Consider the following 134,320-nt stretch of genomic DNA (forward strand, 5'->3'; position numbering starts at 1 on the left):
GTGTGTGTGACTGTCTGTAACTGTGTGTGTGTGACTGTCTATCTGTAACTGTGTATGTGTGACTGTCTGTAACTGTGTGCGTGTGTGTAACTGTCTGCCTGTAAATGTGTGTGTGTGTGTGTGACTGTCTGTCTGTAACTGTGTGTATGTGTGTAACTGTCTGTAACTGTGTGTGTGTAACTGTCTGCCTGTAACTGTGTGTGTGTAACGGTCTGCCTGTAACTTTGTGTGTGTGTGTGTGTAACTGTTTGCCTGTAATGGTATGTATGTGTGTGTAACTGTCTGCCTGTAACTGTGTATATGTGTGTGTGTGTGTGTGTAACGGTCTGCCTGTAATTTTGTGTGTGTGTAACTGTTTGCCTGTAACTGTATGTATGTGTGTTTAATTCTCTGCCTGTAACTGTGTGTCTGTGTGTGTAATGATCTGCCTGTAACTGTGTGTGTGTGACTGTCTGTCTGTAACTGTGTGTGTCTGTGTGTGACTGCATGCCTGTAACTGTGTGTGTGCGACTGCCTGTGACTGTGTGTACCTGTCTGACTGTGATTTTGTGTGAGTCTGCCTGTGACTGTGTGATGCTGCCTGTAACTGTGTGTGTGTGACTGCCTGTGACTGTGTGTGTGTGACTGTCTGCATGTTACTGTGTGCATGACTGCTTGTCTGTAACTCTGTGCGTGTGACTGTCTGCCTGTGACTGTGTGATGTTGCCTGTAATGTGTGTGTGTGTGGCTGTAACCGTGTGTGTGACTGTATATGTTACTGTCTGCCTGCAACAGTGTGCGTGACTGTGTGTTACTGCTTGTAACGGACTGTGTTTATTACTGCCTGTGACTATATGTGTGACTGTCTGCATGTGACTGTGTGTGTGTGTGTGACTGTCTGCCTGTAACTGTATGTGAGAGGGTGTAGGGATTTTGTAGAAGGGACAGGGGTTTTAAAAAGTTTACAAATTTGTGCAAAACATTTTTTAAAATATAAAAAAAGAACACATTTAAAAAATGTAGTAGGTTTTTTTTTTTGGATGGGAGAGGGTGGGGGAGGGAGGGGTTCCAAACCTAGGACCCGCCCCGGGTGCCACATGCTCTAGGTACGCCCCTGCACACACTCACTCACTCACATTCACTGACACACACACACTCACTCACATACACAGACACACTTACTCACTTACTCACATTCACTGACACACTCACATTCACTGACACACAAACTCGCATTCACTGACACACTCACTCACTCACTCACATTCACTGACACACACTCATTCACTGACACACACACACACACACACTCACATTCACTGAGACACTTACATTCACTGACATACACTCACTCATTCACTGACACTCACTCCCTCACATTCATTCGTGTTTTGTTCGAGAGCAGGTTTTAAAAATAAGCAGCTCAGAAAGGCTGTTATATGCCATATATGTAAATATGCTAAAACACATTTGGCAGCACAACTTCTAAATTCACTGTAGGTGAAACATTTTTAAAAAAACATTTTTGTATTTCTCTTATATGAGACAGAGTACTGCTGTGCAGAGGACGCTACTATTGTGCAGAAATATTATCAAACCAGGGAGACTGTGAGACACTCAACGTCAGATGGAGGTGCAGTAACCATGGATTAGTCTGATTCTAGTGATATGCTTGTACCTTTTTAATAAAATCTGAGAGTTTAATTAGTTTTTTTTATTTAAATAAATCTGTTTGTGTTACAACATAATACTCTATGTGCAGCTCCTATTTCTCCTACCTCCCGTTTCCTATATCATATATGGTGAGACAAAAAATATTGGGACTTGTCTTCACAAAGGAATTGGCAATGGTTTTCCAGTGCAAGAGTGGGGAAGGAATAGCCTCTATTTTTATTCCTTTACTTCGAATTTAACTATAAAAGAGACCTATTTTAGAAGGGGTTGATTTTTATACATTTTATCAATGTTTTTGACATTTTGCCCTCCTGTGTAGAAGCACTGTTCTTTTGTTATTACATAGATGTAATGTGACATAGTGGCGGACTTGACACAATATGGTGCAACTAAATTCCCATATTTGTTTGCAAGGGTATGTGATTTGTAGTAGCCTTTCAAAATGTAAAACTTCTTTTTTTTTGTCTCTGTGAACTGTTTCTTAATCTCTCTTCTGTATACGTTTTCTTTATTTTTTCAGGATGTCTCAATTCCTAGTAGTGCAATATTCTGCAATAATTGGAGGAGACAATAGCTTAAGCAGTAAATTAAAGAAATGTACTTTAAAACATTTTTTTATTTCTTTAATTTTTATTTCTGCTTTCTCATATTCCAAGATAAACCACAGAAATGTAGCACAATCACATAAGTAGAACCAGAACAATATTTGCATATATAAAAATTTAGTAATGTAAGAAATTTTCAAATAAACAAATAGCAATAAACAGAGCGCACAGAACATAAATAAAATAGGGTCTGTATGACTCACTAGAGTGACGTTGAGGACAATACCCAATAGCCATCTGTGGGCCCAGGAGCTGTCCAATACAAATTTGACCAGAAGTACGTGACATCCAGTATCTCTTAATGACTGAAGTTGGATCTGTGTCTGAATGAGCAGGGATCAGCTCTAGTAGGTAGCTTCTGTTCAGAGGTGCTGAAGTATATATAATAGGCAAGGGACTTGCAATCACCATCTCAGGATAGTCCCGCAGAAACCTGCGTGGAGATACTGTTAGTGTCAAACTCTGGCAGCTAGAAGGTGTTGCTGATGTGCTACCTGGCAGAGAAAAGTCTGAAAGTTGTAGTCCAGTTTGCTAAGGGAAGCTGCTGGAGAGGTAGTGCAGGCCATTGGCGCGGCCATCTTGTCCACTACTGGGCAAGTTGATTGCATAAATGGATATGTCCCCTTTAGATATAGAAGGATTCCTGGGTTGAATAATAGGACAACCTAGGTGATCACTGAGCAGCCTTGAGGATCCAAAGAAGAGTAAGCTGGTTAAGTCTCCCACTAGACGCAGCAGAGAAACTTGGACAACAACAGGTTTTCGAAGAGTAAATGGATACGAGGCAACATGTTTAACATGGAGAGGCAAATGAGACAAAGTCAATGAGTGGAACCAAATCTTTGGAATGAGTGCTTATATTGATAATGTAACAATGGAGTTCACTGAGAGTGGAGAACTTGTAAATAATGTCTGCAATAATAAGGCAGTGGCTGAATGGATGATCCAAGAGTGTGATTGTAAATAGTAGGCTGGAGTATAGTACCGGAGTTGGAACAAGGCACAGGGATAATCCGGGAGTGTAGACAGGCAGAGTCTAAATCCATTAGGGCAGCAGACATAAGGGCTGTAGAGTTCAGGGACAATCAAAAGGAACACAAAGGTCTGTAGCCAGTGATGAAGAGAGTAACTGAAACGGTTACTTTGGACCTTCATGAACTAGGCTGCAAGACAACAAGGTTACCCATGGCAAGGCAAGCCAGAGTTACTAAAAAATTAAGTGATGAGGCAAGCCAGATGGAATGGTTTAATAGGAAATCGTTAATCACAAGAACCGGACTCATTTACAGATCACTGAGCAAGAAGCATAGGTCTGAGCTAACCCTTTCTTAGGGATTCTAACACAGGAACATGTGTGTTTCTTTAGTATAGGACATGCTATGAATTCTATGTTTTGTGAACCAAGGTGGAAGTATGTGTGTGCCCTATGATGTGCTCATTATTAATGTAAACGGAAACATATAAAACGAATAAAAAAAAAATAATTAAATCAGTTTTCTTCATCTGTTTACTGTTAGACTGGGATGGCCTCTCCAGAAGCAAAAATATTCCTAATTTAAAGAAAGGCAGGTGGGTACACACAGTAGAAGAAGCTATAGCAGCTGGGTGCTGGACTTCCATGAAGTTTGAAATTAACATAAAACTATCATGTTTCCATTACAAACTGAGTGTATAATAACAATTTAAAATCAGCAGTTGTGTCAAATAGATCGTATTTGTTGTATTTTGTAACATTTTTATTTGTCTTTCTCTGCATAACACATGGCTATTCTCCCCATCCAAGTTTTATAGTGCGTTAAAATATTGCATCCTGACAATTTTAGTTTAAATATACTTTGCTTTTCAGCAACAGTAGGTGCATTTGAATTCATGGTGACAGTCCGGGCACTACTTTCTAGAATACCTGCTGGATGGCTCTGCAGTGGGCTCTTTGGAGTGTAATGCTGTAAAAGGGACTGTAGACTGGAGAGTTGGTGAATGTTATAGTCATATAGTTTTATTAAACAGCTTTGAGGGTCCAGTTTCATCTGAAATGCCCTTAAAGATATTAAATGGTCATGGAAGAGCCTGGATATTGTAGATAGAATTTGATGGGTATCCTCTGAATCAGGCAAGATGGAGTTAGGAACACTCGGAATATTCTCAACTACTGAAAGATTATTGCTGCATTCTTTCTCGGAAAAAAAATTATACTTTTTCTGCAGAAGAAAAGAGAGAATTATTTGTATGTAAACAGTGACCACAAAGCAGCAGATCCAACATATTTTACAGGTATTACAATACACATAACGGATTTGAGTTATTTTATTAGTAAGTATACTTTAAAAGATCATTCTTAATGAAGTAGTTTAGGTGTATAAATGCTGTCTCTTTTTAAGACAATGTAAAACATTGACTTTACTGTGAAAAATCATTGTTCCTATTTGTGTGAAATCAAAGCTTTAGTGACTGGCAGTCACACAACCACTAGAGTCACTTCCTCATTCAATTTTAGAAGGTCTTCATGTTCGGCATTCTACAAGTCATCATGCTCAGCATGATCATACTAATACTACTAATGATTCTCTACAGGAGGCATTGGGTTGGCAAAATATTGAGATTGCTGTGTATGCACCTTATGTCGCCTTCCTTCTCTATGAGAACCATTGGATTGGGCCAAGATCATCATCATTAATTATCTCAAAACAGGAGGAACAGCTGCTGAGAAGAGATTACTTCAGCACTGGATTTTAGGTGAGAGGAAAGGCCAGTAATCGAATAGGAAAAAGGAAAACATCTATGTTGAATAATATATTCATGTCATGTTTAATTCTTAGAATTAAGAGAGAGGATAGAAAAGGAACAACCGTTCATTTTTAAGCATTAAATAGGTAGTGACATTCAGTCTATTAATATGATGGAAATAAACAGGGTACTTGTACAGCAAGTAAAGAAAGACAACAGTAGGAACTAAAAATAGATACAGACAGAACAAGGATAAAACATATATACATACTAAGACAATATATACAGGCTTTTTATTTATAGTAGCAGAGAACAAACAAAGAACCTCAACATTTTAAAAAGTTTTAAGAACGCGTCCTTTAGTTTGAGAATGTTGATGCCAACAGGCTCATCTCTTACGAAAGACTGCTAGAGTTATAGATGCGTCATGCCATCATGGTTTAGGATATGTTAGATTGTAAATTAGATTTGGCTGTGAGATAAAGATTGGCAATATTTAGCAATGTACATCTGTTAATGTAAAATGTTGTGGTTTAATTTATGAGACAGTGTAAATAAAGAATGTTCTCAAAGTTTTTTCATGAATGTGTTACTCCAAGCATCATGACCACTTCAGTGATTTGAAGTTGCTATGCACAGAGTTGGATTCATTGGCTGAGAGTGGACAGACAACACTCTTCACCAATGATAGATTATCCTAACTTGCAGAGAATTGGTAAACAGCTAGCTAACAGGAGTGAATTAGGAAACAGAGGATACGTATAACCGAAACTTAGAGTGCTCTGGCTTAACATTATGCACAAGACAGGCAAAAATAGCTAAGTAGAAAACAAGACAAGGTCAAGGATTCCAGAAGTGCACATAAACGAATAGACAAGCCTAGCTTAGGAATACCAGATTGGTCAGAATAAAGTTGGGTCAGCAACGGAAAAAATAATCAATTTTAAATGCATTCTCGGTGAACAGAAACAATTACAGGGCACCTACTACCAGAAAGAGGAAAATATGTATATATATGGTGAACTTAAATACTATTGGACAGCATCATCACCCTGTGTCAAATCACACAAAGGGGTGCGACTTGGAAAGGAATCAGAAAGTGTCCTCTAAGTATGACACTTTAAATTTTCATTATTAACATGCAGCACAAGACCTACTAACACCCTGCTAGTGGGGAAGTGCAAATGTTTAGACTGTAATGCTCGGAGTTGTAATTGATAGATGGATGTCGAAAAATGTTATAGTATAAAAAGATAATATGTACTGATGTATCGATGTATTATGCACTGCTAACTACCCTTCAAAAAAAATGATATATGGAAAAGAATATGTAATTATTAAAAAGTAGTTTTTTGCACGGTTCTGTAACTTTAAGGATGCCTTAAACCACTTGTGTGGTTGCCATGGTTACCTGACAACCCAGTGACCTCTGTGAAATGAGGAGCATGTCAAATGGACAAATCCGTAGTACACTGCAGGACCTTCTTAGTTCTGGATGTTTGTTGTGTGGCGTTCTCTTAGATAAGAGAAGAGGAGCAGATCCCTGGCAAATCATTGGTTTCATACTGTATTCGCAGTCCCGAGGAGAGCCACTTGGCAGCCAGAGGTATGACAACCAATGAATGGCCGGCGGGATGGGCTTCCCTGGTTGTACATCACTGGCCGTAGAGGACTCTCTGCATCCCACAGACAGCCACGTAAGGAGGTAAACAATTGCAAAACGGTTTGCCCTGTTACTGAGAAACAGGGCCAGGGTACTCCTGGCATCCTAATGACCACAGTTGGCTGTAGTGGCTAAGATACTTGTAGTAACCCCTTAAGCTTAACCAATTAATTTCTACAATCAGCAGGTATGAATTGCTACAGCTAGTAAACATATGAACCCAACTTACAACAGTCATTAAAAGACTGCAAGAGTAGTGCCAGGCATCATCAAGTCTCACTAGTGCAGATGGTATCATAGTATTTTATAACTTTGATGAAAGTCCAGGCAGCCATGCTAAATTTTATTTTATTTATTAGGGTAAAATGAACCATCCATATGTTGTTTTCTTAATTATTTCATAAATTCGTTCGTGTGGGGGAAGTATTATTCCTAATGGCTGTTTTTTCACTACAAGGCAGCTATAAAGCAAAAGGTATTGCAATGAAATGCAGGAAGAATAGTGGATTTATATTTAGTTTCCTTTTATTGTACTTGTCACACATCACAAATAGGACTAAACATAATATTAAAAATTCCAGGAAAGTACAGTTCTTGTTTGATGTGTGATATGAGAAAAGAAACCCTTACATAATGGTGGAAGAGCTGCTCTGCTTCTGTCTTCAAATTGTAGGTTAAAATACGTAGTCTAGTGTGTGATGTAATCAATCTCTGGTTTGGATCAGGGAATGCAAATAAGCACTGCATGGCCAAGGACAATATTGTAAATTCTGCAACAAAACAGAATAATTTGAAATTGTTCATATTGGTCTCGATTTAATATTGTTGAGTAAACTTTTAAAATTATGTAACATTTTGAAAAATATTTGAATATATGTATATTTTTGTTTTTTATATTTGATTTTTTATATATATATAATATTTATAAAAGTATAGCTAACATGGAAAAACACAATTTAATATTTACGAATAAGCTTTTCAAATTACTTAATATTTTGCAACTTTAAAATATACAGGCATACCCTGCTTTACATACACTCACTTTAAGTACACTCGCAAGTACAGACATACCCGCAAGTGTATGTAAAGGTGCCTCGCGATTACAGACATTCCCGCGCCTCTTCTTCTGTCGGCGAGTGAACAGGAAATGGAAGGTTCTATTCTCTATTCTCGCGAGTGAACAGGAAATGGAAGGTTCTATTCAGTGTCTTTGGGGCAAGAACACTTTTTTTTCACACTTTCTGACAAGGCACAGGTTACTCATCTCAAATTTATAATGCCTACTCCTAGCTGAACATATATATTTTTTCTGCCCGTACATTGTCCATATTCTGCAATCGGCTGCAATCCAATGCAAGGGTTTACCCTGCCATTTTCTAGAACTATGACTTATCAGCTTAGCTGCATTAGCCAAGATTCTGAGGATTTAAAGTTAAACCACAAATGCTTAAAGTGATGAAGAGATGTTTCTAAACAAAGTGTGCAAATAAGCTGCTAACAAATACAAATTGGCACTGTATTGACAGAAAATGACCCAGTGGGCAGGTTTATCTTACTTTTCCTCCCAGTTTAAGGTTGTCAATCACTGGAAATAAAATCACTGGGAATCTGCCGTTGCAGTATCAGTTATGCCTGTAAATTACTATTGCAATGCAGTACATGCATTGGGAAGTGAAAACAGGTATTGCTTCACTTTAAGTACATTTTCGTTTTACATACATGCTCTGGTCCCATTGTGTAATTAAAAGTGGGGCATGCCTGTGTACTTTTTCAAAATACAAAAATATATAAAATACTAAAATATTTTTAAAAATATAAAGTAATTTGAAAAGGTTATCCAAAAATATTAAATACATTCCTAAATTGGAATAGTATTCCCGAGTCTTTGGACTCCAGTGAGATAAATTGTAAATGCTTTGTTAAATTGCTTAACCTGGATTATGTTATATTATACTCGTTGGTATCTCTTTTTGGTAACTTTACTATTTAACCTACCTGCATAAGTTATATTAAACTATATACAGAATTAATAAAATCTGTAATTGTCATGAATTTAGAATTTTAGGCCGCAAGAGATGATCTGGAAAATAGCCAGGGTGGAGACTGTTTCCAATGTGTCTTTTTTAAATCCAAAATTTGAATTCCTTTAGTTAATTCCTGACAAAACATGTTTTAACATAGTAGTACCAAGGCAAACTTCACCGAGAGTAAATAAAATTAAAGGCATTTCTATTTATTTTCAACAGCTAATAAACTTTATATATACTCACAGCCTTAGAAGAGAAATATGAAGCGTATTTAGTGCATACGTCTAGCTAAATTGACTTGCTAGTTTGAATGAATGACCATATGGAAATCACTTTTTAATACTGACATATAATGAAACTTATATTTTATTATTATACATAAATACAAAATTTAACCTATTACAACTCAGAGGTGCAGTGTGTTTGAGCCACACGGTATGTTCTGGCACTAAATATGTAAAGAGTTCTGTTTGAATGACTCAAACCTTTCTTATAAAGAAAACCATTTTCTTTACTAAGGCTATTCAGTAATTATTGACATGTTAATAAATATCAGATATACAAAAAATACATTGTCAGGGTTATTCACTAATGTGAAAATTTAAAGTGAAACGGACTTAGAGAATTTTTCCAGTTTGGCTATTTTGACATTACGTTTGGGAATTCACTTTGAGTTCACCTTGAATTCTCATTTTAGTAAATAATCCTGTCAGTGTCTCTAATTTCTCGGTATATCTATGCATAAAGCCTGTTCATAATCCTTAACCTTTTTAGTGTAAAAGTAAATTGTACATTTGGTTTGTTTAATGCCGACAATCTCAAAAAATCTAAAGGCTAAACTTTTCTCAAGATACATTTTTAGACAAGTGGTGCTTTTAAGGCACACATTAGGTCAAAGCTAAATGTATATGAGGTCAGTATGGTGTATGAGGTCAGTAGTGGTGATCTGATTTTAATGAGTAAAATGAGCTATTGCAGTACTCACCCCAGTGAAAAGCCATCCTGCTTGGATTGTTTCGACTGATGCAGAATGCTTTGGGCCCTTTAAATGTGCTTCTTAAATTTGTTTTGTACATGTGTAATAGCAATGTAGAAATCCTAATTTCTCTTCCTCTAGCTAAGTACATGTAACATTTTTATTCTGTTTGATTTTAATTAAAGTGATTGGTCATTAGATTTGCACTGATGAATCATTTCCAGATAATATGAAAACTAAAAAAAAAATGCTTTTGAGGAACTAGCTAAAATAGTTACAAATTCTGTGTAATTTCAGTTAACTGAGGAAGCAGCTATTATTTGTGTGGCTAACAACCTAGAACAGTGATATTGACCCTTTGTGATATTTAGGTCATTGTTTAGTGTATGTTTGTAGTTCGCAGATAACGTGATAGCTGACTCACCTCATGACATGGTCCTATCGATGCTGATGTAGATGACAGATTATATACCGGGATAATTGTACTCATATATATTATGATGTGGATTCCAGGAACTCTGCTAAAACCTGTTTATTAAGCTACAATGTTGCATGAGGCATAACTAAGTAAAAAAAACTTAAAAGACAAAAGGTAACATTGACAAGATTATTAAGTAAACTATGGATTAGATTTGAAAAAAAGTTTTATGGTTTCATCTTGGTTATTTTCGCATCAAATTTAAATTCACCCTAACTTCACACTTGTACATGAATACCCCAATGTGTCTTTAGCCAACAGACTTTAAATTACCTTCCAAGGCATATTCTAAGCACCAAAACAACGTTAACGCATTGAAGCAGTTTTAGTATTTAGATCATGATCCTGCAGTCTCACTGCTCAATTGGATTTATGTCCCCTCCCATCCCGCCCCTCAGTTATATCCATGCAGCTGCAAACATAGCTTGTACAGAATTGCAAAGTGTTTTAATTGTAGTATTTAAATGCTGAGTGACAGCCACTAGAGGTGCTTCTGATGAACTAGTAGAGTAAAACTCTGCCATTTCTATCAGGTGGTCTCAGACAGAGATTTTGCTGCACATGCAGACTATGGGAAAGGATTGGAGTGGCTCTGATCATCGATCTTGATGATCTCAGCTAAAGAGGCAGGACTAAACACAGAGACTGGTGCTGCACAAGGGAAATGTAAGTAAGTAAAAAAAAAATCTCCCTGCAAATTGGGGCCAATCACCTAAATGGCCACCATGGCACTGTAGCGTTAGGAATACACATTTGTATTCCTGACACTATTGTTCCTTTAACCCCTTAAGGACACATGACATGTGTGACATGTCATGATTCCCTTTTATTCCAGAAGTTTGGTCCTTAAGGGGTTAAGAGCAGGGCATATAAAATTCTAAATTAAACAGACTGTGCAATAATGGTAGTTTAAACATTAGATCTCTCTTTACAAGAAATGCGTAGGGAGACTGTAGCTCACATGCAGGGAAGGTATGACTAGGGCTGCATAAAAAAAGAGATTTAACTCCTAAATGGCAGAGAATTGGGCAGTTCATAAGTCATGATCTATACACCAAAACCAATGCATTAAGCTTGAGTTTTTTGGTGATTATAGTGTATTAAAACAAGTATAAAGGAACGCTATAGAGTTAGGAACACAAACATAGATTTACTCACCTTGTAGTCCTCGCGCATGATCTCTGCGCTGCTGATGCCACCTCCTTGGTTTGAATCATCATCAATCTTGATCTCAGCCAATCCAATGCCTCTCCTTAGGGAAGCATTGGGAGGGTAGTGCACATGCAAGGAAAATTATGCACTGTGCCAATAAAATGTTCTAGTCCTTTCAATAGAATTCATCCATCCTCCTAATATAATACAGATCTTCCTTTTGTGTCTGATTTTAAGAAGCGTGTATGTTCATAGGCCATACTCGTAGATACATGCGCATGTACCCAGTGATTTCTTTAGTATCTGTGCTGACCTAGGCATGACGAACTTGGGCACCACCTAATTTACATTTGCCCCACCCCTTCCTGTCAATGCTACACCTCTTCCTGTTAAACAACTAACACACAATTTGACTGACATACACACACTGATTTGACAAAATCACTGACTCACTGACATACACACAATCACTGACATACACACACAATGACGCAGACACACATTCACTGACCGACACTCATTCACAGACACACACTGACAGACAGACACACAATCACTTAGACACACAGGCGCCCTCACTGGCACAATCACTCAGAAACAAACACATTCACTGACAGAAACACACTCACTGACAGCCAGCCACACAGTGACACATGCACACAATCACTCAGATACACACTGACAGACATCCACACACTGACAGCCAGACACACACAATCACACAAACACTGACAGCAAGACACACACTGACAGCCAGACACACACTGACATACACACACTGACAGCCAGACACACACAATCACTGGCAGACAGCCACACAATGACAGGCATACACACACAATCACTCAGATACACACTGGCAGACATACACACACTGACAGCCAGACACACACAATCACACACACACTGACAGCCAGACACACACAATCACACACACACACTGACAGCCAGACACACACAATCACTCAGACACACACTGACAGCCAGACACACACAATCACTCAGACACACACTGACAGCCAGACACACACAATCACTCAGACACACACTGACAGCCAGACACACACAATCACTCAGGCATGCACTGACAGCCAGACACACAACCCCCCCTCCCCCAACATTAATTAATAAAGATTACTTTTTCTATTTTAATTTAAATCCACCCAGCCTCCATACCTGGGGTCCAGTGGGTCTTCTTGCAGGGAGGGAGGCAGGCATGCAGGCACTTGGGCGGCTAATTGTAATCCAGGCGCGCGGCGCCGGCGAGGGAGCAATGATTTGAGAGCTGCTCAGCTCCCTCGCGCGCCGCAGATGCTGGGAGCTGGAATAGGACGTCATATTCCAGCTCCTGGCATCACTCTGTGGCGCACGAGGGCGCTGAGCAGAGAGCTCACTAATCAGTGCTCCTTTGCCAGCGCCGCGCGCCCGCCTGGATTTTTTGTTAGCCGAATGCCGCCAGGCTAACAAGGTATTTTCCTGGGCATTTGGGGGCGTTTTTTTTGCCGTCCAAGGCAAATGCCTTGTTTGCCTCGCGGCAAATACGTCCCTGCATGTACCTCTGATATGAAAGGAACTGGATGTTTCCATAAAATATATAGAGCAGAACTTTTTTTGTGGTACCCTGTTTCCCTGAAAATAAGACATCACCTGAAAATATGGTCTAGCTTTACCCTAAAAAAAAAATAGTCGCTAGTTTGCTAATCCCCGAACATAGATTCACAGGAAAATTTAATAGAAAACCCTGTCTTATTTTCAGGGAAAGACGGTACTTTCATTTATTAGTGTAATGGGGCAGTTCAGTTAAAACTTAAAAAAAGTGACCCCATGTATTACCATGCAAATGGAGAATATCACAGCATGAACCTGCTATACCACCATATGCGAGTCATATCCCCCCTTTCTTCACGTCACATGTGTAACAGTTTGCTGATTCTGATGTTATAATGGCTATAAACATAACAGGTGACAAGGACCATCAAAAAACTTGATCTTTCTGGGGACTTGTCTTAGGGAGCAAGACCGAAGTGCATAGCTTTAAAATGATGCCAAATTTGGACTCTTGAGAATGTCACACACAGATTCTCCACACAAATACACTGCATTCACACACACTGGCATGCCACACAAACACCCCTAGATTTAAACACTAATGCTTCACCAAATATATTCCCACTTTAACAAATCCACTGACACTCTATGCTGTGGGCAAAACAGGAATTAAAAACACAATTCTAATCTGTTCACACACCAGTGAGAGTAACTACTAACCTAGTATCTTGGGACTTTTTTTTGAGCCCTCATGTTCATGGCTTACAAATACACCACAAAGAACATGCCAACTACAGCCTGCTGAAGTGGTTATGGTGCTAGGAGTACCCTGGCATTCACTGAATGCAACAGTTTGCTAAAAGCTCTTCTTTCCTGGGGTTCATTGGGCACTGGCCCCTGCCTCTCTGCCTCTGCAGCCTTTTAGCAAATGGTTTGACTACTTACACTACTATGTGCACTCCTGCCACGATAACCACAGCGCACTTTAACAAATAACAGGAAAAATAAAATCTAATATGCATAATTTTACTTTTATCTATCCCTAAATATAACATAGTTTGCTTTCTCAAATTATATAGTTTTCTTTTTATAATTATGGCATTAGGAATATTAATACCTGGATATTGTCACTAAATCATCAACAACGTTGTTGTGTAACTGATTTACATATTTATCATGACATGCAAAATATGTTATAGCTTCTAGCAGTGTTTCAGAAATGTATATTTATATTGAAGTCAGGACACATAACTCCGTTCATTCGTTTTGTCCTGTCACCTAAGCTGTGTGCTCTGATTAGAAAACCTAAAATTTTGGAATTTGAATAAAAATGTGAGTAGAAATACTTGAATAATTAATTCCTAAAAGCAAAGCTGTGTGCCTAAATATTCAGCCTCTGAGTCATACTGTGACCTTTTGCTTATAAAGTCACTTGTGGAAACGACAATTACAATCGCACGTCTGTAACCAGCATTGGGCGGGCCGCCCTTGAACAGGAAAAGAAGCTTTGAATAGATTTGCATTTATGTTACTAGGCAACAGGACGCATCAACCTGTAAGTTCGTGATTTACCCAGACTCCAACGCGCGTGGATTGTAGTTCCACAGCAAAACTATGTATCAAAGATAAGTTCTGATGATCAAAATGTCGGGTATCTCTGTGTCTGCAGCTTTGAAAGACCAGCTGCAAACTTTGTGCTTGAGATCCTTCCCATGTGGCCCTGGGAGCTGGGTAATTACTCACACTTACTTAGTGTTTCTATGTACATGTATTAGAGGAATTCATTACACAAATATAGGGGTTCAGTAATGTAGTTGTTTGAATGCTGATACTTACAAAGAATGTGTTTTAATGCATTGCACAAATTAATATGTCATATGGCATTTTTCATCAAGATATTGATTTGCCCAGTATTAATGAAACCTTGTCAGAATTGTTAAAAGGATTTGTAACTCTTAAAATATGCAGAAAAATATTTTTCTCATTATGAAAATGTGATTTATATTAGCAGTGTAATGGTAAGAAAAAACTAATACAAAGACAATACTGTATATCATTAAACAAATGTACCTTTACGATTGTTTCCCCATTTTAAACTACTTAATGGGAGCACAATCTTAAAGGCAATAATTAATCATCGTTTTTAGCAGGCTTTCTTAATATCAGACATCAATCAGAAATCCTTCCATCAGACATCAAATTTGCATAGATAATGAACGGCATCAGATAATAGGGTGGTCTAAGACAAATTAATCATACAAAATGTGCAAATGAAATGTCTGTAATATCAATATTAAAAAACATGATTAAAACAAAATGGGGGGAAAAACACATGAATCTTCATTGGCTACAGAGGCTAGTACTGCAGCTGGTATGGAGGGAAAATAAGTGGGAAAAAATAAATAAATAAAATTTCTAGATGTTTTTTACACTAGCCCATTTACCATTGGTTGGTGGAAAGTCTTCCCTGTCCAAAGTTGTTTACTAGTTATTCTCTTAATCCATTCTTCTGACTCCTCTGTGCTTGTAGACCGTTGTAGACCGTGTCTTTAATATTTTGGGTACTTGAGGTAGCAATCTGTAATACTGTTCTTACTATTGTATTATGTAAATATCTTTCAGATAAAGATTGTTAAAAAAAAAAAAAAACATGATCGATATGGTTCACATACAGATTATACAAAGATATTCAATAATATACATTCCAAAATAGCTGAATAAGTATAACTAAGTATATAGTGTAGTGAGTTATAATAGCTATTCCTCCACGTGCTTTGTCACATTTGGGGGTCTGTTTTTGCAGAGACCCCTGAAGTTGATATCCCCATTTTCATGTGCTTCATTCTAGGGATGAAGCTAAATGTAGTTATATTTATGTGAAGGTCACCCTTGTACTGCTTAATTCCTTCTTCTGCTCCCACCATTACATGTGGATGCCATTTCTCCTCTTGAATTCCATAGAAAGATATAATGTAAAATGTTCCAGGAATTTGTCTCTTCCTATTTTAATGTTGTCTTGTCTGCACATGTTAGTATTGAAACTTTTTTTTATTACTTTCTAGGCACATTCCTATTTGAAAAATGGCAAGTCTATCTCAGTTGACCCACTATTGGAAATGGGAAACGACCCACAACGTGAAAGTCTGGATGACTTGAATGATCTTGTAACCTGTGATTGCTCTCCCTGGAAGTTGGAGGATGGTTGTAGTCCTGAGATCCATCATCTGAGACTGTTGGCCATAAAATGTCCTGAAAACATCACTGACCAGTTTGTCTATTCATACTTTACATCACTGAGGGTCGTAGATAAAGAGGTGAGTTGATTAACATGCTAGTAGCAAATGAGGAAAACTTTCATCTGGGTTTCCTTGAAAAAAAATACAACCCCCCCTTATAATGTATAGGACTCATCTAATGCACTTTACTTTAATTTATCTACTTATCATAATCATTATCCTTATCATTCTTATTACATTTTAAGAAATGTGAAGTAACAGCTTTTTTCTGCACATTTTGAAGATGTAAAAGTTGACAGCGAACTAGACCTGCAGTTATTTAATATGTGTGTGCAAGTTGTTAAATGTGCTTGAGTTTGCAGTTTAAAAAGGTAGGGTCAGGGGGCGGGACCTGACCGCCATGCTGGCCGGTCGCATGGAACAACAGCTCCATCAACTTTCCAACGTTTAAGCTTTAAAAAAAGAACTCTTGAACCTATCAGACGACCTTACGCGGTGGGCCGGCACATGAGGAAGCACTGGACCCGGGAAGAGGCTTGCAATTAATGTTTTAGTCCCTCGGAGAGATATACATCGTTCCTTCTGGATGAGGCCTACTCGGGCGGTGAGTGAGGCGGACGGACGCTTTCCCGCCCGATGGTATCCAGCCGGACTCCCTCAGCTGGGCGAACTGGGCCCTGTCCCCCCGCTCTGGGCCGGCGGGGGTGATCCCGTCCCACACCCTGCGACCCCTGCCGCAACGGAGATCACAAGGCCCCGACGTACTGCCAAAAAGCAGCTCAAACAACAAGCCACATCTAAAATGGCGGCAATCATGACACTGCCAGCTCTCACTGTCACCTCCAGAATCCTCGGCAGGCTTTACATACCTGTTTGGGGCAGCCCGATCGGCGGGAACACAGTGACACACCACCTCCGTTTATACGCCTGACCAAAGTTATCGTGGTCCTTGAGCCCACACACGGCGAAGAGGTTGGAGAGGCTGCAAGCCGGCACACGCGGCACAGAACCAGCTAACTGGCCCAGCAGACAATCCCTCGGGCCTGTCCGGACGACCAGCACATGGTGCACATTATCGCTCCATCCCTCAGATCTAGCCCGTAGCACCTCCACGGCGGCATAGCGACACTTACCAGCCGGACCGCAGCGTAGCTTACTCATGCAATGGTTAACTCATGAATATTTAACCCTTTAAAAAATGTGCAATTCTTATCAAATGTCCTCAGTGTGTTTCTGCTTTGTAAGCCCTCCTGCTTGTTAACTGCTTTTGGGGCATGACAAGCATGTCTAACAATATGGACAGCAAAAATAAAGAATATATATATATATATATATATATATATATATATATAAATAAAAAAAAAAGTAGGGTCATGGCTTATGGGTAGGTAGTGAATAGTGAAAAAAGATTTATCCTAAAGCATCTTGAATGTAGGCACCACTACTAATCTCAGCGTGGATTGTAAAGAAATCAAAGTTAAATTACAATTTTAGGAGAAAATAAATAGATTACAAAACTTCTCAAAGTCAGCCATGTTTTCATTATGGCTATTTTGATCTTTAAAAAAAATAACACTTTAGTTAATGTGACAAAGTGCCCTTCGCCACTTGTGCCTGGAGATGACTAATTGCCAGCCTCCTGCCATGTGACTATGGTCCCTGGGAGATTTTGCCAGTTAAAAACACTATTTGGACTTATTGGTGTTTAAAAGACTGTCCTTTAAATGGAAGAGGCACAATTCTACAATCTTTACTATGGCACTTCGGATTCACCCGAGGTGCCGAAGTAGTCGAAGTTCGAACACGTGGCGGTGGCCAGGCCCGGACTGGCCATCGGGCATACCGGGCAAATGCCCGGTGGGCCGCGATGGCCGTGGGGCCGAGGCCGGCAGGGGAGATCACAGGATCTCCCCTGCCGGCCCCTGCAGGGCCAGCGCTATCTGAGCGCCGGCCCTGCTCTGTGCCTCCATGGGCCGGTGGGGAGATCAAAGATCTCCCTCACCGGGCCACAGGCACTGTTACAGGCGGCCGGTGCTGGGGAGTGAGGCAGGCAGGAAGAGAGAACACCGGCGGAGCTCTAGCCAGCAGCTCCGCCGGGTCCTCTCGCGAGGTCTCAGCGTTGCCGCGGTTACCGCGGCAACGCTTAGATCTCGCAAGATCACCACTGGACCACCAGGGATCAGGCAGAACGGCACCCTCCATGACACCAGGCACCCCCCTATGGAAACCCGGCTTCCCACCCCCTCCCAGGCTAAAGGTAAGAAGGGAGGGGGTGGGATACATCATTTTAGTTTTTATAAATAATAATAATAATAAAAAAAACATATTTATTCAATAATTGTGCTATATACACACACACCAAGAGCACTCACACACAGCACACTCATACTAACATCACCATTAGACACACACACACACACACACACACACAGCACCCTCAGACACACACACACACACAGCACCCTCAGACACACACACACACACAGACACACACACACAGCACCCTCAGACACACACACACACACAGCACCCTCAGACACACACACACACACAGCACCCTCAGACACACACACACACACAGCACCCTCAGACACACACACACACAGCACCCTCAGACACACACACACACACACACACACCCTCAGACACACACACACACACCCTCAGACACACACACACAGCACCCTCAGACACACACACACACACCCTCAGACACACACACAACCCTCAGACAGCACACACAGCACCCTCAGACAGCACACACAGCACCCTCAGACACCACACACAGCACCCTCAGACACCACACACAGCACCCTCAGACACACACACAGCACCCTCAGACACACACACAGCACCCTCAGACACACACACAGCACCCTCAGACACACACACACACACACAGCACCCTCAGACACACACAGCACCTTCACTCACACAGCACCCTCAGACACACACATCACCTTCAGTCACACACATCACCTTCAGTCACACAACACACTCACACACAGCACACTCTCAAACATATACAACACACACACGTATGTATAATATATAAAATAACACTCAGTAAGTTAACAGACAAAAAAAATAGAAACATAGAATGTGACAGTAGATAAGAACACCCTCACACACACACACACAGCACCCCTCTTACACACACACTACAATCCTCACACACACACACAGCACACCCAACACACTGCAATATATATATATGTGTTTGGACGTATTGTTTGTGTGAAGGGTGCAGTGTGTTGGGTGTGCTGTGCGTATGTGTGAAGGGTGCAGCATGCATAATATTATTATTATTGCCATTTATATAGCACCAACAGATTCTGTAGCGCTTTACAATATTATATACTACAGCACCACTACACACATTACGCTCCAGATGCATGCTAGATCCCTTACCCTATTTACACTCTGAATCCTCTATACAAACACACACACAATCTCCTATACACACAAGATCCCCTACACACACACTACATTCCTGACATACAAACTCTGGATCCCCTATGCACACACTACATTCCTTGTAAGCAAACACATACTACATTCTCTAAACACACACTCTTTACAACCCCTACACACACTACAGCCCGTATGCACACACTCGCTACATCCCCTATACACACTATGCCCCCTATAAACACTCGCTACAGCCCCTAGCCCCACATATTACACCACAAACACAAATTAAATTGACCTATTTACACAATACCACACCACAATCAACTTACTCAACACACACGCAATCCCACAAGCAGGCTCCAAACACATGCACCATACGCTTTTCTGGCCCTTTTGTCCTCTGGTATCCCACTTATGGAGACACCAGAGACAAGTTAAAAGCAAACACAGCGCAAGCTTGTTATTAAATTTGCTTGCACTGTGCAGAACAAATACAGGGCCTTTTTCTAATGCTAGAGCTCCTCAGCGGGGCTCTGCGCATTGCACTAATATGCTCACTTTGAGAGGGGGTGTGCTTGTCATTAGTGATGACAAAACATACCCTCTCTGGCCCCGCCCCTTTCTCAGGGGGCCGCTGTGATTGAAAAATGCCCGGGCCGAATTTTTTTCCCAGTCCGGCCCTGGCGGTGGCCATTTTAATTTAGCTGAAGTTTTACCTTCCCTGGAACTAACTCATTCGACAATTCGAATGCACGCCGTTCGACAATTCGAACGGTTGCCGTTCGCCTATTTGAACTATATTTAACATGGTAAATAGACCGGCCGCACAGCCTGATTCTCTGGAACTGTTTTGGGCATTAAAATGTGCGTGCGTGCGTGCGGTCGGTCAAAATATGACTTCCAGCTAATCCGGCTGAACGAATGATTTCTGGATATGTTTGTTCCCTATGTATAATGTTAAAAGTATAGAAAGTGTGTAAAATGTGTGTACGGTTAATTATGTTATCTCTCAGGCTAAGGGGAGGGGATGTGTGGGATGTAACCAGTTGTGGATTGGATAATTCTTAATTGCCTGTGGGTGTCTCCCTTGCATTGGAGAATTGCATAAAAGCAGAGTATGTGTCATTAAACCCTAGACCTGCTTGACCCTTCCTTTCTTGAAGCCTTGGCTCATGCTTGGGGGATAGGATAACTACACTCTGGGGATTGCTATAATCACACTATACTCCCCAGGGTAAGCTCTTGTAAGAGCTTTTCTTGTTCATGCTTAACCCTCAATCTAGAGTCTTGTCTCTTATTGGGGGAATTGCTATATCACTACATGGGATTGCTATGCTCTGCATGCTCCCTTGGCTAATCACTTCTAAGCTCTTTTAAGAGCTTGTTCCTGCTTTGCTCTCTTGGAGGAGAGGTTCACCTACTGGAACCTGGAGCCTTGTCGTAGGTCCAGGGTGGGTAGGAGACGGCAAGACCCCAACCAAGCTACGGTGGTTCATGGGGTCTGCGGTGGCTGTGGTGTCTGGCAGAGCGCTTTGAGCCCTCGGGAAGCACTAGGAGCATCTAGTAGGGAAAGCATTGGATTGGCTAAAATCGGCACGGTGGCGGGGCCAAATGCCATTTTGGCCCATCAGGACCTCCTCATAGAGATGCATTGAGTCAATGAATCTCTATGAGGAAAATTCAGCGTCTCCCTGCAGAGCGTGGGGATGCTGAACGGCAGGGCTGCTTACTGTGCAGCCCTGAGCCAGGAAGCCCCTCCAGTGGCCATCTGAGGAGTGGCCACTTGGAGGTGTCCCTAGGGGCAATGTAAACACTGGCAGTGTTTACATGAAAATGCCTGAAGGGAGCTATTAGACTCACCAGAATAACTACATTAAGCTGTAGTTGTTCTGATGACTATAGTGTCCCTTTAACCCCTTAAGGACACATGACATGTGTGACATGTCATGATTCCCTTTTATTCAGGAAGTTTGGTCCTTAAGGGGTTAAAGGCATTTTCCCTCTAATGTAATTTTTATTGCGAAAACTATTTCTACCCGAATACAAAGTGTTTAGGCTAGGCTTCTACAAGCTTTGTACACATGGTTTGCGGCTGGGTCCAACTAATTTATACATAAAGTTGGGCAAGAAGGAGATGAGTTAAATCACTGCTACTTTTAATATTCACTACTTCGGGTTTATTATTATTATTATTTATAAAGTGCCAACAAATTCCGCAGCACTGTACAGTATCAATAGGTCTATCCCTTATTGTGCTTTGAACTTGTTTGTGCAATAAATCAGCTTTTTAACCACTGTACACATTTGGCTTTCAAGAATTTTAACACAAGTTTATAGAAGTTAATTTTTTTTCCTCATTCTTGATTATTGCCATTTTTTACTCTTCTACAGGTGAGTGACGTGGATGAACACCTGCTCAGATTCCATAATTTAAAAGAACTGGTTTTAAGTGTCAATAAAATAAAAACTGTACATTCATCTAATCTTCCAAGGACATTAAAGGTGATTATCTGACATTTTTGTAATTGTTACTGCAGAAATTGTTGCAGTAAATGGAGAAATGTAAATCACCTTTTATTAATCCTTTACATTTTGAATAGGTGCTGGAGCTCTGTTCAAATCAGATTTCAAGCTTGAAGGAACTGAGTACAAACCCTCCTCCCACACTACAACATCTGGGCCTCGCTTATAATAAGATTCAATGTTCCTCTGAAAACATGTACTTAACAGCAGAGCAGTGGTAGGTATAACATTGTGATTGTTAGCATTACTATAAACACTTTTAAAAGTAATATATAGGTTGCAAAATGTATATTTTTAATGCGGAATCTCTTCCTAGCTATCTAAATTAATTTGCTTTAAAGGAACACTACATCGTTAGGTATCATGGTTATAAACAACCCAACACGCAGTAAATACATTCAACAGAGAAACCTAGGCAGGTATACCGATCCTAAGAGTGGCTGTGCTTCTGGAATAAAAGGGAAACATGACATGTCACACATGTCATGTGTCCTTAAGGGGTTAAACAAGCATACTAGGATAACAGATAGGAAGGTCAAAACAAGCCAATGTCAAAGGGAAACCAGTAAGCAGGTATATTAGAGACAGTCATGGATGTCTGAAATCAGAATAGTCAGGGAAGTCAAAAAACAGAATAAACGAGAATAATATAAATGTGCTATTGGGACACTAAAGATCCACAACAGGGCACTGTGCTCTTGGCAAATAAAATTTTTATAGGCTGTGGCTGTTATTATGGTAACCACACCCCCAAAACTTAAGATGGATGTGAATGTGACGCAAATCAGCACCAGTTAGGTCATGACTCCGGGGCGTGTGCATTGCATCATTAAAATGAATTTGAGCACAGCTGCTAGCATCAGAGAGGTCAAATGTGTAAGCAGGAACTGGGGAGATGGCGGTCCGCTGGATCGGTGCGTCATGTGATCTGTGTGCCTCTAGGTTAAGAAATGGCATGCTGACATTAGGGATACAAATGTGTAGCCATTTAGATGACTTGCCCTCCCTCTGAGTGAAGAGGTAGTTTACTCTATGTAACCCTCTGATAGAAATAGCTGAATTTTACTCCTATTTCTGTTGAAACACCTAGTGGCTCTAGAGTAATTTAAACCTTGCACTGTAAACATTACCGCTCTGCAGGAAAAGTAAGTTCTGTGGAAACACCTCTAATGGCTGTCAGAGTGACAACCACTATAGGCATTTAAAGGGACACTCCATTGTGTAAATACGAATCATGGCTTAGTAGATATACCTCTGATAAACTTTTTTTATTGGGGTTAAATCTAAAAACAGCTTTCAAAAACTGTAGTTCTCGTGTCTGCTGCATACTGGAATCTATTCCCTCAGAAGAACATCCACACTATATTAGACGACTAATCTCATCAGTGGTACCTACAAGACAAGTTAAGCACTTCTCTTTTGATGGCATATATAGGATTAACAAATCCCCACAAGCGCCTTACATGATGTTATTCTATTATGTCAGATGCTAGCCAAAAGACAAGGCTTGATGAAAGCACTTAAGGGGAAGACACCTTATGGGTGTGAGACTTGTAATATCACATTTTTCCAAGACCTGAGCAGATCCACGTTACTTTCGTGTAAATCTATGCATCCAATTGCCAAAACATTTTAAACTGCAGGACTTGCATGTTAATGGTTCACTCCCAGGTCCATATTGGTTCTTAAAGACAGGAACTCATATAAAGCTTCTGAACCTACAGAAGGTTCAGCCTTTCTAGCAGCACTGGGCTTAGCAGACAACATACCAGCAACGCTGAGACCACCTTCCAACCATTCATAGACTGTCGCCAGGGTGACAGCAATTGTTCCCAGGGTGGAGAGGGACTTATTATGTTATGTTATTGGTTCTTTCCTGTTTTCCAGTCTTTTATTTTTTTGTACTTAATACTGTAAGTACAAATGGTTCCTATGATACATGTGCTGCTCAGGCAGATTCTACGCAATGTAGTGTTAGTATAAACCCCCCTGCCACCTCTCCTGTAAGTCCTTTTTGCAGACTACAGTACCATTCGAGGTTCAATCTGGCGGTAATTCTTCTTTAAACATGCTGGAAGTCGTGTTGGTACTACCTAGAACTAGAGTATTTAAAGGAGGTGGTGCAGCCGCTTGTAGAGGTAGAGGTATCACAAAGGTCTCAGTAGCAGGTTCCTCAAGGACATTGACAGTGTCAATTACCATAGTCGGAGTATTTTTGGCCATAGATCAATGTGAACTGGTATGACAACAGTGCTGGCAATTCACAGACAGAGGTGCATTGCTGACCGGGTAGATCTGGACAGTGCCCAAACGGAGAGCCTGAGGCCCATATGGACGAGTAGGGCAGAGGGAGATAAAATGCCCTTTTTCTCCACAGTATAAACTAAGACCCCAGCCTCTCCTTCTATCTCTTTCCTCTGAAGACAACCTGGTGCGGATGACCCCGATCTCCATAGGTTCCTCTTTGTTCATTGGAGTCTCCCTTGGAACCGGATCATAAAGAGGCAACAAGGAGGCATGGCGTTGGTACAAGGTCTCCCTGTTTCTGGGAACCTGGGATCTTCTGGGACGTGGAGCAGGCTTTGTCACAGTGTTCTTGCACTGCGAGTCCATCACAGTAGTGAAGGATTCCCAAGTGCCAAGGACAGGACTCTTCGCCTGCTACATCTGGTGAGCCCATTTGTTGATCCATCCAGACAACAGGTTGATAGCCACTTGGACCATGATGGAATCTGTGGCATTTGTCCGAGGCTTCAAGGAAAAGAACACCTCGCAATCCACTTTGAAGGACTGGAAGGACGTGCAGCTACCATCAAATCTCTCATCAGCTATGCCCCAGATCTTGACAGCATTGCATCTGCAGTTGTCATCCAGGGCATTCAGTTGATAGGACAGTGTCTGCTTGAAGTGGTGCTTATTGTTCGGCAGCGGCCATCTGTCTTTAGGCTATGGCCGAAGTATCCTCCTCATATTCTTCATCAAATCCAAAATGTCACCCTTGGTGGCTGAGGTATTGCGGTCGGCAACGATCTGTTGAGTATTCCCCGATTTAGGAATGGCATCGGGTGTAACAGTCACCTGGGGACTTATGGAACAGTTTACCAGGAGTTGGAGCCCATTTGCAGGAGATGGCACAAGGAGGAGACAAAATCCAAAAACACAGTACAGATAAAGGGGTAATCCAAAGGCAGGGTCAGTCGAGAAGCAGAAGTCAGGGCTGGCAGCGGAGTAACGTAGTCGGTAAAGCAGGCAGAGGTCAGAGTCCAGGAAATCAGTCAGTAGTGTAGCAAAGATCCGGCAGGAAACACCAAACAGACAAAATGACCAGATACTAGGTCTCAGGCAGGGCTGGCTTTAACAGCCTGCTAATTAGGTGCAGCTGACCCTAATTGGAAAAGGGGCAGCCACGCCTTGCTGTCTGTAGGGTTACAGCTGTGCCGTGACTGGTCTTCTCTCTTGCCGGAGGGAACGGAGGGCAGTGCGTGCAGCAGAGGGTCTCAGGGTGTCATTGTATAATATACGCATTGCTGCAGCAAAGGAGTCCCATGAGTCCAGTATTGGACTGTTTGAGTGCAGGAGTTGGTGTGCCCAGGTTTGGGGTTTACCCGACAGCAGGGCAATAGTAGTGCGAACCTTCACATAATCATTGGGGTGTTTGCATGGTTTTAAAGTGAAGAGCAGTTTGCAGACTGTGATAAATGATCACAGTTCAGTCCTTTTCCCAGTGAACTTGTCAGGTAATGCAATATCAGGTTCAGGAGCATGGTGTGTGTTCCCCTTTAACTCAGCAAAATAACGCTGCAATTCACTTACGGTTTGGAACAGGAGGGTCACTTGCTGTGTGAGGGTACTCAGGACATTCATCATCTCCGCGGGCTCCATGGTAGTTGATCTGGTCATTATGTAACAGTCGCCTGGGGACTTATGGAACAGTTTACCAGGAGTTGGAGCCCATTTGCAGGAGATGGCACAAGGAGGAGACAAAATCCCAAAACAAAGGCAGGGTCAGACGAGAAGCAGCAGTCCGGGCTGGCAGCGGAGTAACATAGTCGGTAAAGCAGGCAGAGGTCAGAGTCCAGGAAATCAGTCAGTAGTGTAGCAAAGATCCGTCAGGAAACACCAAACAGACAAAATGACCAGATACTAGGTCTCAGGCAGGGCTGGCTTTTACAGCCTGCTAATTAGGTGCAGCTGACCCTAATTGGAAAAGGGCTGCAGGTGGATCAGCACTGCTTGAACAAGGAGGTAGAGGAGCTGTGGTCTGGCTGGGTAGCAACACTGCCCTCACCGTTAGGCCTTTAAGCGTTTTGGTTTTCTTCCCCATACCATCAGGTGTGTATTGCTCAGCTTATACTCTGTTTCGCCAGAACCCATATGCGACTGACCTCCTGACTGCCTAAGCCATGGGGTGTTTAACCCCAATTTAGACAGATATCAACTACTACTAGTGCATTTTCTTCATAATACATTTTTTTTCCTTTATGTTTCTGGCATACTGTGATAGACTACCCTGTGGATCATAAATCTCTCTCTCTCTCTCTCTCTCTCTCTATATATATATATATATATAAATATCTCTAGCTGTCTCTTACAGCTAGAGGACATATAAAGACATACTTCTTGTAGTATATGCCTCAACCTAGCAAAAATAAGTTTACCATTTTCCTTTTACACTATAATCTGCCATACCGTGTTTCCCCGAAAATAGGACCTACCCCGAAAATAAGCCCTAGCCGAATTTTCGGGGTGGGCTGCAATATAAGCCCTACCCCGAAAATAAGACCTAGGCATTTTACCTTTGCGGCCCGGCGGGACTTCCTTCTTCTATGAGGAGGGGGAGGAGCGTTGCGGGCCGCGGCATCGCGCAGCGTGATGACGACGTGCGCAGCGCCGTCAGTCTGCCTTCACGGATCTTCAGCGGAAGGATCCATTCCGGGCGGTGAGGCACCCAGTGGTCGGACTCTTTGAACTGTGAGTAGATACCGGTATTTTATGTCTGGGACTTAATTAATTAAAGGGGGGGGGGGGTGAATTAATTAAAGGGGGGGTGAATTACTTAAAAGGGGGGTGAATTAATTAAAGGGGGGGTGAATTAATTAAAGGGGGGGTGAATTAATTAAAGGGGGGGTGAATTAATTAAAGGGGGGGTGAATTAATTAAAGGGAGGGTGGATTAATTAAAGGGGTGGTGGATTAATTAAAGGGGGGGTGGATTAATTAAAGGGGGGGTGGATTAATTAGAGGGTGTGTGTGGATTAATTAGAGGGGGGGTGGGTTAATTAGAGGGGGGGTGTGGATTAATTAGATGGGGTGTGTGGATTAGAGGGGGGTGTGGATTAATTAGAGGGGGTGGATTAATTAGAGGGGATGGATTTATTAAAGAGGGGGGTGGATTAATTAAAGGGGGGGTGGATTAATTAGGGGGGTTGGATTTATTAAAGGGGGGGTGGATTAATTAGAGGGGGTGGATTAATTAAAGGGGGGTGGATTAATTAAAGGGGGGTTCAATGTACATACCGGTACCGTAAATAAATAAGCCCTACCCTGAAAATAAGCCCTTGTGTGTTTTGTGTGACTAAAATTAATATAAGACCCGGTCTTATTTTCGGAGAAACACGGTAGCATCACACATACAGATAATTTTAACCGTTTCCCTGAAATGTGCAGATATTATACCATATGTGCTGTGGTCAAAAATATTTTTTTTTTTAGGGAGAACAAGTTTTGTACAGTCTCTATGTTTATTTGTTTATTTGTTGTTTATTTTTTTGATTTTATCCATCTTGCCTTTGAGACAACTTAATCGTCCGTTTAAATATAAAATTAGGTATTCATAATCTTTGGGACCTGTTGTGTATCAGAATTGATGCTACGCCTTAATTCTGTTTGTAATGTATAATACATTTATGCCTCAATAAAAAGTGATTGACAAAAAAAAAGTTGAAAATGGGGGGGAATCCAATTTTCTTCACACTTTTGCTTATAAAAATCTAGCTTGTAAACACATCTAGTGCATCCAAATGAAAAGAACTGTAATAGAATCATAAATCAGACCTGAATGATAAATACCTCATATATTTAGAATCTAAATACATTTTCGATAGGTAATGCTAACCCTATACGAACCCCCCACTAATGCTATCCCAGCAGGGTGGATTTAAGTTAAATCAAACTGATTTAAATCACGATTTAAATCACTAGTCAGAAAGGCTTGATTTAAATCATAGTTTTCTACATAAAGACTAATTCTTCCTGGTATAACTTTAATATGCAAGTAGATGAAGATTTTTAGAATAACAACATTTCATATTAGTTTTTTTTTATCCCCAGTTTAATAGGTTAATCATTCATATTTGGACAACTTTTCTGTTGTACGTAGTGTGACCTTTATGGGCAAAGCAACACAGTCCTCTAGGGTAACAGGCATAGAACAACAGTCTCTGGTGCAAAAATTGTGTGGTTTATTTATAGCGTGCACAAAATCCATACAGCAATCAGTTTGTTCAAAAACTGCAGCACAACAGAAAGGAAAATCTACAAAATAAATCCTAGCTCAAATTTGAGCACTAACTAAACATAAAGAAATGTCCCTTACTCACCAGGGTAATAAACTACACAAATCAAAATAAGCATTGGTTTCACCAACCTTTAGCACATTGTTTAGATGCTGCTCTGCACAGACCTGCTCTCTCTCTGCAGGTCAGATTGTATCTGACTCTTTCTGCTCTGAGACCTGCTAATTAAAGCCTCAGCAGTTGCTAATTGGGCAGGTGAATGAGTATAGACTATGGAGGATTCTGGGTCCTAGATACCTTCCTTCTATGACCCTCCCATAGACTCTGTCACATATCCCCCCCGCCAGCTTAGACCCATCGGTCGTAGCGACCTTTGACAACGAACAATGGACTCTGGATAAACCATCTGCATTCCCCTGGTCTTTACCAGCTCTATGCTCCATAGAGAAGTTATATGGCTGAAGACTAAGGAACCACCTAGTTACTCTGGCATTTGTTTGCTTGTTATGTCTCATCCACGTCAATGGCGCATGATCTGTGACAAGTTTGAACCTTCTCTCCAACAGATAAAACTTAAGTGTTTCCAGTGCCCATTTTATGGCTAAGCATTCTTTCTCAACCACTGAGTATCTCTGTTCATGGGGATTCAGCTTCTTGCTCAGGTACATAATGGGATGTTCTTCTCCCCTGTGTACCTGAGATAGAACCGCTCCTAGGCCCACATCAGACGCATCTGTCTGTACCACAAATTCTTTTGTAAAGTCAGGGGCAACCAAAATTGGGTCAGCACACAAAACCTCCTTCAGGGTACTAAATGCCTTCTCTACCTCGGGAGTCCACTTAATCATAACTGGGCCTTTTGCCTTAGTTAGTTCTGTCAACGGGTTTGCGATCGTAGCAAAGTTAGGTATGAATCTACGGTAGTAGCCCACTAAGCCCAGAAATGCCCGAACTTGTTTCTTTGTCACAGGACGTGGCCAATCCACAATAGCATCTACCTTACTTTTCTGTGGTTTCAGGAGACCCCTCCCAATAGTGTAGCCCAAATACTTTGGATGGATTGGCAGTTAGACCTGCATCTCGTATAGACTTTATTACTGCCTGAACTCGGGGAAGGTGTGTTTCCCAATCTGTACTGTGTATAACCACATCGTCAAGGTAGGCAGCCGCGTATTCACTATGGGGCCTAAGGATTCTATCCATCATTCTTTGGAAGGTGGCAGGTGCACCATGCAACCCAAAAGGTAAGACTCTATAGTGAAATAAACCATCTGGTGTGGAAAAAGCTGTTTTTTCCTTTGGCCCGCTCCGTTAAGGGAACTTGCCAGTAACCTTTAGTCAGATCTAATGTAGTCAGATATCTGGACCATCCTAATCTCTCTATTAGGTCATCAACCCTAGGCATGGGATAAGCGTCAAATTTAGATATCTCATTTAATTTTCTGAAATCATTACAGAATCTGATTTCTCCATTTGGCTTGGGTACCAACACTATAGGATTACTCCATTCACTTTGTGATTCCTCGATAACCCCTAGCTCAAGCATCTTTCGGACCTCTGCTTTGATGGCTTCTTTTCTGGCCTCTGGGATTCGGTAGGGTTTTAAGTTAACCCTTTTTCCAGGTTCCGTAATTATGTCATGTTTAATAACATGAGTCTTTCCGGGTACTGGAGCAAACACATCCCGATTTCTAAGAACAAACTCTCGGACCTCATTTCTCTGATGAGGTGCTAGAGTGTCAGCAATGTTAACCTCTGGTACTTTGTCTACTTTGGTCAGAGGAACTTTATCTGTCATGGCCATCAAGGCCTCTCTGTCTGTCCAGGGTTTAAGTAAATTTATGTGGTATATTTGTTCGGGCTTTCTTCTACCAGGTTGTCTCACCTTATAATTAACCTCATTGACTCGTTCAATGATCTCGTATGGGCCATGCCAGTTTGCCAGGAATTTACTTTCTACTGTGGGGATTAGTACCATAACCCTGTCTCCAGGTTGAAAGACCCTAAGTCTAGCATTCCTGTTATAACTAGCTTTCTGGGCTTCCTGAGCTCTCTCCATATTTTCCCTGACAATTGGCATTATGGCCTCAATGCGATCCTGCATTTGTGCCACATGTTCAATAACACTCCTATGAGGCGTGTGTTCCTGTTCCCATGTTTCCTTCGCAACATCAAGGAGACCTCTAGGATGTCTGCCATATAATAATTCAAAAGGTGAGAACCCTGTGGAAGCTTGGGGGACTTCTCTGATAGCAAACATTAGATATGGGAGCAAACGATCCCAATTCTTACCATCTTTATCAATTACCTTACGGAGCATTGCTTTTAAATGTTTTATTAAATCTTTCCACTAACCCATCAGTTTGTGGGTGATACACTGAAGTTTTCAATTGACTAATCTTCAATAAGTTACAAAGCTCTTTCATCACTCGTGACATGAAAGGAGTACCTTGGTCTGTAAGTACTTCTCTAGGTAGTCCAACCCGGCTGAACATAAACATTAACTCTCTGGAAATGGTTTTAGCTGAGGTATTTCTTAAAGGTATAGCTTCGGGATACCGGGTAGCATAATCTAGTACTACCAATATATATTGGTGCCCCCTAGCGGATTTAAGTAAAGGACCAACCAGGTCCATAGCAATTCTTTCAAATGGGACTTCTATAATGGGAAGAGGAATGAGGGGATTACGGAAAGTTTGGAATGGAGCTTTTCTTTGGCATTCTGGGCATGACTTGCAAAATCGCTCTATAGCAGAGTAAATTCCTGGCCAGTAAAATCTCCTTAGTACTCTCTCCCTGTTTTTTTCAATCCCAAGATGCCCCCCCAATACATGGCTGTGAGCTAGTTTTAAGACTAGGTTTCTGTGGGATTGAGGTACCAGTAATTGCTCAACCTCTTCAACCCCCCTCCTCTCTACTCGGTAAAGTAAATAATTTTTTTCTGCAAAATAGGGAAGGGACAATTGGGTTTCCGGGTTAACAGGAGTACCTTCCACTACCTGAACATTGTTACGGGCAGCTACCAATGTTTGATCCTCCCATTGGGCAGCCCTAAAATTTCCTGAGCTAATACCTAGATGATGGAACTCCACCTCTTCCCTTAGATTGTCTACTTGGGAGGAATCACTTTCATTGTGTTCCCCTTCCTCACCCAAACATACGACAGTGGGTTCATTTTCACTATATTGCTCCAAATCAATCGTAGAAAAAGGGAATCCATTCTCTAACCCCACTGTTTCTGCCTCTACCTCTGTACGTTTATCCTGTTTTATTACAGTATCTTCCCAAATTTTCCGAAAGAGGGGAAAATCACGCCCCAATACAGCATCATAAGGCAATGATGGTACCACCCCAACTCTATGTTTTATCACCCCTACCGCGGTAGCAAATTCCACCTCGGCCGTGGGATACGTGTGGGTGTCACCATGTATGCATATTATATCCAACACGTGAATTTTATCAACTTGCTCACTCTGAAGTAAAGATCTCTTTACCAATGAAACCTCACTCCCAGAATCTAAGAGTGCTTGCACACTCATCCCCTCCATATTTACAGATTTGACATGATTAATACCACCAGTACTTGTTAAAGCAGACATTTGTGTGTATACCAACATTGCACCATGTTTCTCCCCCCTCCCCAAATTACATTCCATAGGTTCATCAGTCTGTGGACAGTTACGTGCAATATGTCCAATCTCCTGACATCTATAACACTTTATCTCTTTCTCAGTCTGGCCTTGTGGCCGGGTTGGGAACCTGGGTACCCAATTTTCCAGGTAGTCAGTCTGTCTATGGGTCTGTACAGAATCTTTTTTCCCATCGGTTTCTTTAAACCCACCAGACTTCTTTGAAGGTATCCTGTTACCTTGCAATTTGGCGTTGAGGTAAGGTTCTTTACTCTGAGTTTCATTAGCAAACCGGTATCTCTCTGTCAAGTTCATCATTTCTTCAGGGTCCTTTGGATCCGCTTGACTGACCCATTTCCGTAGTGCTATCGGCAGACTCCTGAGGAAGCGATCCATAACCACCTTTTCAATGATTACTGCAGCAGAGTTGATTTCTGGCTGTAGCCACTTCTGGGCAAGTCTCAAGAGGTCATACATTTGTGACCTAGTAGGTTTCTCGGTATCATAAACCCAAGCATTATATCTTTGGGCTCGCACTGCAGGCGTAACTCCAAGCCGTGTTAGTATTTCCGCTTTCAATCGGTCATAGTCTTGTGCTTGGCTGAGAGGCAAATCATCATACGCTTTCTGTGATTCTCCACTGAGGCAAGGGGCTAATAATCCTGCCCACTGACCTGCAGGCCATCCTTCTTGGGTAGCAATCCTTTCAAAGGTTGTCAGGTAAGCCTCCATGTCATCAACCTCACTCACTTTATGTAAAAAGTCAGTAACTCTAATCCGGCGCCCCCTATCCATAGTAGGGGTAGTTACACTTGACAGCATGGTTTGTTGCAAAGCACTTGTTAGTTTGTCTCTGTCTTCCCGCTGAGCTTCCATAATGCAGTCTATTTGTGTGGCCAATAAGCGGTTTGTCTCCTGTTGAACCGCAACAGCCTGTCGCTGTGTCTCCATGAGGCTATTGATCTGCGCCGCTGTTACACGGTTTGTGTCTTGCTGGGTAGTAGTGGCCTGTACCAAGGCTTTTACTAACTCTTCCATCTTGCTTGTTGTTGTTTTTTTTTTTTCAGCCACTTGGTAAATACCACACACACCACACCTGCAGGCCTCTGTTTCAAACAACCAGTCTCAGTTTGCAGAGTCGCAGTACCTTAGGCCTCTATACCCACAGACCGTATAAATGTGCTTTAAATGCCCGCATTCTCACACCATCTTGTGACCTTTATGGGCAAAGCAACACAGTCCTCTAGGGTAACAGGCATAGAACAACAGTCTCTGGTGCAAAAATGGTGTGGTTTATTTATAGCGTGCACAAAATCCATACAGCAATCAGTTTGTTCAAAAACTGCAGCACAACAGAAAGGAAAATCTACAAAATAAATCCTAGCTCAAATTTGAGCACTAACTAAACATAAAGAAATGTCCCTTACTCACCAGGGTAATAAACTACACAAATCAAAATAAGCATTGGTTTCACCAACCTTTAGCACATTGTTTAGATGCTGCTCTGCACAGACCTGCTCTCTCTCTGCAGGTCAGATTGTATCTGACTCTTTCTGCTCTGAGACCTGCTAATTAAAGCCTCAGCAGTTGCTAATTGGGCAGGTGAATGAGTATAGACTATGGAGGATTCTGGGTCCTAGATACCTTCCTTCTATTACCCTCCCATAGACTCTGTCACATTAGGAAGGAGAAAAATAATCATTACCTTAATAATAACAATTTAACCCTTTCAGGACCGCTGACGGTTCAGGACCGTCAGCGGTAAAACATGCGTTTGGACCGCTGACGGTCCTGAACCGTCATAACGGTCTGGGGCTACTTACCTGATCGCCGTCGGTCCCACGGCGGCGATCAGTGCTCCACCCGGTCCAGGGGGGTTGCCTGTCTGCCCGGGCAGTCCCCCCTCGGCAGATCAGGACCCTGCGGCCATGTGATCACTCGATCACATGACCGCAATAGGTGTCTGTGTATCTGCCTGCAGGGGGACTGTCTGTGCTGACAGGCAGTCTCCCTGCAAGTGAAAAATCCAAAAAATAAAGTTAAAAAAAAAAAGTGTAAAATCAGTGTAAAAAAAATAATAATAATATGTGTATATATATATATGATATATATACATGTATTATATCTATATATAATATATGTATATGTATCATATATATAATGTCATATTAAGTGTATTTTTATATTTATATATACGTATATTAATATAAAAATACACTTATATTTAAATTACACACGAATATATACAATATATATAATTGCTATATATATGGTATATATATATTATTATAAAATACAAATAATATGTTAATAAAAATAAATAACAAAAAATAAATATAATTTTTAATAATTAAAAAAAAATTATATATACATATGCAATTTTATTCTAACAGTATTTTGATATTGATATATATATATTTATATCAAAATACACTTAGAATGTAATGATATATATATCTATGTATAAATAAATAAATAAAAATAATACGAAATATACATATGTCCACATACATAATTACATAAATAATTTCATAAATATACACGTAGACGTCAAATATATAAATATGTATATATATTAAAATTCTACGTGCATATTTATGTAATATTTTTACCTAATTAAGTAATTTTAATGATTGCAATTTGAGGGACCTGCCTGCCAACCCAGGCCAAAAGTCCAGATAATTTAATTTGCTAGCACTGTGTTTAACCCTGTAACTTTCTATGACACCCTAAATCCTGTACATGGGGGTACTGTTTTACTCGGGAGACTTCGCTGAACACAAATATTAGTGTTTCAAAACAGTAAAACATATCACAGCGATGATATTGTCAGTGAAAGTGAAGTTTTTTACATTTTTCACACACAAACAGCTCTTTCACTGAGGATATTATTGCTGTGATATATTTTACTGTTCTGATACACTAATATTTGTGTTCAGCGAAGTCTCCTGAGTATAACAGTACCCCACATGTAGAGGTTTTATAGTGTTTGTGAAAGTTACAGGGTCAAATATAAGGCTTGATTTTACTTTTTTTTTTTTTATTGAAATTTATCAGATTGGTTAGGTTGCCTTTGAGAGCGTATGGTAGCCAAGGAATGAGAATTAGCCCCATGATGGCATACCATTTGCAAAAGAAGACAACCCAAGGTATTGCAAATGAGGTATGTTCAGCCTTTTTTAGTAGCCACTTAGTCACAAACACCGGCCAAAGTTAGCGTTTTTTGCATTTTTAACACACAAACAAATATAAATGCTAACTTTGGCCAGTGTTTGTGACTAGGTGGCTACTAAAAAAGACTGGACATACCCCATTTTGAATACACTGGGTTGTCTACTTTAAAAAATATGTACATGTTAGGTGTGTTTCGGGGATTTATGACAGATAACGGTGTAACAATGTCACTATTGATACATTTAAAATATATATATATTGAAACCGCAATTTCCTACTTGTATTTACAGGCCTATAACTTGCAAAAAAAAGCAATAAAGCATGTAAACACTGGGTGTTTTTAAACTCGGGACAAAATTTTGAATCTATTTAGCAGTTTTTTTCATTAGCTTTTGTAGATAAGTAAAAGATTTTTCAAGTAAAAGTCCAAAAACATGTTTTTTTTTTAATTTTTCACCATATTTTATTATTTTTTTTAAATACAATATTGGACATAATACAAATAATGGTATGTAAAGAAAGCCCCTTTTGTCCTGAAAAAAACAATATATAACTTGTATGGGAACCGTAAATGAGAGAGTGGAAAATTACAGCTAAACACAAACACCACAAAAGTGTTAAAACTGCTCTGGTCCTTAACGTACAAACATCGCAAAAACAGGCCGGTCCTGAAGGGGTTAAATAGATTTATTCAACTGAAACAATAACATTACAGCATGTGTTATTGGCTTAAACAAACATCCATGTTTGTTAACTAATTTGGCTAAACAAAATATATATATATATTTTAAGAACCTTAGACTGTCAGCCCAGCCTACACATGAAAAACTTAAATACTGTCCTCTGTAGCTCACTCGTCATCTTCATCTTCTTCTTTGTTCATAATCTGGAAAAGAAAAACAAGCTTTCCTGCTTTATCGGGTCCCAAACAATTTCTCAATTTAGAATGAATGAGTTCAAAGGAAGAGAATATTCTTTCAGCGCCTGCTGTTAAAAGTGAAATCATTACTTGAACAGTCTCTAAATCCAAGTGCTTAAGTGACTTCCACCAGTTCACTGGTGTGACTTTCTTTAAAATATCTTCAGCAAACATATACTTCTTGAATGGTTCCCACCTTAGCTTTGAAGTTTATTATAGTTGGCATTACAGCTATTTTTCTGTATTTTGTTTAAAGCTTCAGGTATGGGTTTCAGGATGCTCAGCATATGTTCAACATTTCTCTTAAGCCCAATGTTGAGGATTTTGGCCGTGACAATGCCATCTATTTTATCTTGATTTTGTTCACAAACTGTCATCAGAATAGGCCAGTTCTTGATATACTGCTCAAAACAGCCCACCACAGAGTTCCATCTAACATCTTGTGGGAGCGTTAGCTTGGTTCCACGCATCCTTTTCAGAGCTGCTGCAGCAAAATGATTGTTACGGAAGTTTTTAGCAATTTCAACAACATTAGTCTTTATTTCTGGAACACTTAAGTCTTTGGCTAAGAGGTGCAGCAAATGAGCACTGCAACCATATGTTATAACCTTTGGATGGTAATATATTTTCCTCACAAAGCATTTTATTTAAAGAAAAATCAGATTTAAATAAAAAAATCTGTATCCCAGCCATTCACCTTACCCAATGCTTACACTGACTCTAACTGTATGCCTACCCTAATCCTTTAACCATTATCATAGGCCTATTATAAATGTAAATAGAGAGCCTATATAATCAATGCACGGTTAGGATCTATAAGAGGATGACTGGTATCATGAATGGGAAAATGCCACAAAAATGTATAAATAAAAAAGGTCTGTGTTACACCAAACAAAAAATGTTCTTTATAGAATTATATACAAACAATATATTACACTCCTGAGTGAGGAACATGTTCATGTATGTACCGGACTCTCAACAGAAATATTTTAAGTGACATGCATCAAGCATTGCATACAGAGTCCAGGATACTATAATGAACTAAGAGGAAGAGACAAATGTATTTAAAAGTCACTATCCCATAAGTGGTGTAAGCTCAGCGAGGAAATAGCAGGAATATTATAAAAAGAGGTATAAAGGAAAGCCTCTAAGTAATCCTGACTTCATCCAATTCCCGACACATCAAGGTGTACAAAATACTAAATTATCTTAGGTGTTACAAAATGAGAGAGAATGACAGGGAACAGAAATATGGACACCGACTATTATCATACCCCACACTTGTTCATATTAGGGTAGCCCTAACATAAAGTAAATGGTGAAAATATACAACTAAAAGAGACAATAGGTAAGGTATAGATCCCACCCAGAGTCTCCGCAATAGGGGTTAACTCTTATTGAGAGAAAGCGCCTATATAACCAAAGCAGCCCAAAGGTCACTAAGGATCTATGAGAGGGTGACCGGTATCTTTAACCATAAGGTAACCCACTGCTAATATCAGTTCTGATATTAGAAATAGTTTTGTCTGTATTTAAACCAGTAGATGGAGGTATGTTATCACCATCTGCTGGCTCTTTGTTGAATAATACTTAGTGTAATTCTTAATGAGCCGGCAGCGTTTCAGATATTGATAGAAACACGTTGCTTACTTTAACTTATTCCCAAACACTGGCTTACCACTGTGTTGAAGGGTGGGGGTGGGGGCTTAAGGCAAACCGGCAATTAGTTTATTATGTTCTGTTTAATTTAGTTTGGTCTTTCAATTCATGCTTTGAAAGCAGAGCACTTGAACCGCAGACCTTCTTTGGTGTACCTTCTCCTGCTCTTAACTGTTAAACTGCAAACTATTGTATGTTTCATTGCCCTGAGCAACAACAGATCATAGTCCCTGATCCACGCAAGTGGTATCTCGAGAGAATTGGCAGTGGCTGAACATGCTGGTCACCCACATCTACAGGTAACTGTCAAAGCGCAATTTCTTACTTATCAACAATGACCGGTTTTGTAACTCTTATTTGGTTTTGTTCTGTTTTTTTTTTTTGAGAAAACCACAAAATAGTGAATGTAACTGACCGAATATCAGCTTAAAAGCATAAATGTTAATGTCACTCTTGCTATATTCTTGTACCATGCATTCACAATAAAAATGTTTTTTGAAAAAAACAAACAAAAAAACAGGTATCGCACGTTGCACAAGAAACAATGAATAGTGAAAATGAATTTGCGAACTGCAAGCTTGCTATATACTTTATGCTAGGCCTGTATGTCATGAATTTAGAGTTAGGCTAGTATATTATGACAGGTAATAGATGAGTTAAACTGTTAATAGCTCCCGACTGATTCCTCTCTTGCAACTGTCATTAGTCTAATACTATCCTTACCTTGTCATTGAGCAGGGTCCTCAACCCCTCTGTTCCTGTGTGTCCAACTTGTCTGGTTACAACTACATGTTTGTTCGTCCATCCACTGTAAAACGCTGCAGAATTTGTTGGGGCTATATAAATAACATAATAATCTCACCTCGTCACCTCGTGGAGTTTCAATGATCATGAGAACGGTGAGGAATCAACCCAGAACTACACGGGGGGGTCCTGTTAATGATCTCAAGGCAGCTGGGACCATAGTCACCAAAAGAACAATTGGTAACACACTACGCTGTGAAGGACTGAAATCCTGCAGCGCCCAGAAGGTCCCCCTGCTCAAGAAAGCACATGTACAGGCCTGTCTGAAGTTTGCTAATGAACATCTGAATGATTCAGAGAAGAACTGGGTGAAAGTGTTGTGGTCAGATGAGACCAAAATCAAGCTCTTTGGCATTAACTTAACTTGCCGTATTTGGAGGAGGAGGAATACTGCCTATATACCCCAAGAACACCATCCCCACCGTCAAACATATTATTATTATTATTATTATTATTTTATTATTTATATAGCGCCAACAAATTCCGTAGCGCTGTACAATGGGTGGACTAACAGACACATAATTGAGATCAGACCACTGGACGTACAGGAACAGAGGGGGTTGAGGGCCCTGCTCAATGAGCTTACATGCTAGAGGGAGTGGGGTATAGTGACACAAACGGGTTAAAGTAGGGGAATTAAATAGTTTGTTAGAGAAGGGTTTATTGAGTGCTTGGTAGGTCATTTTTGACAGTTGCAGGGAAGGAGTCAAGGGGTGGGGGATGAGAAGCCTGCTGACAGTTTAATTGATACGCTTTAACGAAGAAGTGAGTTTTCAAAGATTTTTTGAAGGAGTGGAGGCTGGGTGAAAGTCTGATTGAGGAGGGAAGTGAGTTCCACAGAATAGGTGCAGCCCTAGAGAAGTCTTGAAGGTGAGCGTCAGAAGTGGGGATCCGGGCAGAGGATAGGCGTAGGTCTTGGGATGAGCGCAGGGGTCTCGACGGGACATACTTGTGTATGAGGGAGGATAGGTATGTTGGAGCAGCATTATGTAGGGATTTGTAAGCAAGTGCCAGAATTTTGAATTGGGCCCTATATCTAACTGGAAGCCAATGCAGGGACTGACAGAGCGTGGAGGCGTGGGAGGTGCGACCGGACAGGAAAATAAGCCTCGCAGCCGCGTTCATTACAGATTGCAGCGGTGCAAGCTGGGAACATGTAAGACCGGTCAGAAGGGGATTGCAGTAGTCGAGGCGAGAGAGAACAACAGCATGAACCAATATCTTAGCCGCGTCCGGCGTTAGATATGGGCGGATGCGCGCTATGTTCTTGAGTTGGAAGCGACAGGATTTGACTATCGATTGGACATGGGGAGTAAAAGAGAGGTCAGAATCAAAAAGAACCCCTAGGCAGCGAGCCTGCGAGGTAGAGGTGATAGTAGCGCCGTTGACTTGGATGGAGACAACAGGAGTAGCAGCACTTGAGGGAGGAAAAACTAGAAGTTCTGTTTTGGACAGGTTGAGTTTAAGGAAGTGAGCAGCCATCCAGTTGGAAATAGCAGAGAGGCAGTCAGAAACACGAGTCAAGGTGGGCGGAGAGAGATCAGGGGAGGACAGGTAGATTTGCGTGTCATCTGCATATAAATGATATTGGAAACCAAAGGAGCTGATGAGTTTACCAAGGGAGGCAGTATAGATAGAGAACAGTAGGGGGCCGAGGACAGATCCTTGGGGGACGCCGACAGAGAGGGGTTGGTGAGTAGAGGCGGAACCAGAGAAAGAAACACTGAAAGAGCGCTGGGAGAGGTAGGAGGAGCACCAGGAGAGAGCAGTATCCCGTAGACCAAAGTTACGAAGAATGTGAAGAAGCTGTTGATGATCAACAGTGTCAAATGCGGCAGAAAGATCAAGGAGGATTAGGATAGAGTATTGGCCGTGAGATTTAGCGGCAATTAAGTCGTTGGATACTTTGGTCACAGCAGTTTCGACAGAGTGACCAGCGCGGAATCCAGACTGAAGGGGGTCAAGCAGAGAGTTGGATTCGAGAAAGTCTGTCAATCTGGCGTACACAACTCTCTCGAGGATCTTGGAGGCAAATGGGAGTAGCGAGATAGGGCGGTAGTTGGATGGGGAGTTGGGATCAAGGTTGGGCTTTTTCAGAATCGGGGTTACGGTTGCATGTTTGAAGGGTGAGGGAAATGTGCCAGAGGAAAGGGAGAGATTGAAAATGCTAGCGAGAGGAAGAGCAAGAGAGGGAGACAAAGTGCGGATGAGATGCGAGGGAATAGGATCGAGAGAGCAGGTGGTGGGGCGGGAGGACAGGAGCAGTGCAGAAACCTCTTGTGCTGTAGCAGGTGCAAATGTGCATAGGATGGCAGGGGGAGTGGGGTTGGGTGATATAATGATAGGGGAAGGAGAGAGATTAGAGATCTCTTTCCTGATTGTAGAGATGGAATCATTATGCTTTGGAGGTGTTTTTATGCTAAGGTGACAGTACAACTGCACCGCATCAAAGGGACAATGTACCATCAAATCTTGGGCGAGAATCTCCTTCACTCAGCCAGGCCATTGAGAATGGATCGTGGATGGGTATTCCAGCATGACAATGATCCAAAACACACAGCCGAGGCAACAAAGGAGTGGCTCAAGAAGAAGCACATTAAGGTCCTGGAGTGTCCTAGCCAGTCTTTAGATCTTAATCCTGTAGAAAATATGTGGAGGGAGCTGAAGGTTCGAGTTGCCAAACGTCAGCCTTGAAACCATAATGACTTGGAGAGGATCTGCAAAGAGGAGTGGGACAAAATCCCTCCTGAGATGTATGCAAACCTTGTGGCCAACTACAAGAAACATCTGACCTCTGTGATTGCCAACTGTCAGGATTCCAGAATGATCGAGCACGTAGAATTGTATAACACAGAGGACTGATAGGTAACGTATACCGGACCTTAGAATGGCCCGACTAACGTACCAAAGAATAGTCAGGAATAGCCGAGGTCAAGGGAAACAGAAAGAGACACAACAATAAGGAAAAGCCAGGAGTCAGGGATGCCAGAAAACAGGGAAGTCAAAAACAATGCCAAAGTCAAATAACCAGAATTACCAGAATCAATAACGCGCTCTCAGACAACCACAAGGGAAACCACAACAGGGCACTGAGCAGGATGAGAACTGGGCCTAAATACCCCTCCTCTAGATCTGATCGGTTGTAACTGGCCTTTGACCCCAAAGCAGTTACCAGGTTTCCATTTGCATAATTGCTGCTCAGCATTAACCCTTCTGTGGATTTGGTTGCTGCTCGGCACAACTTTTCCTGTGTGGACAGTAAATGTCATTAACCACATTTTTATAAGCGGATGAATACGTGACACCAACAAGGGTTTTGCCACCAAGTACTAAGTCGAATGGGTCAAATACTTATTTTACTCATTGACATGTAAATTAATTTATATAATTTAATTTTATGATATGCGTTTTTCTGGATTTTTTTGTTGTTGTTATTCTGTCTCATTGTTAAAATACACCTACCATTAAAATTATACACTGATCATTTCTTTGTCAGTGGGCAAACGTTCCAAATCAGCAGGGGATCAAATACTTTTTTCCCTCACTGTATGTAATAATTACTTATATAATTCAATAACCGGAGAGAGAGAAAAAGTTTCATGTAATCCACAGATTTCTAAGTCACGGGTAAAATGTGTCAGTTTTCTTTTGTCAATTTCCTTTCATAAGAGGATGATTAAACTCAAAAAGAAATATGATGTTTTGATTTATATTTCATATATTACAGCAAATACATGTATTTGTAAATACTCTCACGTCTGTTTTCTAGGCCTTATTTGGTTTCTCTTGACATGAGTTTCAACGATCTTACTGATCTCTTCGACCTGGTTTCAAAATTATCGACCATGCAGAAGCTAAGAATTCTTATACTTTTGGGAAATCCAGTGACTTTCCTCTCTTATTACAGAGGATACACCATAGATAGTTTCCCTGCATTGTGTGTACTGGATGATATCCCCATATTACCTGATGAAAGGCACCTTTTTGCTGGGCTATCTAAAAAGAAAGGTAAGTGTAAAACCAAGAAAACTTTTTCTTTTCCCCATCTGACAAGCTGAATAGCGATTAGGGCATGTAACTGCAATCAACCACTTCTTAAAGGGAAACAATTATCAAAATGTATGTTTGAATTCATTAAATAGACAATTCATTAAAAACTAATGCAAAAACAAATATTTTTACTGTAAAATAATTTTTCCATAATGTAAACACCAACAAATGGGTAAATGCAATGCCTTACATGCTTGACAGACAGCCTGAAATATTTAAATGAAGACTTAGAGCCTGTCTCAGCACCTCCCATTACTTACCCTATAATAGACAACTAGACCCCAAGCTCCACATCTGTAAGAGTCCCATATCATGAGAAAGGGAGATAATTGTATGGTGAGTGAAAGTGATGTTTTTCAGACTTCAAGTGGCCGTACCAACAAGTAGGATGCAGCAAGGTAGAATAGAACATTGGGAAGGACCTTTAATACTTTACCACCACTCAAACTGCTTCTAAAGCATGCTCAGAAGGGGCATAGCTTGATGGTGAGACAGATCAGATCATTTCTTCAGACTTCAGACTTTGCAGCGCAGTCCATTGAAATATCACTCTTTACAAACACCATCCAGCCCTCAAAATATTGGGTCCAGATTAAGGAACTCCTGCAGCATTGCTTGATGCCTTTTTTGTACACCTCAAAACTGGCCAAGCCGAAACACCAAACCGGGGCTACATAACACACAGCACTTCTCAATTTTGAACAGCTACTAGGTGGGGCCTATCGGCAGTGGTCTACAGACACTCTGCAACAACGTACCATGGTCTTTCCCAACTCTACATCGGCAGTGGGGTGCTGATCCCAGAGACCTCAGTCTGGAACTACAGCCAACCTATGATGAAATCCACTTCACCATTGGTTTTTGGAGGGGCCTGTTTGCCAGCCTCCTACCGTAGGACTATGGGCCCTGTGATAACCCATGTTCAAAAGTACTGTTTCTGCCCCTTGGACTTTTAACTGGAACAGATTCAAACATGTGGCGGCGGCCATCTTAAATTGTCCAGCGGGACCATGTGCACGGTGGGGCAAAAATAAGACTTCCAGGAAATTCCTGAAGCCAGATCTGGGCTATCAGGGGATGTGACTTTTGTGGGGATATGTTGTATTTTGGGATACTTTTTGGGGTTTGTAAAAATGTATGTTTTTTCTGTTTAGAGTTAATTGAGTTAGCCCATTGTCTTTGTTAATTGTATCACAGGCAGAGGGGAGGGATTGTGTGCTGTAAGTGGGAGTGTCGGACATTGGTGTATTGTTCTGATTGGTTTGTGTCCTTTGTGTGCCTGTGTTCCATCAGGTCCAGGGGTGTGCCTCTGGCCTGAGGATTTGTTTATAAGCAAACCTGTGCCAATAAAGCCTGAGACTTGTTCTACCCTTCATGACGTCTTGGCCCATGTTTGGGGGATTGGAGAACCACACTCTGGGGATTGCTATAATCACTATACTCCCCAGAGTATAATCACTAGCTCTTGTAAGAGCTGTTCCTGTTTCTGCTCTCTGGATTACAAGAGAGGTCTACCTACTGGAAGCTGGATCCTGGTCTTGGTGGGTGGAAGACGGCGAGACCCCAACCAAGCTGCGTCTGTTCATGGGGTCTGCAGTGGTTATGGTGTCTAGTGGAGTGCTTGGAGCCCTCGGGAAGCACTAGGAGCATCCGTCAAACAGAGGTAGCCAGTTGGGGTGCCAAGCGATCCGTTACACAACCAAAGAGATATCAGAGCTTTGCTTCAACGGTACGCATCAGCCAAGATTGCAGCCATGGAAAGCCCAGTCCCTCCAGTAACCCCTTACTCACCAGCTCAGGCCTCTTCACATAAGCATGCCACATAGTATAGCACCCAATCCTCAATCACAGATGTCTTCCCCTGCAACCAAGCAGGACCTGCATAATATGCTACAGAAAATTGAAAGGATCCTAGCAGCTAAATTGACTACCCTGAATATGGACATGCAACAGGTAACAGAGAGGGTGAAGACCACGTAGGAGGAAATAATAGAGAAACAAGGTGATATATCCACCATGAAGCATAACATGCACTAGCTGCAAACTACTCAGCAGGCTCTTTCGTTGCAACTGTCCACACAGGAAGACCGGTATTGTCATAAACATTCACAGCATACCACATAAGGAATTGCAACACTGTATGAAACATCTCCTGGCCTCTATACTACCAACGTCTGTAGCTAAAAAGATCACCATTACTGGGATATATCGCCTTTCCACACCGACCAAGTCCTCTACTCCTACTGTTGGAGATGTCATCCTCCGTTGCTCCTTGCTTCAAGATAAAGGCCACATGGCGACGTTGTCGGGTTAGACCCCACTCATTTAAGGACTCACAACTGTCTTTCTACCAAGACTTGTCCAAAGCTATTCTCCAGTGGTGAAAATCCCTAAACCTACTCACCAACACTCTGCAGAGGTGGCCTACATGTGGGGGATGCCAAGATCCCTCCTAATGACGCAAAATGGAACTGTGCATAAACTCACCTCAGGAGCTTAAGCACCTACACTACTCTCAGCCCTAGGCCTCATGGACTCGATTCCTGTCACATCTGTACAATCCACTAACCTAACATGGGACCTAGGAGACGTTAAACCATTTGTGCCAAGAATCAAACCAGAAATCCTTCGGTCCCCTGACTGACACTGGAGAATTTCGATTTAGTTTTAGTCATATTTTAGTCATCTGAATTGTTTTAGTCTAGTTTTAGTCGACCACATCTCCAGTAGATTTTAGTTGACATGACTAATATCTAATGTGTTTAGTTAAAGCCTCTATCGGTCTCTCTTGTCCCTTTCACAACCCCTCTGTGTCTCTTTGTGTCCTCTTGGCCCCTCTAGGTGTCTCTCTCCCAAGCCCTGGCCTGTCTCTTTTGCCTTTTCCACAGCCCCTCTGTGCAGTGGTAATTTTGGCAGCAAATTTCAGTTTTAGTCATAGTCTTTTGACTTAAAGCCTATATGGTTTTATAGAGCTTGGTTGCTTCATCTAAGTGTTGCTTCTAAGTGTGTGTGTGGTTGGAGATATTCTGGAGAGTTTTACAGAAGCTTCAACTGTCTAAGAGTTGTGCTAAGAGTTCTTTTTTACTGTTACAGGTAAGATTCATCTGTAGGAAAAGGTTACTGACTGCACAAGGTTTGATTTCCTGTTGGTAATTATAAGGCATTTAATTGGATTAGGTAGCTACTTGCTATTGATTGCTATTTAAATTAGCTATTGTTTGCTAATAAGCAGAGGCCTACCCAGGTGTTAAACTTTCCTAGTGGGAGGTGATTTGAGGAGTATATAAGGGCTGTTGTCATTAGCTTGGCTAATAGAGCTTGGTTGCTTCATCTAAGTGTTGCTTCTAAGTGTGTGTGTGGTTGGAGATATTCTGGAGAGTTTTACAGAAGCTTCAACTGTCTAAGAGTTGTGCTAAGAGTTCTTTTTTACTGTTACAGGTAAGATTCATCTGTAGGAAAAGGTTACTGACTGCACAAGGTTTGATTTCCTGTTGGTAATTATAAGGCATTTAATTGGATTAGGTAGCTACTTGCTATTGATTGCTATTTAAATTAGCTATTGTTTGCTAATAAGCAGAGGCCTACCCAGGTGTTAAACTTTCCTAGTGGGAGGTGATTTGAGGAGTATATAAGGGCTGTTGTCATTAGCTTGGCTAATAGAGCTTGGTTGCTTCATCTAAGTGTTGCTTCTAAGTGTGTGTGTGGTTGGAGATATTCTGGAGAGTTTTACAGAAGCTTCAACTGTCTAAGAGTTGTGCTAAGAGTTCTTTTTTACTGTTACAGGTAAGATTCATCTGTAGGAAAAGGTTACTGACTGCACAAGGTTTGATTTCCTGTTGGTAATTATAAGGCATTTAATTGGATTAGGTAGCTACTTGCTATTGATTGCTATTTAAATTAGCTATTGTTTGCTAATAAGCAGAGGCCTACCCAGGTGTTAAACTTTCCTAGTGGGAGGTGATTTGAGGAGTATATAAGGGCTGTTGTCATTAGCTTGGCTAATAGACCTTGGTTGCTTCATCTAAGTGTTGCTTCTAAGTGTGTGTGTGGTTGGAGATATTCTGGAGAGTTTTACAGAAGCTTCAACTGTCTAAGAGTTGTGCTAAGAGTTCTTTTTTACTGTTACAGGTAAGATTCATCTGTAGGAAAAGGTTACTGACTGCACAAGGTTTGATTTCCTGTTGGTAATTATAAGGCATTTAATTGGATTAGGTAGCTACTTGCTATTGATTGCTATTTAAATTAGCTATTGTTTGCTAATAAGCAGAGGCCTACCCAGGTGTTAAACTTTCCTAGTGGGAGGTGATTTGAGGAGTATATAAGGGCTGTTGTCATTAGCTTGGCTAATAGAGCTTGGTTGCTTCATCTAAGTGTTGCTTCTAAGTGTGTGTGTGGTTGGAGATATTCTGGAGAGTTTTACAGAAGCTTCAACTGTCTAAGAGTTGTGCTAAGAGTTCTTTTTTACTGTTACAGGTAAGATTCATCTGTAGGAAAAGGTTACTGACTGCACAAGGTTTGATTTCCTGTTGGTAATTATAAGGCATTTAATTGGATTAGGTAGCTACTTGCTATTGATTGCTATTTAAATTAGCTATTGTTTGCTAATAAGCAGAGGCCTACCCAGGTGTTAAACTTTCCTAGTGGGAGGTGATTTGAGGAGTATATAAGGGCTGTTGTCATTAGCTTGGCTAATAGAGCTTGGTTGCTTCATCTAAGTGTTGCTTCTAAGTGTGTGTGTGGTTGGAGATATTCTGGAGAGTTTTACAGAAGCTTCAACTGTCTAAGAGTTGTGCTAAGAGTTCTTTTTTACTGTTACAGGTAAGATTCATCTGTAGGAAAAGGTTACTGACTGCACAAGGTTTGATTTCCTGTTGGTAATTATAAGGCATTTAATTGGATTAGGTAGCTACTTGCTATTGATTGCTATTTAAATTAGCTATTGTTTGCTAATAAGCAGAGGCCTACCCAGGTGTTAAACTTTCCTAGTGGGAGGTGATTTGAGGAGTATATAAGGGCTGTTGTCATTAGCTTGGCTAATAGAGCTTGGTTGCTTCATCTAAGTGTTGCTTCTAAGTGTGTGTGTGGTTGGAGATATTCTGGAGAGTTTTACAGAAGCTTCAACTGTCTAAGAGTTGTGCTAAGAGTTCTTTTTTACTGTTACAGGTAAGATTCATCTGTAGGAAAAGGTTACTGACTGCACAAGGTTTGATTTCCTGTTGGTAATTATAAGGCATTTAATTGGATTAGGTAGCTACTTGCTATTGATTGCTATTTAAATTAGCTATTGTTTGCTAATAAGCAGAGGCCTACCCAGGTGTTAAACTTTCCTAGTGGGAGGTGATTTGAGGAGTATATAAGGGCTGTTGTCATTAGCTTGGCTAATAGAGCTTGGTTGCTTCATCTAAGTGTTGCTTCTAAGTGTGTGTGTGGTTGGAGATATTCTGGAGAGTTTTACAGAAGCTTCAACTGTCTAAGAGTTGTGCTAAGAGTTCTTTTTTACTGTTACAGGTAAGATTCATCTGTAGGAAAAGGTTACTGACTGCACAAGGTTTGATTTCCTGTTGGTAATTATAAGGCATTTAATTGGATTAGGTAGCTACTTGCTATTGATTGCTATTTAAATTAGCTATTGTTTGCTAATAAGCAGAGGCCTACCCAGGTGTTAAACTTTCCTAGTGGGAGGTGATTTGAGGAGTATATAAGGGCTGTTGTCATTAGCTTGGCTGATAGAGCTTGGTTGCTTCATCTAAGTGTTGCTTCTAAGTGTGTGTGTGGTTGGAGATATTCTGGAGATAAACTGGAGGTAATCCGAGGTATTCAGGAGGATAAATAAAAAGTTAAGGTTTGTTTGATTTAAATTATTCACCTCATTGGAATGGCAGACTTAGTTCAGTGTAATAGTTGCTTTGCATTTGTTTCACGTTCCACTTTTTGGAGGTTTGGTTGTTGTCTAATCTGTAGACAGTTCTCTATTTTGCGGCAGGAGATTGTATTTTTGAAGTCTGAGATTTGTAAATTATCTGGTAAACAAACTCAGGCTGGAACTGCTGCAAAGCCACTGCCGCAGAGACATACTAGGAATTGCAGATGGATTACTGTAGGATCTGGTAGACTTGGAGTTGTGGATAAAAGGCATATTGCACAGTCTGTTGCTCTACATAATTCATTTTCTGCACTTTCAGAGTGTAGTGGTGCCGTGGAGAGAGGCACTGAGGCTACAGGTGTTGTGCAGAGAGGCACTGAGGCTAGTGGTGTTGTGCAGAGAGGCACTGAGGCTAGTGGTGTTGTGCAGAGAGGCACTGAGGCTAGTGGTGTTGTGCAGAGAGGCACTGAGGCTAGTGGTGTTGTGCAGAGAGGCACTGAGGCTAGTGGTGTTGTGCAGAGAGGCACTGAGGCTAGTGGTGTTGTGAAGAGAGGAACTGAGGCTAGTGGTGTTGTGAAGAGAGGCACTGAGGCTAGTGGTGTTGTGAAGAGAGGCACTGAGGCTAGTGGTGTTGTGAAGAGAGGCATTGAGGCTAGTGGTGTTGTGAAGAGAGGCATTGAGGCTAGTGGTGTTGTGCAGAGAGGCACTGAGGCTAGTGGTGTTGTGCAGAGAGGCTTGAAGACTATGGTGAGGCTGAATAGAAAGCAGTTGTTGGTGGGGGATTCCATCATAAGAGGTGTGGAGATGGACAATGGTGGTCTTGTGAGGTGTCTTCCCGGAGCTACTGCTCACAGAGACAGGAGACGTATCTGTAATATTGTTAAGCAAGAAAAGCAGGAAGGGGAATTGGATGTACTTGTCCATTTAGGGACAAATGACTTGGCTTGCAATGAGGTTTCAGAGGTTAAGGAAGTTTTTAGTGTTTTTGCCAATGATATACGGCAGGTTGCTTCCACATTGTCATTCTCTGAAGTTCTGCCTGTGCATAACACTCAGAATGACAGGCGATGCGTATTAGGGACTTTAACTTGTGGCTTGGTGAATGGTGTCGGGAGCAAGGATTTGGCTTTATTGCTCATGGTAGCTCTGTTTGGAATGGAAATAAACTGTACAAAAAAGATGGTTTGCATCTTTCTCAAAAGGGAACAAATGTTCTCAGTGAGCAGTTCAGAGGTTTTGCTAGGATGTATTTAAACTAGGAGGGGGGGGCAAAAGGGTGATAAAACATCAATCCAATTGTCCCCCAAAACAAGGACAGAAGGTGCCTGTAGCAAGTGTGTTAAAAAATGCTAAGCTTAGAGTCATGTCTACAAATGCTCGCAGTTTAGGGAATAAGATCCATGAACTTGTGGCAATAATGGCAACTGATAGTGTAGATTTAGTCGCTGTTACTGAGACATGGTATAATGAGAAAAATGACTGGGACATAGCAATACCAGGGTACTCTTTATATAGAAAAGACAGGGAAGGCAAGAAAGGGGGAGGGGTGGCCCTGTATGTAAAGAATAGCATAAAATCTAGCCTAATAAAGGTTAGTGAGGCGAACATAGAGTCAGTTTGGGTTACGTTAGAATTTGGTAATCACACAGTAACTCGTGTAGGTGTGATTTATAGGCCCCCAGGACAAATTGAAGAGTTAGATAATCTACTAGTTGAAGAAATAGCTAAAATGACAATGAAGGGGGAAGTTATCATCATGGGTGACTTTAATCTTCCTGATGTAAATTGGAAAACAAAAATAGCTACTTGTGCCAGGAGCACACATATTCTAAACTCCCTACTGGGATTGTCTCTAAAACAAGTCGTTGAGGAGCCAACTCGTAAAGAGGCCATACTAGATTTAGTGTTAACAAATGGAGATTTGGTATCAGATATTACTGTAGGTGAAAGTTTAGGATCCAGTGATCATCAGTCAGTGTGGTTTAATATAAGAACAGTGACTGAGTCACACCACACAAAAACAAAAGTTTTAGACTTTAGAAAAACAGACTTTTCCAAAATTAGAATATGTGTAAAGGAGTCATTATCAGACTGGAGCAATTTAAATGGAGTCCAAAAGAAATGGGATTATTTAAAAGTTGCACTACTGAAGGCAACAGAAAATTGCATTAGGCTTGTCAGTAAAAGCAAAAAATTCAAGAAACCACTGTGGTACTCCACAGATGTAGCCAAAATAGTAAAAAACAAAAAGTTAGCCTTTAGTAATTATAAAAAAACCCAGAGTGAGGAAGACAGAATGACCTATAAGATTAGGCAGAAAGAGGCTAAGCAAGTTATAAGAGCTTCCAAATCACACACAGAAGAGAAAATAGCACAGTCAGTAAAAAAGGGGGACAAAACCTTTTTTAGATACATAAATGAGAAAAGAAAAGTAAAACAAGGATTAGTTAGATTAAAAACAAAAGAAGGAAGGTATGTAGATGAGGATAAAGGTCTAGCTGACTGCCTCAATGAATATTTTTGTTCGGTATTTACAGATGAAAATGAAGGAAAGGGACCTCAGTTAAGAAAAAGGATAAATGAGTCATTTATTACACGTGAGTTTACAGAGGAAGAGGTTCTATTTCATCTGTCAAAAGTAAAGACAAATAAGTCAATGGGACCTGATGGAATACACCCAAAGCTATTAAAAGAGCTTAGTGGTGTACTAGCAAAACCATTAACAGATTTATTTAACCAATCATTGATAACAGGAGTAGTCCCAGAAGATTGGAAGTTAGCGAATGTTGTGCCCATTCACAAGAAAGGTAATAGGGAGGAGTCGGGCAACTATAGGCCAGTAAGCCTAACTTCAGTAGTGGGGAAAGTGATGGAAACCATGTTAAAGGATAGGATTGTTGAACATCTAAAAACACATGGATTTCAAGATCAGAGACAACATGGGTTTACTTCAGGGAGATCATGCCAAACTAATCTTATTGATTTTTTTGATTGGGTAACTAAAATTATAGATCAGGGTGGTGCAGTAGACATTGCTTACCTCGATTTCAGTAAGGCTTTTGACACTGTTGCACATAGAAGGCTTATCAACAAACTACAATCTTTGAGTTTGGATTCCAATATTGTTGAATGGGTAAGGCAGTGGCTGAGTGACAGGCAACAGAGGGTTGTAGTCAATGGAGTATATTCGAAGCTTGGGCTTGTCACCAGTGGGGTACCTCAGGGATCTGTACTTGGACCCATTCTCTTTAATATTTTTATTAGTGATATTGCAGAAGGTCTTGATGGTAAGGTGTGTCTTTTTGCGGATGATACTAAGATATGTAACAGGGTTGATGTTCCAGGAGGGATAAGCCAAATGGAAAATGATTTAGGTAAACTAGAAAAATGGTCAGAGTTGTGGCAACTGACATTTAATGTGGATAAGTGCAAGATAATGCATCTTGGACGTAAAAACCCAAGGGCAGAGTACAGAATATTTGATAGAGTCCTAACCTCAACATCTGAGGAAAGGGATTTAGGGGTGATTATTTCTGATGACTTAAAGGTAGGCAGACAATGTAATAGAGCAGCAGGAAATGCTAGCAGAATGCTTGGTTGTATAGGGAGAGGTATTAGCAGTAGAAAGAGGGAAGTGCTCATGCCATTGTACAGAACACTGGTGAGACCTCACTTGGAGTACTGTACACAGTACTGGAGACCCTATCTTCAGAAGGATATTGATACCTTAGAGAGAGTTCAAAGAAGGGCTACTAAACTGGTTCATGGATTGCAGGATAAAACTTACCAGGAAAGGTTAAAGGATCTTAACATGTATAGCATGGAGGAAAGACGAGACAGGGGGGATATGATAGAAACATTTAAATACATAAAGGGAATCAACACAGTAAAGGAGGAGACTATATTTAAAAGAAGAAAAACTACCACAACAAGAGGACATAGTCTTAAATTAGAGGGACAAAGGTTTAAAAATAATATCAGGAAGTATTACTTTACTGAGAGGGTAGTGGATGCATGGAATAGCCTTCCAGCTGAAGTGGTAGAGGTTAACACAGTAAAGGAGTTTAAGCATGCGTGGGATAGGCATAAGGCTATCCTAACTATAAGATAAGGCCAGGGACTAATGAAAGTATTTAGAAAACTGGGCAGACTAGATGGGCCGAATGGTTCTTATCTGCCGTCACATTCTATGTTTCTATGTTTTAGTCATATTTTAGCCATCTGAATTGTGTTAGTTTTAGTTGTATTTTAGTCGACTAAATCTCAAATTTTTTGTTGACTAAAATTCTTAGTCAACAAAATTAACACTGGAAGGTGATACGCTTTCAAGTTTGGCGTGATGCCGAACAGATTGTTAATGTTTATGCTTCTGTTTTTCTATCTTTGAGTTCTTTTACCGAAAAATACCTTATGTTTATTTTTTTACAGAATATTTGTTCAATATGTTCTGGGCAGCTCCATTTAGAGCCACTCTGGCTCCTGTTGTTGGGATCTGCTTCAGGTGCTGTTTTCTGCAGCACAGGTCTGTTCTCGCAAGTGCACTTAGCGTAATTCTACACAGTTCGCAACCCCCCCTTCTGATGCCCTCTTGGATAGGGGCACTTTCCATTCTTAGTAGTATTTGATATTCTTATGTCCACCACACCTCCTACTGAAGGAATTGCTATTGAGTTGCCTACTCTTGTTTGTTTTTTTCCATGCCACAATAAAACTTACTCTCGCTCACAGTTCAAAAGTCCAGATATATTGCCCAACGTATTTATACCCACCTCTGACCTCACATATATGGTCCCTGCTCTGCCTAGAAAATGCTAGTTCGGATTTATATGATTGTATTGCTGTTTTTTTAATGTCTCTCTATGTCTTCTCGGGCTAGGCTCCTGATAAATGTAAAAAATGCTGAATATTAGGCACATTATTTGCTTAAAAATTAATGTACTATGCTTTACCTAACACTGTTTTTGTTATTTCATGCATGTATATGACTCACTGAACATCTAAAATAAAGAAATATTAAAAAATATATATAAATATTTTTTTAAATAAAGCATCCTTGAAGGCCAGCGTGTTTGTTGAATGTATGGAGGCAATGTTTGTTGAATGTATGGAGTAATGGCCATGTTGCAACTTTGTACATCTGATAAGGAGATTCTTCAGTTTGTCAAAGAGATTGCTTCCTTTATCCGCTGTGCTGTTCTGGATTGATAAACCACAAAGTGGTAAATAGATATGTAGAAAGATAGCAGAGCTTCAATTAATCTAAGTAACCTCTAGATAGTGATATCTCTCGAATCTAGTTTTAGCATTGGAAGAAAAGGTAGAATTATCTCCTTGGCAATATTGTCTTGTGCTGTGCATGAGTTTAAGAAAGAAAATACAGTGAGGGAAAAAGTATTTGATCCCCTGCTGATTTTAATTGTTTGCCCACTGACAAAGAAATGATCAGTCTATAATTTTAATGGTAGGTGTATTTTAACAGTGAGAGACAGAATAACAAAACAAAACAAATCCAGAAAAACGCATGTCAAAAAAGTTATAAATTGATTTGCATGTCAATGAGTGAAATAAGTATTTTATCCCCTATCAATCAGCTAGATGGTGTTTTTTATACAGGTTTACAAGCTGAGATTAGGAGCACTCTCTTAAAGGGAGTGCTCCTAATCTCAGCTTGTTACCTGTAAAAAAGTTATAAATTGATTTGCATGTCAATGAGTGAAATAAGTATTTTATCCCCTATCAATCAGCTAGATGGTGTTTTTTATACAGGTTTACAAGCTGAGATTAGGAGCACTCTCTTAAAGGGAGTGCTCCTAATCTCAGCTTGTTACCTGTATAAAAGACACCTGTTCACAGAAGCAATCAATAAGTCAGATTCCAAACTCTCCATCATGGCCAAGACCAAAGAGCTCCATTTTGTTTAAATGTACATAGGGATTTAGGCCAGAGCGCAGGTAACGTTCTCTTTGTTTTTACTATGTATTTTGAGCTACTGCTGCTGTAAGCACGGTGCTTTATCTTTGTGTTTGTATATGATGTTTCTATCACACAGCTATGTTACATTGCTGACAGCCACCCTATGTTTGTCTTATTAAGAGTTGTAGTATGTAGCAAGTATGTAGGGGCAGGGCCGCCATAACTGTTGTCACGGGCCCGGCTGCCCGGGCCCCACGTGTAGCGGCGAAACTGCCGCCGGTGCACTTGCACCTGGGCCCGCACGCTGATGGGGCCTATCGGGTGGCCCATGCACTTAGGACCACCCAATGGGCCCTATATCTTCCGGGGCCTGGTCAGTGCTGTGGCCTTGTAATAGAACGACCGGGCCCCTTTAAAAAAAAAAAAAAAAAAAAAAGCAGTCGCAGCAAGTGGTCACTTCCTCCCAGCTCACTCCGCACGGGAGGAGCGTGCGTCCGGCAGTGAGGGAGAGCCATGCCGACTACTCCCATCAGCCCCAGCCACCCTCCTGCAAAGAAAAGGTAAGAAACAGGAGGGTGGCTGGAAAATGAGCTCTGTGTGTGTGTGTATATCTATGTATGTATGTCTGTAAGCATGTCTGTATGTATGAAAACGCACAACAAATAGTGAAGGGAAAATAGACCCTTCACTAGAGTTGAGTAGGTTGGAGGGTATTAGGGCAAAACCCAAAAGTAATGATACAGAAGAAAGAGACTGGAATGGGATGACTCAGAGAGTGCTCCCAAGACTCAGTCCCTATACCCTATTTAAGAAGGATGCTCCACTAGTATGTGGCGACAAATTGCCGGTCCTAGAGCATAAAATGGACCTCTACAAAATAATAAATCTTTTTTAGTCCCTCTTGAGGGTTAAATAGCTCATGTTGAGAGAAAGGGTGTATATACAGTTTAAGTGAAAAAACACATAAAAAATAAATTAAAAGAAATAAAGACCTACAGCTATTCTGCTAACTGTACAGATAGCACACCATTTCGGCTGAATACTTAAATTGTTGCAATGTCTGTATAAATTGCTGCTAGTAACTTTTTGCAACAATGTATCAGTAGCCGATATTATTTAGGTGTGGATCTAGGGAGTAGAGGGTACCCACTACAATAGATCACTCCAAAGATTATTTCCTACGCTTGAATTCTACACGTGTATGTTAATAAGAGCGGGTAAAAAAGGAGTCTTAGTGCTGTATCATTGAGTAGAGGGGGTTATAAATCATCAGGGTAATATAGAGATTATACCAGAGTGTTTGGAAGAAAGAGCGGCAGCGTTCCTCGAACCAAAAGTACGGTCGAGATGTTAGCCGTAACAATAAAAGCCCCAATTATAACACTCAGTAAATCCCCCCCCAAAGAAAAAAAGTAAAGTAGATTTTTACAAGATAGTCCGGACCTGAATAGACAGAGAGATCGGTCCTCGTGTATAAATAGAGCTCATCAGGTATCTGTAAAATACAGATTGCTTAGTGCTATTTGTCTATAGCGTACTCCCTGGTATAACTAGGTACTGGACTATCCCTAACTCACTAAAAAGATTCCTTTCCAGTATGACAAAGGACCCACGGGTCTCGGCTAAGAATCTAAGACCTAAAAAGACCCCCTCATCCTCTAAATAGTTTAAATGCAGAAAGCCGTCGTCTTAGATATACATAAGTATGTCGGTTAAGCCCAACGCGCGTTTCGGCGCTAATCTGCGCTAATCTGCGCGTTTGTCAAGAGCTAACCGGAATATTGGTTGGCGCCACTTTTTAAACCTCCGTAGACACCGCCCATAGGGTTCATGACATCATCGTCATTCCCTGACGGTGTCAGTTGGTGGGCGGGACTAGGGAAATGAGTGGCCCGATCATGGAGATAAATTAACCCCCTCTCTGCCAAGTGTTGTCCTAATCCTCATAATTCAAACATGAGGAACGGCAGTAGTGTTGATGGTCCGTATGATAAATATAATTGAACTGATTAATCGTCATAGTATAAGTAAATAAACATCTGTGCATGAAAGAGAGTAGGTGGTTTGAATGTTTATAACATGGAAGAGAAGCCAATATTAATTATGGATTGCCAGCAGGATTTCCAGACAATTGGAAATGGTTCTAAGATTGTATGTGTCAATGTGACAGCATTATCTCCAGACCATATTAGGTGTCATAGTACTCAAAAGAAGATGAATATCTGTCTCAAAGTGAGACAGAGGCTATTGTGAGACATGCCTTACAGACAGGGCTAATAAATGGCTAGAGATAGTGGAAATTATCTGTAAGTAAAGACAATGTTGCCCATGTTTCTCTTAGTGATTAGGATGTTCCAAACAAGATATCTGTAAGTAAAGAGAATGTCGCCCATCTTTCTCTTAGTGATTAGGATGTTCCGAACGAGATACACCCCAAAAATTATTTAGTTCATACTTTGTAGTTAATAGATTGGGTTCAAATATCTCTAAGAGGATGAATATAATAATGCAAGATGAATTGAGCACTAATAGCCAGGAATCCTAATACATTTTAAATGAAAAGTTCCAGTCTCTTCCTTCCAACCCTACTCCAATTGTTTATAATAAATGAAACACCAGAAAAATAACAGGAAATTGTGCAGGTTTAAATAAATGGTGCAAAGGAAAAACCCTCACTTAATCCCTTTGGTTGTAAAGTTTTCAGTCTGTAAATCCCCCCCAAAAAACGTTCGTGTTGCCTTAAGAACCTGTCATAGTCACCCCTTCTTTTGTCTTGTTTCACTAATTCTAATCCACAAAAATGCAAGCCATTTGATTTTCCTGAATGGTGTTCCTCCAGGTGGCGAGCAATTGGTGATATCGTAAAAGAAACCTAAGGGTTTGAGACAGATGAGATCTGTATGAGCGTGACGTAAGAGCGCAACATGAGCTCCTGGGAGGTCTGAACGAGTGATACGAGACAGAGTGACAAGTGTAGAGTGAAGGCTTGCCTGAGGCTTTGACAAACAGAAACTGAAGTGAAATAAATACTATACCTGGATTAAAGGACAAGAACCAGGGTTTTTTGCAATTTAGAAGAGGCAAAGCGGTTGGTGCTATCGTAGAAGAAACCTAGGGGTTTGAGACAGATGTAGATCTGAGTGAGCGTGATGTATGAGCGCAGCGTGAGTTGACAAATGTAAAGTGAAGGCTGCCTAAGGCTTTGACGAAACAGAAACTGAAGTAAAATAAATACTATACCTGGATTAAAGGACAAGAACCAGTGTTTTGCAATTTAGCCGTTAAATATGACAAAATGTGCGATCTGTGGAGATCAAATAAATTTTTTAACAGAGCTAAGATTAACTTGCACATAAAGGAATGGTATAAAATTGTGTGATTAGTAATTTCACGGTAACACCTCCAAGTAAGTAAGATTGCAGCTGCTGCTAGAGTTTAGTGCAGGGAAGCTACATATAATACATAATGAACCAGCAAATACCATAAAAAGCCACTAGATGGCGATAACAGCCTACTAAACTTGGCCTGTGTAATTGACACAAAAGAAACAATAATGGAAAGTATGAATGAAAGTTTTACAACCAATATGCCGTGCACACTATAGTAAAATTATGGCATCCTTTATATATACAGTATAGTAGCATAGCCTCTGCTATAACAGTGGAGGCTTAACCCAAAGTGGATTTACATGCCCCTATTTACAAGAGTAACGTTTTGAACGAGGGTAGTAACGTACCGCGAACCTATGGGTCTGTGGGGAGGTGAGGGGGGGTGTAGAACCCCCCAGACAGGTGTACAAAAAAACGACCGCCTAGATGCCATAGTGTGGGGACCGTGGGTGGTCCCCGGTAAGATTACCGCCATGTGCGTTCCGGCCCCTGATAAGACCACAGAGCGGCGTGGAGGGGACCGGAATGTAACGTATGTAAGACTCACGGTTTCGCAGTTTAGGATGCCGGACCGCAGATAGAACGGAGGCTTCTGCCGGATACAGTATATTTTATAAATAGTATATAAACTATATATATATATATATATTCTATAAACCAGCTATATAATCGTGTTTTTTACATATATGTGTGTTTGTGTATGAATATATGTGTGTGTATGCGTATATGTGTGTGTGTATGCATATATGTGTGTTTGTGTGTGTATATGTGCGTGTGTTTATATATATATGTGTGTGTGTGTGTGTTTTTTGTTTTTGTGGGGAGGAGGGGGGGTTGGAGGGCGTAATTGCATGCTGGGTGGGGGGCAGGATCCACAGGGCCCAAACAAACGCTTGCCCAGGGTCCAATCACTACTAAAGACGGCCCTGCTGTTAGTGAGTGTGTGTTTGTTAGTGTGTGTCAAATCAGCAAGTGTGTGTGTGCCTGTCAGTGAGTGTGTCTGTTTGGGTGACTGCCCCCCCTTTCAATCACACGGGAAAGGTATTTTTACTCTCCTCTTTTTTCCCACGCCATTCCGGACTCACTGTGTCTGTTCCCGTCTCCATGGTTGAGATCATTAGTCTTGATCTCAGCTAATCCAATGCTTGCCTTTAGGAAAGCAATGGAAGGCAAATGCGCATGTGCGACAATACACAATGCTGCACCAATCAGCATCTCCTCTTGAAGATGCATTGAATAAATGCATCTCTACGGGTAGAATTAAGAGTCACACTGAATGTAGGTGGTGCACACTGTGCAGCACTGGCCCAGGAAGCACCTCTAGAGGCCGTCTGAGTGATTTCTGCCTAGTAACACCTCTAGTGATAGTCAATGTAAACACTGCCTTTTCTCTGAAAAGTCAGTGTTTACATTGAAAAGAGTGCAGGGACAGGATATAGACTCAAAAACAACTACATTAAGTTGTAGTAGTTCTGGTCACTTCAGAATGGTATTTTTGACATTGAAAAACTTTACTCCTAAATTTTTTAGCTGGCTTCTAGATTGCAATTAAATTTGTCTAGCCCTCATGACAGTGTATGGGATGGTAATCCCATCAATGTATACAAAATGTGCTCGATACATGGACTACACCTATATCAGTTATAAAACCAGGAAAAAGTGAGCATGGATAGTGAGCTGATTCGCTGGTGCAATGGACCACTTGACTGGATTTACCCCTCAGGCCTAAGACTGCCAGCCCTCCCCTGCTTTCAGCCTTTTGGTAGATAGCTCCCTGATACCGTGGGAATTAGGGAGTTATCTACTAAGCGGCTGCAAGATGCAGCCACAGCACGAATAGAATCGGAGTTTAAGTCATTCAAATTAAATTGTGATCCAAACAAAGTCCCAAAATGTGTTCTAAAACTAATGAACAAACTGTTCTCATTCTGTTAGGATACAATTCAGCAGTTTTGCCGGTGTTCTGTCTAAATGACAGGACGTTCGGCAATACTGACAGGAAGCATCGCGGGAACAGGGAGGAAAGCTAAGGATTATGGGAAAATTGTTCTGACCACCAGAAATGAAGCACACTTTGCTCCTCTGCTGGTCATAGCTGGTCATGGTGTAGGAAGCCTCCAGAAGAGAAATAGTCCCTACTTTGTCTTAATTTTTAAAAGAAAACTAGAGCAGACAGGAAGAAATGAAGAACAAATCCTGAGAGAGGGGGAGAAGAGGAATCAATTGGGGATAGGTAAGTTTGGCATGACAGTGCTGCTTTAATGTAATTCTTGGCTGCTGTGTAACAACACTAAGCATGGGTGCTGCTTGTTAAAATAGACTGTTTAGTAATCACTCTGAGAATACTTAAAGGCTGTGTGAGTGGATCCATGTCACATTTAAAGTGACTAAATTTCCACTTACCAATGGCCAAATGGAAATGTTAAGCCCTGATATAGGTATTTATTAACCTATGTATGGCGAAAATATTGACAAATTGAAATGTATAAATATTGAGCAAGCCAAGACTGTAGTACGGTGAAAGATTAGGAATTCTCAAGAAGTTTAAAACAGTTTACTTTCCTATAAATTATACTGAATTTAGCGTGATGGTGTTTTATCTATTTTTATAAAACGGATGCAGAATTAGATAAGATAAATTGAAAGTCCTCCATAACAACGTGCGCAAAAGTGTGTTTGGCTACATAATTCACAAGAAAAACAAACAAAAGAAACCACAAGAATAACCCACATGTAGGATGCTAGACTTTGTAAATGATGCAAAAGCTCTCGTGGTAAACCTTTTAAGAATAATTGCAGTCCACAATGTATAAATAGGCATCTCTGCAGAATATGCAATCTGATTATGGTTTCCTCAGTCCTTAAAAAGTAGAATGTTTGTGGGGCGGAGTTTGCTAGCTTTCCTGACCAGACGCCATGTCTATCAGCTGCACATCTCACCTTTTAATCCGGGCGATATCTGTCGACCTGAACACCATCTGGACACAGCACTCACCTAGCCTGACTCAGCAGGACGAGTACCATCGATCGATGCCTTTTTTTTTGGCCCCGAAAACAAGCAGACGGAAGCAGGGCCTGTGCAAGGATTTCTGCCGCCCTAGGCAAAGATCCATTTTGCCTCCCCTTCATGTCACCCACTGACAGACACACACACGCACACACATACACTCACTCACTCACTAAAAAAACACACATAAACTCACTGACAGACATATACTCACTCACTGACACACACACATACACTCACACAGACACACACTCACTGACACACACATACACACATACACTCACTGACAGGCAGACATACACATATTAACTGACACACACACAAACTCACTGACAGACATTCACTCACTGACACACACACACACACACACTCACTGACAGACACACAAACACTTATTGACAGACATACACACACACACACACTCACTGACAGACACACACACTCACTGACAGACATATACTCACTCACTGACACACACACACACACACACACCGACAGACAGACATACACACAGAAACTCACTGACAGACACACACACACAGACACTCAATGACAGACCGACACACACACACAGACAGACACTCAATGACAGACCTACACTCACTCACTGACACACACACACAGGCACTCACTGGCAGACATACAGACACACACACACACACTCACTTGCAGACATACACTTACTCACTGACACACACACACTCACTGACACTCACTGACAGACACACACGCTCACTGACAGACACTCACGCTCACTGACAGACACTCACCGACAGTCACACACAGACAGACCCTCACTCACTGACAAACACTGAAACACTGACCTGCCTGGGGTCCAGTGTGGGGCAGCTCCTCATTCCTCCCACCCGCCGTTTAGTATGCCGTGGCAGGTTAGGGGTTAGTTTAGGGGTAGGGTTAGGGAATTGCCAAAGTGCAGAATTCCCGAATTGCCGAACCGAAGTGCAGAATTGCCGAGGTCCCGAATTTCAGAAGTGCCGAACCGAACCAAATTTTTGGCCCATGCACATCCCTACAAATATATAACTAAGAAAATAAAATAATTAAAATTTTATATATAAATCCCCATTATTTATAACTAGGCAAAGTGTTTAAAAAAAAAAAAAAGCTATTACATATTGTGAGCTTTGAAAGTGATCATTAGTGAATGAGTGAGAGTGGTGCATCTTGTATGTTGTATGAATTGGCCCCAGCAGCACCCTTATAATGTATGCATGTTCAGGTGAGTGCAGCCCTCTTGGTTTTTATATATTTAAATATTATTTATATATAAACCTGTACATGGAGGGTACTGTTTTACTCATCAGACATCACTGAACACAAATATGAGCGTTTTAGAGCAGTAAAATGTATTACGATTAGGTCATCAGGGAAAGTGCAGTTTTTGTGTGAAAAATGCAAAAAAAATTATATGAACACTAACTTTGGCCAGGGTTTGTGACTAAGTGGCTACTAAAAAGACTGAACATTTTGAATACACTTGGTTGTCTACTTTTGCAAATGGTATGATATGATGAAGGTAAACTTCATTACTGCCAAACGATCTCAAAGTCAATATAGGCACATCAAACCAAATGGTTAATCCAACCAAAAAAAAGTGTTGTAATAAATTACTGGTTTTGGTTAGAGTAATCTTTACTAACCTGGTCCACCACCAAACATAAAAAAATAAATAAAATGAAGCTGAAAAAAATAACTGGACAAAAGAAAGTACTGAGAATGGATAACGACTCAAATAGATTGGTTTTCATCGAAATGCAGCACATACAGACATAGGGACCACGACCACTTCAACCATTTAAGTCATTATTGTGTTTAGAGTAAACCTTTATCTATTAGTGATGTCACTTTTTTTTTTCTTTTGTAAAGCATTACTGTGCTTTATCAGAGCATCACATACGTTTTCATCTTGCAGACAATCTTGAAAACTCGGCACAGATCTATGTGAGTGTTGGAAAGTTAAAAGGCATCCCAAACCCAGCAAACTCCTCAGATCTACAATCAACAGAGGCATATCCTGTTATTACCTACAATTACTATGTGACCTATGAATTCATTGAGAACCAGTCAAGCAAAGAGTTGGTAAATATTTAAGTTTTTTGCTGCATTTGGTACACAAAAAGAAAACATAAGGTTGCAAATATCAGGAGAATTCTGCATTAGAAATAATAGCTCATTTTCACTAAGGAAGGCAATTTTCTAATGATTCTTTTGGGATTTATAATTATCTATTGAATGTACAATTCATTCTCCTTAAAGCCATAAGTGTATCATGCCAAACCATGCGGATAGTTTTGAAAATTGTGTCTCTACTCTTCCCCCCCCTTCCATATAGCAATTTCACCGTACACCACAACACTCTTTACCCCTATTCTTTACTGACCGTACTGTGACTTGCTCAAGACCAAACAAAAATGTATTAAAAATCTTTTGCATGTCTGTGTCACAGTAATTCATAGTTAATGTTTTGGTTTTTTTTTCTGTTTAAGTGATTCAATTACATATTTGTACCAAACAAAGATAAAGAGTGATAGCTACACATATTAGATGCTGCAGTCCAGCAGTGGCAGACAATTTCCTGCACTCAATTTGATGGGACATGAATTTTTGACACAGTGGCTTCTGTTTTTCCCCCCTCTTACTTCTTCTGCGTGTAATAAAAAGGGCAGAGGTTAAACACCAGTACTCATTTGTGGCTTGTCTTTGTCGTGGAGTTTGCAAATTACAAAGCCAGACAGCAGGAGCTTTGACACTGTCAGATTTAGTCATTAACGTGAGTTTTGTTGGGAATTCAAAGTCATATAGTATAGCTGACTTTGAGATTTTTTTTTTTCCATTTCAGCTATTTTGGCCTTACATTTGAAATGCACTTTGAATTCCTGACAATTTTCACTTAAGTAAATAACCCTGTTTGTTTAACTCACGCAGCCTGTTCAATGCATCTGGATTTAGCATGTGTGTGTGCTGACACCAGATGCATAAATTGCATAAAACTAATATTGCTGACAAGAGAGTTTGCTGCCAGACAAGAGTATTCCAAAAGAAGAAAGAATAGAAAGTAAGGGCTGCGCCAGAGAGACTTAATATATTAATAATAAATAGTCCAAATAAAATTAGTCTTATCTAAAATGCTCTTATTGGAGACACAGAGTCTATATGTGCTTGGTCAGGAGCAAATGTCCTCGCTGTTCTCCTCCGTGTAGATTCACTCATATGCAAGAGATAAAACAAATAGAGAACCAAATAGTGCAAAAAGTCTAATAATAGAGTAAATAAAATATTAAAAGCTGGTATAAAACTCACATTTGCAAGAGCTATAACTCGCTCTAGTGTAAAAGGCGTACAGCGGTACAATCCCCGGTTATGAGATATAGGGTAAACTTCCTCCGTCAATGGTATGTTCAACACTCAAAAATAAAATAGAGACAACCAATAGTGCTCACTGGATAAAATACTGGAAATAACATATATAAAATGGTACTCACAAGGAAGGAGCAGACCAACTGCTCCTTGAAGATAGCGCTGGTGGTATTATCCCCACCTCGGATTACTTGGAGTCCAGGGTGATACAAATGGCAGGAAAAAAACAAATATAAATGTAGCAAAAGATAAATGGCACAAATAAAAAGTGACCAAATAATCTTTAATATATTCAAATACACAATAAAATATCCACAAGTTGAAGTGGACCCGTGTGTCCACTTATCCCGTAGACATACTGGCCAATGAGCCTGCAAGTTGTGTGTTTTTTCTCATGCTCACCGAGTTTTTTCTTACTTATGTTCTACAAGTGTTTTCTGCATGATTAGACATGCGAGTCTTACAGTTTCACTTTAAATGAAGCTGCAAACGAATAAGTAAACAAATTTTCAAAAAAAAAACCACATAGATAAGCGGGTGAATACCTGCTAAATATAATACTAGTAACGAAATATGACCCAATAACCTCCATCACACCCGCATGGTAATGCATGCCCAGCAACACCAATCAGGACCTGCGGGTCCGAGTTAAACCTGGGCCTGCGAGCCACTTTACTTGTAAACACTTGGATATCCCTTCAGCCTGTACACATAGCATATTGTTGAACTGTTTACGCACTATAAATGTGGAGACCTGCGAGTCTCGATGTTATATTCATATAATCTTCGCAAATCACAAAAACATACTTACAGAAAGGGGTTAAGGGAAAAAAAAAAGGAGGGAAAAAAAAGAAGTTGAAATGTTTGGAACAATGTATAAGAATACTGGCTATTGATCGTATCACACGTGATTTATTGTACAATGGTAACACATTGTAAAACTGTAATTTTAAACATTCGCATAATAAATTTACAAAAAATAAAATATCCACAAACGCGTTTCGCCAATACGGCTTTAGTATTTCAGCTGGCTGTTTGATAGCCCAGAGAGGCAGCCCTACAGACTGAAAAATAGTGGTTATGGTGCTTAGAGTGACTTTATAAGTGATTTATTTTGATGCCCCAAAGAAATAAGTTTGAACATGATCCTGTAACTGGAATCACTGTTAGCCATGTAATGAGGTGATTTCTTGCAGAGCATAGAGAGCTGCCATGTGTAACAATAATGGAAATATGCGTCAGGCAGGTCAGCTGGGACTGGGACAAACCCCACTGGTCCAAGGGTGGGGGGGTAGAAGCAGAGTAGGTCCACTTGTCGTGGTGGTCAGCGGGAAGTCGGCCGCCTCAGTATGCTGCCGTGGCCCCTTGGCACCGAAAACTCTCGGGAGAGTTATCAGACGGTTTGTCTCCGCATCTCCATTATATCTAGCTTGGGGTTGCGGCTGTGGCTTCAGTGTAGCCGGAATATTTCTTTGTGAATCAATCTGCTGATCGGGAGCTCCTGTAGCACATGTCCGATCAGCTCCGAGCTCAGGCTCCACCCCCCCTTCACCTTTTGTACTCTTATGTCAAACATGTTTTGTTAGACTTATTCTCTTGGTTACCTATTGTACAGAACTACGGTAGTGAGAATTCAACGTTTTAATGCCAGAGTTGCACAACTGAAAGCATAACTGACTTAGATATTTTTTTGTCCTTTGAATTCTCACTTTGGTGAATAAGCCTGACATTATTGTCCTTCTGAAGAAAAAACTATCAATTGCAGCATCTACTGCCATCTCAAACATAGCTAACGTTAACAAGTAACTTTACATACGTTATGTGTCTCAGCAAAATACTCATTTGTAGTAATACTGTATAACCAAGCGAATAGAAATTATTTTACAACATTCATTCCCAGATCAAGTTTGTTTGAAAGATTCTTTATTGACTTGCTTAGTACTCTAACATCAGCCAACCGGAACTAATAGAGAGTCAGATGTGTATTGTCAGCCTAATCTCTCAATACGCCTCCCATCTATTATTCTATATAAATCTTTATTCTCTTTTTTTTTTCCCCCAGACAGCTGTTGCATCCCAGCGTGAGGAAATTTACAGAGAAAATAGTTCAAAGAGCCCGGTAGTGGTGAATTCTACATTTCATACTGGTAGGGATTCTTCTCAGATTCTCTGGTTACTAACAATAGCATTTTCTTGTATAAGATTTTTTTTTTTTTTAACAGTTTATCTTATTGAATCTTTTTTTAACTTGACTAATTTATACAGTTCAGCTGTTTCGACATACAGTTATTGTAGGTATATCCCTTTCCATGCAATAAAACAGTTATGCTCTCCTTATTTAAAGAAATGAAGTTGTTATGGTGCCAGGAGGTCCCTGGTGTGGACTCACCATTCACAAATTGTGGAAGTATTAGCGCTGTATCTCTCTGCCCGGTCCTTCTGTTTGCTGTTTCAAAATGGAAAGTTATGGCTGCCAATTGATGCACCCAATTGATGCACTCAGCCAAGCAGTGGCTCCCCATTCACAAAAATGGCTTAATAAAAATATTTACGGTCTAATAAGCCTTTAGAGCTTTCGCTAATTCTGTGCAGAGCCCTGGCTGGAGGATAAATTAATTTGTTTTTGATGTGTCTGTTCTTTTAAATTTGTTGTAATTTTTGGGTTTTTGTGATCAGGCTTATTTTTCATTTATTTTCTAGTGTTGCTTTGCAGGATTATGTCTTTTATCTGGCCTCTTTTGTGGCTGGAGATTTTATCTTTTGCCCCTCATTGTATACTAGAGTTAGAGAGTGCAAATAATAATAATAACAAATAATAACAAAGTATTTAACCAGGAAAGGTACATTCAGATTACTCTGGTTTCCAAGTACGTCCTGGGGATGTTACCTTAGCCCAACATCCAGGGGTTGTTACTATCACCCAATTTAATGTTACTCATTTTATCTACCTCGGAAGGATGAAGGGCTGAGTCAATCCTGCCAGGATTTGAACCTGCGACCCAAGGGTTAGAACAGATTCTGCTGATGCATTATCCCACTGAGCTATTTCACCGGCCTATTTTTTTATTTGACAATTTTTATTGGTTTTAAAATTGGGATACAGAAAAGAAGAGGGGAAGTGGGAACAAAATAAAGCAACTCCCTGCACAGCACATCCTCATTGTTATAGTAACACATCCAGTTGATATCTGGCACGATGACACATGGGACTACAAGATGACCTGATCACATATTAACAGTAGTGAGTCATGCCCTAAGCACTGAATGACCTCTCCTGATCGTCCAAGGAGTATTAAATAGTTTGTTTATAATAATCCAAGTCCAGATTTTATATGTCCAGAAGCTTTTGATCTGACTGAAATCCAGGCCAAATTCAGACTCGTTCAGAGCCTACTCGGCAAAATCCGAACAATGTTTGATATTGTGAACAGTGTCCATATGCAGCAGGATGGTGTTGCCCCAGCTGGTACGAGTCATTTGGAATTCAGTGAATAACTCTGATGATAAGCAAAGTAAGAGTTGTCTTTTGAAAAACTGGTGGCATGTTATCAAATGTTCCAAATTGTATTCTATAGACTGTGTACAGATTAAAACATTACAATGGAAATATGTCGTTTATCTGGAGTTTATTACAATATTTGTTCACATAGCTGAAAATCAATCCTGGAGCAAATAGGATCTAAAATAATAATAATAATAAATTATTGCTGTATGTAAACAGGTTCGTACAAGACTGGAGGAGCACCTTGGAATGAAGTTATTGATTGTCAGTATAAAAAAATGCACAATGTGAATGATCTGCTGGCATTGAAGTCCTTCCTAATCTCAGGAATGAGAGTAACTGTTACAGAGGAAAAGGTATTTTCTTTTAAAGGCACCACACTACCGATTTTAGAAATACATAGCTGTGATTTTGTTTAAAAAGACAAAAAACATGTTTTATATACAAAATTCAAAGGGAGGCATTTATCAGGTCTTCTGTGGAAATTGCACAGTATACATTTTCAAGTTATAAATTGTGATATATATAGCATTTAACTCCTTCACGTCTGCACTTGTGTGTATACACTATCACTAGGGTATGCATTTATACCCCACAATCACGTATACACAATTTGTATAATTACCAATGAAGTTTGTGTATGGCAAATTAATTTTGTTTTCAAATTATGCCACTAACAGTGTCCATAAGCTCACAGCACGAAGGCACGAAGGATCCGCAACACTGTGACTAGTTTCAGCCAGTGGCGTACACATGATCCATGGGGCACTGGTGCGAAAATTGATCCACAGTGAGAAGACACTGGACGTCCATAGGAAAGCATTGAGTAATGCTTTCCTCTGGGCGGTTTGAATGCGTGCGCGGCTCTTGCAACACATGCGCATTCGGAGCTTAGAGGCGGATTGGGGCGGAGAGATCCCCAGCGCCAAGGGAGCCCGGCGCTGGAGAAAGGTAAGTGCTGAAGGGGTTTTAACCACACACACACACACTCTCACAAACAGACGCATACACACTAGCTAACAGACACACACACTCAGTGACAGACATACACACATACACACTCACAAAACATACACTTTCACTGACAAACACACACTCCCTAACAGACACCAAACAGACTCACACAAACTAACACACTCACTGACACACACACACACTGACATTTACTAGCAGACACATACTCAATAACAGACACACACAAACTAACACACTCAGTAACAGACACACACATACAGTAACACACACACACTCACTGACACACAAAAACTAACACACTCACTGACACTCACTAGCAGACACACACTCAATAACAGACACACACAAACTAACACACTCAGTAACAGACACACACACACACAAAAACTAACATACAAGCACATACACAAACACACTCACATTTTTTTATTTTTTATTTATTTAGTCCCCCAGCCACCCTACCTTTGGGAGTGCTGAGGGGATTCCAGATTTCCCTGGGGTCCAATGGTGCTGCTGGGGTCCAATGGTGCTGCTCCCTCACGTGCCGCTTACTGATGCCAGAGCCGGAGTGACGTCATATTCCGGCTCCGGCATCACTGCGGTGCACGCGAGGAAGCTGGGCAGAGAGAGCTCAGGGGAGAATGCTCCCGCGCGTGCGCCCACCCGCCAGCCAAGTGACACCATTGCCAGCCCCTAAGGGGCCCTGAGGTGGCTAGCTGATGGGCCCCCCAGGAGAAGAGGCTGGCAAAATGTGGCCGCACTGGCAAACATACCCTGGTCGCAGGGCAGCTGGGCCCCCTGGTGGGCCAGGCCTGGTCGCAGCTGCGACCCCTGCAACCACGGTATGTACACCAGTGGTTTCAGCTCTCTCTTTTCCTCTCTCTCCATGAGGAGCTGCATTTCGAGGGGAGAGGAGAGCATAGGGAGAGATTTGCAGCTCAGGTTCCCCTGCCTGTGATATCACATCCTCCATGTTACTAGTGAATACAGCAGGTGAGCCGCTGGGCAGAGCAGAGGGACTGCCACCCTCCAAGAAAGCAAGGCAATGAGGGTAGCTGATGGGGAAATTTCAGTGACAGAAGCCAGCCACATTACATACACTAATCAGCCACAACATTAAAGCCACCTGCCTCATATTGTGTAGGTCTTCCTTGCTTTGCCTAAACAGCTCTAAAGCTTTGTGGCATGTACTCCATAAATCCTCTTAATATGTGTCCTTTGCTATCCGGCACCAAGACATTAGCAGCAGATACTTTAAGTCCTACAAGTTGCGAGGTAGGGCCAGGAATTTTTGTTCCAGCACATCCCACAGATCCTCAATCTTCTTGAGATCTGGAGAATTTGGAAGCCAAGGCAACACCTTGAACTTTTTGCCATGTTCCTTAAAACATTCCTGAACAAGTTTTTCAGTGTGGCAAGGTGCATCATCCTGCTGGAAGATGACACTTCCATCAGGAAACACCACTGCCACGTGTACGTGGGCATTCTCACCGGTTTGAAGCTATGCAGCCCCATACACAGCAAATTGGATACACTGTATTTTCTGACACTTTTCTATTATAGCCAACATCAGCAATTTGAGCTTCAGTAGCTCTTCTGTGTGATAGGACCAGAAGAGCTAGCCTTAGCTTTCCATGGGCATCAATGATCCCTGGATGACTCTGACACTGTTACACATACACACACTAGTGCACCCTCACAATTTCTGTAACCTGTTACAGTATGCTGGTCACTGTGAGAGAGCAGATGTCAGTCTCTGCTCCCTCACGATCTAAGTCACATCTCCAATCCCTCTTTACAGACAGAGAATCACACTGTCCCTCCTTTACTAGTTTCAGGTGCCTCTTGCCAACCATCACTACTTCATTCCTTCCTATGTCTGGGAGCAGTAAGGAAGTGAAGTTTTATCACTTCCTCCCAGCACAGCAAGCACTCTGGGAACAGCCGAGGGCGGTATGTTTGACAGCCCTGGTGTAGAGGTTATGTGTAAAATGTGTTGTGCCTTGAAAAGTGGTCTAAGGTACAAAAATGGGGCAATTGCCCTGTAAACCAATTCATCCAAGATGTAAATTCCAATACAATGCTTTTTCTACATAACCAATATGTTTCTCATATACTATTTTCATGTTCCTTTTGTGTTCCTTTAACTGTTTAATATAATATGAGCTCGGCTGGTGGTCCTCCCCCCCCCACCTAGTGTAACCTGCAAGGAAACACTGATAGGTAGGTCACATTATTATTGTAACAGGTTGTTAGTTCTTTGGCCAATAATGGTTGATAATGGATCTTACTTTTTTATATTTACAACTGCAATTGCAGATTAAAGGAGCTACATGCATTTCTAATTTAATCTTTTCTGTTTATATTTAAATGTTTTTTTCTTTCTAATTTGTTGATTTCTGATATGTCTCGATTATATTAGAACTAATACAGTTTATCGGCTCCTAATAAGTCAGATTGATTACATTAATTCTGTTAAAGGTTTATAGGGAGCAATAAATATCGGATCAGATATCAAAACTGATACCTAGCCTTTACATACAAAATATCAGATGAGGACATTTATTTCCATGTATAAGGCACGTAGTGTCCAATAAATGGCCTCATTGGATTTTGGCAACTAAAAGTTGTTAATATATTTTTTACTAGTTGCCTGATGGCAGCACTAGCAAATAGTTAAAAAGTCTATTGGGTTCAATATGACAGCTGCTCACCGTCACTAAAAATTAGCAACTGCAAAATGGGAAAGTTGAGGTCAGATGACTGCAGGAGAGAGGCTGACATTCTTGTCTGACCCGGTCTACTTTCTGGGGAGGAATAAAAGGTCTCCTCCTAGACCTTTTAACTTGGACTCGTGGCTATGGAGGGCCTGACTAGTAAAGAACAATGGGTGAATTTAGCCAGTCCCCCATCTAGCAGGAAAGTAATTACAAAAATCAATACAAATCATCTAATGGACCAATTAATTGCTACGGTCCAAAACTCCCTCCCATTCTTCTATAAAGTGTGGGAACCATGGCAAGCTTATAAGGATAAGCAACAGGTCCCATAAGGGTCTCACACACATGGTTTGCTCCTCGGTGGGCACACACCCCTTCCCTTCCCCTTTAATCGTCCAATTTAGTTTTGTTAACTTTTCTGTTTATTAAGAATGTTTAAAAATACAGACAGTCAGCGCTTAAGGTATATCTACGAGGCAAAAAGCTTCTCGTTCGCCCCAACAAGAAGATTCAACTCAAACCTCGAATTTCACATTACGATAATTGATGAATAGCTCTATTATGTATGTTCATACTTATTCGTGAGACTGTTTGACCTTGCACCTTGTATTGACTGCCTGTCATAAATAAAGAACTATAAAAAAACAAATTAGACAGGAGGTCATTTTCCACCCCCTACATCCACTCATGGCTAGCCGGTGCTATTTATTAAAAACAAATTGGGGGGACATCCTATTCACCCCACCAGCCATAAGTTATATAGAAGGGGGAGTGGTCATGGCATTGTCCACCCTCCACCACCACCACAGGCTTTGAGTGGGGTAATTTATGATATTTATGATAATGTGGAGCTATCACCATGAAAATAATGGGGTTATGGGCATCCCACCAAAATTGTGCCAAGGTGTTCCAGCCCTAAGCCACGCCCACAATTTGAAAAAATTCTGCCTGTTAAAATATATATATTTGTGTTCGGGGCAAAAATCGATATGCGTATTTGCTAGAAAGTGCTGTGACGTAACACCTAATATAGGAAAAGCTGGTTGTGTTGTGCCGGAACCGACGATGCTGTAGGCCTGAAATAAAAGAGGGCAAAAAGAAGAATGCAATGCCGATATATTTATTTAGACAATGAACATGATACAAACTATATTACATTTTTTACGAGGACCTTTTAACAAAAGATTTTAAGTGTAGCTCTCTGTATTATAAGCAGGTGGACGTCACTCTGTGAGTGAAAATGCCTCCATCTTGGGTCACCATATGCCACAGCCCAAAATCAAGAGTACTCTCTCTAGCCAGTGACTTCCCTCCACCACAAAACTATGCAGGTTCTGCTGGTGCACGTGTTGTGCAAGGTGAAGTTTTACACCTAGCCAGGAGTCCACATAACTACAGCTCCAGGCCTTGAAGGGGGAAAGTGCCCCATGTCCATAGATCCATCTCCAGGTGGCAGGATCTCATGCCCAAAGGGTCCCCAAAACTGGGGCACCCCTTGGATGTATGGATGACTACCCAGATCTAGGCGGACCCCCGGCCGAAAAGAGAAAAGGTGGTGTGATCAGCAGCTTTTGTCAGCAAAGCAGCAGAAGGGGAATGTACCTTGGGTCTGTTGCTGATTTGATGCAAGAACACATAGCAGAATGCGTGAAATCTGACATTGAATAAGTGGAGCACTCATAGCCCACAAGGCCTGTTCGACTGAGCTGATGCTCTGTTGAGGTGGCCATCTTGGTCGCGCCATGCAGTGCTCCAGACATCCTTCAAGGGAATCTCCACCTCGATATTCCCCACCGGTCCAAAGGGGATGGGGGGGTAATGTGGTTGCAAATTTGTTGCAAGATGCGCCCTCAGAGCCATTTTGTCATTCATTTAACTGGGAAGAGGTATTTGTCACTTAAAGTTTTTGTATTTATGACAGGACAGTTTCATAGCGGTTTCTATTATACTGTCTTCTCAGACTCACACACAGCAGCTCTGCTACACATAACGAGTGCGTGAAATAATTATTGCTACAAAGTGAGGCAATTGATCGGTGGTTAAATGGCTGGGTGGAAAGTGTTGAACTGTGCCTTGTGAAAACCATGGGTATATTCTGTCCATTTTTAAATAAATATATGTATAGCTTTGTAATATTTTATTACAAAGCAAAAAAAAAATGGTAATAACCAGATTTTATTCCTGCCAGACTTTATCATGGCCCTTGGACCCAGAGCAGATCCAGAAATCAAAGGTCGTTTCGGCGTCTAACAAAAAAGGAGACAGAAAGGAGAAGGGTAGAAGCAGTTCTAAGGTGAGTTTGGAGTTAGACGTGTGACTAAATGTGCATAAAAGGACCTCAGATAACCTCTAAAACGTGATACCAAACTGCAATTAGATTTAAGGTCCATTGTAAATCTTAATTGAATGTCACATGACATCAAACTGTTCAAATATTTGACTTCATACTTCTATCATTGATGGATTTTTTTTTTTTAGCAGTTCAAGGTACATATTGACCTGTTTTATAAAAGCCCAAAAATCGCACGCAATCATTTCTCAGAACAAGACAAATGGTATATTACTTGGAATGTGGAAATGGGCTTTATTCTGTATTAAAATTATCACTGGTGCTTTGTAGATAGCAGTTGTCCTGTGCATTATTTTACTTACTATACTTGTAAGTAAGTGGAGATGAAATTAAACAGTTTCAGGTTATAAACTATTCTGTGGCATTGCTAGAGAGGGCTGACTGACTGGGGTTCTGAGAAGCCCAGAGTCTGAATTTGATCCACCCCTTCATAGACTGTAAGGTCGTTTGAGTAGGGTCTTCTTCCAACTTATTGTTCCTGTTTTTTTATGAGAATTTGTTATGAGAGAGTTCTATTAATGTGGACTTAATTTAGTCTCTTCCTTTGCCATTTTTTCTCCTTTTCTCCCTTTCTCTGTTTGATCTTTTCTATATTTTTATTATCACGCTAGTAATTTTAGAATGAAGAATTGCACAATTACTAATTTTGGTTATATATTTTATGATATATTTCTATTATGTATTCTCTATTTCTAATCTGTATTATTTTTGGAGATAGAGTATCTTAATATAATTATGAAGTAGTGATGGTACCATATTTTGCATCCGTACAAAACATTATTATGTGCATGCTAAGAAAAGATAGTCTTGTTGCCTGTTTATGGTCCGTTTATATTTTATATCTTATTTTATCTATTTCATTTTTTTCCAGTCTATTCTCTCAGCATATTTTAGTAAGACCGTATTAATATACAATGTGATGGTGTAAATTTTAGATATATTAGGCTACATGGAAAATAAGTTTCTGGTCTTTTATGATTTATACATCAAGATTAGCAATTGATTACTGCAAAAGGTTCTTTCACTAATTTCCAGTGTTTTAAGTATGCTGTTTTAAATATTGGGGCATTTAAAGATAACTTCCCCTTCTTTCTATGTATACATTTATTTGTTTCTATTTTTTATGCCAATCTCTAGATGTAATAATTTGATTACTATTTTAAGTGATTCACATTTTAGTTATAAAAATGTATTAGGGTACAGGAATGAAGTAACAAAAGGGTTAATAGGACCTGCAAGCCTATAGTGTATAAATAGCCAGCTTTAGATGAAAGATGGACTCCTCTGATAAAGTGACAGATCGTCACGAAACGCGCAAGGCTGCATCTTACCGATACACTGACACAGATTGGAACGCAAAGTGAGCCAAAGTGGAACGCACGCGGCGAATCTCCCCTTCAGCTACTGGACACACAGGACTCTGCAGCTGTCTGCAAGCCGGCTTCTGACAGTCAGCAACGGCAAAGGATCAAGACTGAGGGCGGTGAGACTCCGGAAAAAGGTTCCCACACTTTTGTGCCGTCTGTGAATAACTTTGATTTTAAATTACTTATTCAATTATACTTATTTTTAGAAAAAATCCTTTTGTTTTGAAAGACATGTTTCTGCATTTTATACTATGAAGACCAACGGCTGGTGTTGGATGGATAACATTGTCGGTTATTAAACTTGACCTATATGTAGAAAGGTTTATTACACATTTCTACATTTCTTCACATAGTGGATTACGTTATTATTTATGTGTACCATACTATTAAATGTTATTATTAGTGTGTTACTAGACTAATATTGTGCTCCCATTGGCTAGCTTTCCCTGCTGTTTCAATAGAAGGGATTTCAGCCGTACATAAATAGGAGCATACAGCTTAAAAGACTTATTAGGGGGGCAGGGCCGGGCGGCCATGCCAGCAGGCTGCAAGTCACTGTGGCTCCTGGGGAACTCGACTAAAAATGGGTAAAAACCCACTATAATCAGCATAGAACCCCCTGGAAGTGTGTGATACCTGGCCCTGGAGTGTCCCGGTGCAGCTGGAGCACGTGATATCGGGTGGACCGGGTCCTGGAGAGATGCTCCGGGGCTGGAGAGACTGAGGCCTACCCGGGAGGAGAGTGGGGCGGACGGCCGCTGCCCCGCTTTCCGCCCCGGCAACTACCGAGATCCATGATGAATCCGGGGTCCCTGGCCCCGCTTCCCCCCCCCCTTTGGGCTGGCGGGTTTATCCCGGCCTACACCGGGCAGGCAACATCTTGGCAGTGCTCCCAAGCGACTCACCGCCATCAGCTACCATGTGGCCCTTACAAAATGTCTGACAGCGATGCACCTAACCTGTAAACCACTGAAGAGGGCACGCTGAGGGAGAGCTCCCACAATACAAGGCCAGAGCGATGACCACCCAAGGCATTTCAATGTAACAACGACAAGGCAGCGACAGAGAACGGCGGTTCTGATGGCTACCCACACCGCAAGCAGACCTACTCACCAGCAGAGGACCCAGCGCCTACCTTAACTGAGCACGCCTCTCCTCATAATCCATAACGCTCTAGTCGCCCTAAACGACTATCCCACTCCAGCCGTGCCCACACCTGGTTACTGCGACCCGCAAAGCAGCATACCCGCACTCACAAGCCGGCTGGGTCCACAGACACTTCGACCTGCGGTGGGTTCCAGGGACGCAATGCACTCAGAGGTACCCTATGAGGCGGAGAAGAGGACAGGGATCAACATCACTCCTGATGCCAAAGCGACAGGTACCCCAGCTCCTTACAACAGACAGCAACTGAAGCAAGAGTCGCTAGACCCGATACTGACAGCCTTAATAACAGAAACTCTGGCTGTGGGTACCTCCAAACGGACATATCTGCAACTGACACCATAATTGAGGCAACAGTATTTAATGGTCTTAATGCCCTGATTAGTGCAGATACCAACCCAATGTGCCACAACCTGCCTGGTGGCACAATCAACTGTAGATAAGCTGTTGTTTTCATATGAACATGTGTCTAAACTCTTATACTATATTCACTTACCTAATTAAGCCTAGGTTTTAAGCAACTTCGTAATGAAATGTTCTGAAATGTAAAATCACTAGGCAGCATAGGTATGGATGTATGTGTAAAGAAGCCCACGACTTGTGTGTTAGCATCAATTTAATTAAGCTTGTTCTATTCGTAAATTTACAAAAATGTGCGTTTTCTCATGCCACTATCTAACCTTTTGTCACTCTTGAATCACGCTGTTGTGGCATTTTGTTTAATGCCCTGTAACCACCTGCACAACTAAAAATAAAGAATAAAAAAAAAAAGACTTATTAGGACTGTTCTGCTCATTTATGGTGTTTTAAAATTATTGCAATTTTCTTTATTTATTGACACAACTTATATACTTCCATTTGGTTTGTGTATATTGAAGATCCTATTGTTATCATTACAATTATTACTGATTCATTGGATAACATTGTTTAGCAGACTTACCACTGCTGCAAAATTCAAATTTTAAATACTGAGGTTTTAAATACACCTATTTTAGAATTGTAAGTGACAGTAACTATCTCCTGGTTGCAGCAATTTGATTTTTTCTTTTTGCTATTCCTATTCTTATTGTTCCTGTAAGTTTTCTTGTAATTGTTCTATTTGTAGTTAAATCCTCCCTCTTTTAATGTTGTGAAGTGCTACGGAATCTGTTGGCGCTATATAAATGGCAATAATAATTGTTATCCCAGAGTACTTTGTGACAGTGCACACATGGGCGGACTGACCACTCGGGCAGATCTCTCCAACTGGAACGGCAAAAAAATAAAAAAAAGTAATTTCCTTTATTAGGTTGCTGGGGCCCGTGATGCAGCGCAGGGCCCCAGCAACCTACCGCTCTTTAAATCACCCCCCTCTCACCCTCACCTGAGAACTGGCAGCAACTCCTCTCTGCCAGGTCTCCTCCTTCCTGTCCCACGCGGCTCTGTGTGATGGGAGAGGCGGGGCCAGGAAGTGACATCACTTCCTGTATTCTCCTCTCACACAGAGCCCGATCACAGCCACCAGGGGAAGGAGCAGCAGCCTGGGAGAGAAGTGGGAGCAGAGAGACAGGTAGGCACTAATCACCCCCCCCCACTAGTCACCCCCACTCTGTCACTGTCACCCCTCCCTCTGTCACTAGTCACCCCCCCTGTCACCCCCCCTCACTGTCACCCCTCCCTCTGTCACTAGTCACCCCTCCCTCTGTCACTAGTCACCCCTCCACTGTCACTGTCACCCCCCCCTGTCACTGTCACCCCCCTGTCACTGTCACCCCCCTCTGTCACTAGTCACCCCCCCTCTGTCACGGTCACCCCCCCTCTGTCACTAGTCACCCCCCCCTCTGTCACTAGTCACCCCCCCTCTGTCACTAGTCACCCCCCTCTGTCACTAGTCACCCCCCCTCTGTCTCTGTCACCCCCCTGTCACTGACACCCCCCCTGTCACTGTCACCCCCCCTGTCAGTCACCCCCCCTCTGTCACTAGTCACCCCCACTCTGTCACCCCTCCCTCTGTCACTGGTCACCCCCTCCCTCTGTCACTAGTCACCCCCCCTGTCACTGACACCCCCCCTGTTACCCCCCCTGTCACTAGTCACCCCCACTCTGTCACTGTCACCCCTCCCTCTGTCACTGTCACCCCTCCCTCTGTCACTAGTCACCCCCCCTGTCACTGTCACCCCCCCTCACTGTCACCCCTCCCTCTGTCACTAGTCACCCCTCCCTCTGTCACTAGTCACCCCTCCACTGTCACTGTCACCCCCCTGTCACTGTCACCCCCCTCTGTCACTAGTCACCCCCCCTCTGTCACGGTCACCCCCCCTCTGTCACTAGTCACCCCCCCTCTGTCACTAGTCACCCCCCCTCTGTCACTAGTCACCCCACTCTGTCACTGTCACCCCTCCCTCTGTCACTAGTCACCTCCCCCTGTCACTGTCACCCCTCCCTCTGTCACTGTCACCCCTCCCTCTGTCACTAGTCACCCCCCTCTGTCACTAGTCACCCCCCCTCTGTCACTAGTCACCCCCCTGTCACTGTCACCCCCCTGTCACTGTCACCCCCCTCTGTCACTGACACCCCCCTGTCACTGTCACCCCCCCTCTGTCACTAGTCACCCCCACCCTCTGTCACTGTCACCCCTCCCTCTGTCACTAGTCACCCCCCCTGTCACTGACACCCCCCCGTTACCCCCCCTGTCACTAGTCACCCCCACTCTGTCACCCCTCCCTCTGTCACTGTCACCCCTCCCTCTGTCACTAGTCACCCCCCGTCACTGTCAACCCCCCTGTCACTGTCACCCCTCCCTCTGTCACTAGTCACCCCCCCTCTGTCACTGTCACCCCCGTCACTGTCACCCCCTGTCACTGTCACCCCCCTCTGTCACTGTCACCCCCCCTGTCACTGTCACCCCCCTGTCACTGTCTCCCCCCCTGTCACTAGTCACCCCTCCCTCCCTCTGTCACTAGTCACCCCTCCCTTCCTCTGTCCCTAGTCACCCCTCCCTTCCTCTGTCACTAGTCACTCCTCCCTCCGTCACTAGTCACTCCTCCCTCCCTCTGTCACTAGTCACCCCCTCCCTCACTGCCACTAGTCACCCCTCCCTCTGTCACTAGTCAACCCCTCCCTCCGTCACTGTGTCACTAATCACTCCCTCCCTGTGTCACTAATCACTCCCTCCCTGTGTCACTGTGTCACCCCCACCCTCCCTCTGTCACTGTGTCATTAGTCACCCCTCCCTCCCTCATTGTGTCACCCCCTCCCTCCCTCATTGTGTCACCCCCTCTCTCTGTCACTAGTCACCCCTCTCTCTGTCATTAGTCACCCCTCCCTTTGTCACTGTGTCACCCCCTCCTTCCCTTACTCAGCCAGGTAGCTGTAGTTCATAGCAGAATTATAGCCTTTCCCCCCATACATTAGTTGAGACTTAATTCTGGGAGTAAGCTCATTTATCTTACATCTTGCGAGTGTAATCATTATCTACCTCATTAATCTTGTATTACAATACATCACCATGTGCTGTTCAATTTCTCTTTTTTAGTTACCAAGCTGTATCCCATATTTGTGTGTATGTAACCCACTGATTAAAGGATATCAGGAAGTGTGTCATCTTCGTTGGACTCTTCAAGTACCTGTTGTAAAGCTTCCATATCTGGATTTTGGTCACATTTGTTGAGCAAGCGGTCATAACACAGACTACCAGGTCCATGTAGTCCACTTTTCACTTTGCAGACTCAACAAGTAGCTTGATGTTCCAATATGTTCCAGAGGCTCCTGCCAGCGCACACTAGTTCATTAAGGTTACTTAAAATGAAACACTTTTGTGTATGAACATTTAAGCCTCTCTCTTTCAGTCTTTCTTGCCATGCAGGACGAAAATTACCGTTTTCATCACTTTTGTAAAACAAATCATATGTTATTTCAAGTTCAATAACAGTATAATTCTGCTTTCTGAAGTGGGGAAGGATCCCCTATTCCTTCACTAGTGCTCTACTTTGTTTCACCAATCATTCTGAGACACTGAATTCCTTACTGCTTTTGTTCCGGACCACGAGCTTGGTAATAGACGGAGGATTTTAACTTTACCTTCCATGTTTGCTATAGCACAGTTTTCTTTTAAGGTCTAAATGAATCTGTCTAAGTCTTCTGGCAATGGAGTTTTGTCACTGTTATTCTCTGCTGTAATTGTCTCTTCACGTAGAATAGACAACGCTTGCGTGGATGGTGTTTCCGGGGCAAGCCCATGGTGGCCCACTTTCCAGGAGGGCATTCCCTGGGGGAAACCGGCTTGAGCCCGATGCTGATGCCCGGAGGGGGCCTTCCCCCCCCTTTGGATGGGAGGGTGGGAGTTGCCACACGCGCTCTTAGTTTGGTCCAAAACCATGCGAAAATAGCCTCCAGCGAGGTCATTGAGCAACTGAGAGAGCCGGAGCTATCTGTGTGTTGCCGCGGTAGGTCCCCGGATTCAGGCTGAAGCGCGTTCGTCATCTTGGAGTCAGCAGCGTCACTTTGCTGGATGGCAAAATCTTCTGTGCCTTTACTGCGTTCGTGTGTCAGGCCAGCGGAGACCGGGATTACCCCCACCGGTCTATGAGGGTGGGGATAGAAGCGTGGATGAGCTTGTTTAGCTTTTGGAGCAGGAAGAGCGTCCGTCTCTCCTTAGTTCTGCTGCAAGTAGGCCCCAGGTCGTCTTGCAGGCTCCCAGACTCTGAATCGTCAGTGTGTGGCATCTTTCAGCTCAGTAGGATGCCTCCCAGGTGATAGAGGCACAGTACACCGTGTACTGGCTGATTGTCCGATTTTATCTCTCGATTTTTGCCTGAAAGTGCCAGAGCCCGCGTGCCATGCGTCATACAACTGTTACCAAACGTGATCAATAATCATTTGTTTTTATGATACTTAACCTACGTCTATCCTCTGTCTGTGCTCCCACATCTGATGCTCACCTCCAAGATTTCTCCAGGGCTGCACCTTTTCTGTGGTACTCCCTTCCCTTCTCCGTTAGCCTTTCACCTAGTCTCCTTCAAAAAGTCTTTAAAAACACACTTCTTCAGGAAAGCATATAATTTACACGGTTAGTGGGTTTTCATTCCTCCTCCCCCCCCCCCATGGCTTCTCTCCTGCAACTGTCAAAAATAACCTAAGTTCTCAGTGAATGCTTTTCTAGCAACCTATTTCATTACCCCTACTTATACCCTTTGTGTCACTATACCCCACTCCCTCTAGTATGTAAGCTCATTGAGCAGGGTCCTAAACCCCTCTGTTCCTGTGCGTCCATTTGTCTGGTTACAATTACGTGTCTGTTAGTCCACCCATAGTACAGCACTACGGAATTTGCTATAAATAATAAAATAATAATAATACTACCCTATCTAGTAACTCCTTCTCTACCAAGCTGTAGGCGCGTACTGCTTCTATTACAGGAATAACAAGACCATGACTCTGTTTATGACACTGTTCATTTGTAAAAAATAAAATAAATATTGAACACGGTATTTCCATATTTATATTAAATCTATTCACGCATCACTTGCAGAAAAAACAAGACTTTCTGCCCAAATGTCATATTCGTACTTGTACCAACATGATAAATCATGCTTCACTATTGCCGGTATCAAATATAGTAACATTTTAGACCTCAATGACAAGCATATATTATTGTATGCCAATGATAAACATTACTGTAAAATACTGTTCATTAGTGACAATAGCCTGAGAGCGCTGGGGGCATGTTAGCCCGGTCCACCATTGCCTATTACCCAAAGGCCAAACCTGCAGTGACTGATTTCTTAAAGTGTCAAAGGCATTCCCATTTTGTAAAAAAAAAAAATTGTGGGTTAAAGATTCTCTATTTCATGCTCTAGGGGAGTAAAGCTGAATCAAAGAGTAAGAAGAAAAAAGAAACCTTTGATGATTTTCGTCATGATCCCCCAATCATGAGAACATTTGGATCTGTGCTTGTGTCCTTAGAAAATCTTGCACAGGGAGAGCTGGAAGTATACAGCCTTTGTAACTTTGGAATATTAAACTCAGAAGAAAAGAGACCATCAACTGCATGTGAAAAGGTAAGAACATTTTTTTATTGGGACATATTGACGCTGCCATTTTGGCATGGAGCAGCATGGACACGTGATTTGTGACCCAGATTAATATTGAAACAGTTACTGATTTATGTGATTTGTATTAGAGGTTATCGATTAAAGGGACATTCCAAGCACAATATCCACTACAGTGTGTCCAATTTTCGTAGTCAAAACATTTTAACTTTTAACTGGGGTCCGCCAGTTGCTGTTTCATGCCCCTACGCCAGCCAAATCTTCTCAGCTCTATACTAACCTGGTGGTGCAAGGCTTGGTTCCTTGAATGAGAGACATCAGCTGACGCTCTTATCCAATCAGCTGCCCCTCCACTGCAGAGCTTCGTTCAGTAGTATTAACCAATGCAAGTCCTAGTTCTCCTGGAGGCTGCAGAAAGGTAGGAAGCTGCAACAGGTTGAATCCAAGTAAGACGTTAAACCATTCATATATGGTTGCAAGTAGATACACCTCTGGGGTTTGGTGGGTTAGACAAACTGGGGCACATCACACACTACACACAGCTGGCCTCTGCTATACACAGCAGGTGCACACAAATATCTAGCACCTACTGCACATACTACACACAGACTGAACACACATTACAAACAGCATGCATGCACATTATTATTATTATTATTATTATGTTATTTATATAGCACCATCAAATTCCACAGCGCTTTACAATGGGTGGACGAACAGACATGTATTTGTAACCAGACAAGTTGGACACACAGGAACTGAGGGGTTGAGGGCCCTGCTCAATGAGCTTACATGCTAGAGGGAGTGGGGTAAAATGACACAAAAAGGTAAGGATAGTATTAAACTAGTGACAGTTGCAGAAGAGGAATCAGTTGGGAGCTATTAACAGTTTAATTGATACGCTTTTATGAAGAGGTGGGTTTTTAACGATTTTTTTGAAGGAGTGGAGACTGGGTGAGTACTTCAGGCGTGAGTACTTCAGGCGTCATAACCACTACAACCTTAGTGCTGGATTCAGCCCCTAGAACAGTGCTGGGAGCATGGGATGGATCAGACCAGCGTAACTACTTACCAGACATGCCCCTATTTTTAAGTGGACTTATCCCAGACAGAAGCGTCCCTTTCAAAATACTGACATGCTCTCCATTGGCCCACTCTGATGATGTAGCTGTAGCTAAATGTACTTGTCCATCACGCCAATCTACTTAATCTGACACACAATCATTTCAGACTGAGGTACCTGCCTAGAAGCCTGGACATAGGGTTTTTCACTAAACTCAGATGTTTTGCAAATGTAATCCAAATTGAAAAACTGAGACAAAAAAGCTGATCTGGAAAAATTCTCTAATGCAGCATCAGTCACTACTTTTTCCATTAGTGAAAATTCTCAGATTAGTGAATAACCATGAATGGTTCACTCTCTGTCCATCCTGTCATTTCTATATCAAAAACATTGCGCGCATCCGCCCCTACTCAACGCCAGATGTGACTAAGGTGTTGGTCCATTCCACTGTCCTTTCTCGCCTTGACTACTGTAATCCGCTTCTCAGTGGTCTTACGTGCTCCCAACTTGCGCCGTTACAGTGCATAATGAATGCGGTGGCGAGGCTCATCTTCCTGTCCGCCCGCACCTCCCATGCCTCACCCTTCTGTCAGTCCCTACATTGGCTTCCTATAAAATATAGAGCTCAATTTAAAATTCTGGTTCTTGCTTTCAAATCGCTACATAATGCTGCTCCCACCTATCTATCCTCCCTTATACACAAGTATGTCCCGCCTAGGCCCTTAAGATCTGCTGAAGACTTACGTCTATCTTCTGTCCGTACTCCCACCTCTGATGCACGCCTTCAAGATTTCTCGAGGGCTGCACCGTTCCTGTGGAACTCGCTTCCCTCCTCCGTTAGATGCTCACCCAGTCTCCACTCCTTCAAAAAAATCGTTAAAAACCCACTTCTTCATAAAAGCGTATCAATTAAACTGTTAATAGCTCCCAACTGATTCCTCTTCTGCAACTCTTACTAGTTTAATACTATCCTTACCTTTTTGTGTCATTTTACCCCACTCCCTCTAGCATGTAAGCTCATTGAGCAGGGCCCTCAAACCCTCTGTTCCTGTGTGTCCAACTTGTCTGGTTACAACTACATGTCTGTTCGTCCACCCATTGTAAAGCGCTGCGGAATTTGACGGCGCTATATAAATATCATAATAGTAATAATAATTGTAAAATTGGAAAGTTGGGATTTTTGCATTCTTTTGGACAAACACCCATGTGAAAAAAGGCTAGACTCGATGGACACAAGTCTATTCTCAGCCTTTTTATCTATGTAACAAACAGGGTTACTCAGTGTGCATTGTTCAGGAATTTAAAGCAAATTTCACATTTTAGGCCAACATTGAATCCAAAAAACAGTTGACTTGTAGTTTAGCTATAAAGGAATAAAATCCAAATCTCCCTTTCAATTCCAAGTTCCACATTGAATTTTACTGCATAAGAGTAAAACTAAAGTGATAGCCAAAAGCATTTTTTACACAGTGAAGACAAAGAGGCAGTCACATTTATTTCTGTACTGTATTGTACTGTATTTTGGGGATTTATATCATTCCTCAAAATAACATAAAAAAGAAGACTTTTTCGTAAATTAGTAAGCTTGAAAATATTAACACACTTGTTAGAGAAAGTAGAAACACCAAAAGAATAGAACTGTAAAACAAAAATATTGATGACACCAGCGTAAAAACCATTAGTTCTTTGTTATTGTATGTGTTTATATGTCCTGCAGCGAGTGTCAGAATATAGCTTCTATGAACCAAGGGATCCGATTCACGGACTTTAAACTTTCGTCCTATCATATGGATTTAGGAGTGTATTGTCTGGACTCTGTAGTCTTTTGGTAATTGAATCAGTCCCTTTGGTTTCAAGTGTCGCTTTTTTGTTCGGGACCCATCTTCCACATCTTGGTGTTTCTATTTCATGAGTGTGTCTCCAGATGCTTCTGTGCCATTTCTAATTGGATGACAGCTCATTTTCTTAAACTCAATCACTCTAGACAGAACTCTTCCATTACTACTATACCATGTCAGTCTTCTTCCAGGTATATGACATTGCTATCAACTACCTTACAGGCTCGGGCTAACATTTTCAGTTCCAAATTCTCTTTGTTCCTCCCATCCAGTCAAATGTCAAATGCTGTCACATCCATCTTGAAAACATAGCTTGAGTCTGCCTCTACCGAACATGAGATGCAGTTTAGGTGTTTGCCATTATCATCTCTCTAAAGTCCATGCCACTATCATCTCTCATCTCGACAACTGCAACTTGCTTCATATTGGTCTGACAGATTCACAGCTTGTCCCATTGCAGTCCATAATGAATACTAAAGCCAGGCTCATAATCTTGCTACTCTTACTCCTCCCTCTGTCAGTCTTTCCACTGGCTTCCTATAAGATATAGGTTTAATGTAAAATCCTAGTCCAAGTAGCAATGAAATTAACCTACTAGTCATTTCCTAGCATGATGTTCATACATCCATGGTCCTAGTAAAGTCCTCACATTTGTTAAGTCACAAATGTATTCATGAGAGAAAAAAAAAAAAAAGTATCTCGGCCTGTTACAAAGCACTTCTGGATGTTTCAAACTGTGGGCTATGCCAGAGCTAGAATAGAAATCATCAGTATAAGTGCTGAAAGGACTCTGCCAATGCATGTCACACAAGGTACTAAAGTCCTAATGAGATGGTATCTTGGCCTATATAGTTCATGCATATACCTCGGAATCTGATCAATGCTGGAAAACATGTCGGAATGGGGGGTATGTAAGGTGGGCCTTTAACAATTGAAATCCTCCACTGGACCCAGCTATTGTCCGTCTACATGTTTTCACCTCTACTATACCCCTATAATATTGGCAATCATTTAATGGGAACACAAAAAAGGATCCACAGTGTGAGGGCTTTTGGGAAATCATGCAAATTGGCACACCTGGTAAAATGCCAAAGCATGCTTTAGCTCCCACCGTGATGCAGTTCTGTGTACCTGTCTCGTAAGTGCCAATAAAGTTTTGTACTGCTCCAGATTACACTGACCGTGACATTTTTTTGAATGTTGTTCTTTCATGGAGAGCCTGACATTTTCTGTGAACACTCTGTAGACTGCCATCTTAAAATGTGTATGGTCTACATTTACAAGTCAGTTTTGTTTGTTTAGACTTACAAGGAACCCTAGCTAGATTGGTAGAAATCCTCTATCACAACATATGTAGGGGTCACATAATCCCATTGGGCCCACCAGTCAGACACCATGACCCCGAGCTGGCTCACAGAGTGGTTCCTATCATCAATTACCTAAGCATCCTGATGTAAAATAGATGTTTTGATCTTTGGATGTTTATCATTGTTCCCATCCTCTACAAATGTATAAGACGTATGTTAAATGTGCCATATATTCAGTATTTTATTTTGAAGCTGCCAATTAAAAGTAAATATATAAAGAATAAACAATATATCAGACATTAAAGAGTAAATAATGAATGTTTAAATGTTTTTGTTTAATTCCCAACAGAACATTAAGAAAACTAAAAATCAGAAACCTGATGACAGACGGGAAAGTGCAGGCAGTCGTAAAGGAACCAATTCATCTTCAGGTAATCATAAGCTTTTATGTTAGAATGTCAAACTTAATAATATAGGCAAGATGAAGTTAATACGACTGTTGGGAAGATGGAAGGAACATTGGGCGAAAAAATCTGTGTGGTAGGAGTAATGTGGAAATTAGGGACGGAATGTAGGCAGAGTGGTTATGGAATATAGCTAAAGTATTTATATTGGGGATATGGAAAGGGCTGCTGACAGACACAGATGCTGTGAGACCAGGGAATTGTCAAGGTTTGGGTTGCAATGGTGCTGTAAGAGAATGTCTCAGCAATGAAATAGTTAAACTGGAATAAACAGGCAACAAATGAGAATAATGTAAAGCACCATCTGTTACTGGGTAAAGTGCAAAGGTGACAAATATAGCAAATCCAGGTAGTAACATTAATTAAATCAATAGGGAAACTCTGGATGTCAGCAGACCTCTTGGGAAACTGCAGTATACAAGGCATGCTTGGGATGCCAGGACTCTGGGGGAAACTCTGAATATAAAGTAGGTTTAAGATGCCTGCAGGATTCTGGAGAAAGCTCTGTCTATAAGGTAGATTGAGAATGGCAGCAAGCATCTGGGGTAAAGTTTAGATACAAGGCAGATGCAAGATACCAGCAGCAAAGGAGGACCAGCTGAGTGCAGAAGGTAAATGCACAATGCGTGATTTTTTTGTTAATATATATATTTTTTTAATATAACATCATCGACTAGGCTTAAAAAACTAAATATGGTGCCTTTGATCAGCTGAAAGCAAACTAGCTGAAGGGTTATTCTCTTGGTAAAGGGTTGTAACTTTCATAAATATGGCAATTATTTTAAGCAAGCCTTTGCGGCTTAGAAAAAAATTTGAGAATTGACTTTTAATCCAAACTACAAAGTGTGAAGACAGTTGCAGCCCAGACAAAACCTAAGTCACAGGATGTCAAATAAACCAAGTAAACAACACATATTTCCGGTCCTTAGAGTGGCCATGTTCAACGTAAGTATAAAACACAGTCTGAGAACAGACAATGAATAAACAATGACAGGCCAATGTCAGGGAGTACAGAGGTACAGGTAAACGAGAAACAAAAGGTATAGGAATCCAGAAAATAGAAAAGTCAATAAACAGAGCCAAGTCAAAACCAGAAAATACAGAGATACAAGATCACATTCTCAGGCAACAAAGACCATGCCATGGAAAAGAAAAGTTATAAAAAAAATTCCAGGTAGATTGCCACTGGCTTGCATCAAAATGATGCCAAAACGTACTCGACCCATATTGTTTGTTCATTACAGATAGGCTCAGAACCAAATATGACGAAGGTCTCAGTGCGTACTAATAGAAGGGAAACATTTTTTATCATTATTAACAGTAGATCAACATTCGGCATCAGCAGGCTTTTTTTCAATCTTTGTTTATTGTTTTTGGTGTCAAGAGGTAAAAAGTTATACAGGTACAGGGTGACAGAGAAACATGACATTAACATTTGTGTTGTTACATAGATTCAATTAAATACACTCTCATAGTGAGTCAATAATGCAATAGGCATTCTTTGCATCTCAACTCAGGTAGGTATGGCGTTTTCTTGTGGAATTATAGTATATGAGGGGATCATTACATAGAAACCGTACAATTTTATTCTCAAAGGTCTATTGGTCTCTGACGTAAGCTTATATTGTGTCTTCTTGGCTGCTCAGCTTAGGGCCAGGGAGCTGAGCCTTCATGGTTTAGGTTGTCCCTCGACATGTCTCCAGGGGCGTGTCATGTACTGCTGTGGGATGTGTATTTGTGTAGCCCTACCCCGATGGTGTTAGAGGGCAGATCCTAGTGTGGGTCCAAGTCGTGTGCAATTAAGCCCTTCGATAGACTGAGCGCCCGAGGGAAGAGTAAAGCATTGTGTTGGGTCCATGGAACTTCCTGTCTATGAGATGTGTATGGGGATGTTCCAAATTAGTCACGTATGATATGGTAGTTGTGGTGAAGAGGGACATAGGGGATAAGTAGAGATGGAATGTGGCGAGTGGGAAAGCTGAGAATAAGTCGGAAAAGATAAGGAGGTAAAATAGCAGTAGAGTGGAGAAGGAGAGAAGAAAAAAAGGGAGGGGTGGGTTGGCATCAGGAGGCACTGACTCATCTGCGTCAAAATGAAGCAAGTGTTATGTACAGCATGCATAGGCCTCTCTGGTGGCACACAAGCTCTAGGTTTGCTTATCATGGGTACTCCTGTGTATTTGCTGGTGGCTGTTGCTGTCCACTCCCAGCAATGTAGCTGCTCCTGTTTGGTTTAAGGGTTGGATTTGGGCCCCTCAGCACTCACTGGGAGCATTAGGATAGAAGGCTCTATACTGCAACTTGTCCTTCAGTATACACAGCAACTGACCCACCTAAATGAAATGTTATATAAGTCATTTTAGGAAGAAGGGAGTTAGTTATTTGGGTGAAGGAGGGGTTCATTGGCAGAGCACATGTGGGGGGGGGGGGAGAATTGACAAGGGGGGTTTATCGGAAGTGGAATATGGTGTTCTCTTTTAAGCAAGTACAGGTGTTCTTTTTCAGGCAAATATGTGGATCTCCGATGAAATTGAAATGGTTAGCTTTTAGGGTAATAATGGGTATGTAAATAGAACATTATTAGCTTTGTTTTGCAAGTTATAGGGCTATAAATACAAGTAGGACATTGCTGTTTCAAAATATATATGTAGGGAAACAAAGAGTCACAAGAGTCACCTTACTGACATAAGCCACATTATAGGGAAACCGCATACCATCAAAGACCATCTAACCTGCCATTCAAAAGGTTAGAATGTCTCAGCAATGAAATAGTTAAACTAAGATCTTTATTTATATATATATCCACATGAACATTTTGTATATATTTCTATTTGTATATACATTTTAGTGATGCTAAACACACACCTCCCATTATAGGGAGAGTGTCCTTTTATATGTTTATTTAAAGGGACACTATAGTCACCAGAACAACTACAGCTTAATGAATTTGTTCTGGTGATTAGAATCATTACCTTCAGGCTTTTTACTGTAAACACGGTCTTTTCAGCCTAGTGATAACTTCACTGGCCACTCCTCAGATAGCTGTTAGAGATCCTTCCTGGGTCATGGCTGCCTAAAATGCATCCAAACATTCAGTGTCTCCTCCCTCTGCATGCAGACACTGAACTTTCCTCATAGAGATTCATTGATTCAATTCATCTCTATGAGGAGATGCTGATTGACCAGGGCTGTGTTTGAATTGTGCTGGCTCTGCCCCTGATCTGCCTCTTTGTCAGTCTCAGACAATCCTATGGGGAAGCATTGTGATTGGATCAGGCTACCACTTCTGATGATGTCGGCAGACTGCTGTTTTTTCTGAGTCTAACAGCATGCAGAGCTACAGCTTCAGGCTTGAATACAGTAAGATTTTGCTATATTTATGGAGGCATGAGGGGCCCAGGGGGCTAAATGGTGGTTTTAACACTATAGGGTCAGGAATACATATTTGTCTTCCTGACCTATAGTGATCCTTTAAGCCTATTAACATTCATCTGTTCCATCCTATTTTATAGTCTAATAGTGACTATTAGATACCATCTCTACTATTCCATTAGTTATCTAATAGTACTATTTTATTAGTCCCTATCAACTATGCATTAATATGCACATCTGTCATAATTTTTACATTAAATATTAACATATCTAATAGTCCCATTGAAAGTTCTAACCACATTGTATTGATTTTTACTCTTATACTTCGAAATGCTCAATGTATTTATTCATAAGAGACTGCCAGGATTGCAGCACGATACCACAGAGCATGGACAATAAAGTTTTTCAAAGATTGGAACGCATATATGCGTTCCAAATACGGACACACAGGAAATCCGGCAAAAGGAGGCATTGCGATGACGGACATCATATGGAGAAGACGGAAGTCCGAAAAAAGACAGTGACACTGGGTGATATGAATAACCAGCAATCAAGGACATATAAAAGATTGATTAACCAAAGAGATCACAAGCAACTGAGGAAGCCTATGAGAGAGGCGAAACGCGTCTTGCAACACCAGAAACGGACTTTATATCGATTTTATCTGTTTTATTTTGTTATCAATAAAATAATATTTGCACTTCACTTGACGTCCAGTAGATCTGTGAGGTGGACCAGAGGGCGTGAAACCAACAGATGCACAGAAAGGGAGTGGGATCCCCACAAATATTCCCACATGTCTACACATTGAGCCTAGTGATACTGGCTCCATTCTTCTGAGTACAAGACTAGAGATTGCTTCTTTACTCATATTTCTGTATTTTACAATATTGCACTAGGATTTGGTTATCCTCCTTGGTTTTTTTTTCAGTTTGCATTGCTATATATTTCTATATCATCTAGTACCATCTACCCAAGAACCAACCAACTCACTTACTGTATGTATTAATGTAACTAGATACCATTTATTCATTATTTTATAATGAAATGTAGACAATGAATGTTCTTATTAACTTGTCGCAGAGATGTGTACCACTCACATTCTATGATAATTAAACTAAGATCTTTATTCCACGAAGATATTTTTAGTGGTTTATTGTTTGCAGAATAAATCAGTTGATTGGCTTTAGACATAATTTTCTTAATCCTATTATGTGAGAATATTAAATTGATATAATTTGATGCTTCCGTTGTACTACTTATCAGTGAGGTCTTTAGAACAAATTTTAATCTTAAAAAAGTAATTATTTCTTTATTTGGTATCTGGTATTTTTTTAAATTCTTTATTTTTGCAGTGCACAAGAGGATGTACATGCCATTTTTTGGTAGATTGCGAGATAACAAAACAATGGTTATAACACATAGCATAGAAACAGTAAATCATAGTGGACACTGCTTCCGAATGGCCAAAGTGCCGAATTTCAGAATGCCGAACCAAAGTGCCGAAGTTCTTTCGGGCTTCTCAAAAGTGGCAAAACAGGTAGGGTTGGGGTAGGATTAGGTTAGGAGTAGGGTACCTCTACTCCTAACCCTATCCCTACACCTACTCTTAACCCTACTCCTAACCCAACTCTAAGCCTAACCCTACCCTACTCTTAACCCTAACCCTACACCTACTCTTAACCCACTGTAAAGCGCTGCGGAATTTGTTGGCACTATATAAATAATAACAACACTTACACAAAGTCTCGAACCAAACCAAATTTTTTGCCCATGCACATCCCTATTATCTGTGTTTGTATTTTAGTTAACTGTCTTCCTGGTTAGTATACACTTATTTTGTTGCCCTGATTTGTGTGTATATTGGTTTCTGGTTCTGGTTTCCACCCTATAGAGGTTGCTGCACTGGTCAGCACCCCTTACCGACCAGACTCCTACCACTGCTGCTAGGAATGCTTGCTCTCCATTCTTGCACCACTGGTTGTAGGTACTAACCACAATATACTGGGAACTCCCCACAAGAGATGCTGTGACCCCATTGTCTAGTCATCACGATTTGGCCTTGTCAAAGTCAATCATAATGTTTTCGCTTGCCTTTTTTTGCAGCTCCAAGAACTGACTGTTCACTGGCTGCCTAATATGTCTCACCCCTTGACAGGTGCCATTGTAATGATATATGTAATATTATTTACTTCACCAGTTGGTGTTTGTATTGTTATGGCTGATGAATGTATTGGCTTCATGGAGTTTATTCTGGATGCTTTGTTTTGTATTTCAACTATGTTTTGTCTCTTTTTGCCATATTTTGTAATTTGCACTTTTACATGAAAACTTTCAATAAACCTTATGCAGCAAATAATACACACGTTTTTTCAGTAACTTTTCAAGTCGTTTTAGGTATTCAATTTTCTAAGTGTTAAAGTGTTGGTAACTCTTCTTTGAAAGGATTGTGATCACTGAAACTCGAGTACTTATAAGGTGCGGGGCCCGCCGTACACGGAGGGTCAATGTAACGGACCGTTTCACTTACAAGAGGATAAAACCCAGTTTAGGCGATAATCCCCTTTACAGATGCACAGGCAGCTACTGCAAACACCATTCTCCCGACTGGAGACACACGAACACTGAATCCGAGAAACCTTTTAAATTCTCCCAAGCATATGAATGCTGTAGACCATTGAATAGGAACCATACGAATAGGCTTGTACTCCTAGCAGTCAACTGGAACAGCATGCAATAAATCCTTCCCCCCAATAATGAGACGACACATCACTTTGAGGGTAAAACAGGAACTCTCCACTGGCTCATCCAGCCTGGCCTTTATTTCCAACTCACACATACAGGCCACACCCAGGGGGAGGCATAAAAGAACCAATGACATAGATGTTACCTCCCACACATCCCCTCCCCTTAGTGTGACACATAATCCCATTATGCATGCAGTTTAAAATATACTTTTACACAATATCTATAACTTCAAAACCATACATCACATTCAATACAAATCACATATTCAGACTCAGCATACTTTAAACATAAACACTTTCAAAATTCAGGCAAATCCCTCCAGTGGATCAAAAGTTACACGGAAGTCCTTTTATGACCGACCGCAAGCACATTTTCTTGCCCAAAACAGTTCCATAGATTTGGGCTGTGCGGTCGGTCAATTCCTGGCATAAAAACGGCTAAGTCCCATTCGAAGTGTGCCTGTACTTCGACTTTAGTCGAAGTGTCGAAGTGGAGTTGATGTTAAGGGTCGGCAGTGTTCGAAGTTAAAATGGCCACCGCCACGTGGTCCTTTGTCCGATACCGTCCACTTCGACGACTTCGACAACTTCGGTAACTTCGACAGCTTCGAATGTGTCCAAAGTGCCATATACAAAAGTACCAATCTGTCCCCAAAGTATTTAAAGAGCTAGGGACAGTATAATACAATCCACCTGCCCAAAAGTAGTTCTTAAAGGGTCAGTACATTATGGTAGCAGTCCATAAGCCCCAATGCAGTCCCTTAAAGGGCAATATCTCCCAGGGACCATAATCACTGGGCAGGAGGCTAGCAACCAGGCCTCTCCAGTTCACAGTGGCGAAGCTGGTTTCGCCACAGTCAACAATTCCCAAAGTTGCATAGACGAAGGAAAGTACCAGGCATATGAAAAAAAAATGTATATTGTTGGCTTCCAAGTGAGCATGAACAGAATATCTTATACACTGTACTAAATAATATTTATTTCTATAAGAATGTAGAATGCAGCTATCCCAAAACAAAAGTAACATATAATATAAATTCTAGATTTGTCAATTTCCAGATTCCCACTGGAGGAAAAGAAAATATATGCTTCAGTGCTATGTGGAAATCACAGTGCTCACATGAAACTTCTTTTTGATGTTGTTTGTTTTGTAGGAAAAGGAAAACGCAAACATACAGCTGAACAAAAACCTGTGGAAGAGCAAGTAACTAATCAGATTGAACCTCTAACAGCAGAGATACGTGTACAGTTAAATACTTGGGAGCCATCATCAAAAGTTAAGACGTCATAAGTAAAAATACGCCTTTCTAGCATAACCCATGTGTCTTCACCACCATGCTACTTTAAGTAAAAATGATTATTCATTAAAGTATAGTCAATGTAATGCTAAAATAGGTTGTGTGCTATGCCCTTGAAATGTATCTTTTATTGCCAAAACATGCAGGAATTTTTGTATGAGGGTGTCCACATATGGCATTAAAACGCACTGTGAAATAAAATGTTGTTTGATTCTTTTTGCGTTTCCTACATTGAAACATCTCACAAACAAGCAATGTGTTTTTAACACAGATGGTGTGCAGGGACAAATTGTCCTCCCTGTTCCCTGTCGTTCGGCCCCCGCTCTCCTTTTGTCTCTTTGCCTTACCTAGCACTTCCTTGCCATGTCTTTCTCTCTGCTCGGAGACGCAGTGCCAAAGTACATCTCCCTGGTCTCCTGGCTTAGCTTGTTTGCCCCCACGAACTGGCGGTGGCTTTTTTTCCTCTCCAGCCAAAGCGGTACTGTATCCAAATTGTGGCCAGCTAATCAGAGGTAACTGTTACCATTAGAATGCTTTTATTAAGGTAAAATAATGCAGTCTTACAGTTCAGGAAATATATCTTGTTATTCTCATGTATTTTGTGTAAATACCCATACTTACAAAAGCTTTTAGCTATGCCCACTCCAGGAAGTAGCTTGGCCACTCAGGAAACCCTCATCCTGGTCTGTAGCATATGATGAACTTTTGGACATGTTTAAACCCATCATATCAAGGTTAAAGTGTAAGTTGGTTCAAATAAAAATAAATTGTAGCTTGGTATGGCAAATTGCTAATTTATATCACTATTCTGCATGTTAGGAGGAAGAGAAAGAAAGGTATTTTGTAAGTACAGAAACTAGAGGTACAGAATGTTGGAAAATGTGTAATATAAACGTTACATAAACATCAGGCATGCAAACAATGTAGGTAATTATTTCGGCTTAATAACAAAGTGTTTCTAAATTGTACCTTTACTACCTGTAGAAACAATAGTGTGGTTATTTTCAGAGCCTTTATCCTTACCCGTTGCCTCCAGTGAAACTGACATGCTGTCATACCACCTAATATTTCAAATTGACAAATAGGGACAGTTTAATTTTAGGTATGTCAGTGGGGATGTAATCATGGGTGGAGCGGTTCTGAGAAATTTTAGGTGACGTACTAATAATTTATGTAATTTGGAACAAGAACAATGTCTAATTTACACAGGCTGATTTCTAAACACATTTATCATTTAAACATACAATATTGTGAGTAATATTGCTGTGGAACTCTGGAGCAGAATTCTGACAAACGTGTTGGTAAGAAGATATCCCATTAGGCTACCACAATGAGGTCAATAACTTCTACAGTGCAGATTAATCTGTTGCCAAGGTTAATCCATAATTTTATGACTTTGTGCTTGCTATTCCGTGTCTGCCAGCAGTGTTGATTAGAAAGATACAACTAGCCTTTGTTACTTATTGATATAAAGAAGATTTTTTTTTTTTTTTTATATACAATTCAAAATAATAAAACTAATTAAATAAAATACAAAAGAAAACCAAACACATTTTGGACAAATTATCTCCAAGTACTAAAATGAATCCGGATTACAGAAATTCCAATCTGAAATAAAAAAAAAAAATAGATTTTGCTTCGGAAAATGTTTTTAATAATTCTGAACCACAAACTGACACGTTTCCTACTAAATATTTCTGCAATATGTAAAATTATTTCTAATTATTAATTTATTAAAAATACCAACTATTACAAGGTTAAAAACAAATTGCCTTTTGGGGGGCAGGGCCTGACACACATTTAGCTTCCTGATTTCCCTCCCAGCAGATAGCCCCTGTATGTCAAAGTCTGCATTTAACGTTTTGTTTCAAAAACAATATAATGCTAAATGACCAGTAAATAACCTTTCTTCCCTGTCCTATCACAAGTAAAATTAAACATTAGCTTTTTGATTGTCCTTTTAAAAAGGAAGAAGAAATGTAAAATACTTATGATTCATTCTACAACTAACCCCTTGTGACACTTGTTCATCACACACTACTGAGTGCATCCCATCCGGGCTCTGGATACACATGCTAGACAATTTCTCACTTCTAATATCTCCTATTTCTTAACTGAAGTAGCTGACATCATGCATTCCATTCACAGTCTTTTGTTGGTTTTCCAACTGATGATGTTATAAGATTTAAAAGCAAGGACACATTAGTGATCACACTTCGTAAAATAAAATTTCAGAGACCTCTATATATGGACAGCACAACGTAACATGTTTTTTTAAATTAATCATAGACTCCCTTCTCCACCACAGTCTCCTCTGTATAAAGGAATTTTGAGTTGTATCGCTTTTCTAATTTTTTTTTCTCTCCTTCACCATCTAATGTAGTCTGTAATCACTTTCAAATGGGAACGGTCACCTCTTAGGATATTTTAATATATTTACTTATCCCTATTGTTAAATATTTTTTTTGTTTTCTGTTTGTGCTATTTTCCCTTCATCTACACCCCACTGTACCCGTTTTCTCCATTTAAAAGTTTTGTCCTGTGCCTCCTTTTTGTTGTTTTAATCAAATTAGAGGCACTGTAAATATATATATATTTTTTTTAAAGTGCAAGAGTGTGCCTTTTATGTATGCCAATTTTTTCAGCCACTCTCAGATTGTTAGATTTTCTCAAACAGGTTTGAGAAGCATTCCCAGGCTTCCTATTAAAGAATAATAATAAAAAAAAATCCTCCAGACTGGGAATGTGTCCTCCAAACTGTGAAAAGAAAAAGTGGAATAAAAAATGGATGGAAGCAAGATAGAACATTTTGGCGTATTACAATAAAAAACAAAAAACAGAGAAAAGTCACCAATGTATAAATGGGTTTCAGTTTTATACCCAAGAAAATCGCACACATGCACAAAAATTATGCAAATGTGAAACAAAATGTGTCAGTTTTTATAAAGCTCTCCCAATGTTGCTATTATTCTTACTCATTTGCCATGTTTGCCCCTAGTTTGCCTTGTCTGACGTGGTTATGATGCAATTTGCTCAAACTTCAAAAGGTACACTCCAGGCACCATAACCACTATAGTACTCTGGCACCCCTCCCCCTCAATACAAGTAGTTAAACTGGTTTTAATACTTAGCTGGGCTGGGGTCCTCTAGGCACCAATAACACCTGATGGAAACTCCTCACACGAGCTTCCAGTTCTCTATAGGAGTAGGTGATTGTTTTTTTTTTTAAAGCATTTCTTATTTGGAGAAGGATAAATATTAACCAGTTTCCTCAATTTGGATAGTAGTGCGAGGTTTATGGTGGGTACAAGGTGCTGTTATGGGAACAGATAAGATATGGATCAGCACATTCAAAACAACTTAAGTTTAAAATGATTACAAAGCTTATACAAACTAAAAATATTGGTCGTGACTAGACTAGGAGTTTCTAACTGCAGATGTCCACATTCCTGAATTTCAGCCATAGCTCCTCCAAGACATGGGTTGTTGTTTTTTTAACATTTCAGGACACAAGCAATTCTTGACCATGTTACAGAACGATAATTCACTATCAAATTTAATGCAACCACTCAAATCATCTGTTTTTCAAAAGACGGAAATTAATTTTCTTGTGATATAACCACCATTTAGTATAATTAAAGTAGTTTTAAAATGTTTTTGAAGACAAATTTCAGAGGCTAAATTATTCCAATGCGCACATTTAGTTCAACTAAATGCAGAATAATGTTATTTAAAAAAATAAATAAAAAAAAAGTGGTTAGTTTGGTAAATGTAAGAAGACCTTGTACTGATAGTGGTGACCAAATTTACAGATATATTAAAAATAAATAAATAAATAACCACACTCCAATCACATGAAAATCCAGGTGCTAAACTGGACCAAGGGCCAGCACCAGCCCCAGAGAGTAGATATCAGTGGTAGAAAGAGGATCCAGGCACTCCAAGTATCTTCAAATGTATTTAAGTGAAAAACTGCGGTGGTTTACTTATCCAAATACAATTGAAGAAACTTAGAGTGTGTGGATCCTCTTTCTACCACTGAAATTTACAGATACAGTCTTGCAGTCTAACCAAATCAATTACAGACAGCATGGTTGGAGAAAAAAAATAAAAAAATAAATTACCTTACTGGGTCATTCACTACAGTGAGAATTCAAAGTAAATTTCAAATTTAATGTAAAAATATCTGGCTTTTCTAACTCATCTAGGCTTCCAATTGGACTACTAAAACCTTAAATTTGGAAATTCACTAACAAAGTTTTCCCAATTCATGGTGTTTGTAATTGACTTGGTCATTCTGAAGTGGCCATGTAAAATTGGAACACTTTGTGGCACTTTAACATAAAGTATAAATGGGATAGTTTGTGGTTAAAAAGGCCCTGCTCAAGCAAGCTTACAATATATGAGGATTTGAAGTAGGCGGCTAAATATCATTAAGTATATCAATATCAATGACACTCACTGGTTAGGGTTTCCTGATTCGAAAGCAGTGATGTTACCAGAAGTTCATTTTATTTGATAAGATGTCAGCAATACTCTGTTAGAAAAATAAAGGGTTTGGGAATTTAATTAAATTACAATTTAGGTGTAAACTAGATTTGTGCAAAAATCTTTTTCACCTGTGACAGATGAATCAAATTCCACCTAATCTAGGCCTCAGCTAATTGATCTATCACGTAAATCCTGGATGGCTTAATCAGTTCGGCTGTAGAGTAACAAATTTGATTTGCTCATCACAGGAGGGAAATAAATAAAGGATTTGTATATACAAAATTCCTATTACTACTGAACTTGAATTGGCTGTATCTGCACTTATATAGATATTTGTTCATCAGATTTCTGCAGAAGAAAAACTGGGGTGGCACATATATAAATAGATGATATAAAATAGACGATTAGTTTTTATAGATAGCGGCGTTACAAGACCCAGCATTAGCCTAGAGGTCTCTGGCAATATGGCCTCCTTTATTCCCTTACACAATGCACTGTCACATGAGGGTTAAAGGAACACTAAAGTGTTAGGAATACAAACCTGTGTTCCTAATGCTTTAGTGCCCCATGTCCCTACTTAGAATCAGTAGCCATAACCCTACCAACCCCAGACAGGTATGGGCCCAACTCTCCGCACAGACACGCAACCCGCCAGACTAGCCATCCCATGGCACTAAAAATACTATCGATTAATGCTAGGGGACTTAATACGCCCATTAAGCACAGGACTCTCCTACGCGACCTGAAAACTAAAAAGGCTGACATCGCCCTAATTCAGGAGACCCATATTCCTAGGGCCGCACCCGTCAAATTGGGAGACCGCACATACACAGTCGCCCATGAGGCGAGAGCGATATGTAAGCAAGCGGGAGTGGCCATACTCCTCCACAAACACTGCCCCTTTACCCTACTGCATAAACAAACGGACCCAGCAGGCAGATTCATAGTCCTTTCGGGCACATACCATAACACCAAACTACACTTAGTCAATATATACGCACCCAACGAGCCCGACCACGACTCCTAGAACACCATAGAACCACTGCTACTCACCTTACAGGAGGGTATCCTAGTGGTCGGAGGCGACATGAACGCGGTTCCCGGCCCAGCCCTCGACCGCAGCACCAAACCAGGAACACAGAGATCCCAGGGCAGAGGGGGACAGGATAAAATCTTCCACTCCTTCCTCCAACACACTGGATTACTGGACGCGTGAAGGCTACAACAACCAGATACACAAGACTACACATTCCACTCAGCCCCACACAACACATACTCTAGGATAGACAATATACTCAACGGAGCGGGAATGACCATCCATTCAGAAATAAACACCATAACATGGTCAGACCACGCAGACATAACAGTTACACTAGGAAACTTGCAACACCACTTGGACGTGGAAACTCAACACTAGCTTACTAGCTGACGAAGACATACTCAACGCAACAAGAAAAACAATCAGACTACTTTAACGCTAATGACACAGAAGATATAAACCCGACCATACTATGGGCAGCCCACAAATCAGTGTTAAGGGGACACCTCATACAAACGCCTACTGGAGCTACAGGCAACACTAAGGAAAACAGCTCAACAACACAAACAAAACCCCACACCACCTTATACAACCAATTACAAAACATCCGACATTTCATTAAGGAACAAACCATAGCAGAAATAACCCGCCCCGTACTCTGGTCTAGAAGGCTATTCTACGAAAAAGCGAATAAAATGGACACAATGCTGGTAAATTGAGATAATGATGGCTCTGATTCAGAGGTCAAAGAAGGTGACAAAAAATGAATAAGTGCCAAAAAGCCCTAAAAAATTACTCTCCCAGAGTAGGGGATAACCCTCAAATATTGTACGAGAAAAAAAGGGGGGGAAAGAGGGCTAAAGGAAGCCCATATGGAGAGTAGTTTGGTGGAGGAAGTCCCTACCTTTTAATAATCCTAAGGGAAAAAAACACACATAAGTAAATAAAATAAATAGACAGGAAGGTAGTGAGAGACCAATCAGGGGGGAGTATATACAGGAAAACAGCTGCTCACTAAAACTGAAGCAAGCTGATTAGTGTCCTAATTCCAAAAGTAAAAAATCCCCCCAGAGGTGTGTAGCCTCACAGTAAATGGTTCAAAGTAGTTTAGAGAACTTCAGTGGAGCGAGACTGGGAAAACTGCAGACTCTAAAGAGAGACCCTAATGAGGGGGTGTGTGTGCGCGACGTCTCTAGCCACGCCCCTTGTCAGCCGCGTCATATTACTAATAAATGTACTTGTAACAGTTAATCTAAAGGTTACAAGATCATGCAGCCCATAAGTCAGAACTGTAATGTCATGTCAGTCGCATGGTACCTAATTTAAAGGTATAAACTTGCGAAGGAAGCATGACAAAACATAGAAAATATGTACATATAAATATAAATGCAAAAGTGGTGTATTTATTTACAGTAATATATTCGTAACATAGGAATAGTAAGGACGTCCCTATGATTTCTTTATTAACATCCTAGATGAGAGAGTACAGAGAGATTAAACACTTTTAAAGAAAAGCTGAAAAGGAGAAGCCCTCATTTAGGCCTGCGGGAGCTAGAGTTTTGAGTTTGTAAATCCAATATGATTCACGTTGTCTCAATTTTTTGTCCCAATCTCCCCTCCGTGCGGTTTGTGGGATGTATTCTATCCCTATGAATTTCAATTTGTCAGCGGAATTCTGGTGGTGAATTTTAAAATGGCGTGAGATTGGAGTCTCTAAAGGTCTTCTGACCGAATTGACGTGTTCTCTTATCCTTAGTTTAAAAGGTCTGAAGGTTTTGCCAACATATTTTTGGCCACATGAGCAGGTAAGTAGGTAGATGACGCCCTCTGTCCTGCAGTTAAAGAAGGAACATATCGGAAAAGACTCCCTATTCTCACTGTCAGTGAATTCCTTTGTCTTTTGGTCCATGAATTCGCATGCGCTACAGTGTCCACACTTATATGTTCCCTTTGGTAGGTAATCTTTGCTACCTCTTTTTAAGGGGGCTAAATGGCTGTGTACCAGAGTGTCTCGTAAGTTCCTTCCTCTCCGTGCTGTCACGGAGGGGAATGTGGTAACTACTTGTTTGACATCTGGATCAGATGTCAAAATTGGCCAGTATCGTTTTAGGGTTCCCATCATAAAGTCCCAGCCTGCATCAAATGTGGCAATGCATCGAATTAATTTCTCATCTTGTTTCTGTGTTATGTTATCAGTAAGGAGACATTCTCGTTCGTTGCTGATTGCTCTGGTATAGACTCTCCGTAAGACCCTATTAGGGTAGCCCTTATCCTTAAATGTGCGTCTGAGTTCCCATGCTTTAATTTTAAAATCGTCTATGGAAGAACAGTTGCGTCAACCTTAAATACTGTCCAATGGGTATGCCAGCTTTTAAAGGACGAGGGTGGTGACTGTGCCAGTTCAAAAGGCTATTCGTGGCCGTTTGTTTCTTGAAGAGGGTTGTTGAACCCCCTCCTCCCGGCTGGATGCTTATTGTTATGGCCAAGAAGTTGAGTTGTATGCCACCCATCTCGCTGGTGAATCTTAGATTAAGATCGTTTATGTTGAGAAGGTTTACAAATGATTCAAAGTCGCTTTCATTACCGGTCCAGATGATCAGTACATCATCAATGTACCATTTCCAACAGGAGATCATTCCCATAAAGTAGCTCAAGTGGGGGGCTGATCTAATGTAGTTTTCCCAGGTACCCAGATAGAGGTTTGCGTAGGATGGGGCACACGATGTCCCCATCGCAGTCCCCCTAATTTGCTCGTAGATAGTACCGTTAAAGAGAAAAATGTTTTTGGTAAGGACAGTTCTGAGGATATTAGAGACAAATTCAGTGTATGCAGCTGGGAATTGTAGTTCTTGTTCAAGAATAGTTTTGATGTTGTTAATTCCCTGTGTGTGGGGTATAGAGCTGTAAAGGGACTCCACATCCAAACTGCACAATGCTGCCTGATCTGGTATGGGGATATCCTTCAGAAAGTTGAGCATTTGTTTTGTGTCTCTTATGTACGATGGTAGCTTAGAAACGATAGGTGGCAGAATCTTATCCAGAAATATACTCAAGTTCTGGGTTAGATTTCCACATCCTGATACAATCGGTCTACCTGACGGTTGGTCAAGGGACTTGTGGACTTTAGGTAAGCTATAGAAAGTTGAGAGTATAGGCTGTCTTACCAACATGAAATTAAATTCATTTTTTGTGATCAGGTTGTCGGATAGAGCCTGATTCAACATAGCTTTTATTTCAGTGTAGAATTGCATGGTAGGGTCATGTTTAAGTGCTCGATAGGTATCTTTATCACTTAATTTTTGTACCATCTGTATGTAATTGGTATGATCCATAAGGACCACATTGCCGCCTTTATCAGACGGTTTGATCACCAATTGATCGTTCGCTTTCAATTCTTCTAGTGCTAATTTTTCTGTTCTGGTAAGGTTACCATTGGATACTATGTTTATTGTCCCTGGTTCTACTTTTTCAATTTCCTTACAGACCATATCCAGAAAGACCACGATGTTCTTGTAGTCCTTCAGGTCTGGTGTAAAGCGGCTTTTTGGTGCAAGATTAGTGGTCGGGATATTAGTGACACGGGGGTTATTACAGTCAAGGAGTTCTACCAGAGTCTCCAGGCAGTCCATATCTCTAAGTGTTAATTCCAAACTAGATGCTTTTTGTGCTTTCTTATGCATGTGATATTTGTGTAGGGCTAATTTGCGGGCGAACAAGTGTAAGTCCTCAGTCCAAAGAAATTTGTTAAAAGGAGGTGTGGGTACAAAGGATAAGCCTTTAGAGAGTGTTCTAAGTTGTGTTGGAGACAATACAAATGAGGATAAATTAATTATCCTTAGGTCTTTACTACTTAGCGTCGTTGTCTTCTCTGACCCCTGCCTCTCAGTGCTTGTCTTGTTCTGGGACGTTGGAGTTCGTCTGCCTGGCGTAGCCCTAAAAAATCTACACCCTTCCTTAGTATACTTTTAGGTTCAGTTTGTATTGGGTTTGTAGTCAAAGGTTCCCCCTCATTATCAGTGGATTCATATTCTGAAGTACTAAAGTGATCAGAATCAATTCTTACTCTCCTTTTAGTCTGGCGATACACTCTCCCTGTCTCAAAATCTGTGGTATCTCTTATGAATTTATTGTGTTTTTTTTTTTTTTGTCAATCTTTCTTTTATTTAGGCATATGCAATGGGGTACAAAATAAAGAGAGGGAAATGCACGAGTGGTATACAGTATAGGGTTAATACATCACTAACAATGACGAATTACATTTCCTGAATAGCAATGCCTAATTTTTATTTTTTGTCGGTTAACGAAAACATACTATAAACAAGTAAGTATGCTATTTAGGTTGAGGGCTGGGTAGGGTGAGAGGCTACTCTGTGTGTGTGGCACATCATGAAACGAAAAATATAACATATAAACATAACAGAGAGTGTAACAGGACATACTGAAATGTCATAACGAGTGATGGCGTTAGGGTCAGTGTGTGTCCTCGTGAATTACTAGGGCTATGTGTTAGCGCTTTTTGTCGATTTTTTTTCCCCTTTAAGCGTTTCTAGTCAGCAGAAATCAGACTGATCCTTTACAAGTTTTGCTTATGAACTGTAAGCTAAGACAAGTAGCAGGGGTTTATCTACGGCTATATTAAGTTACAGGGCTTGTCAGTTACTGGACTGAGAGTATCCACATTATGATCTAACTGTGGTTTTTCAAATAAAAGAAAAAGAAATAATAATTTCCCTTGCAGGTGTGTACATAGAGTGGTGTACTGACTTTTGGAAACTATTAAAGTAACAAGCCAGGCTACATCAAGCATATAAAGCAAAACAATATGAAAAGTAGGTCAGGTTATAGTTACATGCTAGAGTTGTGCGTTGCTAAAACAAAGAGCGCCAGGCATGACATTACAGGACAACCATAAAATGGTGCTTGCTAGCCAGCAGAACTACGTCCATTTAGTGTTTGGTAGGTAAAGCACTTAAGATTATGACCGTATGGTAATAATAGAGTGGGAATAGACACCCCAGGAGACCCCATGCATACTGTGTCAGCCGGGTTAATTTGGGGAGTTACACGGTAGTTACCATACTGAGTCCATTAGAGCATGATACAGTCCAGTTAGATCTGCAGTCCATATGAGTGAGCAGCCAGGCCTTTAGGGCCCTCGGTTAGATAGTAGGGGGTGGTCTGCCTTTGCCGGTCGGTCCGCCAGGTGTGTGTGGTGGAGGGTTCAGGCAAGCTTCCCTATCAGCCTATCCCTCTGCTGGGCATCTTGGGTGTAAGCCCCTGGTAGTCTTGGCGAGTGAGTCGGGGTCGTCTGCAGCGTCTGGCTCCACCCTGTCTCCAGGCCTTGTTCGTGGTCAGCATCCTTGGACCACTGACTCGGTTTCTCCTTGAGGCCGGGTCTCTCCCTTTGTGGGCGTCTCGGAGGGGCCTGTTGTTCTTCCGCCGCCTGCGGCGTGCGGCCCTCCGGTGAGGTGGCCGATGACGTGGAGGGGGTTCCCTCACGACCTTCGGCCTGGACAGGCTTTTGGTGCAGTAAACAAGCGTTTGGCGTTTCGCTTCGCCCGTGGTGGGGCCTTGTCTCTTTCTGTGACCCCTGGTCTCTGTTGCTTCTGTGCGGGGCATTTGAGAGGCCTTCTGTTCCAGCTTTTCCCAGAAGCGCCGGAATATGGCGTCCAGGCGCTCGGATAGAGGCCGAGAGGATAGCTGTCTGCTCGCACTGCCATCCAACGCCATCTTGCCATCGAGGTGATCTGGTAATGCAGGCGGGTATGGCGATTCAAGTGCTGGCTCGGTGCGGACCGGGATAACCCCCACCGGTCCATAGGGGGGGGAACGTGGGCCCGTACTGAGGTGAGTCGAGTAGGTAGGCGTCGGGAGAGCGGCCGTCCCTCCAGCGCCTGGCGTGGGCGCAGGCCTCAAAGTGCCGCCGGGCGATTTCGAGCGAGGCATCCACAAGTGTGGCATCGTTGCCGAGGTCTCGGTTTGCTTCACTGTGTGCCAGCCCTTGGGTGACCAGTTTCAGAGCTTTTTGTGCGGGTATTCGAGCTTAGATCGCCGGCAATTGCAGGAGCTCTTGCTGCCTGCGTCCACTCCGCTCGGCGGTCAGGCCCCGCCCCCCAATTTATTGTGTTTTTTAATTTTGATTTGGTAGGAGAATCTATCCAGGTTGGTTTTTAATTTCACTTCTAGATTTTGGAATTGGGGATCATCCTTAAACTTTTGGATATTTTCGATCTCTGTGTCTAAGTTCTTTTGAATATTTGTGAGGTGTATAGTTTCGTATTTACATACTATAGACATGAAGTTGGAGGAGCAATTTGCTGCTGCATTCTCCCATTCTTGTGTGAATCCTTCTATATCAAATGTTTCTAGAGGGTGGAACCAAAACCCTAAGTCCCCTTGGGATAATCTTTTTAGATATGTATGTCTCAAGGGTAGAAATTTCCCAGCTAGTCTTAATTTGCTGTTTAAAGATTTTAGTTAATTTGTTAAAACCACTTTGTATATCAACGGGAGGAAGAGTTTGTAGCGAAGAGCTAGTGGAAAATATAGTATCTGCGTCTAGGCACCATTGCTTGTGGTCTATTTTATTTGTTAGGAAACCGGCCATTGATTCAACCGGGCTATCTCTGATCGTAAATTGATGTTCTCTCTTTTAGTAGGATGTATGAAGGGCTAGGTATGGTGCATAACACCTAAATATAACAGTAAATTGAGATAATGATGGCTCTGATTCAGAGGTCAAAGAAGGTGACCAATGAATAAGTGCCAAAAAGCCCTAAAAAATTACTCTCCCAGAGTAGGGGATAACCCTCAAATATTGTACGAGACTCAACCAATTACAGACGGACGCGAACGGCAACCCACGTGACCGCACACAGCCGGCAGCAGTTATCATCAGATACCAAGGTATTTAAACAGCCACAGGGAACATTACAAGTTCATTGCTCCTGACGACGGCGTGCTGAAACGCCGAAACGCGCGTCGAGCTAGCCTTTTATTCATTTATTTATTTTGCACTTTTATTGGTAGCACTTATGGATTAATTTATAATTGATTTATTTAAGTTATTTAGACAGGCAGGGACTTGGAATTCTAGTAGGCACTAGTGGGCCATCCACTATTGCTGAGGTACTTAGGGACAGTTTACCCTACACAAGGGTCTCTGTTATGGGCTGAGCAACTTGGGGTTCATTAGGGTCTCTCTTTAGAGTCTGCAGTTTTCCCAGTCTCGCTCCACTGAAGTTCTCTAAACTACTTTGAACCATTTACTGTGAGGCTACACACCTCTGGGGGGATTTTTTACTTTTGGAATTAGGACACTAATCAGCTTGCTTCAGTTTTAGTGAGCAGCTGTTTTCCTGTATATACTCCCCCCTGATTGGTCTCTCACTACCTTCCTGTCTATTTATTTTATTTACTTATGTGTGTTTTTTTCGCTTAGGATTATTAAAAGGTAGGGACTTCCTCCACCAAATTACTCTCCATATGGGCTTCCTTTAGCCCTCTTTCCCCCCCCTTTTTTTCTTGGACACAATGCTGGCACGCACACTCAGACCCAGACAGGAACGTAAACATATCACCAAAATCTGCACCTCAGCAAACCAAATAGACAACACACCGAAAGCCATCAACAAAACGTTTACAGAATACTTTAGGGCATTATAAAACCACACACCTAGAGAAGGGGAAGAACAAGCCCAATACCTAAGCCGCATAACTGAATTCCTAGCGCACACACACACTTACCCACAGTAATGACAGGGGACGCCACCGCGCTAAGCAAACCTATCTCACAGGAAGAGGTGGGGGCAGCAATCTCCATTCTTAAACGTAATAAGGCTCCGGGATCAGATGGGTACGATATGTCGTATTACAAAAAGTGCAGCACGGAGTTACTGCCACACCTCACCAAGCTATATAACCACTTCCTACAGGGAGGCACCCCGGACCGGGACATGGCAATAGCCAACATAATTTTACTACCCAAACCCGATAAGGACGCTACCCTAGCCACCAATTACAGGCCTATCTCCCTAATTAATTCGGACCTCAAAATCTTTGCGAAAATCCTGGCACACAGACTGGCTCCCTTACTACCCAAATTATTCCACTCGGATCAGGTAGGCTTCATACCGGAACGCCAGCTGTACGAAAACACCCGCCGGGGGGTAGACCTGATGTGGCACATGGCAAACACACGATCACCATCCCTGGTCCTCTCGCTAGACGCAGAGAAGGCCTTTGATAGGGTGAAATGGCCCTTCATGCTGCAACTGCTCCACTCACAGGGCTTCCCTGACCCCTTCATCACAGCAATACGAGCACTATACACAAACACACGGGCACAAACCATAGTGGCGGGAGCACCTAGAATCCCCTTTGAAGTAGGAAATGGAACACGACAGGGCTGCCCACTGTCCCCATTGTTATTTGCACTTGTCCTAGAGCCATTTTTACACGCAGTTAGAAATTACCCTAATAATACAGGGGTACAACTTGGGAACGTACAATTTAAGATAGCAGCGTACGCAGACAACGTACTCCTCACACTTACAAATCCACGCCAATCAATGGCTCACCTAGCTGGACTTCTACAAACATATGGGGATGTGTCAGGATACAAGATCAACCTCACCAAATCCATAGCACTACCTTTCCACATGGCCGACCAAGACATACAACAGATCAGGCACACACACCAAATCAAAATTAACACGGAAGCTCTCACGTACCTGGGAGTGAAGCTAACGGCAGACACCAACACACTGTTTCATCTAAATTATATACCCCTATTCGCAAAACTAAAATCCGATTTGGAAAATTGGACAGATAAACCCATCTCCTGGCTAGGTCGCCTACATTTGATAAAAATGAATATCTTACCCAGACTGATGTTCCAATTTCAAGCGCTCCCAATTAAAGTAACCAAAAGCGACTTAAAGGACATACAGAGGGCAGCGGACGGGTTTGTGTGGCAGCGGAAAAGACCTAGGATAGCCAGAGCCACACTGTACAATCCGAAATGGAGGGGGGGGGACTGGGCCTGCCACACCTCCACCACTACTACGTAGCGGCACAGATAGCCCAAATAGCACATTGGCACTGCCCCATAGACCAACGTAGATGGGTGGACATTGAAGCACTAATGACAGGTGCGGACCTCCCGCAGTTTCACATTTGGATGCCAAGGGAACACAGAGTGCTCCTGAGGACCAGGTGTCCGGCCATTCTCAACTCCATTAGCATATGGGACTGATTTGCACAAAAATATAAACTAGCGGACATCCCCTTACCAATGACAACGGTACTGCGCAATAGGGCATTCCCCCCAGGGATAAGGGCACAAGACTTCAGAAGGCATAGAAGCAACAGGCTTACAAAGATATACACACCTCTACACGGACGACCACTTAGTCTCATATGAGCACCTACAATCCCTCGCCCGCTACAAACCCGCAACTTCTTCCGGTACATACAGCTGCGAGATTTCGCGCAAACAAAAGAGGTTAAAAAACAGCTGCGGCGAAACCCCTAACCTTCTTCGAACAAATATGCCTGAAAGAAAAAATGACAGCGAAACTAATCTCGCAGCTGTATAACCACATTTGCACAGCATCGGGAACATGGGGTGCTCAAACATACACAGATAGATGGGAGGCGGACTTAGGGGAAACATTGGAGGGGACAGACTGGCAGGACATATGGGAGGCAAATGCAAAGGTGTCCATCTGCACAACACTGCAAGAACAAGCTTTCAAAATAATGTTACGGTGGTATACCACCCCAGTGAAACAATATCATATGAAACAGAGTCCTACAGACACATGCTGGCGTCTGTGCGGAGAGAGGGGCACATACATCCATATGTGGTGGCAATGCCCTAAGATACAGGAATACTGGGGAAAGATAGACTTATGCTCACAAATTTTAGAACGACAACTGACCCATGGGCATGCCTCCTCTCAAGACCCATGGACGTGCTCCACAAACACGACCAAAGACTTCTAAATATGCTCTACCTAGCCACTCGAAGAGCGATAGCGCAACACTGGATAAACCCAGAAACACCCCCACTCACCCTGGTCAAGACAAAAATTAGGGTCAACTACTTAATGGATGAAATGACAGCTCAGGTGAGAAATACCACCAACACGTTCCGGAAAGTCTGGGCCACATGGGAACAATACGACATCTAAGACAAATAGAAATGACAGAACTGGGATAGCGAAATCTCACTCGTGCTTTTGAACTTAGTTTTATTTTATTTTATTTTAATATGGTTTATGTTATGAAATGTTACACTGTATGTGAAAAGAGAAAAAAGGAAAAAGCTGACAGATACTGCAGCAATAGACACCTTAACCGGCCTCTGCGCAGGTCACAGGCTACGAAACTCAAAAAGGTACCAATAACACTGTATTGCGTGCATTCATACCTACCGTTGAATCACAAAACAGGCTTCTGCGCAAGCCACTCATGTTCTTTTGAAACCGGTCAGCACGAAAAATAAAGAATATATATATAAAAAAAAAGAATCAGTAGCCATTTACAGTAAAAATAAAATAAGGGATGCATCATGGAATGACGCTGCACTGAAAAATCAGTACAGAATTGGGCTGTCAGATGCTCCAAAAGATGAATTAGCCTACACCGGAATATCTGTGTCCTTAAAGCAGGGGTTCTCAACCCAGTCCTCAAGGACCCACTACCAGTCCAGGATTTAGAGTGTGTCTAAGGTGTTTAAAAAACAAAAAAAAATTCTAGAAAGAAAAAAAAAAAAAAAACCACCTTAGACACACCCAGGTAATCCCTAAATCCTGGAATGGTAGGGGGGTCTTTGAGGACTGGGTTGAGAACCCCTGCCTTAAAGGATCTCCTTGATCTTACCATATAATTGGATAGACAAATAAGTGACCCTATGGAAATTGGATTAATTAGAGAACCCACTTCAGAGCAGGAATGCCAATGAAGGAGTAAGTTTAATCTCTCTGTGTTCTGTTGGTCATATATTTGAAATATATTCTTATTTTTTTTCCCCCAAAGATATACAAAAACATAGAAGTCATGTAAATAAGGTACTATCCTTCTGTCACAAATTATTTGCTGAACCAGAAAATTTTTTTTTTGAAGTTTCTTCTATTCCCTTCTTAGGATACATAATCTCAAACTCTTGGATCCAAAGAAAATCAAACCAATCCAAGAATACCTAAATCTAAGAATGAAGTTGAATGTTGCATTGTATTCTCTAACTGTTACAGAAAATTCATAAAAGGATTTTCTCAGATTATCTATCCTCTTGTAAATTTAACAAAAAAGGACGTCCAATCACAGGGACTCAAACAGAAGCAATGCCTTTAATTAATTGAAAATAAATTTTTTTCACAGCTCCAGTTCTCAAACAACCCAATCCATCCCTCCAAATTATTTTCTAAGTTGATGCTGTCAGGGCTCCGCGGGCAGCTGTGAGGGGAGGCTGCAATCCTCTCGCAGCACTCACCCTCGTTCCGTCGCCACCCGCGGTCCCCTCTCCCTTTACCGGTCAGCGAGCGGCGTCCTCTCTTCTTGACACGCCGCTCGCGTCCTCCTCTCCTCCTCCCAGCAGCAGCATGTATAACGCTGCACGCTGGGAGCCAGCACAAATATCTGAACGCCGGGGTCACTCACGTGACCCAGCGTTAAGGCTACAGCATAATAATCACAGTGGGAGGTATAGATATACCCTACGTGTGATTGTTAATTCTGATTGGAAGTTATCCTGGACTGGTAGTGGGTCCTTGAGGACTGGGTTGAGAACCCCTGCTTTAAGGACACAGATATTCCGGTGTAGGCTAATTCATCTTTTGGAGCATCTGACAGCCCAATTCTGTACTGATTTTTCAGTGCAGCGTCATTCCATGATGCATCCCTTATTTTATTTTTACTGTAAATGGCTACTGATTCTTTTTTATATATATATATATATATATATATATATATATATATATATATATATATATATATATATATATATATATATATATATATATATATATATTCTTTATTTTTCGTGCTGACCGGTTTCAAAAGAACATGAGTGGCTTGCGCAGAAGCCTGTTTTGTGATTCAACGGTAGGTATGAATGCACGCAATACAGTGTTATTGGTACCTTTTTGAGTTTCGTAGCCTGTGACCTGTGCAGAGGCCGGTTAAGGTGTCTATTGCTGCAGTATCTGTCAGCTTTTTCCTTTTTTCTCTTTTCACATACAGTGTAACATTTCATAACATAAACCATATTAAAATAAAATAAAATAAAACTAAGTAGTTCAAAAGCAATCCTCTCGCAGCACTCACCCTCGTTCCGTCGCCACCCGCGGTCCCCTCTCCCTTTACCGGTCAGCGAGCGGCGTCCTCTCTTCTTGACACGCCGCTCGCGTCCTCCTCTCCTCCTCCCAGCAGCAGCATGTATAACGCTGCACGCTGGGAGCCAGCACAAATATCTGAACGCCGGGGTCACTCACGTGACCCAGCGTTAAGGCTACAGCATAATAATCACAGTGGGAGGTATAGATATCCCCTACGTGTGATTGTTAATTCTGATTGGAAGTTATCCAATCAGAATTAAGCACAGGATTTAAATACTTACCTTTCCTGTCTCTCAGTGCCCTGTTGTGGTCTTTGATACCTGTATTGCTTTTTGCTTGTGTGTCTTTCTGGTTACCATATTTTTGGCTTGTTATTCCGATTCTCCTGCTTTCTCCATTCCTTTGACCTCGGCTTGTTTCTCGTTCTCCTGTTTTCTGGCTCCCTTTACTTGGCTTGTCCCCTGACTATTCTTAGTGTGCTTAACCCGGCCATTCTAAGGACCGGTATTGCACCCTTTACTATCTGTGACCTGTTAGCGTGTTAGGTTCCCGAATCGTGACAGATGCATCGTATCAAGCTATAGGTCCTATAGATAACAATTGTTCCACCTTACATCCTGTTGCCTTTCTTTCTAGAAATCTATCCGAAAGATTTGATTTCTACATTACCAACAGACTTGGTTGTAAAAATTGCAACACAGATGCATGGTCAAGGTATTTTGAAACAAAGGTATATTTATTTTAATATGTTTGCAGTGCATAAGCTTGGTACAAACAGGTTTGAGGTACCCCAACAGCACTCCTCAGGCTTAATATTATTTAGTACACTGGGGCAAGAAGTATGACACGCACATTTTTATAAAAGTTAAAGCAGGAGAGATAATCAGAGGAGTGACAAAGAGGGAAAGCATATGAATTACAAGCTTGTTCATCTGATTATGTAGGTATGTCATAGTTAGATAAACAATTATAGATTATTCACAAAACAGCTTGTACGTGTTGGGTGCTGCGGTGGAGAGCTGTCATATTAACGACTACACATTAGCAAGCGTAGGCACAGAAGTGTATACAGGACTACCCTACCCGGTCAGCTATATAGTATAACTTAACATGCGTGAGACAGGGTTGGTAGTATGCCAGGCGAAAAATCGTCTAGTTTTAGTATCAGGAGTTAAAGTCAGGTGGTCTGCAGCTGTATGAGAAAATGAGGTCTGCTCCTTAAATTTAATAGTCCCTGACATGCTGGGTAACAGGTGTGAGATCGTTGCTTATGGACCTGGCGCTGAGAATTCAGGAGGCACGATATAGAGAGTCTTTGTCAACCGATGCCCTCTGTTGGGAAGCAGTTATAGCCCGCTGGTGGGCCGTAGGAGGTCGCAGCTACATAGGCCTTAGTGGGGGTGTCCCCCCAGCCCAAGGCTGGAGCATAGGCCTGCATCTCATTGCCACCAGCTCTGCAGCTTCTGGAGCCGTGACGGAGGGCCTGATGAGCTTCGGCCGCTTGCGGCGTTGGTGCCTCCGTTGGTGTGGATGATGCTCTCGGGTCTTCACCCTTTGGCCTCCAGCCCGGGTAGGCTCTGGAGCTTGGCGATAGGTGGATGTTCTAGCACTGTGACCAAGGGTGTGTCCCCTCAGCCCCTGCTGCTAGCAGCCCCGCTCATCCATTATCTGTGGGGTTCTCTGTGCGGTCTGTGCTGCTTGCGATCCTTCCCATAATTTATCCCAGAAGCGTTTAAATATTTCATCCAGGCGCAACATGGTGTCATGGTTGGGCTTTTGATGTGAGAGCAGATTTTGCGGGAGTGGTGTGCGGTCAGCTGACATCTTAGGTGCACCACGTGGAGGGCAACACCGCCTTGTCGCTGCTGCAAAGATTGATGCGGGCTTATTGCTCCAGGCACACCATGAGGACTGGGATTTGCCCAGCTTGTCCAGAAGGGGTAGAGGGGGTAGGAGGTGAGCGAGCTGGGGAGTCCATGCTCTCCACGGCAGGATCACAAGTAGGCCTCCTAGCACAGGTGCGGGTTCCCGGTCAGTTTCAATTTGAAGCTTGGTATCTATCGATTCACCAGGGTGTCCCCGACTTGTCTGTCACCCTCCAGGTGTAGTATGCACCAATTTTCTGGGGGGTTTGCCCCGGGTTATGCAGAGTTTGTCAGGAGCTTATACTCGGCACGTCCATTAAACCTGGAAGCTAGGCTCCGCACCCAATACTTGTATTCTGACCACAGTTTATATGCTTACCAAAATGTCACATTTCACTGCTCTACCTTCAATTAAAGATGCCCCCACCACACTTTCCAAAATGTTTACTAAAGAACATGTCCGCCTTTAACCGCATTCTAGAAGACATGATCACTGATAGAGATGTACAATATACTTCTAGGTTCTTGAAAGTATTCTGCAACTCCCTCCAAATTTCCAAAAAATTATATACAGCTTTTCATCCACAAACATATGGTCAATCAGAACCTGCCAATGGCATAGTCAAACAATACTTGTGAACTTACACTACGTTTTAACAAGATAATTACATGATTTTGCTATTTCATGACGAAAAGTCATGATTTTATGAAAGACACGGAGGCGAGTATTGCTTAACCCTTTCTTTACTGTCCACCAATAGCAGCAAAGAATACAACAGTAAGAAAAAAATGGTAACCATACTGATAGGCCACACCCATAACAAGTCCCAGTATAATAGTCAGCACATCCCCACACATTTCCTCTTTCTTTGGAGATGCGAGACAATAATAATCAAACAGGAACGATGAAACAGTCCAAACCGAACAGGCAATCCGAAATCCAGCCGGACTCCGATCAGGAACCATAACGAAACTGGGACCGATTCATACGTAAACAAGATTCCAACAGTGAGGGACCCATCACAGCATTGTCCACAAACTTCCTGGCCACTTGGTAAAGCCGAGAGAGAAGTGCTGGAGACCCTTGATCAACAAGGTATCAACCTGTGAAAACACAAAAGACAGGAGCCGAATGGTTAAATCGGTACTTGAACCAGAGTGCGTATGCCAGGACATAATTTTATAACTAGACAGAAGCAACATAGTGTGCATAATTCATCATACGCATTTCAAATAATCACGTAACATGAACAGGTTAATAAACGGTTGAAACTATACAAAACCCAGAGCGCATAATTAATACCTACCAACCCTGGAAAATCTGCAGGAGAGAAGAAACAACCAGGTGGGGTAAATCAGTAAAAATGAAGGGTGGGACAATACTCGCCTCCGTGTCTTTCATAAAATCATGACTTTTCTCATGAAATAGCAAAATCATGTAATTTTATGTCAAGACACGGAGGCTCATATTGCAAGTTAAAAGCTGATCAATAACTGGAGAAAAAGCGTTCGGCAAAGGTCGAAAGTAAAACTCGCGAAAAGTGGATTCGCGGGACTAGTCGGCCAGTCTCATCAGGTCTTCCAGACGTGCACCTGAATTCACCATGGATGTGGCCGATGCCTCTCTGGTTGAGTGGGCACCAAAGATGGACGTATCACCGGCCAGAGACATCACCCATTTCACCCAGCGAGTCAATGTAGTACTGGACACAGGGGAGAAGGGGTGACGAAATGAGAGAAACAGCTGGGGAGACAACGTATCTCGATGTGCACTCGTTCGTTCGTTCGAAGTTCATATTCCCGTAGGCAGGCCACCGGACATAGGGCTGGAGTACCAGGGAGGCTTGGATAAGAAACCGATCGAATAGCGATCTTGGTGCGTCTGGAGATGTTAAACGTCACCCCGTCCGGAGTGAAAGCCCTAGCATCATAGTCCAGGGCACGAACATCCGATACCCGTTTGCATGAAATGAGACAGAACAGGGAGACCAATTTGGCCGACAGCTGTCGCAGGTAGAGCTCTGAATTAGGCGGCCAGGAGGAGAACAGCAACAAAACGCAGGAGACATCCCATGTAGATGAGTAACGAGGTCTAGGGGGGCGCGACAGGCGTGAGCCCCTAAGTAATCGGCACACTAATGGATGTTGGCCTGCTGGGTAGCCGTCAAATCCTTGGTGAGCCGAGGATATGGCCGATCTGTATGAATTAATCGTGCGATATGCCCGACCAGCTTTGAACAGCGAAGTCAGGAATAGGAGGATCGCAGTCACAGGTGCAGAAACGGGATCCAAGTTCCGAGCCAGGCACAAGCCAGTCCAAGCTCTCCAAGAGGTCCCATATGCTAGTCTAGTCCCGGGAGCCCACGCGTCAGCCAGGAGGCATCGCGTTGCATTCGAAACCCCCCCTGGATTTCCTAGGGACTCCCGAAATCCTCCACGCTAGCAGTATTAATGACCCGTCCGCCAGGAGGGGATGCTGGAGGCCCGATGGGTCCAGGAGGAGGTTCGGTAGAGACGGCAGCAGTCTGGGCACGTCTACCGCCAGTTCCAGGAGTTGTGGGAACCAGGATTGGGTCCCCTAGAATGGGGTTAGTAGGATCAGGTCGGCCATTTGGCGGCGAACCTGGAGCAGGACCCGAGGTATCATAGCAAATGGGGGAAAGGCGTAGAGGAGAGAGCCAGTCCTGTCTTGTAGGAAGGCGTCCACTGCCTCCGCGGTTGGGTCTGGGCGCCAGCTGTAGAACCGGGGTAGTTGGGTATTGAGCCTGGACGCGAAGAGGTCGATGGCAAAAGGACCCCATATGGACAATATAGCGGAGAATACTCCCACATCCAATCTCCAATCGCTGTTGTCCGACAGATAGCGTGAACTCCAGTCCGCGTGAGTGTTGCGGAGCCCAGGGAGGTATTCTGCCTGGACCACTAGGTTCCTGTCCAAGCAATAGGCCCAGAAGTCCTTCGCCAAGCGGGCCAGGATTGCAGACTGAGTGACACCCATGTGGTTGACATAGCGGACCGCTGAGATGTTGTCCATGCGCAGGCGGATGCAAGAGTTGGCAGTCCTGTTCGCAAAACTCCAGATCGCGAATGAACCCGCTAGGAGTTCCAGAGCATTGATGTGGAGGTGGGATTTGTCTGCCGACCAGCGACCCCCGGTAGTCACCCCGTTGCAATGGGCACCCCAGCTATGGAGACTGGCATCTGAGGCCACCGTGAACTCTGGTTGGGAGCCGCAGATGGCCTTGCCATTCCAAGCCGAGAGGTTGTGGATCCACCAGGTCAATTTGTCTCGAGTCTCCGAGTCCAGGGAGATCATGTCCGCATAGGACGCCCCCCCCCGCGAAGGTGTGCGATCTTCAGGCGCTGAAGAGCACGGTAATGGAGTGGGGCTGGAAACACCGCTTGGATTGATGCTGCCAGAAGGCCAATGAATCGTGCCAGGTGGCGTAGAGATAGCTGGGTGCGTGTTAAAGCGCGGCGCAGGTCCTTGCGGATTGTCCGTATCTTGGAGGTAGGGAGGCTCAGTGACTCCCCTTCGGAATCTACCGTGAAGCCTAGGAACTCAGTGCGATGTGAAGGAGACAGGCAGGATTTTTCCCAATTGACGAGAAAACCCAGGTGGGAGAGGAGGTCCATTGTCCATTGAAGATGCTTCCGAAGGACTGAACGATCCTGTGCCATGATGAGGATGTCGTCCAAATAGACGATTAGCCGGACTCCCCGACTGCGCAGCCAAGCCATGGCCGGGCACATCAGTTTCGTGAAGCACCAAGGGGCTGATGACAGTCCGAAGGGGAGGCACGTGAAGCGCCAGGTGTCTCCCTTCCAGAGGAAACGTAACAGGTCCCTGGAAGACTCGGCCAGGCCACTGGGACCGTCAGATAGGCATCCTTCAAGTCCAACTTTGCCATCCAGTCTCCCTGTAGGAGTAAGTCTCGCAGGAGGTGGATGCCCTCCATTTTGAAGTGACGATAGCGCACCAGGGTGTTTTCAACGGAGGTTGATAACAGGGCGCATTTGTCCGCCTTTCTTTTCCACTCGGAAAATATTGCTGATCACCCCTGTGGAGGACACCGGGGCCAGTTCTATCGCCCTTTTGCGTGGAGGGCTGTTAGTTCTGCGTCTATCAAGACGCGGTCGGTTGTAGAAAGCAAAATAGGGCGAGGCGGGGGTACGTGACATGGATTGTCGACCAGTTCAATGTAAAACCCCCGAACTGTGGTCAGAACCGAGACATCTGAGGTGATGGTTGACACACATATTGGAAGAAACATGAAGTAGATGTAAGCTTACCGTAAGGGCGTCTGGAACCGGAGTTCCCTCTGAAGCCTCTGGAGCACCATGGCCTTCCACGAGAGGGGAAGAAAGGAGACTGCTGTCTCGTCTCCTGGTAGGGTGTTCTTTGAGTGTAGGAGCCTCGTCCCGATCCACGGGCATGGTAATTGGAGCGTCCGGACAGACGACCCCTGAATCTGCCGGCCCTGGTAGAGACCCGCCCCTGAAACACCCTCTTCATGGAGGATTGGGCTTTATCTAGGGCCGTGAATGCACCCACGAAGTGCCCCAGGTCCTTAATAAAAGGAGTCCCCAAATAAGAGGCCCTGGGCATCCTTGCCTGCCTGTGTGACGGCGAAGTTGGCCAGTTTGGGTTCAATTTTGGCTTTACGCCTTTCAATGGACAGGGAGGCGTTTACACTGCCCGCAATGCAGATAGCCCTCTGCACCCAACCACGGAGTTCCTCCGGGTCAACCTGCCGGTTCTCGGCTCTGGCGATTTCAGCCAGATCAAACAGTTTGGCCAAAGGGCCAAATATGTCAAGATGTTTATCTTGGCACGATTTAAGTGCGGAATCTAGACCCTTGCGGGGATTCCAACCCATTTTAGAGAGGAATTGGTTAATCTTAGGGTCCACTACAGGGGTCTCACAGACTTTGCTAGGCACCAATGGTCTTGGGCATTCCGCCCTAAGTTTATTACGTGCTGCCTTACTGAGGGGGCGTCGGGAGCCATTCCGCCGACCTCGGATGATGGAGAGCATCCGGGTCAAACATGGGTTCCCAAGAGGGATCCATGAGGGTGGAGCCCGCAGTAGCGGGGGAGTCGCTCCTAGGGCCACTCGCAACCACCGCAGAGTGAGCAGGGCCAAAAGGGCCAGATTTCTGCCCACAAAATTCGTCATCAGAGTCATCCACAGACTCAGCGTCAGCTTCCTTACTAGACCCGATTTCTGAGTCGGAGTCGCTCTCTTTTTGCGCTCTAGCACATTTCCACTGCCGCGCCCATTCTGCCTGGCACGGAAAGGCTCTCTTGCGTGACATAGGAACGCTGTCATGGGTGGATATAGTCACACCAGTCATGTTGGTTCTGGAGGCAGGGAGATTTGAGTGCCTGGATTTGGCAGAAGCCTTTTTGGGTGCCTCCCTTATAGGGTCAGTAGCCGGTTGCGCTAAGCGTGTTCGAACCTTCTGCGGCCAAAGGGCATGCAAGTAAGGCCTGTGATATGGTCTGGGAGAGGACATGGAGCCCATAGTAGCCATAATGGCGTCAGAGACTGAGCGCTGTAGCGCCAGGGACTGGGTCTCATCAGACTGGGGCATAGGGTCCCCAACAGAAGAAGGAGAATCAGAATTGGAAAATGGGTTATCTAAACCCTGGGGCATGTCCATCTCCCTAGGGGAGGAGGGGCTGGCAGGCACTTTAGATCTGGGCATGGTAGTGCTGTGAGATATCCCCCAACAAAAACTTAAACAACAATATAACCAGTATGGGATAAAGCTAAATAGAGCAGAGGAGACTAGCAGGAGTTAATCACCCCAAACTAGTATGACCTAAGAGGGTATAGATAGGGAGCTCACCAGGGTCCAGACCGGCAGATAGGAGAGAACACGCACAAAGTCAGAGAGACAGGTAGTCAGGAAATGGCAGTCGGCAATCTCGCGAGATTCGCGGCCAAAATACAGTCAATTCGTCAAGTGAAAACAGCCGAACGTTCGGCTAAAAAGATATGAATTCAATGGGATAAATAGATGAAAGTAATGAATAGGAAACAGGCGAATGCACTGAACGTTCGAATGAAAATTAGCCGAACGCGGCAAATCAGACGAATGAAGCTAAGTGTAGAAAAAACAGGTGAACGGCATGTGTTCATGAAGAATCTACCGAATTGGTTAGAATTCTTACACGAAAACAGCCGAACAGGACGGAAAACAGGCGCAAAATGGCGCCAAATAAACGGAGAGAAGGAAAAGATGGAGCCAAAGGGTAGTGAGGAAGGCTATAAGTGAGATAAGTTAGTAATCAAAAGAGGCAAGTGAGCATGTAATAAAACACAGAATAAAGCATAGGGAAGGTCTGGAACCCTGGGCTCAAAGGTAACCAACATAATATATAGTATAAAACAAGCATGTAATAAAACACAGAAAAAATCCTTAATAACTGAATAAATGAAAGCAGACATGAATTATCAACAAAAGGAGTAGTAGAAGTTCAAATAACAATAAATAACTCATATAAACAACCAGAAAATCCATAAGAGAATAGTAGTATGCATGAGAGAAAATTTGTCATGTACTTATCTTTGGTCAGAGCAGCAAAGAAAGAGGAAATGTGTGGGGATGTGCTGACTATTATACTGGGACTTGTTATGGGTGTGGCCTATCAGTATGGTTACCATTTTTTTCTTACTGTTGTATTCTTTGCTGCTATTGGTGGACAGTAAAGAAAGGGTTAAGCAATATGAGCCTCCGTGTCTTGACATAAAATTGGATTTCACTTTTGCCCTTAGCCAGATTCTCATAGAACAGTCAACACTCCTCCACTAAACTGAGTCCTTTCTTCTCAAACTACGGATATGATTCCAAAATCCTATCAATCAAATCATTTCTACTTATCTAATCCTGCTTTACAAAATTTCTTTGAACATATTAACCCTTTAAGACCGGAGGGCGTACTATTACGCCCTATTTTAAGCGGCTCTAAACGCCGCCGGGTGTAATAGTACGCCCTCCGTTCTTTTGTTACTTACCCGGTCGCCGGCAATCCCACGCCGGCGATCGCGGTTGGGGGGTCTCCCAGGGAGCCCCCCGCGGCACGTCCGTCCTCCAGCAGCCCCCCTGGCCATGTGAGAGTGAGGTCCTTGCGAGGACCTCACAATCACATGGCCGGGTTAGCTGCCTGCTGCATTGCCAGCAGGGGGACTGCCTGTAATGACAGTTAGTCCCCCTGCTGGCTGAATTGAAATAAAATAAAAGTAAAATAAAGTGTAAAAAAAAAAAAAATATATATATATATATATATATATATATATATATATATATATATATATATATATATACACACACACACACACACACTGTCTAGGTGTATTTTACTATTAATATATATATATATATATATATATATATATATTAATATCAAATTACACGTAGACTGATACGGATTAAATATATATATATATATATATATATATATATATATATATTTATATATAATATAAAAAAAAATATGTAAATACGTTAAAAAATAAAATAAAAAAAATAATAATAAAAAAATAATTAAAAAATATATAGATGAGGGGCGGGGCCTGGAAGCCAAGATGGCCGGTCGCACACTCTAAGAGCTCCTGCACTACGGAGCACAAATACGCCACCACAGATCGACCCATTAACGCAAGCGACTCACGGTGACCAGGGATCCACTCACGAAATCATGAGAAACATAATGGTAGGGGGGCGGGGCCTGACTACTGAGCGAGCAGGACGCATGTTGAAGGTGCTCCTCGGGAAATGGAGGGAAATTGGCCAAACAACTTGATACCTGCTATAAATACCGGCAGCACCCGATCCCTGAAGGCACGGGAGTGACCGGGCACCAATTTTTATCACCCAGCTGTGAGCTTTATGGGCTCCGACGAGAATGCAAGAGCTGCGCGTGCATTCAGCCGGTCTCATAGGAAAGCATTTACAATGCTTTCCTATGGACGCTTGCGTGCTCTCACTGTGATATTCACAGTGAGAATCACGCAAGCGCCTCTAGCGGCTTTCAGTGAGACAGCCACTAGATGATTTGGAGGCAGGATTAACCCTATTATAAACATAGCATGTTTATAAAAAAAAGGGTTAATCCTAGAGGAACCTGACACCCAGACCACTTCATTAAGCTGAAGTGGTCTGGGTGCCAAGAGTGGTCCTTTAACAGCCCATTAAAATGCGGACGGCATATAACGCCGTAACAGCGTTAAAGGGACACTATAGTCACCCAGATCACTTCAGCTCAATGAAGTGGCCTGGGTGCAATGTCCCTCAGGTTTTAACCCTTCACATGTAAACATAGCAGTTTGATAGAAACTGCTATGTTTACATTTGCGGTTAATCCAGCCTCTAGTGGCTGTCTTCCAGACAGACACTAGAGGCGCATCTGCGACGCTGGAGGCACATTTCGCCTCCATCGCGCAGAGCGTCCATAGGAAAGCATTGAGAAATGCTTTCCTATGGACTCTTTGAATGCGTGCGCGGCCATGCGCATTCGGCTCCTGCGACGTCAGACGGGGGAGCTGACGTCAGACAGGGAGGAAAGGTCACCAGCGCCGAGGGAGCCTGGCGCTGGATTAAGGCAAGTAACTGAAAGGATTTAAACCCCTTCAGCGCCACGGGAGGCGGACCCTGAGGGTGTGGGCACCCTCAGGGCACTGTAGTGTCAGGAAAACCGCTTTGTTTTCCTGACACTATAGTGATCCTTTAAGAGTTTAAGGGGTTATTTTGGCCTGGGGAAGCCAAATGGTTATACACCTATGCTCTAAACCAGGGGTAGACATCCTTTGCCACTCCAGATGTTGTGGACTACACCTCCCATGATGCTTTGCAAACCTTAATGGAGATGTAGTCAAAAAACAAAGGGAGTGTCGAAGGTTACCTACCCCTGCACTAAACCAAAAATATATAATACAGTTCCTCCCCCATAAATATAATATTTAATGCTATAATATTTAATGCTCTCATCCAACCCCCTTCCCTCCACAGTTCCTAATAAATATATTACAAATATAATTCCCTCACCCCTGTAGCCCCCTCTATTTACATTTCCTTCTAAACACACACACACACATACATATATATATATATATATATAATTATAATATTCATTGGGCCACAAATATAATCATTGCCTCATCTCAAATTCCCTAGTCAGATCTTTCCCGTCCCCCCTTATCTAATACACTGCTGACCCCCTCCCCCAATACATTAATGACCCCCCTCCCCTCCTCCTTACATTAATGACCCCCCTAATACATTAATGACCCCCCCTCCCCATCCCTCCTCAATACATTAATGACCCCCCCTCCCCTCCTCAATACATTAATGACCCCCCCTCCCCAATACATTAATGACCCCCCTTCGCTCCCCTCCCCAATACATTAATGACCCCCTCCCCTCCCCCTCCCCTCCCCCTCCCCAATACATTAATGACCCCCTCCCCTCCCCCTCCCCAATACATTAATGACCCCCTCCCCTCCTCAATACATTAATGACCCCCCCTCCCCTCCCCTCCTCAATACATTAATGACCCCCCCTCCCCAATACATTAATGACCCCCCTTCCCCAATACATTAATGACCCCCCTTCGCTCCCCTCTCCAATACATTAATGACCCCCTCCCCCTCCCCAATACATTAATGACCCCCTCCCCTCCCCAATACATTAATGACCCCCTCCCCTCCCCCATACATTAATGACCCCCCTCCCCTCCCCCATACATTAATGACCCCCCCTCCCCTCCCCCATACATTAATGACCCCCCCTCCCCCCATACATTAATGACCCCCCCTCCCCCCATACATTAATGACCCCCCCTCCCCCATACATTAATGACCCCCCTCCCCCCCACATTAATGACCCCCCCTCCCCCATACATTAATGACCCCCCCTCCCCTCTCCAATACATTAATGACCCCCCCCCTCCCCAATACATTCATGATCCCCCCCTCCCCAATACATTAATGTATTGGAGAGGGGAGGGGGGGATCATTAATGTATTGGGGAGGGGGGGATCATGAATGTATTGGGGAGGGGGGGGTCATTAATGTATTGGAGAGGGGAGGGGGGGATCATTAATGACCCCCCCTCCCCTCTCCTCTCCAATACATTAATTCCCTCACCCCTGTAGCCCCCTCTATTTACATTTCCTTCTACACACACACACACATATATATATAATTATATATATATATATGTGTGTGTGTGTGTAGAAGGAAATGTAAATAGAGGGGGCTACAGGGGTGAGGGAATTAATGTATTGGAGAGGAGAGGGGAGGGGGGTCATTAATGTATTGGAGAGGGGAGGGGGGGATCATTAATGTATTGGGGAGGGGGGGATCATGAATGTATTGGAGAGGGGAGGGGGGGGGTCATTAATGTATTGGAGAGGGGAGGGGGGGTCATTAATGTATTGGGGAGGGGGGGTCATTAATGTATGGGGGAGGGGGGTCATTAATGTATGGGGGAGGGGAGGGGGGGTCATTAATGTATGGGGGAGGTGAGGGGAGGGGGTCATTAATGTATTGGGGGAGGGGAGGGGGTCATTAATGTATTGGGGAGGGGGTCATTAATGTATTGGGGGAGGGGAGGGGATCATTAATGTATTGGGTAGGGGAGGGGGTCATTAATGTATTGGAGAGGGGAGCGAAGGGGGGTCATTAATGTATTGGGGAAGGGGGGTCATTAATGTATTGGGGAGGGGGGTCATTAATGTATTGGGGAGGGGAGGGGTCATTAATGTATTTAGGAGGGGAGGGGGTCATTAATGTATTGGGGAGGGGGAGGGGAGGGGGTCATTAATGTATTGGGGAGGGGGAGGGGGAGGGGAGGGGGTCATTAATGTATTGGGGAGGGGAGGGGGTCATTAATGTATTGGAGAGGGGAGCGAAGGGGGGTCATTAATGTATTGAGGAGGGGAGGGGAGGGGGGTCATTAATGTATTGAGGAGGGGAGGGGAGGGGGGTCATTAATGTATTGGGGGAGGGGGTGACAGCAGTATATTAGGTGGAGGGGGGTCAGCAGTATATTAGGTGGAGGGGGGTCAGCAGTATATTAGGTGGAGGGGGGTCAGCAGTATATTAGATAAGGGGGGACGGGAAAGATCTGACTAGGGAATTTGAGATGAGGCAATGATTATATTTGTGGCCCAATGAATATTATATATATATATAATATTCATTGGGCCACAAATATAATCATTGCCTCATCTCAAATATATATAATATTCATTGGGCCACAAATATAATCATTGCCTCATCTCAAATTCCCTAGTCAGATCTTTCCCGTCCCCCCTTATCTAATACACTGCTGACCCCCCTCCACCTAATATACTGCTGACCCCCCTCCACCTAATATACTGCTGTCACCCCCTCCCCCAATACATTAATGACCCCCCTCCCCTCCCCTCCCCTCCTCAATACATTAATGACTCCCCTCCTCAATACATTAATGACCCCCCCTCCCCTCCCCAATACACTAATGATCCCCCCTCCCCCATACATTACTGACCCCCCTCCCCTCCCCATACATTAATGACCCTCCCTCCCCTCCCCCATACATTAATGACCCCCCCTCCCCTCCCCCATACATTAATGACCCCCCCTCCCCTCCCCCATACATTAATGACCCCCCCTCCCCTCCCCCATACATTAATGACCCCCCCTCCCCTCCCCCATACATTAATGACCCCCCCTCCCCTCCCCCATACATTAATGACCCCCCTCCCCTCCCCCATACATTACTGACCCCCCTCCCCTCCCCCATACATTAATGACCCCCCCTCCCCCATACATTAATGACCCCCCCTCCCCCATACATTAATAACCCCCCCTCCCCTCCCCAATACACTAATGATCCCCCTCCCCCATACATTACTGACCCCCCTCCCCTCCCCCATACATTAATGACCCTCCCTCCCCTCCCCCATACATTAATGACCCCCCTCCCCCATACATTAATGACCCCCCCCTCCCCTCCCCAATACATTACTGACCCCCCTCCCCCATACATTAATGACCCTCCCCTCCCCCATACATTAATGACCCCCCCTTCCCTCCCCCATACATTAATGACCCCCCCTTCCCTCCCCCATACATTAATGACCCCCCTCCCCTCTCCCATACATTAATGACCCCCCCCCTCCCATACATTAATGACCCCCCCTCCCCTCTCCAATACATTAATGACCCCCCCTCCCCTCTCCAACACATTAATGACCCCCCCATCCAATACATTAATGACCCCCCTCCCCTCCCCCATACATTAATGACCCCCCTCCCCTCCCCCATACATTAATGACCCACCCTCCCCTCCCCATACATTAATGATCCCCCCTCCCCTCTCCAATACATTAATGATCCCCCCTCCCCTCTCCAATACATTAATGATCCCCCCTCCCCTCTCCAATACATTAATGATCCCCCTCCCCTCTCCAATACATTAATGACCCCCCTCCCCTCTCCAATACATTAATGATCCCCCCTCCAATACATTAATGATCCCCCCCCCAATACATTAATGATCCCCCCCTCCAATACATTAATGATCCCCCCCTCCCCTCCCCCATACATTAATGACCCCCCCTTCCCTCCCACATTAATGACCCCCCCTTCCCTCCCCCATACATTAATGACCCCCCCCCTCCCATACATTAATGACCCCCCCCCTCTCCCATACATTAATGACCCCCCCCTCCCCTCTCCAATACATTAATGACCCCCCCTCCCCTCTCCAACACATTAATGACCCCCCCATCCAATACATTAATGACCCCCCTCCCCTCCCCCATACATTAATGACCCCCCTCCCCTCCCCCATACATTAATGACCCACCCTCCCCTCCCCCATACATTAATGATCCCCCCTCCCCTCTCCAATACATTAATGATCCCCCCTCCCCTCTCCAATACATTAATGATCCCCCCTCCCCTCTCCAATACATTAATGATCCTCCCCTCCCCTCTCCAATACATTAATGACCCCCCTCCCCTCTCCAATACATTAATGATCCCCCCTCCAATACATTAATGATCCCCCCTCCAATACATTAATGATCCCCCCCTCCAATACATTAATGATCCCCCCCTCCCCTCTCCAATACATTAATGACCCCCCTCCTCAATACATAATACAATAGGTCCCCAAAGCCCCTTTATTCTTACCTTTAGAAGTTCAACAGCTCAGGGAAGAGAGGCCGCGATGCAGACGGTTTCAGTAGTGCCGACCGCCGCGCAGCCGCCGGATGTGACGTCATGTCGTCATTTGCCGCTCACATCCGGCGGCTGACAGGAAGTATCGCACAGTAAGCAGCAGCAGCGGCTGGCTCAGGTGTGGCTGCGGACGCGCAGTTGTGGCTGCGGACGCGCGGCCGCATAGGGTAACAGAAATTTTTTTTACAGGTCGTGTGGCTGAGTGCAGCCACATGTCAAAGCGGCCCCAGGGCTGGCGGCCTACCAGGAAATTTCCCGGTAGGCCAGTCCGGCCCTGCTACACTGAGGCGGAGGACGCGGCCGATCTCCCGCCTCACCTACACATCGACGACAGTCTTGGCACCAAGCAACTAATAGCACCAAGCAACTGAACCCACAAACCGGCAAGCTGGCTGCAAAGATGGCCGCCGCACGTTACCCAGAGCCACGGGCCTCACATGAGGACAATATAACGAGGGCATTTGGGCGCAACTCTGGGAGAAACTCGCCGAACAGCCACAAGGACCGGCAATCGTAAACCCAGTCCAAAAACTGGCGGCGACAGAAGCACCACAACCTGCACCACTTAGTGGCGCGGAGAGGCTGACCAGAATGAAGAGGCGGAGGAAGGCACGGAACATACTTAACCGTCCCACTACCGGAGCTCACTCGCCTGGAACCTGGTCCACGCAGGTGAGACTGCACTCACACAGCTCTCAGCCTCGGACAACGGGCACTCCACGGAGACACCGGCTGCCAGCTCACACTCTCAGCGATCAAGCCCAGACCACCCACAGCACCCATGCACAAGAGACACAGTCAGCCCAGGTATACCACAGGAAGGGACAAAGCAAACCACAATGGTACCTACCAAGAGGCACATGTACAGGCGCAGGGCAGAGCGGTGGACAGCACACCCACAGATTGGGAATTGGGTAAGCGGGTAAGAAGACCCGGACTGCCTGATGGTCAGCTCCGGTGATGACCCCGGCACAGACAACCCCTGAACCCTGCTACACATGGTGGACTCATGTAAACAAATATACACCCACGGACATAGACTTTTGCCTAATAACGTTAGCCCTAGCAATAAATCCAACCAAGCTCAGCCAGCCATACGTATACTACATGACCGCGGAACTCTGCGCACCATCAGGAGGGTTCTGGTTCAACTGTCCCCACTGCTTTGACCCTATGGCCACCCACTATGTCTGAGGGACTGTGCATGGAATTATACAGAAACGGACGCTACCTTGCCTCTACCCACCTGCTATTTTTATCGTTTATATATTACAGTTGCACGATTTCCTTTTGTTTGTTTTCTGGAGAACCAGGTCAACTATTTAGCCAGATTGTTTAATAACTAACATTGTTCCTCTTATCGAACAGATCTAGAGACCTTGATTTAATAATTGTAGGTTTGCTGACTTGACTCCCTGCAGAAATTGTGTGCTAGATGTGAACTACACCCCCACCCATATGCGTGCCATGTTACATATTACTTATTCACTTGAATCCGTATCTCAAAGTCACTCCTATACCTAGGGTGTGCGAGAGGAAAGTCCTTGCCCTATAGTCAATACAAAAGTTGTGAATAAAACCCTGTGTTCTAGATGACACCTAATAACATAACGCTTGTAGCCTACTATTTAAATTACGTATGTTACAGTATGTAACCTAGCTATGTCTTCCTATGCATAATGGATATAAAGTACAGCTTAACGCAAACGTGATTCCTATCTGTCCTTACTGTCCCAGCGTACTGTAAACCTAACTTTTAAGCCTTGTTAAACGACGCACTAATTAATTAATACCCAAACGCTGATATTTCGACTCGTTATCCCTTATTATTTTAAAAATTATATGCAAATCCAACAAGCCACAACACTGTTATATTATGTGCATGAAACTTGAGCCTGCTGATGCCGTTGTGGCAATACAGGCACTGTTGTAACTACCTGCATATCAAAAATAAAGAATTTAAAAAGAAACAGAATGGTACCGGTCCGGCACCGATGTGGGGCGGAACGATACAGAATGACCATGCGGCCTACAACAGAGCGGAGCCTGAGGCCTGGGGGTGACTGCCAAACTGCCGGCACGGGACCCGCTCACAGACATGATCTCAGCACAACCCTGCTACCCCCCTCCCCCCCCCCTCTGGACCGGCGCTGCCCAGCTGTCTCCTACATTCCTGGACACTTGTCTATACATTTAGCTAGCGAAGGGCTAGGAGCAATGTCTAATTATTTTTTGTCTACTAATTAATTTCTGTTTAACGCGCGAGATTGGCATGTACCCTAAACACTAGCTTGAACTGCATCGCATAAAGCTACCTTTACTAACCTCTCAACATGTTAATTCCACCGCTATGCTTCTGAGGCGAACATGTTGCACTAAGCGCAAGCTACATCTTTATAATCATAAGCACAACTAATATAATGAGCAACTCTACCCTAGCATGTCTTACAGTGTAGGCGAACTGTTTACTGCATCACATATACTGCATTACCTGTACCATCTATATTGAAACTAACATAGTTACGCATGAACCAACCCTGCATAACATATATACTTACGCTTTAATTGATGCTTTAATTAATTAATGCTAATGCTACGTTACGGTTACGTTAATTAAGCCTGATAAAACATAAAAATTGTGCCAGTTAATCATACACCCCGCATGTTAAACGTGGGAAACGCCTGAGGATTGCTGTTGGGGCACCTCAAGCCTGTCTGTATCATGCGTGTGCACTACAAAAAAAAAAAAATAATAAATATATAGATGTGTTTTATTTCGTTCTAACTGTATTGTGATATTAATATATATATTTATATCAAAAACAGAAATTTTTACTTACCGTAAATTCTTTTTTTCTTAATATGGTGGCAGTAACCTCTGGGTTTTGCTCCTCCCTGTGGACAAGACCTTTAACAAGCTTTTTTAAAAGGATCCTCCCCCTTTAGGTATAAATACTGAACCCGCAAAACCTACCCCAGTACGTAACAAGTAAAGAAAACCAGAACAAGCAAACATCCAATGCAAAAAATTCTTTAATAAAGAGGGAGGGTAATAATACTGCCACCATATTAAGAAAAAAAGAATTTACGGTAAGTAAAAATTTCTGTTTTTTCTGTCATATGGTGGCAGTAACCTCTGGGATATAGCAAGAATCCCTCTGGGCGGGACCTATGCCACGACGGCTTGTAACACCTTACGCCCAAAAGCAGCTTCAGAGGCAGAGAATATGTCTAGCCGGTAGTGCTTGATAAAGGTGTTGAAGGACGACCAGCATGCCGCCTTGCAAATGACTTCTGGAGATGCAAGTGCTCTTTCTGCCCATGAGGTAGCCATTGCTCGAGTAGAATGGGCCTTGATTGTAGCAGGAGACTGAAGACCTGAGGAAGAATATGCCAAATCGATAGCCTGAATAAGCCAACGAGATAAGGTCCCACGGGAAGCCACCTTGCCCTTTTGGTGACCCTGAAAATTAACAAACAGGTGATCCGAAACTCTGAACTCCTTTGTTCTGTTTAAATATATACATAACGCTCTTCTGACGTCCAACTTTTGCCATCTGTGCTCTTGAAGGGATGAGGGCGCACTAAAAAAGGAAGGTAAAATAATAGGCTGATTAACATTTTTTGAAGATAAAACCTTTGGAAGAAAAGATGGTCTCGGGTAAAGAACCACTTTGTCCTCATGAAAAATGGTGAATTCATCTGAGGAGGATAGGGCGTGAAGTTCTCCCACTCTTTTGGCAGACGTGATGGCTACCAAAAACAATACCTTAAGAGATAAAATTTTCAAAGGAACTTCCTCCAAAGGTTCAAACGGGTTAGTACTAAGGGCCTGAAGGACTAGGGACAAGTCCCACGTCGGAAACACCGATCGTTTAGGAGGTCTCTTGAGGCTGATGGACCTAAAAAATCTTCTGACGAAAACATTGGCTGCCAAATCCTTAATAAGAAAAAAATTCAAAGCTGAGATTTGAACCTTGAGAGTGGAGACTCCCAGGCCTGCGTCAAAGCCGTCCTGCAAAAACTGAAGAATGTTATCTATAGACGGTTGTAATATCGAGACCCGGTGATCCCTACCCCAGTGAAGAAATTTGGACCAAATTCTGAAGTATATCCTAGAAGTTGATCTTCTAGTTGCGTGGAGTAAGACTGTTATTCTCTCATCTTGCAAGCCCTTGTTTCGAAGGATCAGCCTTGCAGTAGCCAAGCCGTCAACCTGAACATTTCCAGTACTTTCAAGGGTAGGTTCCTGTTCACAATGAGATGAACTGAAATGGGAAGCTCCCAATAGTTGATAGTCATCTTCTTTAGGGCCGCAAACCAGACTCTGTTTGGCCAATAAGGGATTATCGCCAATATCCTTGCCTTGTCCGTACGTGTCTTGAGGAGGACCTTTGGGATCAGGGGCAGAGGAGGGAAGATGTAAGCCAGCTGAAAATCCCACCTTATTGATAGAGCGTCTATCCAATTGGGTTGATCCGTTCTGAAAAAGGAGGCGAAGTGGGAAACCTTTTTGTTTGATTCTCTTGCCATCAAATCTACTTCTGGGACTCCGAATTTTCCAGTCAAGATTCTGAATACGTCTGGGTTTAGAGACCATTCCTTTTGGTCCCACTTCCCTCTGCTCAAATCGTCGGCTATTACATTTTCGCTGCCTCTTATGTAAACCGCTGCGATGTCTTCTAGATTTCTCTGCGCCCATTCCATAACTTCTGTACAAAGACTGTAAAGCCTTCTTGCTCTGGTTCCTCCCTGTCGATTGATATAAGAGACTACCGTGCGATTGTCTGACTGTATCTTGACCGCTCTTTGCAGTAGCCAAGGTCTGAGGTGATGAAGAGCATACAGAACCGCCAATAATTCTTTGAAATTTGTAGATTCCTTTGCTTCCTTGGAAGACCATTTTCCTTGGAACATGGTGGAGCCTAAGTGGGCTCCCCAACCTGAGTTTGAAGCGTCTGTGGTGACTATTAGCCAGACCTTTGGTAGAAAGGATAAACCTTTTAAAAGGCACTCTGAGGTTTTCCACCAATCTAGTTGCGTCTTCACCTGAGGGGACAGCAGGAATATCTTGTCCAGATCTTCCTCCTTCTTTGACCAGGAAGTCAGGATGTTCCACTGTAAGGGTCTGACCTTTGATCTTGCCCATTTGACAGCCGGGAAGGTGGCCGTAAGAAGGCCTAACACACTCATGGCCTCTCTGAAGGAACAAGTTTTCATCCTTTGGAGGTTGGAAATCGTTTTTCGGATCTTTTTTCTCTTTCGTTTGGGAAGGAAAATTGACATGGAGTCTGAATTGATCTCGAAGCCGAGAAACTCTATAACTCTTGTTGGAATGCAAACTGATTTCTTTAGATTCAAGATCCAGCCATGGTCCTGAAGAAACCTTATAGTGACCTGCAGATCCTCGTGTAGTTGATCCTCGGTATGTGCCACTAGAAGCCAGTCGTCTAAATACGGGATAATTGAAATACCCCTTTCCCTCAAATGAGCAGTTAGAGGAGACAGGATCTTTGTAAAGATTCTTGGAGCGGACGACAGACCAAAAGGCAGGGCCCTGAATTGGAAATGAAGGATGTGACCTCTTCTTCTTCTTATTGCAAATCTTAAATATTTCCTTGAAGCGGTGGCTATCGGAACATGAAGATACGCATCCTTTAAGTCTATCTTTACCATCACGTCGCCTTTTTGTAATAGAGGAAAAATCGATGCGATTGATTCCATACGGAATCTGTGATAGGGGATAAACTGATTTATTTTCTTCAAATCCAGAATGGGCCGAAACGAGTTGTCCGGTTTTGGAACCAGAAATAGTCTCGAATAGACTCCCCGAAATTCCTGTTTTTTTGGAACTCTTTCTATAACCTCTTTGTGTAGAAGCAGCCTGGACTGATAATCTAGAGCTCGAGATTTTTTTGCAGACTGGTAAGTCGATAGTAGGAACCTTGATCTTGGTTTTTCCAGAAAAATAATCTTGTGTCCCTTTCGGATAATCTTCAGAACCCAGGGATCCTCCGTGGTCTGTTCCCACACCGGAAAAAAATATTGGAGCCGTCCTCCCACACCTCTGGCGTCAAAAACGTCTCCCCTTGTCTCTGAAGGATCTTTTGACCTCATTACTTTCAAATTTCCGGTTTTTATCCTTTCTTTGAAAAAAATGTGGTCTCTCTTGAAAGGATCTCCTACCCTTAGATTGGTAATTTCTGTACCCCGGTCTCCAGGAGGACTTTCTATCTTGCGGAAGTGCCTTCTTGGTTTCAGACATCTGTCTTATGATTTCCTCTAAGGGGGCGCCGAATAATTTAGATTTTTCCAAAGGAAGTTCACAAAGGACTGCCTTTGACGCTGTATCCGCTGACCAAGACCTCAACCATAGGGCACGTCTTGCTACAGAAGACAAACCCATGATCCTGGAGGCCAATTTCAGCACCTCAGCCGACATATCCAAAAGGAATTCATTCGCCAAATGCATGTTCTGAAACATGTGACTTAGATCCTCAATATGACCAGACGATAAATTTTCCTGTACAAAATTTAGCCACACTTCATTTGCTCTGGCTACTGCTGCTCCTGCCAGTAAGGCTTTGCATTGGAAACCAGCTGTCTGATAAGCCCGCCTACACGAGGTTTCGGCTCTTTTATCCATAGGATTCTTTAATGCTGCAGTTTCTCCTATAGGGATAGTGGTTCTCTTGGCAATCTGTGCCACCTGAACATCAACCTTTGGGAGATCTTCCCACATAACGTCGCTAGCCAGCCTGAAGACATCCTTGAAGTGTCTGGAAATAAAGGCACGTTTTTCCGGGTTTTTCCATTCCCTAAATACAAATTCAACTAGGCTCTGTTGGA

The 134,320-nt window shown here is 42.4% G+C and overlaps 1 protein-coding gene across 1 annotated transcript; it reads left to right on the forward strand.

Moving 5' to 3' along the window:
- Nucleotides 1–14,422: 14,422 nt before the first annotated feature.
- Nucleotides 14,423–94,677, forward strand: LRRC43 (leucine rich repeat containing 43). The gene is made up of 12 exons (XM_063456992.1): nt 14,423–14,557; nt 15,889–16,140; nt 21,868–21,978; nt 22,077–22,216; nt 42,468–42,706; nt 62,854–63,020; nt 66,361–66,445; nt 68,020–68,156; nt 73,684–73,788; nt 82,214–82,414; nt 86,963–87,044; nt 94,351–94,677. Exons 1-12 carry the CDS (start codon nt 14,462–14,464, stop codon nt 94,485–94,487), a joined length of 1,752 nt encoding a protein of 583 aa, XP_063313062.1. The 5' UTR covers nt 14,423–14,461; the 3' UTR covers nt 94,488–94,677.
- The last annotated feature ends 39,643 nt before the right edge of the window (nt 94,678–134,320 follow it).

The sequence above is a fragment of the Pelobates fuscus genome, chromosome 5, assembly GCF_036172605.1.
Source record: "Pelobates fuscus isolate aPelFus1 chromosome 5, aPelFus1.pri, whole genome shotgun sequence".
Taxonomy (NCBI): domain Eukaryota; kingdom Metazoa; phylum Chordata; class Amphibia; order Anura; family Pelobatidae; genus Pelobates; species Pelobates fuscus.

Bases quoted from the DNA above. Each gene is read 5' to 3' on its own strand.
- LRRC43 (XM_063456992.1), top strand. From the start codon at position 14,462: ATGATCAAAATGTCGGGTATCTCTGTGTCTGCAGCTTTGAAAGACCAG. The intron at 21,979-22,076 runs GTGATTATCTGA...CATTTTGAATAG, and splicing joins ATCTTCCAAGGACATTAAAG to GTGCTGGAGCTCTGTTCAAA. The intron at 73,789-82,213 runs GTGAGTTTGGAG...TTCATGCTCTAG, and splicing joins AGGGTAGAAGCAGTTCTAAG to GGGAGTAAAGCTGAATCAAA.